We start from the raw sequence: 140,121 nt of genomic DNA, 5'->3' as shown, positions 1-140,121 counted from the left end.
TCTGATAACAATTAAGTATAAGACAACGTGAGTCTATACAAATTTCAAGTCCAAATAGCTTTCACTTGAAGTTAGAGAATGATATAAATTATATTTTGAGACCTCACCTAATAGATTAAGTTTTTAGGATGTGATGATTCTTTAACAATAGTTAATGCAATTGTGGTATTGGTTGTTTTTCAATGTTTTTTTGTTCGAAATTATATCAAAATAATATTTTTTATTTTTTAAAATTTATTTTTGATATACCACGAAAACAATTAAAAAATAAAAAAAAATTTAAATTCTTTAAGCTTGTTATCAAATTCATATTCATTTGGCTTTTGTGAACGTCTTTACCGGGAAGCAGAGGTGTTTAAAGTTGGCAAACTTGCGTGTTTACGTGGCACTCTCCTATTTGTCATGACATGATCTTCTGGAGGCCACATAGAAACTTCGAGAATTTCTCTTGCATATCGTATTTCCAAAAATAACCCCATTCTCTTCCGTGAAATTAATTAGCTTAATTTTCTCTTTGGTATTATGCTCTCCTCAGTCTTCAGCCACTTGAAAAGATAATTGGTTTTGCAGTCGCTTATAATGACCTGATTGTTAGACAAGAAGCCTGGTTGTGACTAAATTATTTAATTGTTACTAAAATTTGAGTATTTTTTTAAATTGATATTTTTTATTATTTTTAGATCATTTTGATATATTAAGATCAAAAATAAATTTTAAAAAATAAAAAATATTATTTTAATATATTTCTAATTAAAATATATTTTAAAAATTAATCACTTAATCATCATTAAAAATAAAAAAAACTATTTGCATTCAATTAAAATCAAGTAGGTATGTAGGTTTTTAAGATTAAAAAAAAGGGCATAGATGTCCTACTTCATTTTCTTAAATGACATCATTGCCCTTTTCTAATCATTGCTGGCACTGTATCTCACGTAAGAAAGATGGCTCGAGTGTTGATTATTGTCACATTGCGGGGGGTTTTCTGGGTAAGAGAAAAATGAAAAGCCATCATCTGACCTGTCTCATCTAATTGACGTAGCTGCAAAAAAGGGTGTTTTAGTCATTGGAAATGATAACAGGAGGTCATTTTTGTCATATCAAATGAAAAAACAAAAAAAAAATACTCGTCGTCCTGGAATGCTCGGTCAAACTTGATAATCTTGACTTGTGGAAAGTAAGGTATGAAATCGTCTTTCGCGTTGCACTTTCATGTGTTCAAAAACGAGTACAATATAATAAAAAAATTAAAAAGAAATACAACGCATACTTAAGTAATTAGCCACATGATTACCATGTCTAAATGTATAACTAGTTTTTAGTACTGGGTATAGAGAGTGCAGTTGGAGGTATTTTTTTTTAATTTTTAATTTTGTTTTTGAAAAAAAATTAATTTAATATTTTTTATTATTTTGATATGTTAATGTGAAAAATAAAAAAATTATGAAAAAAATATTATTTTAATATATTTTTAAATAAAAATACTTAAAAAATAACCTCTATCACACTCTTACTTAGGCCAATAACATCAAACTAATTGCGTTATTTTTTATGGAAAAATATTATAGCCATTTATTGACGAGTGTTTAAATTCGGGATTTCAGAAACTCTTGTCGCATGTGTGCGGCATTGCGACGATCGTTCTCCCGAACCGGGATAGTCGGGAATGATGTAAGTGGAAATGATAAGAAATTTTTGTACTTTATCAGTAGAAAAAAAAAGAATAAAAGTCGTCACCTGATATTTTGATTATTAGAAACCCTAACTGATTTCAGAATTCAGGTAAGTGGATTGATTATGTAAAGAAAATGTATTAGCATTTCTAATACGCTCTATCTAAGATAAATTGATCTAGAGTTCATAGAAAATACAATCTAAGGTTTTTTTTGTTTTAATATCATAGACATTTCTAAATATCATCCACGGATAAACAGCTATTTTCAAAAATTAAACCATGAGGATAAGGTGATAGGAAAGAATCAGCTAACTCAAGATTTTACTAGCAATCCCACACTTGCATGTGAATTAGGGTGTACAATAATTCCTAAAAGGTCACTCAATCCTAATACTCGTCTAGCCTAAATACAATATTTAACTGTAGAGTTCTTATAAAATCCAGTACATTAGACTAGTTATACAAGGGCAACACACTGAGTTGATTGGAACACTATTTGCATTAACTATATACGTGCACAATTTGCATTTCCAGGTGCGCTGTATAAAATCATGGTAAGTAAAAACTTTTGAATAAGTTCGGGTTTGCTCTTAAATATAAAAAATATAATCTTTTTCTTATCGCATGTATAATTTTTTACAGAATTCGTAGTAATAGTGTCGGTTCAAAATACTTTTTACTTAGAAATACATTAAAATATTTTTTTTTTATTTTTAAAAATCATTTTTGATATCAGCACATCAAAACAATCTGAAAATATAATGTTTTTTATATTTATTTTTGTACCTTTAGTATCAATTAATACGTTAAAAATTAGCTTCTTTATAAATTATCTATAACTATCATGTAATTATTTTGTATGAAATACATTACGTACCATAATATTATCATAATTATTAAAAAGTGTTTAATTTTCATGAACATTTTATCATAGAATGGAATTGTTCAACAATGCTCATGAAAGTAATTGAGTTTTGAATTTGTAATCGAAGATTGATTTGTTTGTAGCTAACTTTCAAGCTCAAACGATCATTTTAATCAATGAACTTGATTAATTAGCTTGGTTGATTGGTTTTACAAACCTAATCTCCAATTACCAAATATAATCATTCATTCATTCTTTTATATATATATATATATATGAACATATTATTCTAATACATCAATAGGCCCTCCTATATTTTCATAAAAAATTAATTAACACTTTCCCACGTTTCACCTTTATAGATATTATAGATCCACCCAAGTCATTTTATCCAAAAAAAAAAAAAAAGTGACCAATATTACCGTATATATACTAGTTTCATCTAGTAGGATTATATATATTTTTTTGTTTTGGATTTCAATGTAAGATATTTTATCGGTGGCCTACTAAATTAGAATGATGAAACATTGCATGCAAACACTTATGATCACTTCCCTCTCGAGTTGCTGTCTCTTGGAAGACAATTCTCGGACATCCTTTCTACAACCAGCGCAAGTAGCATCATTCTTGTTGGGGTACCATTTATGCAAAGGAGAAAACTCAGTCTGAGGTGGTAAAAAGGGCTGGAGTTGGCATCATGCCAGTGTGCACCAACTTTTGAATTCTGGTTGGGGCACCAAGCAACAAGGGTGGATTCTGTGCGTAAGGGGATAAAAAGCCATAAAAATTAACACTAATTTATCTCGGAGGCTTATATTATATGGTAAATGAGATTGTTGGTTTTCACGTTTTCATTTAAATATTTATGATTCCAAACCTAGGAGAGATTAAAAGCAAAAAAGAATATTATATATATCAGAAAAAAAAGATAACACATTTAATTAATAAAATTAGACTTAATATATTAGTTATAATATTAATTGAGAATTACCCAGACTTTAAGAATATATTAAGAAAATCTAAAGTGGGTCAAAGATGATGATGATGCATCTGGTGCTTTTCATTTTTAGATAGGGAAACCAAAGCTGAAAGTACAAGAAAGAAACTTCTTTTTGACATGTCTCTCTAATTGTGTTGTTTTATGGGTTCGAGTGTGCTGGTCTTGTATTTAATTCACAGTTTATCTATTCCGGTCTAACATCTTGTACTTGGAGTACAAGGTAGGAACAAAGCCTTCCTAATTTCCCCGATCGATTTGTGTCTTTTTTTCCTCACCCGAGAGACCACGATTAGTACTCATGCATGCATGCTTGATAATAATTAATGCTCTTCCAGCAACACCAAATCTCTATAGTCATAAAACTCCTTCTATGGTGGATCAATCTATAGAAATTAATACGATTTGACGGATCAATTTTCAGGACTACCAATTCGTTGATCTAGTCTGACCGAGTTTCATTTCAAACTATTTTCTTTTATCACAAGAATTGAGTTTTCTAACTATAATAATTTGGAGATTAAAAAGTCTCATTTACCATTTTTTTTAAATAATTACACAAAGCCTCAATTTATTATTATTTTTTCTTGACATCTGCCATCACATACAGTTTGTCAATTAATGATGCCCGGAAGAAAACAAGGCTGAAGAAAGATGCAGGATTCATGATTCCAGCTGGTAATTAATGATATTATCATACCCAACATTGCATGCATTTTCATTTCTCTAGAAACAAAGGAGAAGACATAAATAAGAATAATCTTAAGCCTTGCTGAATCCGCTTCTTTACATTGAAGTCTACTTACGGCTGCTATCAATCACACCTAGTATTCATTATATTAATCGAACCCCACAAAAACGAGTCTCCTTGATCCTGTTGGCTTACATTATCACCAGGTCAAGAATGGTATATATGTGAAGAATCTTCCCTTTGTTTTTTCTTTGCTGTTCACCTAGCTAGCTGGCTACGTGGCACAAAACCAGTCACACTTTGGACCCAGTTCAAGACAAATAGCATCCAAGAGAATGGAGGTCAGCAATATAGAGGTCAACAAAAGTATGTCAGTGGTATTAAACAAACCCACAATGGAGGAGGACTGGAAAGGCCGGTGATGGAGAAGAAAAGGTCCATGATTGCCTTTCACGAGGGCAATTGACTCTGGATACCACATAGAAGAAACTTCTAATTCTTGCACAAAACTAATTAACCAAGTCATGGGCTCATTAATCACTTGTACAGACATTTATGTTGTGTAACGTCGAATAAGTACTGGACGGCTTCCTGATCTTATCCCCCTCGATATTTTCTTTATTGTGATGGGAGTGGATATGTATTTTCTTTACGATCACAGTCACAACAATTGTATTGTCAACATCGATCTCGACAAAGCCCCAGGACCGAAACCAAACTAATTTTCTATAACATTTCGTAGAAACCAAACTTCTTTTATACTCTTGACAAAGCAAACCTCGGATTGAAACTTGAAGGGGTCAAGTGTTCAAAGGGGAAAAGGATGTTTGAATGGGTCAAACTGAAAGCTGCTGTAAGTAGCCATATACTGGAAATGTACCAGAAGTAAAAAGATATTGTGATTGTCTGGGATATATTCTTGCTTAAAACAATATTTATCATTTTCAGCCACTCTTAGGGAGGGACGACAGCACGATCCGAATTACAATGTCAACGACAACCTTCACTTGCTCATTTCCTAGCAGTATAACTTGCATCAAGAAATCTTCAAGACTAGAATAATGGGACGGCCCATGTAGTCATATACAATCATATATGAGGAAACAAAATTAATTTCTATGAAAATGCTACGTGAAGAGAGCTTTAATACTTTTACGCGAGGGAGCAGAAAAAAATGGCATCAAAGGTAAAAGAAATGGGATGACCTTAGCCATGGAAGCGTGCGGCTTGTATTGTATTCGGATTAGTTTCACAAGGATGCTCTCCTGACAGATCCACTCGGTGTAAGTCTATACTGTTCACCTTGTCTTTTTTGCAAGTTTTGCATTTTTGCACATGTGAATGCTCGAGGGAGTAACATCCACCAGTTCATCTTCTTGGATATACTCAATGCAGTCATCCAGGCTATAATCCAAGGGGATATCAAGAACCACTGCATTAAAAAGATAAATGGAAGCCGTTATGTAAACAGGAGTAACATGACAAGATATTAATTCTTCCTTGTATCTTGTATTAGCCTATAGGTGAATGCACGGGATCATCTGGAGTGGTTTCCTTCATTCTTTATTTGACTAAAAATGAATCTTATATTGAAAATATGTCCAAAAAAAGCTCCTGTGGCATGAAGTTTACAACTGTAGCCTAGGCTATAGGTGAATGCATGCGATCATCTGGAGTTGTTTCCTTCATTCTTTATTTTGACTAAAAATGTTTTTTACATAAAAAAATCCAAAAAAAGTTTGATTTCAAGTAATGGAGAGAGAGAGAGAGTACTAAAAAGAAAAGGATCTCTTTCCACAGTATCTCATCTGATGATCAACCCTATAAAAAATCCATTTTCTGGAGAAAATATGATAATATTGCAACTTTCAATGTACTGTCGAAAAGGAAAATGGGAGATTTGTAAGGCAGTTAAAACAGCTATGAACTGAACCTGCTTCTTACCTGTTTGTTCTTTATGTGAACGTACATTGGTAGCAGCAGTCTTTTTCTTGCACACATTAAACAACAAGTCCCCAGGTCGTTGATGGATACCAACTAATTGACCTTTATAAACTTCTGCTCCAGGTCCAATGAACATTTGCCCTCTCTCTTGTGAACTAGCTAGGGCGTAATTACACGTAGATGTTCCATCCTCAAAGGCAACTTGAAAATCAATTTCTTGCCATTTTTTGTAAAATAAAATAGACACGTAAATACGTGTGTAACCTCACATGCAGATATTTGTGGTTGAGTTCCACATTACTTTCGTTTATCTTGAGGTTTTTTACATAGGTTAATTGGTTTTAATTTTATATATATATATATATATATATATATATATATATATATTTATATATCAGAAAATATAATTTTAAAAGGCTTGCAAAGGCAATGTGAAAAAAATCTCTTCTCGCGAAGTCACATAGAAAGATTGATCCTAAGAGAAATGGAAAAACAAACAATTGTGAAAACTAAAGATCATTTCCTACGGTCTATTGAATCTACTTTGCTAGACAGATGAGGAATTAGGTTCTTCTTCGGTTGTCGTGTTGCAGATCAAAATTAAGGTTTATATATATATATATATATATATATATATATATATATATATATATATATATATATATATATATATATCAACCAAGAGGCATAAACATAGTTTTATTAGTCAAGCAGTTGGGTCTTCTGTGAAATTGAGGGCGGGGGAAGATCAATAGTATAATCTTTTTTACCACTGTTGTTTCTGTCGAGCATGCAATTCATCAAAACATATGCTCATGTGCAATACACACAAACAAACAAATAATTTATATTCAGTCAGTGATCTAAAAAAAAAACCTGAAAGTTTGTAACGGTATGATATCTAAAAAATTTAAGTATTGGATAATTGAATGAATTTTTATTATTTTTATATATTTTGATGTAATGATATTAAAAATAAATTTTAAAAAATAAAAAATATATTATTTTAATATATTCTTAAATAAAAAATACTTTAAAAACAACAATTACTAAAATATGAAACACTACCTAACACTATTGTGCTTAGTTTTAATTTTGAAACTAACTATAAAATTGGAGAGGTTACAGAGTTAGATGTTATTTTAAACTGCATTTCAAACAGTGTTTCATTAAAATTAAAATTTTTAATTTTTAATTTAAAATTAATTTTTTTATGTTTTCGGGTTGATTTAACATGCTAATATTGAAAATAAATCTTTAAAAAATATATATTATTTTAATATATTTATAAACAAAAAATATTTTGAAAAGCAACTATTAACACACTCTCAAACATCCCCAAATGCTAAAACTTGGAATCGGGAATTCAAATTCATGGATTAGTAATAATGCTTGGTTTGGTTATTCCTATGATATTGATATTTGGACTGCCTTGATAGATTTACATGCCAAATGCAAGAACTTGCAATTTGCAAGAACAGTTTTTGTCTTTCCCCAAACATTTTTCAATGCCAATCTAGTGGGATTTATTGAGAATGATAACAATGAAGATCCCATGGTTTTTCATAGTCAGCCGAGATTAGCTGGTATTAAACGAGACTCGGTGAGTTTCTCACAGCTTCTACGTTTATCTGCCTTCTTTAGTAAGAGGGAGAGGTCTCCATGCATATTCTATTAAGACAGGATTTCATGGTGATATTTCTGTAGCCAATGCTGTAATTACCATGTATTCAAAATGTGGAATAGTTGTGGATGCTTATCAAACATTTATGATGCAATGAATGCCCATGATTGCATATCTTGGAATGCCGTAATCTTTGCTTATGCTCTTCATGGTCAAGGCCAAAAGGCCTTATTGCTATATCTAGAGATGTAAAAACAGGGTTTTCACCTTATGAGATCACGATATTGTTCATCCTTCGAACTTGCACTTATTCAGGCTTGTTGGAAGATGGAATACGGCTATTTAAAATAATAGAGCCAAAATATGGAATCAAGCCATTGATCACTATGCTTATATGCTTTGTCTTTTGGGCCGGGCTGACTATTTATCACAAGCCATGGATATTATCTACACAAGTCCCTTTTCAGAGACAACTTTGCTTTAGTCAATGCATGGAAGTAAAGTGTAGAAATTTATACAAGATTGGATCTATTAAGAAATTAAATGAGAGGGCCATATGATAGAAGAGCTGATCTCCATCTAATTTTAGAACTCGTATGACTGGGGAAAATTCTTCTCTCTTGCAGGGTTCTCTTTGTTCATTGGGTTCGGTCCCTTCAATTACTACATTGCATAAATAAAGCAGTTACAGAATGCTGCACCTGTAAATCCACAGTTCAAACTGTGGATAAATTAGACAAGGAGAAGTTAGATGTTGTCATCGATGGAGCTCCCAGCTGTAAGCATTGTCATTCTTATCTTGAATGCAGTAAGACATACTGGATTCTGACTTGCATTTGCTGCAAATTTACATGTTGGAGAAAACTTAATTCAGCGGTTCCAATTTTTTATGGTGTAATTACGAATGACACTTGAATTGCGGATTTATGTGCTGATGCTGATAATTACAAATTATCAACCGAGTTACCTACCATTATATTTCTTACAGACATACAGTTACCAATTGCAGATATGTGTTGATGCTGATAGGGGGAGTAATAGTTCAATAAAGCAAGATCTTCTCCGAACCAGCTAGATGCATGCATCGTAACATTGCTACTAGTGATGAGGGTGCTTGTGTCGCCATTGATTTGGATCATGACGTCGTCAGGCATCACATATAGCACATGGCAGTTTAAAGATTAGCTTATCTGGTGCGTGGTTTGCGATCGTTGCATTTCGAGTTTTTTTTCAGGTTTTTAGCATAGTAAGAAACATAATTAATAAAGTAACATGGTATAAAAAATATTTTAAAAAATAATACAGTTTAGAGAATCGTAGATGATATTTATGATTTGTGAGTCCCAAGTTTCACTTATGCCCCTCTCAAATTGTAAAATTGCGAGAGAAGAAAGAAAAAAAGAAAAAGATCTCGGATACACACTGAAATTTCGATCATGACACCACCAGTACTACTGGAAAGATCTCGACAAGATTAGTTCAACAACATAAAATAGGATCACCAATAATGATTTTAGTGGGTCACATTAGTAGCCTAAAGACAAGTATGACTCGATATCTTTGGATGACTCATGTGACCCACTCTATTAACTGTTTGTGATCTTTATTGATGTCATTGGATTTTTCTTGTCAAGTTTTTTTATAGTACTCGTAATGTCATCATCGGAGCTTCAATGTGGCCTTTGAGTTCTCTTTATTTTTTCTAAATCCCCTTCTTTCTTCTCTCCTACTAGAAATCCACGCTTGCTTTTCTAAATTTGCAAATCAGCCCTTGAAGTTTTTTTCTTTGGATTTAGCCCCTCTTTTTTTATTCCAATTTGTTTCATTTTAATTAATTTCTAAAATCAAAATTTTTTGCAATTTGATCCTCCTTCAGTTTTTTAGTTTGTTAGATTTGGTTTTCATTCATTTTATTTGTTATTTTTTTATTTGAAATAATTTTTTTATTTTATTTTATTTTTTAATTTCACCGTCCTTCATTTTTTTCTTTCAGATTTGATACTATATATTTTAATTGATATTTTTTCTTTGGTTAATTTTTAAGATTAAGATTTTTTTTATTTCATCATTTAATATTAAATTGATTTATAATTGAACTTCTTAATTTGTGAAGTTGAAAGATTAACTCATTTTTAAAATATTCGCTCGGGATGCTTGGTGTTTCATATTATTAAATTAGAGTTGCTTTCTACATACATATATATATATATATATATATATATAACTGAATTTATTAAACCTAGTCGACTCTATGACCCGAGTCTCAAATTTTTTTCACTTCTTTAGAAATACTAGCATCACTTGAACTTTTTTCTTCTTACTTCGGAAAAATCTGGCTTGATCGACGACACTCTGCTTACCAGTGATATAAGTTTATCCGAGTCAATTTTTTTGTCATTTTATTAAATCTAGTTTTTTATGCTTTAAACCTTGAATTTTTGGTTCATTATAATTGGACTTCTTAATTTGTTTCAATATGATTTTCATGGTTTTATTACTATCTTACTTAAATCACAAATTTAACAAATTAATCATGGTTGACCTAGACCGATCCAATATGTTTTTTCTAAAAATAATATTTTAAAAAAAATATATTAAATATTTTAAATGTGTTCAACCGTCTGCACTGAATTTTTTATTTCCTAGCGATTTTATATTTTTTTTAAATTGAAAAAAAAAACTGCAGATAGCACAGTTAAAAAGAAAAACCAGTAAATAATATGCCACTGCAGATTAGTCGAGGTGATTTGGAGCATGGACAAATGCCAGCATATTTGATCACTGTTCTTTGTTCCATGATAGGTAGATCGAAAACTACAGAACTATCTGTTGACTAGCTTTCAAATGCTTTTGACACCTTCCTCTTAAAAAACGTGTATGGTTAGGTTTTCCAAGTGATGTGGTTAGCTTTTTATATTATATATAGCTTTAGAATTCCTATTCAAGATCCCATAATAGAGGCTAGAGCTGCCTAGCCATCACACTCATGTGCTTTATAAACAATCTTGGACAGCAGCTACCGAGATTTTTAGTTGATACTTGTCGGTTAAATGAACGAAAAAAAAACAGAAACTTTTTACAATTGCGCTAGTCTAGTAGGTAGTTTCCCAGAAGAAACTTGCGAGATACATACGGACAAATGCAATTGAGGTCTTTTGTCAAATCATATGCATTGTTTCCTGCTATGCTTCAATCAAGACCTAAAATACAACGGATTCGCAGCTAAACTCTTAAGAATGCTCATCCACAGTCGCCATATAGACTCTGGGCACCAGACCAAACTCGGGCATGTCAAATCGCGTACTATCATCGGTTAAGGTGTTTGTCATTTTGCAATGTTGTGTACAGCTTCATGATCAGAGTGGCATGTTTTTTCAAGCAATCTATCTACATTTGAGATAGGAAGCAACTTCTTTATATTTCTTGAACATGAGCTTTAAATTCCTCCTGCGTATCAAGAAATGTAAAAAAGCAAAGAAGTTCAGTTTCTTGCTATTACAGTTCTGACTTCTAACCATTCTTTACTGGGTATATATAAGAAAACCTTGTTTTTGATACTGCGCCCACAGACAGGGAATGTACTAGTTCTATCATTTTGCTCAAATTAATTTGATTCTTGAACTTTAGGCACATTCTTACTATAGAATAATGCTTCATGTTCTTCCGAAAAAGGACAATGCTTCGATACATGTAGTATATTGATTTGAGTGGCAAGGCTTCCAGTACCTGGACCCAGGTTTTTCTTGCAAATGGAGACATAGTTAGCGCAAATCACGGTTTGTAAGCACCGATAAATATCTTTTCGTTGTTCACTTCAATGGTTTTCGTGCTTGTATCTTTAATCAAGATGATGACGTTAGATAAAGAAAGCGTTTTTCATGATTGTAAAGATATCAATTATGTTAAATAAATCAAGATCGTGCTCTCAGGAATTTTTTTTCTTTCCACTGGAGATGAATGAATGTCCCTGTTCTATCCCTCTTCACAAATTCCAAGACTTTCGCCAACACATAGATATATAAAATCTCCCACCGTTTTGGTTTCTGATGCATCAAAATTCATAGTGTTACTGCGTTTATATTACACTAATTTCCATGAAACACTGAAGTTCCTGACACATGCCCCTGGTTTTTTTCTCGAGGATATCAGGTTAAAGTGTTCCGTTCCTGTTGGTGTATTCCTGAATTAACCAATAAGGGGAGTGGTGAATCATTATTTTGTTCGTTTTGTGAAAAAGCCTAATTTCATGTCTAAAAAGTCTTCATTGATTAATAGGTGGGTAGGGCTTCTCTTCACGCCTAACATCCCTAGGTTGGAAGAATGCTAACCTCGAATGACATAGGTCTGCTTATTTACATACTCGATATTCTTGGCTCGTTCATATGCTGTGTCCAAATAATGGATTTGATGAATCGTTAAACTCATTATATTTGAATCTGGTCACAATAATTAGATTTGATAAATTATTAAACCCATTATATTTGAATTTGATCACGTGATGAGTCTAAACATACATGAATCTACTGAGTTATTAGACCTAATATTCATGGATTCAATTATATGCTGAGCTCAAGCGAACGTGAGTTTAGCGAGCTGTCAGATTTAATATCTTTAGGTTTGACTACATGTTGAGACCAAGTAGAGATGGATTTGGTGAGCTGCCAGATTCATCACCCATAGACTTGGATGCGCGTTAAGATTAATTGGTCTGGAAGTCATTATAGATCTCAATTTATTTATTTTTTAAGACTTTAATATTAAATGTTCATGTCAGGAATATTCATTCCTCTACAACCTTTGATGCATAGAAATCTTCTAAATAACCTATCATATTTCCATCAATATTAATATTGTATAAATATACTTATCTTTTATTAATATTGTGTAAGTGATATTTATCTCTTATTAATACTATAAAAAATAAATGACACCCTAACTCATTCATTCAAGTAACATGACAAGGTTTAGAAGTTATATATATTGCTTGAACCACTCAGATAAAGAATTCATAATTTCTCTCCTTTATCTAACTATTCATATTTTAATTCTTAAAGCATTTATAATAAAAATACAAGAATAAATATTTTTATTTTTAAAAAGCTTATTTTCTTATTTATTATATTTTTTTAACTAAAAAATCACTAACTTTATCATTTAAATGCCGTAAACTCCATTAAAAAGAATTATTTTTTAGGTGTTGGACTTTCTACTGCTAATTATTTACTTCGAGAATATTAACTTTAACATGTGATTAACAATTATCAAAACATAACATCATTCAGAGCTTATTTAAACATTATCAGGAGGCTCGATCACTAGAAGTTAAGGAAAAGAGCATAATGTTTGAAAGAACTGCTGGGTGTGACAGGCCAAGGTTTGAGAAACAATGTTGTTCTCAGAACTGAAAGTGTGATTTTTCTAGGTATTGTTTTATCTTTCTCATAGAGTTGTTTTGAAATTGCACTTGATTTTGCTGAAATTGTTCCTTGAAGATTCATAAAAATAAATCTGAATTTACCTCAGCAAGATGTCAGAGTTGTCGAGCATTATTATTCATTAGGAACAGTCTCCGCTTTGAAAAAGCGCACACACACAAAGATATAGGCTCTTCTATAATATTCATTTCCACTCTAGATTGTACTTGTACCAAACTAAAACTTATAATCGTGTTTGTACAAGTATAGCTATTGATTAAGCACCAATTTTCTGTTAATAGCAAGAAGCAATACAACTGTACAAGACGAAATGGTTGTTCCACCACCATCACCTGCAAGCCCTTCAACGAAATTCTTAACACACCTACAGAGTTCAAACACTACTGACAAAGACCCATAATAACAGTCGAATCAATTTTTTTGTAGCTTTGAGAGCTACTCTTCAGTCTTCACTACCCCATTTTGGATAGGGTGCCCTGTAGTTCAAAAGATGCAGGAACCCTAACAGTTTGGAGTGATTATTGAGGACACTTTGTATTTTGGAGATGTTTTTAGGAGTACTATATATTATATGGAACATTGATTAAGGCTCAAAAGAAGGACCGTTTGGTAGGAGGTCTCCCAATAGCTCTCATCAAATTGGCTACCTCAAGAACTCTAGCAACTTTAGTCCCTCTCTTAGCTTCAGCTGATGCTCTTCTCTCCTCTGCCTTTCTGTGTGCCTTCGCCATCTCATTCTGCATCTTCTCTGAGGCTCTTGCTCTTTTCTCCTCTAATTTCCTCTACACAAATTCAAGACTTGTTGTTAAATGATGAATCGATTGTTTTTCATCACCTATTTCTTTTCTTTTCCTTTTTTGAAAAAAAACAAAAAAGATCAACCCCATGATGAAATCAACAAAGAGTTGACTGAAAATCAACCGAAAGAATAAAAGAATGGCCATACTGATTTATGAGCTTATATAGAATCCCTCAGCAGTCAGCACATAAGAATACAAGTAAAGGTCATACATGTTTATCTCCTGTACTTTGTGCTTGAAGCTTCAGAAACACTTCTCTTTGGAAAAAAAAGAAGAAGGATAGTTGTTGTGCTTTTCTGGAGGCAATAATTTCAAAATCTAGAAAGACTCTGAGAGGTACTACTTCAACCACAACCAGTGAAGTAAGACTGTAAGAGGAGGTACTTTAACCACATCATCAAGCCTTTGCATAGCCAATTATGACTAATTCCATCCATGATCTCTTAAATTAATGATCAATTAGTCTTAAGCGTCATCATAATCATAAGCATCACAACAAGAATACTTAACTACCTTTCTGCATGAAAGCATAAAACAGTAATTATAACTGGCAAATTAAAGACAGAACCACCATGTAAATAATCACGAATCAATGATTATAATAGACGTACGTACCTCTACTTTCTTCATCCAAGAAGTTGACTTCTGTACTTGCTCACTCTCCCATCCATTAATTATAGCATCTTCTCTCTTGAACCTATTATTGATCTTTGCAATCTTTGCATTCTGCCATGCAGTGATCTTAGTCTCAACCTCCTCTTTCTTCACTCTTAGCACAGACACTTCACCACCGGCTCCACCATGGTCGCTGCCATCCACACGAACGGACCCAAGCATTCTCGAGCTTGGTTCGGGGTCCAAAGGGTGGTTATCAGGTACAATAGCCAAAGGGTTAGTTTCTTCCGGCACGTCATCATCTTCTCCAAACCTAGACAGCAAGGTGTTGCTTCCAATATCATTAAGATCATTACGATCAGAGCTGCTATTGTTGGTAGTATTACTAGTTCCTATAGCAGACCCTGCAATCACAAGAGCATTAAACTCTCTACTCATGGTAGTAAAGTTTTCACCTGAAGCACCTTCACTACTCATGGACATAGAGTATGATCCATGATGATTGCTGCCTGTTTCCCAACGGTTTCGAGGTGGTGGATGAGGTGGGGTTAGAGCATGGATGTCACGGATTTGTTCATTGTCATGGTCTTGATTGGTTTCTTCATTGGTTGTGGTGCTTGAGGAGGGTCTTTGGGCACTTAACATTGAGAGATTTTTTTTTTCCTGTAGTTTCTGTGTAAAGGTGGAATAGGTGAAATAAAGAGAACTTCAAGTTAAGAATTGGAGCGTGGTACGTAGTATTACGTTCGGTACTGTTGTTTTCAAAGGCGTTAAACAACATGAACCACACATTATTGGAAGGAAAATTAATTGTGGTAGGAGCTCGAAGACTCCCTATTTATTTTTATGTTTTAAAAACATTTTAAGAATTTTTTATTTTAAATTAATTTTTTATTTTTAAATCATTTTTATTTTTTAATATTAAAATATTTTTTTTAAAATTAAAAAATATATTTTAATATATTTTTAAATAAAAAATATTTTAAAAAATAACTTATAACACTATCAAAATAGCTAATAATAAAAGTGTTATTCCCGTCATAAAAAAACACGAGGGAGATAAGGTGGTGCTAATTCTTTTGAATTTTCTGAATGAATTTTCAAAGTGCAAATATTCTTATCCTCCAAGTTTTGCTAATTAGCTTTAACCCCGTTTGTATGTTTTCATTGTATTATTAGGTCCCTATAGTGACTATATGACAAGAGCTACAAACACCATCATACAATGCCTCCATGTATTAGATTATGAATTATTTGGTCATTGATCATCAAAATGTGACAGATCGTATAAGTAAAGCACACATATTGCATAAGTGGTAAATTAAGTTCATGAATAGGACATTTTCGAGGGGGTTAAAACTTGGGAATTTTTATTTTTAGCAAAGAGATGAAATAAGTCAAACAAGGAGGGCTTCATATGCAAAAATGCTCTATAATTAACTTTTCTACCTGCTAATTTATTATAAGTGTCGGCCAAAACATTTTGGAGTTGACCCCACCATGGTTAGGTAGTGGTGGTGAGGCAGTCCCACAAATACACGCGCGTCGCAGGGTATCTATCACAAGTCCTGTAGATAGGCAGCACGTGGCGCAATAAAACTCCGTCATGCCCCATCACTGAAGCTACGTCTGTTCCTTCCATGCAAGGGCTTGTGTAGCTCCACCAGATTGCTGCCACGTGTATGGTGCCACTTCTGTAACTCACAGGTTTTCAAGATGCCCACGTCTCACGTGATAAAATAATGTTATCCTCCTACGTCAATTAATCAAACTATTAATCCCTTAACAATTGTTTGTCTTTAAAGTATTTGGTCCTATCTAGGAAAAGAAACTTGAGGTGTTGTAACCCTCTGGCTTCCACATTATCATTTAAAATTTCATTAAATGTCAAAGAAAGATTCTCGTAAATATACTTAGATTTGTTAAATTCAATGTAAGTTGACAGGTTAATACATGAAATTCAAGATTTAAAATTTAATTTAAATTAAATTTTTAATTAAACCAGATAAGATATTGACATAGTAAAACCTAGTAGACATCACAGAATTTTTAATAGATATCAAACTTGATCTAAACTCTGTTAATGAAAGACAAAAATAACTCTATTTTAATAAAAATAATCTGGTTCCTTAATAACTTCTATCTTTTCCCGGTTTAGTTAATCCCAAAATCAAGTCTAGCAGCTATATATTTTGATACTAAAGATCTATGTAAAACTTAATATAAAAATAGAAGGAAAATATTACACGGGATGCTGTTCATCCCTTGCAATGGAGTCTACACGGTATTAGATTGACATGTGATGGGTATAGTATGAGTTTAAATAGCCCAGATGATTTTTTAAATGATTAGAGGGTGGATAATCCAATGAAGAGAGCACAGTTGGGTTGTCGGAGCTATCAAGTGATGTAATGGGAGTGTGTAATAAAATAGTGGAATGTAATATGTGTCCTCTATCATGTGACAGGTTTAAGCAACAGGTGTTTGTGGCTCCATGGGGACTTGGGCGTCTGAGGGTGACCCTCTCTGTTAATCTTGTATTTTCAAGAGTTTGATTAGGTTTTGGTGATTAATAAAAGCTAACATTGACACACCACATTTTCTGGGTCGTTTTAGGCCAATCCTTCACAGAAACTTCCTTGGTAAGGATTTGAATGTGTCATCAAAAGTTGATCGAGATTTTTAGATTTTTTTTTAGTTTAATGTGGGTGTCCGGCCAGCTTGCGCGCACCTCGACTAATCCTACGGGCCCTGAAGTTAACGACCATGTAAGCCTCCAGTGGCCATCATATGAGCAACCACAGGGCTCGAGCCTAAGACCACAGAGGGAGCAAACCTCTTGGTCTCAAGAGATTTTTAGATTCTTAATTAGGTGGTATTTGGTGTTGTAATAGCGGTTGTTTTACTTGAAAATATGTTAAAATAATATTTTTTAAAATTAATATTTCAAAACAATCTAAAAATATAACAAAAAAAAATTAATTAAAAAATTCAATAATATTATCGTAAAATCAAACACCGGTCTTAATGATGCTACCAACCTATCACAACGAAAGAAATATCTGGGTGGGTTTCTTCAGATTCAAAACTTGCACCTTTCAATTACTTGTTTGGTGTAACAACACCACAACAACAACAAAAAATCAACAGGCCATGGAACCTACGAGTATGAATCTGCTTCTTTTTGTATGTATTTATAGAGTAGATTATCAGAAGGGATTAAATTATTTAAATATTTTCTCAAAAATAGAAATCATCTTTTTCGTTTATTTTAAATCTAAAAAATGCTCTAAATTGTCAAATTAAATCTCCTCCCCGATATTATAATAAAAATGAATTAGTGAATGAATCCATCCATCTATGAACTCCTTTAAATATTAATCCTTAGCAGGCAACCGTGAATAACTGTTGCGTTGATGCAATGTCTTTTGTTTTTGTTTTGTTTTTTTTCTGGGGATTTAATGTTCCATTTCTTCTTTTTTTGTGATATGGATTGATGCTTGATGTAGAGGTGGTGTTCCACATATTTAAAGTCTGAAATTAATCAAGAGACTTTTCAAAGAAAATGAAGACTGGTTGAATTATCAGATCAAAGGAGCTTGAAAACCCTAATCAAGGGAAAAGGGCAGAAGCAGCTACAATAAATTACGAGTTAGGGTAAGCACAAATCATCAATCAATGAATTCACTGGCTTCCGAACACCACTCGAGGGAAGGAAGAAGAAAGTATGTTGCCTAAGCACTCGGCAGTTAGGGCCCTTTTCATCTCAAACTTATCATCTAGCCCATGTCATGCTCTTTCACACCATCGAGTACGATGAATAGGCTTTTTTTCCAGATGGATTGTATCCCTGATTGGTGTTACCTTTTAAATTATAGGACGGGTAAAATTTAATTTTTTTTTTATAATTTTAATATATTTAGATTGTTTTGATATGTTCATATAAAAAATTATTATTTTAATATATTTTTAAATTAAAAACATTTTAAAAAATAAAACATCTCATTTCTCTTTTACGTAGGTCTGCAGCTCAACTAAGAAAAAATACATGCCAAGTCCAAAACTAATATTTCTAGCATAGGAATTACTTGAATGTTGAGGTGTACCCGCAACTCTTTTACATGATTTTATCTTCCTCCAGAGGCCCTAAATCTTGCTGTAATTTTTCACACAGCGCCTGCATATGAGAAATTAAGACAGAGATCAACTTAAGAACTCCAAGAAATGGCTAGTCGTGTCTTTTGAGGATTTGTGAAAGATGATCCTTTGACAGCAATAGTGTAAATATATAACACCAGCTTAAACATTAATTATGTAACTCTGTGAAAATAAGAACAGCAGTAATTGTGATCTTACCCTTGGCCACACAGTCGCATGGTTGTGGCGCCTTTCCAGCCACGATTGATTAAATTGTGAAATTATATAGAAAAGTGGAAGAACACAGAAGATGCACTATATAGTATGAAATTAAGAGTCAAATTGCATGGGATATACTATGGACCAAAAAAATGCATGTATATTTCTAATCGACTCAACCATAACTCATTAACAATGCATGAGAGATATATTTAGAATTAAGGTTGCTATTTGTTCAAAGATATTGCATATAATCTTTATGATCACATCGATAACTCTTTAGTCAAATATTATAAGTATGTAATTATGATTATTTTAAACAAAAATAAATAAATATTATTTATTAATAATATTTTATTATTATCCCCAGATGAGTATATATGAAGAAGGAGAGGCTATCAGCCAGCTCCAGAGATCGATGGAAGAGAACGGTTTGTTAAAAAGAATCAAGGACGAGAGAGGGAGAGAAAGAGAGTATAGTAACGTTAAAATTCTTTCATCATTCATTAATTTTTCCATAGTTCTACCATTATATTACACCTTCTTATACGGAGAGTAACATTTTCTACAGTCTCGCTACTGCCCACACATGGCTTCTTGTACTTACTAATTTGCACTAAATAAAACTCAGCGTATCAATGGTAACATTCCACTAAATAAAACACAATGTATCAGTGGTAAACATTCCACTTATTAAAACATTGTCGTGTTCATCTAGTAGACTCAAGCATTTCAGAAACCTAATTCTCCACAACATCCTTTTCTAACCCAGAATGCCTGTACGTATGGTATTAGGTTGACTAGTTGAGCTCCCTCCTTTAGAGGTATATAATGGTTATGGGGTCATGTTACAGGTAACCTCTTAGGTTCTCTAAATATGTCTTGATATGATTCTAACAGTGTCTTCAAAGGAAAACTCGTTTCAACCTGTGTGGAAGAATAGCAGACATTGAATGTATTGCACTGTCAACTTCTTGAATTCGTTTTAGGCTACACAAATTGATCTCTGCTTCTTGAATTAAATTATCTAGCAAGCTGTTGATTTGTTCATACCCGAGAGCTTGCAACTTGACAGGATTTTCTCCTCTAGGTACCACTTCATAACTCCTTGTAGTTTGACATGATTTTACCTAGCATAGCGGGTGGTCAATGCGGGTGAAGTTTTTTGTGGTGTTTAATTGTAGCTAGACTTGGACTACACTGTTTGGTTGGTTTTGGTGAGATATTCTATAGGCTACAGTATTGTCTTGTATACGTGCCAGATTATAAGCTTGGGTTAAGATTTTAGGTTCAAACATGTTAACCAGGTTTTTGATCTCCACTTCGGTCCTCCTAAAAAAACACTAAGACTTGTTTCTCACTGATTTCTCCACTGTTCCATAATGTGTCAAAGTTCCTAATGTAAACCTCTAAATCTCGTATTTGTCTAAGGTTTTTAAGCTCTTATAGTGGATCTTTCTTACCACCAAACCTACAACATATTGACTCTACATATTCAACCCAAGTAATTACTACTTGCAACCTTTGCTTTTTATGAAATTTTGGTGCCAATATATGGCAATTCCATCTAAATAGTAGGAAGCTAACTTAAGCTTCCCAGTCTCATCAATTTCTTCAATGTCAAATGTCAAAATATCGATTGCATTTGTATAACCACTTGGGCACATCATCATCATCAAAGTTATGAAAGTCGTGTTTTGGTTTATGTACCTTGTAAGTGGGGTAATTTCCTTCATAAATCCAACATGATCTGGTAGTAGAATCCTTATGGTTAGATGTTTGATAGTCATTCTTAATGTTGGGCTCACAAAAAATATGTTGCAGCTTCCGTAAAGGGGGGTTTTGCTGATAAGACAACTCATTGATGAGTTCTTAATTTGAGCTCTCCAAACTTGGCTTCAAGATAAAATTTGGTGGCTTCCAGTTGCTGACCATATCCTTTCATTGATTTCATGACCTGTTCATATTTCTATGATTGTTCCCTATTTGCATATTCGAACGATTCTTCCAACCTTTTGAGATCTTAGGACCTGGTGTTTGGAGCCATAACTTGTAACCAAAGATCAGTGGCTCTAATACCACTTGTTGAAAGTTGAAGGGAAATGGTACCAACCTGGATGCTCTCCAGGTGAGTACAAAGAAGAAGAGGCTATCAGCCAGCTCTAGAGATGGAAGAGAATGGTTTGTTAAAAAGAATCAACAAAGAGAGAGGGAGAGAAGGAGCGTACAGTAATGTTAAAATTCATTCATCATTTATTTTTCCATGTTTCTTCCGTTTGGTTACATCTTCTTATAAGGAGAGTAACATTTCTTACAGTCCTGTTCTTGACACAAATGGCTTCTAATTTGCACTAAACAAAACGCAGCGTATCATAGGTAGACATTCCACTAATTAAAACGATGTGTTCATCTACTAGATATATAACTGCTTCTTGCTAACAGTTACATTTATTTGAAAAAACGAAGTCTCTGCTAAAGAAAGTTCTTCCTCCTCTTCATCGTTGAGCTCTGCCAGTTCAGCCTTGTGACATCTAGGCACCGCCAAGTTTAAATTACGAGGTACATCTCTTCCTGTTCCTGTCTTTGCTTTCTTTTCATAAAAATATGTTTCCTTTTTCTTTTTTTAGCATAGGGTTTTAAGCGGTAGTAGTTCTCCTTTTTTATGATTTTGAGAATTGTAGAAAGAAATGTGTAGTGGGAATTACTGAAAATGATAAACCAATCTTGGTTTTTGATTGATTCTGCTCATGGTTGAGGTTATTAATTTCTTGTTTGATCCAAAAATATTGAATCTTTTAGTTTTTTTTCTTGAGTTATTAATTTGTTGATATCTGGTTGGCTGGTTCATTACGAGTATCCGAAGCATCAGAAGCAATTTGGTTTCTTTTTCAGATAATTAGGATTTTAAAAGTTCTGTTGAGTAAATATGTCATCAAGACGCAATGTTCGTTACAGTGCTCTTCCTGATGATGATAATGATGGTAAATTTAATGTAAGATATGACCCTCGATTTGAATATTATACCCCTGGAGCTCTTGATAAAATCCCATGGAAGTCCATTTTCCTCGCGATTTTTCTGCTCTTCCTTGGATGTGTGCTTCTCTTTCTATCATTCCTCATCTTAACTGGAAGAATGTTTAGCCAAAGGTTATTCGAGTTTGGTGAGGTTTTTTGGGTTAATTTCTTGAAAATCTAAACATAAGTGGAAATGGATTTAGAGGAACTGTTGATTAAGGTAATTAAGGTCACGAGTCCAAAAGCATGCACACTAGAGAAATGCTGCCTTAGCTTGATCAAACTTTTCAATGCTTGTCATTAAGTATAATGATTTTCCCCCTGTCTTTTGTTTTGTGCAAAATGATTTGAATGCTATGCCCTTTCTTAGTCTGTGTATGTTAGATCAACCTAGTCTTGTGTGCACACTGGGATGTTCAAATTAGTAAGTTTTGGCTTCACTCAAACATGCTCTGCTATTTTTCCCTTTCTACCCACATTAACCTTGATGACAGAGTTAAGTCTTAAACTGCACTAATTTTGAGAAAAACAACTGCTATTGCAATATAATATCTTGGCAGAAAATGGAGCAGTAGGTTTCTATGCTGCAGTTCATTAGTTGGGTTGCCATCTATGTAATAACTAATAATAACCCGTTCTGTAATAATGATATGCTTTGTAACTATAAAAAGAAATAGTCCAATATGGTCGACTTGGAAGGCCAACTAGTTCTTCAACTTTCAGCAATGAGTCCATATCTAAAAAATTGCGATTTTGTGTATCTTGAAGACGCACGCTCATTATTGCATATGTGATATTGCCGCATACCAAACAGCACAGCTTTGCAGCAATATTGGCCTGCAATTGAAAAAACAAACAAGTTAAGGATGTGGAATGGCCCACAAATTTTCAGATTGTTCTCCTCGTGCCATGATGAAGTTCTAGATAAAAACAGGATGCTTGTCTTGACCAGCTGGGATTTGGAGTAGGAAGCTAGAAGAGATTCAGCCATTCATCAAAGTGCAGAAACTGTGATCGCTTCGCTAGCATCATGACAATTAGATTTGCTAGCATCATGACAATTAGATAAAGATTATCAAACTGCTTATATTTGATTATATTGCTCAACAAATAATAATTCTTTTATGCAGAAAGAATTATCAAACTGCTCATATTTTGATTTTTCTACCAAAGGGGTACGGTGAACATATTAATTATTTCCCAATTCTCATGAACGCTGCATTGTTTTGGCATGAAGATTTGCGCTGGTGTTTTTGTGAGCTTGAGTGGCGAGTGACAGGATTCAATAGCATTTTAATGGTTAGACTCTTGGAGGATTCTTAACGAAATGCGGTAGATCATGGTTGCAATTTGCTTCTGGTAGTTTAGATTTTCTTCACGCGCTGTAATGTGAATGACAGGGTTAAGTCTGTGGCAGACCATTCATTTCAAGCTTAAAATTGCCGTTAAGTTGCAATCTGCTATGCGTGGCCAACTTGCTTGGCACCAAGCAATCGGAGTCCTGCATTGTGTTGGGGACATTGTTAAAATGCAAGCTCTTGTTCGTGCAGGGGCATATGTAGAAGAGGAGGGTGGTGAGAAGCATGACAGGCCTGTATCAAAGATTTTACCAGTCACTAGGCACTAATTCTACCCAACTCAAAAGGAACTGTTATTCTTTATCCAGAAGGAACTGACTTTTCAAGTTAGATTTCTGCCATAGGCAAAGCGGTCATGAAAAGTGAACATATCAACAATATACACAAAGCTTATTATTGAGTTTTCTTTTTCAAATTTAAAGGCCATTATTTGAAAACCCCACGACTACTCCACTAATGACGCCACGGATGTGTGCTGTTTTCTTCTTCTTCTTCTTCTTCTAAATTGAAGCCTCCTAACAAGTTGAGATTTAGAGCATAGATAGGTTAAATTTTTAGGTCAATTTTCATATGCCAAAACTAAACTATTTTCTCTGATACAGTTAAAGTTAAAGATAGGATATGCATACAATATCTAAAATATTGATGGTAATTGCCGCTCTCCGATCTCTCTCTAGCCACAACTTCAGCACATACTTCCATCCGATTCAAACCCGCCTGCAGCCTGATTCTGTAAGGTCACATTCATTGATAGGATAGTGTGTTTGTTCTTGTGTAAAGTTTTTTGAATTTTATCTATTTTAAATTATTATTTTAATAATTTTAGATTGTTTTAAAAATAAATTAAAAAAATATTATTTTAATATATTTTTAAAATAAAAAAATTACTTTAAAAAATAACCACTACCACAACCATGAATGCTATCAAAATTACCAAAACACATGATATGACTTAGTTCTCGTTTGTTTTTTCATTTTAAAAATAATTTTAAAAGAATTCTTTTCTTTACTTTAAATTAATTTATTTTTTTATTTTCAAATTATTTTAATTTATTAATATCAAAAATATTTTTTAAAAAAATATATATTATTTTAATATGTTTTTCAATAAAAAAAAACATTTTAAAACACAGATTTCAATACAGTCTCAAACACCATGATTGCTAATACACCCACATTCAGAACTGTACTGCAGGTTTCAGAATTTCCGAGAGAGAGAGAGAGGTAATTAATTAATTAATGGTTAGTGACTTCAAGATCAACAGTCAGTAGGGCTTAATTATTGGTCCCCATCATTAATTAAATGTGATGATTATTGTGCGGCCTATCCTTCTTGGAAACCTAGTAGTCACAACTGACACTTTCTTTATTTTATTTATGACCTGACAGCGATTAATGAGCCGGACAAGGAGCGGCGCTACCCTCTGCTCGGGGCCTCACGGCACCCCCACAAGCTTCCTAATTTCTCATTTACCCTTGAGAATTCTCAAGTCTTCTCCCTTAGCCTTTTAACTCTACTTATTTTAATATTCATTACATTAAGTTTTTTATTCGGCATCTTTTTTTTTATTTAAAAAATCATGATTTTGCTTTTCAGCTTGATTTCTTCAAGTCGTAATTGTTAATACAATTCTGGTAGTTATTTTATTTTTTTTATTGATACTGTAATTTTGATTTCAGAGCGTTTTATTGTTGATGTGAATATAATATAAAATATAATAATTCAAAATAATATAAAAATAAATTAACAATAAATAATTAATGCAATAAGAACAAAATAAAAAACATCTAAAAATAAATTTCAATGTTTTATAAATGTTTAATAGAAATCAGCTTAAACTAGTCATGCAAACATAGAAAAATGTCAAATTATTGAGAAATTAATAAAGAGATTTTAACATAAATTAATCAAGACAGGAAAATTATTTTTTTCTTCTCTTAGTAAGGTTTTTTTTGTTCAAGCCTTTGGCTCAATTTCTTTAAAGAAGCTGGGAATTTATTAGATGTTACAGTACCCTACGGCGGAGCAAGAACAACAATCCACACGTGCTTGCTTGAGGAGGATTTCGAAGGGATCGATACACTGTATTCGGGCAACATCCAAATAATAGCTTGGTGGAAGTCAGTGGAACGCATTTAAGACTCCCAAGTTTTCCACACCTAGCAAACAAAAACTTGTAGCCATAAATTAACTTTTGATATTCTATTAGTTATATTATATAATAGTATAAAAAATAATTTTGGATTATTAAAAATTAATAAATCTAGAAAACATGCTCCATGAGCCGATATAACAAATTTCATAAATATATATTTGCTTATATTAATTTTGGTGGATAAAGAAATGCAAAATTGTAATTTAGTCCACGGATTTAATAAAACCAAAATCATAGAGGATGTATAGTGGTCCCCCATAAAATTTTTAAAATAATTAAAGAATAACTAGTGATATTTTATTAGTTATTTTTTAAAATTTATTAAAAAAAAAAGAGATAGATAGAATCAGGGAAGAAAAAGTCTAGCTAAAAATATTTTTATTACTTTTTATGGGTTATGTCTTTAATTTTCTCTCTCTTTCATGTATTTTCTAGATTTATTAATTTTTAGAGATCAAGTATTATAAGTGGATCTGTTCACTATATTATTGATGAAATTAAGAAAAAACTTCACACAAAAAATTAGCATTTCATGGATTGTAATTCTTGGGTATAGGCTTGAAATGTAGGTCTGGTATATGGGTCTAATTGTTGGGCTTGACACTGGTGGAAGTTCACCTAAAAAAAAGCTAATTCTCTGATATTTAAATCAAAAAATACATGTAGAGTAAATTGTTGTAGAAAAAATATTGAGTTTGTAAAACAAGAGAGAAAAGAATGGGCCCACCATTTAGGATAAGCCCAAACATTTATTATATTTTTTACATTAAAAAACTTTTAATTTTATCCATAGGTAAACACTGGTTAATTATCTAGTAATATGCTACCTAGGGTGTTCAAACTTCAAACTCAAGATTGGCTTGGCATTGTTTGGCAAGGAGCTCCACAACACTCAAGTCTTTTTTTTTTTTCTAACCCCACAGTACTTCTCAGTCGAGTGAGGATTTTCTTTTTTTGATGAAGAAATTCAAGCTTGTAATGCGTTTATAACCTTTTGATTTTGGAGAGGAAGTTTCATTTTCTAATCGAAGTGACAAGATTAAATTATGTGAAGAGATCATGTGACCTAGCCACATTCTTTGACTTTCACTTGGGACCATCATAGACCACTATTTTCATATATATTAATTTGCAAGGACCATTAGGGACGATCACCTTGGGATGCAACTAATACATTCAAATTGCATGCAGTCACACCCTAGCTAGCTAGTTCAATTATCTCTAGCTAGGAGGAAAGTAGAAAACAATTCCTGGGTGCCTTATCTTTCTGAAATTATAATTTTTATTTCTTTAGAGTAAGCTCCTGCTTGTTTGGTTTTGTATTTGAAACTACATTGGGCTAATTTGAAAAACCATCAAATTAATAAGTTTTTTAATATTTTTAATTCACTAATATAAAAAATAAAAAGAATATTTTATACTATATATCACAATACTAAAAGCGTTGATGAAAATTACTTTGAGGAGAATGCATGGAGTTCTTTCTCTCACCTTTATATGTTTTTCCCCCCTTCTCCTCTCCTTCTCATCAAACAAAGATTTTTTTTTTTTTTAATGAAACAACTAGATGATATATAGCTACCTTCATCTTTCTTGAGTTACTCTCTCCTTTTCTAATTATATATATATATATATATATTGGATTTTCTTACAGCAGTTGTACAAGTCTTGCTGATATTGACAAAACAGCAGACATAGTCCACGTTCAGCACCGCCCTTGAACATGAAAAACGAAGAACATGAACAATCTCACAATCCATGGCTTACGCACCCTTTTTCACTTGGGATAAGCTCAAACAGTATTTTTGTTTTTTTGAGAAATCTCAAGTTCTTCCTCGTCCCACCTAGGCTATATACTTTGGACAACCTTTTTTCTTTTTTTCTTCTCAGTTTGGTTCTGACGGCTTTTCATTTGCAATCCCTCTGTAAACTTTAATATACGAAATCCAATCCCTTTATCCAAGACAGTTATGTGTTGTTATGTATTAATTTCTTGATTTTTTGAGGGCTACCATGCATGTATACTCACTTAATTATGGTTCATGATTTTGTGATTTTTAAAATATTTAATTTCTGAGGGTATTCTTATTTAATTCTTACTTATGAATTTTTTACCCTCTGTATTTGCTTAGTTCTACCCGAAGAAGAAGAAGATTGACAAGCTAAAAAGCAGGCTGATTGGTAAAAAAAAAAAAAAAATGCCTTGATTTTTAGGTGAACAAGAACTTCGTTTATAACCTTTCTTTGATCCCGTTTAGGACTCTAACCTTTCTTTCATTTGCAATATCTTTCATCCAACCTATTAAATTTAATTAATTTTTTTTTTCTTTTGAAATTTAGTCACTGATGGATATGGAGTCAAGTTTAACAAATTGGAAACAGGGAGATAATATTGCATGGAAAATAAAGGTTAGGAACCTAAAATTAAGTTTTTATGTTTTTGAATCGTTTTGATTTATTAATTTCAAAAATGATTTTTAAAAAATAAAAAAAATTATTTTGATTAATTTTTAGTAAAAAAATACTTTGAAAAGCAACCGATACCACACTTTCAAATACCCTATTAAATAGATGGCGAGTTTTTATTTTATTTTAACCTTTATAAGTTACCATATAAGGGATTCTTCTCTTGAAAAAAAAATTAGATGAGCCTTCATCAATTCAAAAACTTATGTGAAGATATCATTGCGAGGACTAGTTGTTGTAATTTAAAATAACGTACTTACGAAAAAGAATGTTTTTTTTTTCCTATAAAAAAAAAAAAAAAGAAGAAGAGAGGGGGAGAAGACTAGCAACATAAAAGCCATTCTGAAATTCAATTATTTCTCCTCAGGTAGAGGCTGAAATTCAGCCTTCGGTCTTGACAAGTCCACAATTCCCCTTTTCCTGGACTAATTGGCTGTAGAAAGATTCAATTGGCTTTAAATTCAATTTGAGAGGACTCTAAAAAAAAAAAAAATCAAGTAGAAAGATTCTTTGCTGCTATCTACATGGACTAATTGGCTTTCAACTATTTTTGTCTACTAAAGGAAGATCAAACCTTGAAAGGATGACCTAATTGGCTGTCATGCTATGCTGTATGCTGTAAATCGAGTCAGATTTTTCCTAACCAAAAAAAAATGATGATGATTAAGTGATGTAAGTGTTTTCAAAGAAGTAAAAAGAAATCTGAGACTTGTTCCATTGGATTTATAACCTGATTAAGTGATGTAAGTGTTTTCACTTTATTTTATATTTTTCAGTTAATAGGTTTGATTAATCTAATATGATTAAAAAAAAAAAAAAAACAGGCATCAACAGTAAATCAATCAGACCAAACAAAAAATATATACAATGATTAACCTGAAAAATGAAGTTTAACGGCTGTTTTTCAAATTAATTTTAGTCCTTTAACTCTAAATTTTTAAAAATAAAAATAATTTAATTTAATTTAATTGAGCATCAACCGAGCACCATAATCTTCCCTCAACATTGCGAGAACTCCATTTATAGGCATCCAAAACAAACTACCAAATTAAATTTCAAATAAAGCTAATATAAAAAGATTAAATTAAAAAAAAGAGTTGAGTAATTGAAAAAAAGTTATCTCGATGCTTCTAACCATTAATTGTTGTTAGCAAACAAAAAGGACTTAGCATTTGCTCGAGCTTCGAATTCCATCCATGAAAGCTCTAATTCGTATAAATCAATAAAATTAAATTTTATTTTATCAAATTAAATATCAATCGAGTGACATAATATTCTCTCGATATTTTGAGTCTTCATGTGCAAATATGCGAATAAATAATTATAAACAATCTCAAATAAAAAGAATGTTAAATGACTAAATAAAAAAACAAATCAAGATACCAAAATAAAAATAAAAAAAATATGATTTTAGTGTGCGAATCCATATTTGAAATCTCATATGTCACAATGAAACACTAATGACCTTTAGTTTTTTTTTGTTTTTTAATTTAAAAAAAACAAAATTCAAATTCAATTTTGTTTCTGTTAAAGAGGAGAAATCAGTCCGTCCCAATAGTCTAATCAGGGAATCAAACCCGAAGAGCAGTTGGGGCCTGAAATTCAATCTGTTACCTGTGGATTTGACTCCTATACGTCTTGTTTTAGCAATTTGATGATGACGATGATCATCACTGATCTTGACGATTTAGCATTAGTAGGAGTGATGGTCTTATCACATGAACATTATTCTACATCTCAGTCCCGTCATGGTGAATTGCCCAATCACAAATTTGGACATCCATGTTTGGTTTCATTTATCTTACTGTAGGAGTCTTTCACACTTTATTGGTTGCATGAGTTTCGTTTCATCTTACTAAATGGAGTTAATTATAACTCAGTCCATATAATTTAATGAAACAACTTAATTCATCCTTGTACTCTTTAGAATATACATTTAATCCCTGTGTTTTTTGTTTCCTTATTACCCCGTCCTTCCATCTATTCAAGTATACACTATACATTGGCTCCGATCAGAGAAATAAGTTCACCAGAGATAGCCATTTGCGGAAAAAATAGATGCCACATTAACAATTCATGTGTTCATAAAGATAGAAGATTGCAATGACTTTTTACAGGTCGTAACTCGTAATACTGTACTGTGGTGTGTGTCAATTTAAACTTTTTTAAAAATTACATGAGATTGAGATTTGATCATGGAATGGTTAGGTGAGGGCTCGAAGGACAATCATCCTTGTCGTTTGGGTCTCGACGTCCATTCCATAGCCCAAATGGTAGGATGTTTGATTCTTTTTGTTTGGATTTTGATTCATCAATTCTTTTTTTGTGTTTTTTTTAAAAGAAAATAGTAAGTTGTTTTTTTTATTGGCCATATTTTCTTTTTTAATAATCCGTGGGATGTTTTTCTAAGCCCATTGGAAAATATTTTTTTAAAAAAATTATTAATTTATTTTCAATATACAAAATTTAATTAAGAGTCCTCTGAATATTCCAGTCTTGGATAAGTGATTATTTTAGGTTTTGGAATCCAAATAATAATCTAGAAAAGATGATAGGCTCATTCCAGTTAAAATTTGATAATTTTAACTCCATTAACAATCACTTATGAATCTTTTTTCTGATTACACCCCTTATCTCAAGTTTTGGATTTATAAAATCCATGACAGTTAAAATAAATAAAAAATTTAAGATGAACAAAAATTAAGCTTAAATATCTGGAAAAAAAACAAAAAAAACCTCTTAAAAACCAAAAATCTAAATACCAACAAAATCATAGCCACTTCTACAAATTCCGCTGCCTCCCAAAGCCTCAAAAGCGGTGCTATATTTTACTGTTTTTCTTAGATTCGTATACCCAAGTAATTTTTTTAAGGTAAAAGTTTAAAATAATAAATAAAAAGTTGTATAGAGTATGTTTGTTTTTGTGAAAAAATTTAAATTTTTTTATTTCAAATTATGTTTTATATTTTTAAATCCTGATATTAAAAATAAAATTTAAAAAATATATTTCAAAACAACAATCAATTTAGAAAAACAACCACCAGATCCCTTGCACTACATTACAAAAAAGAGTCAAGAAAATAAGAACTGGTCTTGTAGTTTCGTGAATGAACACGACCCATAAGCCACCACCTTCTCTCTTTTTCTCTCTAAAAAGCCCTCTCTCTCTCTCTCTAACCGCCTACAGATATGAACACCAGCCTCTTCAAATGCAATTTGTCTTCCAGCTTCTTCTCGTATCCTAAGGTCGTTCTTCTTTGACAAAGAAAAAAAAACCTATCGCATAGTACCCTTCATAAAGAACAAAACTTGAACTCCCTTGACAAATATCACCAGCTTGACATTCAAAGATTGTTTCTTTCTGAATCTTTTTTGCTTATATACTCAGGTATATCATGGGTCTCAATCTCTTTTTTTTTCTTTGTTTTAGACTGTTTTGCTTTTTGCTTCATTGGTTCTTTTAGCCCTTATCAATGGCTTCATCCGCAGAACTTTGCCATACTGAGGAGATTTTTTTAAAGTTTTGATGTTGCTGACACTTTCTGAGATAATTGTTCGCAGCTGTTTTCGTTTTTAATTTTAGGCATGGGGTTTTAGAGGATTTTTCTTTTAAAACAGAAAACCAATATAGATTATTTAATAATGCACGTATATGGGGTTTTTAAGCTTTTTTAAATCTGGGTTTTGATTTTTGGAGTAAGTTTTGTTCTGTTATTGTCAAGTTTGGAATTTTTGCTCTATCTTTTGCTGCTTGCTTATATTGAGTTTGTTCTGATGCTAGATCAAGAAATACGGATTTTTTTTATTTAATCACTCATCTTTCCATGTTGATTGATCAGGAGGATCTTGCATTGGAGACATAGTTGCTCCATGGTGAGCTTTCACGTATTTAATTTTTATGTTATATTGGGTTATAATTGGTCAAATAAGATGTGCAGGAACCTGAGGCAATGCTATTATTCAGCAACTTGGAAATGTGGATTCATTTGGTTGCTTTCTTGTGCTCTAATTCTTGAATTCGGGCTTGTTCTTTAGGGAGAAGCTCCAGCTTTCATTGTGGATGATCTGCAGAATCAGATTGGATTTGAAAATGGATTTGGCTCAAAATTCAAAGGCTGCAAAACCACCACAACTATCGGCGATAAAACTGTAAGTGAGCTTGTTGCGTTGATTTGACTCTCTTCTAAAACAACCTCATTCCCTCTTTTGGTTAATCCGGTCAATGATCTTGCTAATTGAGATTCTTTTTGGGTAGTATGTCATTGGTGGCAACGATGAGTCAACATTGCCTGTTGAAGTTCGAATTTTTGACAAAGCTACTGGCAATTGGTGAGCTGATATTTCTGCCTAAGAGAGAGTGTTCCTTCATTGGGGTTCTTGTTTAGAGTTGAGATTGCTTATCGTGGTAGAATTTTCACGTTTTTCAGGGTAACTCCTATCGTGCTGGGATCAAAACCTAACTCATGTAAAGGTCTCTCGGCCATATCATTGAATGATGATCGTATTTTGATAGTTAATAAGGGGTCCGCCCCTGATGACTGCATTTTGTTTCTTGAGGTTGGTATTTCAGAATCTTCTGGAGATTTATTAAGGGAAATGTTAAGATTCTACTCTGTTTCCAACGATATAAGAAATGAAAAAATAATAAAGGCATTACCAAAATGATAAACCACAACCTTCATAACATTTTCATCTCTCCAAAAATGTGAATAAACTGTTCTCAAATTCCATTTGCAACATTGCCAATATATTGAATGTGATGTTTACATGATTCCCTAATTGTGTCTTCTTAAGATAATTAATTTGTTTTAATTTTGGCAGGTGGACACTTGGTTTGTCAGGGAGCAGAAAAAAATTCGGGGGACTGAGGTTGTTGCCTGGAGTAAGGGGGTATGGGGCGATGCTGAGAAGCCAGTTGTCATAAGTGGTCCTTCTGGAGTGGGTAAAGGAACATTAATATCCATGCTTATGAAGGAATTCCCATCTATGTTTGGGTTTTCTGTTAGCCACACAACCCGTGCACCAAGAGGCATGGAGAAGGATGGGGTTCATTACCATTTCACCGAGCAAAGTATTATGGAGAAAGAGATAAAAGATGGGAAATTCGTTGAGTATGCTTCTGTTCATGGAAATCTGTATGGGACCAGTATTGAAGCTGTTGAGGTGGTAACTGATGCGGGGAAGGTGAATATTTCTTCTCCTCCTTTTCTTGCTCATTCTATATTACTTTGTTATAAGCAATTGTGGATACCTATTGTGGTTGCAATGTAAGGTATTCATAGCAATGCAATGGTATTTAGGTACTGGATCAACCAAGAAATGATAATGAATTTGGATTGCTTTTGCTGAATGTCTTCAGAAACCATATAAAGAACCTTTTCGAAAAGAAAGACCTCAACTTAATCAAAATACTTGCATCTGCAAACTCGAAATGTTTTTCCAAGAAGCTTATTGATTTTATTTTGCTATTTCATTTGGTCTTGCAGAGGTGCATTCTTGACATCGATGTTCAAGGAGCAAGATCAGTGAGGGCTAGTTCTCTGGAAGCAATCCTCATCTTTATTTGTCCCCCCTCAATGGAGGAGCTTGAGACTCGCCTCCGCTCAAGGTAAGTCAGAAGCTCTTACAAATTCCTAACCATTCTTGTATCTTCCTGCACTTGTTCTAACTTGAATCTGATCAACAGACGTACTGAGACAGAGGAGCAGATCCTTAAGCGACTCCAAAATGCAGAGGTGGAGATGGAGCAAGGAAAATCATCGGGCATCTTTGATCATATCTTGTATAACGATAATCTGGATGACTGTTATGAGAGTCTTAAGGTAATGCTGTGCTGCTTGATATTGCATCCATGCAGAGTTTACTTTCAAATGCTTTATATTCAGGTTGCGCTCTCTGATTTGCTGCAGAAACTTCTTGGGATAGATGGAGCTGCAGCAGCTACCCAGATATCAGGTAAGATATCTGTCATCGACATAAATCCATGATATACTTATTTCATCTGCTTCGGTAAAATATGCAAGTCTTTAAAATATGATGCTTTGTCAATCCAGCACCCCAAGGGATTGATCTGCCCGCAGACCGTTCAGTTTCGAAAATGGATAACAAGATTATCATAAACTATGGAACTCCAGAACTAGAGAAAGCATCAAAGAGCTTGTTAGTTCCACTATCTTTCTTCAAGAATCTTATATTCAACATTATGATCTCTTGTAAGTTATTTGAGCGGTGTGATTGTTGACTTACAACTACCATGATGTGGGTTGAGCAGGATAGTACTGGATGTATCCTCACTCAAGGGAGGGGCTCCTGGACGAACAAGAGGGCTTGACGTGTATGCCACTGACTCATTTTCAGATGACTTGAATGGGATCAATCAACCAAGCTAACGACTCCAGCCTCATAGATTCTAACATGCTTTCACGAACTTCAAAATCTCCCAGCTGTCTCTGCTTTATATTCTTAAGAAAGGGAACGGTGACTAAGCTCGAAACATGATTTTTTGTAATAATCCCTTGTCTTGATATCATCTCCATTTTTTTTCATTATTTGCCTGTTTTAGAAAGGAGACGACTTGGATTAATGTTTGAACAGTTAGTCAAGTACTATTCCCTCGCCGGCAATGAGATGATTTATGATTTGTACGGGCGCGTTCACGATCATCTTGGTAAAATATAACAAAGTTCATTTCCCATCATTGTTTCAAGCAAGCAGATTAGAGTAGGTAATAGTCGTGGCAGTGCAATCCAGGTGCATTTGTCTACATGTTTCTACTCATCACAGGTTGAAAGAACATTTTTTATAATGTCAAGCGGTTTTCATTGGCGTTATGTATCCACTCTAAAATCTATGCGCCGATTGTCATCTTTTGCATTCGTGATTTGTGGGAATACTAGCTGAAAGATCTGCCTTTTCGAAAGCATATTAAAAAGGGTTAAATCTTTTCAAGATTGCCTTTGCATGAAGATGGAAGGGTTGGAAGACGCGTATAATTTCAAATATCATAAAGGAATGCACTACAAGTTGACCACCAATGTGCAGCCTGCGATCTGCTTGAAGAAGATACGGGACGGCACAAAAAGACAGCTAGAAGAGAAAGAAATAGAGAATGAGACGCAAAAGATGAGAGGAGATTGAAGAAAAAGAAAGAATGAGATTCGAAAGACTTGTAAGAGCTCCCTTACAATTTCAATACCGTCAGAAAAACTTGCAATTTTTATTTTTAATATAAAAATTATAATAAATTATTAATATCACAGTAAAATTTAAAAACACTAAAATTAAAAAACATTGTAGGGAAGTGTTGTTGAACGTATTGGGGTCCATAAATAAGCCGAAGATTTATGGAATGAAGTTTTTTTTCTTATTTGGTTCTGCGTTACAAAGGAATTGGGTAAAATTAATTTTTTTATATTTTAAAATTATATTTAATATATTAATATAAAAATTATTTTTTAAAAAATAAAAAAATATTATTTTAATATATTTTCAAATAAAAATTATTTTAAAAAAAATCATCCTTCCGCACCAAAAAAAAACCGTACGGGGAACTGCTTTAACTGAACTTTTCCAAGCTGGATTCGTTGCCTCTTTTTTTTTTTGTCTGCTGTCTTTACCTCCTCGTGGGGGGACCCAAACTGAGGCAACATACAGAGCAAGTTGGTGATAATCTGCTAGGATTGGTTGGTGTCTTTTAAGGGCCGGCGTTCCTCTCACATTCAGCACCTTCCATTTGTACGATCTGCAGACTTTGATAGGCCTACAGAGGTTTTGATGAGAGGCCCAGGATGCACCACAAATAAAAAGCATCTTCCTCTTCCCATGCGATCCATGAATCTACTCTTAAATCCTATTTTTATTTAATTTTGTGTTCTTTTTTATTTTGAATGCATTCTTTGCCACAAGACATCTGCTCGCAAGAAATGATATTATGGCGTTGTGATTGCCTGCCTCTTTTCATTTGCAAAAACTCAAGTGTATAGAACAAAGGAGATCTTGACCATGCTTGGTCAGAGCCAATCATGTTCTTCATTTAACAATGTAGATAGATTATTGTTGTAGGTTACTGCTGGATTTGAAGAGCAATGGGAAAATGGCACGGTACAAGGATGGGAAAAGAATGCTCAAGAAAATGGGCGCGTGCCAGCTGATCATACTGTTATTGATCTTGATTCTTACAGCACTGAAGAATTGAAGGAAGCATTATATCATTGTCTGCAGCTGCTTTATTTTTCCCTGAATCATTTTCGTTTTGCCTGGAAATCTATAATCAGAGAGCATTCTCTTGCTGAATGCTGACAGTTTATGTTAATGTCAAAGAAACAAGGATGTAATTCTGTATTTTGTTGTCACCAAGTGTCAGCTGATGCTGACATGTTGCTGCTGTTATCATTCTCCTTGTAAAATAACAAAAATGATCACTCATCGATTAGCCATTTACTGCTGCCATTATCAAACATAGTAATTTAAAATTCACTTAATAAATCTATTAACCGAGCTTTGACCAAGTCAAACTCAAATTCTCCCAACATCACACGATCCATTAATAGAGGTTCTTGATGGGCTCGCCTACAAATCAATTCCACAGTGACATAAAACAAACCCCATAACAGAGGACCCAGATAAGCTGAGCAAAAGATTGCAAATACAAATGCAAATGCTCGTAACTTTTTCTTTCGGTTTTTTTCTTGTTTTTCCTTGCAGATCAAAGATTAAATTCCTTGTCGATTGGGTTTTTCGGTATTAAATTCCTTTTCAAAGCAGACCATCGAAATCCGAAAAAAGATTATTTTATAAAAAATCAAATGATATTCCAAAAGTACACGGAGGAGATTCATATAACCACACTCTTTTGTAAAATTTACATAAATTGAGTACAAGGAAACGGTGATCCACTTAACTAGAAAGCCCTCTACAGCCCCTGAAGAAAGTGACAAACAACAAGCCAAGAATGATTTGCCTGTAACATACATGTACACAACACCTAATTCCTCCCTACGCGAGTCAGGGTCATTGTCTCAAGCTTTGCAGAAAAGCTATGAACGATTCACAATGATTTAAGAAACACCTTCAGCAGGATCAAGCAAAGCGTAGAGTGGTAAGCCCAACAAATCGTTACTGCATGTGAAAAGGTGAATGGTAATTCTATCAAGTGAGAAGCACCTTTCATCTCTCAAGAGTGTGGAAGAATCCACCACACCTTTCAGCTAAATGGGCTTTCATGCAATTGGCAATGCTGGAGACAGACCCTTTACCCCACTCACCATAATTTGTTCACGTTGCGATCCCTTTCTCCCGCCATCTTTTCTGAAAGCCAATGAAATTTAGAAATATGATACCAGGGAAACTGCAGGTTGCATCCGCTGCTGGAATACGTCTGATTTGGGTGCGTTTGATGCAAGGGCTCTGTTGCCTCCCCATTACTCCTTGGCGAATCGGACTCTCTGAAAAAGTTGAAGGGTCTGGATCCAGAGCTTGATGAGTTGTTAACATTTCTCAAAACTGTTTCATAAGAGCTGGTATGCGTATCAGGTACAGTACTAGCAGCTGTAGTGTCAGGTTTCTTTTTGTTGATGAAACGGCCTCCACAACCTCCTTCCCTTCTCTTTGCATGTAAATGTCGGGACTCGTGAAGATATGGCTGAAGCATGACAACGAAAATACAGAGTGCTTGAAACAAATATGGAGCAATATACTGAGGAATTTTAAATCATAATCTTCCTCGAAAGAGCAATATACTGAGCATATTTTGTTGAAACTAATTGATTCAATTGCAGATGATTTATCTTTATGATAATGTAGCCTTAGCATTGTTGAAAGAATTGATCCTTGATTATAGCTATGTAATTGATTCTAGGAAATCATTTCCCTTCTTGTAAAGATTACATGTAACTCTGCAACTATAAATAAAATATGTCATCCACATTGAAGGTGTGGTGTTTTGTAAAATACTCTAATGGTATCAGAGCTCCTGGTTTAACCTCCCTTCAATCCTTTCATCTTCTCTCCAATAGCCACCGAAAACCCTTCTGCCCCTCTGCCCTTCACCACCCTTATTCATATGATCACTGTCAAATTATCTTCTGCTAATTTCCTCATTTGGCATAGTCAAATCCTTCCCTTCATTGAGAGCCAAGACCTTGTCGGTCATATTGATGGTTCCATTGTTCCACATCCAAAATTTGATTCTCTCAACTCTCAAACACCAAGTGACAAATATTTGTCTTAGAAAGAAGCTAATCAACACTTGTTTTTTGCCTCCTCATTTCCCTTCAACTGGAGAGGCATTGGCTGAAATTGTTGGACTCTTCACCGCACATGACGTCTGGCTCGCTTTGGAAACAACCTTTAATCGCAAGTCTAAGACACGAGAGACACAAAAAAAACCGATCTTGATTTTATTAAGTTGGTTTGAGAGAGGAAAGTTCAATGGAGGCTGTTTAAGCCTTTAACCGTCACAGAAAATCAAAATCCCATAAGTTTATTTTGATTTGTTTTGCTTTTAAGTTTTTAACATAGGGTTATTTAGGTTTTTGTGATGTTTTTAGGTATTGTTTTCAGTGAAATCAGGTTGTGATTCTGGTTTTATTGGTTTAAAAACTTGAATCTCAATTTTTCAATTATAAAAAATAACCAAAATTTATTACACGCGAGCCCAGACGTTCTTCATTTTTAGTCCAAGCGCGCAAGGGCTTGATTGTGCTAGCCATTTCCCTGTTTTGATGTGAAAAATGACGTACAAACTAGAAGTATGTTTCTCCTGTTGGGCTATAGGAAGATTGCAGAGTTATGGTCTATGGGCTAATTTGGATATATCTAGAATGACAACTAGAATTGTTCAAGAATACAGGCCCCAAATTTTAACCAAGAAAGCCCAGTAAATTGGCCCAATATCCGGCCCATGTGGAAAAAATTACCTAGCCGAGGTAACTTTAACAAAGAACTCCATTTTCTCGGGGAAATAAATTCACGAGAAAACATGGAGGAGATTCGCTTCACGTGTGTGTCCTGTACAAGAAATGATACGCCATCCAGCACCGCACACGCTATGTGCTAGGAATATGCTGTGGTAGGGTTCCACCTCCACCTGACGCCATTATCCAACCCACCAAGCAACAAATCAAATACGCTCAGGCTCTGATACGATGACTGCTTTCTGGGAGGAGCCTTAATAATTGCCGCCCTGACTTTACTTGATGAGTAAATCAGCTAATTTGAAGTATGGACCGAATAATTGAGTTAAAAAAACTTGATTTTTTTCTTAAAACGATATTATTATAATTTTCTTTTTAACTTAACGCATCTTATTCATGACTAAGATCTTCAGGCAATTCAACCTTTATTAAAGATGGTTTACTGTAGAAGATTTACGGTAACTCTTGTCTCATTCTCATTGGCACTATGATTACAACAATAAAATCGTAATTTTATCATTCTTAGAAAAAAAAATTAACCTGGACCAAGGGGGTAATAAAGTATTTTTATTGTTTTTCACATAATAAAATGACTAACATACTATTTAAAACAACAATATATTAAAATGTGGTTATTTCATTTTTTTTCTCTTTTATTAGCATAGTAAAATAACTACATTATCATTTAATTTAACTTATCTTTAACTTGTGTTTATGGTTTTTTTATTATTTTTATTATGGTTGTATCCGGGGGTTTTTTAGTTTTTCATTGTAGGGTTTTTTTTGTCATTATTGAGTTGTATAAAGGGCAATTTGGTATTTTAGCAGGTATGAAATATTATTTATATTAAAAAGTGAATGACATGTGTCGTTCGCGCGAACGCAAGTAGCTTCTTTTGCGCTCTCCGGACAACACACACACAACATCTTTCAGCCATCAAACATCGGCTTCTACGACAACCTTTGAATCTTCACAATGGCCCCTCCATTCTTGGGTTGTGCGTGTGACTAACGGACCTCTAATTTGGCATCAACAATATTCTTTCTTCTTTTTCTTTTCTCTCTCTTCCTCGATTTTCACACTTAACCCTATGGATTTTCAAAGCAACTCTTCAATTTGTTTTTCTTTCAGACTTGATCATTGTTTTTTATTACTATTTATTTTCTTTTAAATAATTCTTAGAATTGAAATTTTCTTTCCATTTCATCCTCTATTGATTTGTTTATCTATTAAATTTGATCCTAATTTTTTAAAATCATTTTCTTAATTGAATTTGTTTTCAATTGCATCTCTCAATATTTTATTTTATTTTTATATCAAATCTAGTTTTTATTCTTTTAATTGCTATTTGTTTTCCAATTGCATCTCTTCATATTTTATTTTATTTTATATCAAATCTAGTCATTATTCTTTTAATTGCTATTTATTTTTTTTAGATCTTTTTTATATTCAAACTTTCTTCTTCTTTTTTTAATTTCATTCCTTGGCATTTTATTGATTGAGATTCTATTAATAAAAAAATTAGCTTTGTGATTTTTTCGAGTTTGCTTTCTATGAGATAAAAAAATCAAGGTCATGAGTTTGAAAGATTAGTCTGGTTATCCTAATTTCAGGTGTCGATTCACAGATTTTACGGAATAACCTAGGTTGACTCATACCAAATTTTTATTGTTTGATTTCTATGTTATTGTTGTCTATTCTTTTTTTATTATATTATTAAATTAACCAAGGCGATTGAATTCAATTAAATCAATTACCTGAATCTCAACTTCTCTTTTTTTTTTGAAAACACTACAATCGTCTAAACATTTTTTTTTATGCTAAAAAAATTTGAGGATGAAATTGATATAAAAAACCTCCCGACCTAACTTCTTATCTAATTTAAATCATGTGGGAGTTGTATTAATGTGACTTAGTCGACTTGTTCAATTCAAAAATAACATGGTCGACCGTAAAAAAAAATCTAAGAATAAAATTGAGATATATAAAAATGATGAGATTAACAGGAAAAAAAAACCTCTTAACCCAATTCCTTACTTGGCACGGGTTTATGATTAAATTGTGTCGGAGTTTCTTTGACGTGATTTAGTCGACTTAGTTGGTTCAAAACAACCCACACGACTATTAAAAAAAATTAAGAATTAAATTAAGGAAAAAAAACAAAATTGAAATAAAACATTGAAGGAAATGGGAAAAAAAAGAGGCTGAATTTAAATTAAAAAAAAAAAGTTTCACTGTTCATATAAAATTCTCCCAAGATAATACATTTAAATCCTTTATATATATAATAAATTTATGACGTTGAGATACATTTCTAATTAATTTATTTATAGGCAGGTCGTTGCGAGTCAGTGTCAAACCATGGTGTGACGATCAAATTATGGTGCAGAAGCTAGCACAGCAAGAAAATTGCATGTTTACATGTTAACATGAGAATGAAGACTGGGAGAAACAGTATGAATATTAGATGAAGATGCCAAGATTATATACTGTCGACGGTAGCAAAAAGTTCAACAGGAAAAAGCAAAAGAAGAATACTCAATCATCGAGGTCACACTAAAAAGAAGCTTTTCTTGTTTTTCTTTTCTTTCCCTCTACAAAGTAGCATTCACATGAAAAAGAACAGCAATCACAGTTCTGTAGAGGCTTCTAATGGAGCTAGCAATTAAGCACTATATGTTTTATTCAATCCGCAGCGCTGATCTTGTATATCTCACGTCTTAAAAGTAATTATCAAGAAATTAACAAAATTAATCCACAAGATCGTTTTAACAAATTAAAAAGCGTATTAGGGGGGAAAAGAGAGAATGAAATTGAAGATTCAGCATTTATAGGCACATACATCCATAAAATACAAAACCCTACTGAAATAATTAGCTAGCACAAATCTGCAATCAAGGTTGATTGCTCAATCTTCAAGCCCTAATTACTAATTGCACACTTAAATGGCCATCATTAAGTTGCAAATATTAGTACATAGAAGTCATCCATAGAACCAGTATAAGCACAATATCAATTAAGCTGGGATATTATCACGAAATGCAAAGAAGAAGAAAAGCTCTATATCTGGAGGAGCAAAAAAGACTATGGGAGATTTCTTTGACGAGCACTTTGTAGTTGCCCTTCTCTTCATTGGAGCTGGTGGACAAGATAAGATCTCAGGTATTTTGAATCTTTGAGCCTTTGGTGTAGAACAGCCAACGATGTCCTTATCACCTTCTTGGTCATTAATGTTGACAGTGCATGACTCTTTGGAGCTGGTAGAAGTAGTGCTGTGACTGCAAGGCAGATCCCTTGATGGTTCTTCGCATTTTGGCACAATTTGTTTCCTCTTGCATCTTGTTGATCTTCTTGTATTCGATGGAGCCATGTGAGGGCTTGATCAATAAGCTTGGACTGCTAAATATTGAATTATAATAGGAAGGGCTGAAATTGATGTAGCAGCTAGCTATAGATGCTCTTTTCAGGTGGATGTAATGGATTGATAAGACTTCCTTTTGGCTTTGTGAAAGTTACAGCTGATGAAGTTTAAGAAAGAGACACTGACTAGCTAACAGTGCCTCTCACCTGAAAGGCATTCATGACTTGCAAGACAGCAACAGGAACATTCCAAAACACTAGTTAATAACCATTTGAAAACTTCAAAAGCTTCTGACCTGGATCAAGTAAATCCAAAATAACATTACAGCAGCAAACACTAACTACTACCACTTGAAGAAGAAATTCATTCAAACCTGTACCAAATCCTGTTAGGATTGGACACTCCTTTGGAGTAGGAAATAACTCAGCACAGATTAAAGAAATGAATCTGCAACTTCCTATCTATTTCCTGGATATATGTTCTCCAGCTAGCTTGTAGACACTTTCAGTGCATATACCAAGAAGTTATAGCGAAGGAGAATCAGTAAGATATATTTTTCTTAATATAAAGGCTTACCACTTTTCAATACAAGAGATAAGGCTTTATCAGTAAAGAATCAAACGGTATTATATGATGTGGGGCACAGGGAGGTGCTTGAGATTATTGTTATTCCCTTTGTGCCCAACTCAGCATGGGGGCAAGTATACAAGAAGCCCTTTTCTCTTTCTGCCGAGTTACTAAATAAAGCATCGATCTATAATTATGCTTTGGAGAGGAAATGGTACTCGCAATGGTGCATATGTTTGTGGAGCCAGAAGGCTAATCTTCTCTGCAAATTTATTCGTACATGAGTAATTAAAATTTTAATTCTTTTCAAGCAAAATGCAACAATCTGCTTATATTCTGTTTTTTTTAAGAAAAAATTAAGGTATTTTTTTAATATTATGATTATGTGTATATTGTATTGTATCAAAAAAAAATAAAAAATGTTCCATTCATATATTTATATGATATAGATGTGTGTATATATAAATATGATTGTATTTAATAATATTCATTGGATAAAATAATTATATAAAAATTACATTTATTCAATCGATATCCGAATTTAAATAAAATTATATCTATCATTCCAAAGAAAGTTTATAATTTAGTAATTTAACAAAATATATAAGGTGTGAGAAAACAAATTGTACCACTAGAAAATGATTATTGTAGATTGTAATTGTAATTTGGTGATTTTGCCGAACACTATATCAACCAAGAATGTTTAAATCAAGAGTAAAATGATCTTTTCGACATGATTTATTTGTCATTTTTGTTTTGTTTAGAGATATAAAGGTTTTTTTTTTTTTAGCAATAAAATACCTTCAATACCTTTAAAAAAAAAAACAAAACTGATAGCTGGTTTCGAGGAACTTTTTTTAGATTTCACATTTTGTTGCTCATTAGTATTACTAAATTGCCCTCAATTTCAAAATTAATTAAGGTTTTTTAAGGGGAAATTTTGTATTTCTCTCTGGGTTTATTTATAATCGAATGGGTAGAGAGGTAAATTTATCTTTCCAAAAATAAAAAAATATTAAATATTTAGAGCACATTAAATTTACTAAATTACCCAAGTTTCAAAATTTATTTATGTTTTTATTGGGGCATTTTTGTATTTTTCCTTGGGGTTTTTTCATTATTTTCATACGGGTAGATGGGTAAATTGGTCTTTAAAATAATTCAAAAAACAATAAAAATTCAAACTTGTCAAGCGCGTTGAAAGTTTTGTAATTTTTAAGTCGAGCATGACATGTTATGTGGTGATAAAAGTTTTTTTTCATCGTGTCAATCAATATCCTGAAGCATCATCTTTCTTGTCTTTTTTGTGAACTTTTAATTGTTTTCAATTTCATCCTTTAATTAAAATTTTAAATTTGTTAATTATTTTAGATTTGATCCTCATTCTCTTGGTGGTTTATTCTTTAATTCTTTTGTGAAATTGATTTTTCTTTTCAATTTAACATTTCAATCCAAAATTATCCGTCATCTAATTAATTTGTTTTGTTTTTCAAATTTGATCATTATTCTTTTAATTGCTATTTTTTCTTTTGAATTCTTTTTTTTTTGTAATTGAATTTGTTTTTTAATTTCATCATTTAACTTTCGATTTATTGAAATTTAGGCTTCGTGTTTTGCTTCCATTCAAATGGCTCTGATCGCGGGCACATCATTTTTTTTACTTGTTTTCTTTTTTAATTTCATTACTCGACGTTGATTTTTTGAAAAAAGAAAATAGGCTTCATGGTTATCTTTGTTTTTTTTATTATAGACTTATCTCAATCTCATGACCTTGCCTGTGGATTTGGCGGGTTAACTTGGGTGGACTCGCACCTTTTTGGCTTTCAATTATTGTTTTTGTGTGATTAATTTTTTTATTTCATCCTTCAATATTTGATTTGTTAAGAATTGACATTTATGGTTTTCTTATACTTGATGCTTTCGATCAAGGGTTGACATCAAAAAAAAAAATTGACTTTTTTTTTTAAAAAAAAAAAAGAGGCTTAGTGGGTTTTCTTTGCTTTTATTTTTATACGGTTATCCCGATCTCACAACTTGATCTGATGGGCTTGACGGGTTAACCCGAGCGGGCTTAAGCCTTTTTTTCTCACAATTGCTATTTTTTTTATCCTTTTGTATATTTGATTTTAAAAAAAAAATTATCATTTAGCATTTGATTGGTTGAAAAATAAATAGAGTTTTTTTTTAAAAAAAAGTTATTGCTTCCAGTTAAATGACTCATGTTACAAGTTTTTAAAGGAAGGCTGCCATTTTTCTTCTTCTTTTTATCGCCAATGTGTGGGTTTAGTTGAAACCTATTGCAGTCGCTGCCTTGCTGGACAAAAGGGCCTTGAAGACGGAAGGGAAAGAAGATTAAAACAAATAAAGAATAATAATATTGCAATTATTTTCCTCCAAAAAGACATCTAAATAATTAATTAGGCTGTTGCAAACCAACCTAGAATTTAGGTAAAGGTCTACTTGAATACTGTTAACAAGGCCCACTCATTATGAAAATAGAGCTTTGATATTGCAAACAAACCTAAAATGGGCCAGCAATCAACATCAAGTTTCATGGACCGTCAAGCTTCAAGCCCTTCCACATCCTTCCCTCCAAAAACGAGAGCAGGCAATTGTTGGTAAAGAGGTACTTGAATTAGGCACTGGCTTACTAGTTTCAGGCGACGTGCCTTGAGGAGAAGTTGCCAAAGAGGTCGCAGGTTTCATAGGTTTACAACCCTAGTGGTTGACTGTTCTGGCATTCCATATCAGAGATAAGAACGATGAGTAAGCCCCCCAAAAAAGCTTGAGGCTATGCATCAATCGCATTAGAACCACCATTTATCTTGCAAATATGGCATCCCAAAGTGCGTATGAAGTTGCATTTTGATTTCAAACTATAAGACTCAACGGAACTTCTTCTTCTTACAGGAGTCCATATACTCAAGCAGTTGATGGAAAAATGGCATGAGCATATCAAAGCAGGTGCTGAATTTTACCACCAAGCAGTGTTAGTTCTACTATATAGACCATAGTGGGAAAGCTAATAAACTAACTGATCTTCATGGTTCCATTGGACTTTGAGGTTTGGAGCCTGACTCCAGGGACTCTTCTTCTGATAACCTTTGACTGAAAGGAGGTCGTGGGGGATCAACTGTTAATGACCCTTCCAATACCTTCACTACCTCACTCATTGAAGGTCTCATCTGTTCATCTGATTGAAGGCACCAGAAAGCAATTCGTAACACTCGCTCTAGCTCCTTTAAATCCACGCCATCATCAAGTCTTTTATCAATCACCCTCTCTGGGTGCCCCTGGATCCATTCCTCATAGGTCCACTCCCAAAGATCCTTGACTTCTGGACGCCCGGTTATCAATATCAGCACCATCTTGCCAAAATCCGCCACATCTTTCTCTCCACCGTATGATTCCTCAGGACGAACCATTTCCAACCCGTATTCACTCACCTTGGCCTCGTAATTTTTATCCAGGACTACGTTTGAACATTTCAAATTTCCATGGCTTATAAACTCCCTACATCCCGCGTGCAAATAACAAATAGCCTTCGCCACAGTTAAGCATATGTCAACTCTCCTTCTCCAAGTCAGTCTTTGATTCAACTCATCATCTTCGATACATTTGTCCAGAGAACCATTTTTGACATATTCGTAGACCAAATATCTATGGCCTAACTCACAGCAATAGCCATTCAGCTTCACCAGGTTTTTGTGATGTATACTTCCTATCTTCGATACAGCAGCTCGAAACTTCCTTTCTTCAATGGTTTCGTCAAGGTCTTTGACTGCTACTGGCTGTTGGTTTGAAAGGGCACCTCTATACATACCTGGCCCTATCTGGTGCTTGAAATTCCCAGTGATGTCCTTGATTTCTGTAAATGGTAACATCATCACACCCTTAGAGTTACGGCCTGTGTAAGCTAAAGCAGCTTTCCTCAAAATATGATTTCTTCTTCTATAGATGAAGTAGCCAATCCCTAACTGAACAACAACAAATAAAAGTAATGTGCCTGAGGCTGCTCCACCAATTTGACAAGAAAGGCACAACCCATGAGACCGTTTGACTGGAGATAGTGATGGAGAAGAACCTGAATTATGGGGATTAACAGCTATGGGGTCCGAGCATGTCTTAACAAAAGATATCGAACTTAAAGAGGGGTTTTGATGCCCAGAGAAGTATGGACTTGTCGTCATTCGGCACTGAGCAGTTCCATCATTTGTGAAGGTTGCAGCTGTACAAGCTGGGTCCTGCATGCACAACTCTCTACATTGCTGTAAACTAGTAATGGTGATAGATTCATTTGGTGGATAAATCCCATACAGAAAAGTGTGCTCATAAGTATCCATACTGTGATTAGAATCACAATTCAGTGCAAAACATTTCAAGTTGGATGAAGATGTTGTCTTGAAAGGGCATCGGCATTCGGGAGATCCTGATGTATTGAAAACACAGATGCCATGCCCGCCACAGGTTGCAAAAACATTGCATTGATTTTCAACGGCTTGCCAAACTGATCTCCATGACCCTGTAGCTTCTACCCATGAGTATATCCGCAGATTACCATCAATGTCTAATTTAAGTAACCGAAAATTTACACTGTCATTGTGGTCTTCCCCAAAAACAGACCAAACAGGATTCAGATTGTGGTCCACAAGTTGCAGGACTCCACCGGAGGTAAGGACGACGCCAAGATTCAAACTAGAAGGATTTCCTCTGGACCAGTAAATAACATCGCTTTCCCACTTCAGCTGTAACTGACCTGAAGCATTCATATGAAGACTGTAATAACTTGAAACAGAATTTCTGCTTGCTGCTCTAAGGGTTTTATGAACAGGTAAATTCTGGCCTGGAAGAAGTGTGTCGGATGGATTATCAAAACTTTGCCAAACAACATCCTTCTTTCTATTCAATAGAACAAGATTGCCATCATTACGAAGAAGAGCCGAAGCAACAGCTAATTGGCTCGTGTTGCTGGTCCACACAGTAACTTCCCTCAAAGAATCAACCAATACCAGCTCCCCGTTTTGAGAAAGCTGGAAAAAGGACTTGTTACCCACAGTGACATCAGCTCCAGCAACCCAAACCACAGTTTGCTTGGGGAAAGGAATAGATTTTGAATTGAAACGTATCCCTACACTACACTGACTAGGCTGTTCAGAATGGTTAACAAATCCAACAGCAAAATCACCATTGGAGGAAACCCACAAGTTATTTTCCTCTACAGAAAGCTTTGACCCCAAGGGAATATGTGAAACAACAATATGAATGAGAAAGAACCAAAGGAAGACACATAGAAGGAAAGGTGAACTGAACAAGAAATTGCCCTGCTTAAGCATACTTGAAATGCTTAGTTATGCAAGAAAACAAGCAGCAAATTCAGTGACTACTTAGAAGCCTCTAAACAAGCAGGAGAGACGAAATTCACTGGACCTCAATTTACACATCGGAGGCACAGCAGCATGTAGTAAAAAAGTAGACAGCTTAAACACAATGAAGCTTACGAAACAGGAGAGATTCAAGATGATCATTGACACAAAAATTAAAGCCAATGAATCACATGTCAACGATTATTAGTCAAAAACACGACTAAATCTAAGAATTTCAAGGATTGTATGCTTAATCAAGCAGAAAACAATGACAATGGAGCGACTACAAATTCAAGAAGGGTCTAAAGAATGGGACTTTGGTACTTTACAAGGGCAGGAAAGCTGATTAAAAATCAAGAAGCCAGTGTGTGTACCACCTTGACCACCGCAGTAAGATCAATCTCCCTTTTAGACCAGGGTACAAATGAAAATCAAATTGGGATCATCTAATATTTGACTAGGAATTAGGAACACGAGATTGATGAATATAGCAGCAAATGGCCTCATCAAAAATAAAATTTTGATGGCATGGGGAAATAGAAAAATGGGAGTTGAATATTGAAACTTTAACAGGGACACAAACGGGAACCAAAATTAGGCCAATGAGCTACAACTTCCTTGCAATGCAATTACTTTCAGGGATTTGAAAAAAAGGAGTAGGGTCTGGATAATGGTATGAAAAGAACCCAGTTTTGAATATCTAGAGCTCAAAAATTAGAAAGAACCAGAAAGGTAGAAAGTAAGAGAAACCACAGATTGGGACGGAGTAAAATGGAGAGGATTTCTAGTCATATTTTAGAAAAAAAAGTACAAGCCAAAGATCTGAAAAGAAAAGAGGAAAAAGAAACTTTCCAATAGGAAAGATTCCAGGAAATAAAAAATACGGTAGTACTTATTTTTCTTTCCCTTGAAATGACAATTTGGCCTGAGAAATCTTTGACAAGATTGGCCTGAGAAGAGGAAGGTTTTGGAGAGGAGAGAAGGGAAATGAAAGCATGTGAAAGCAAGAATATGTATTTGGATATTTCCTTCAGCCTTTTACTACTTAAATTTGGATATTTTTTTTGTATTTTTTAAAAATATTATGCTTCCATTTAATTTTATTAGTATAGAATATCAGTATATATTTGATATTGTGATAATTTTTATATATATAATTTTAAAAATATTTTTAATTAGGGTTTTAAAAGATATATACTTAATTAAAACTAATGTGAGATACCTTCAAATATATGTGGATACTGCAAGTGTCTAAAAAACAGCTAATTATTTTGCTCATGGGGGGGGACTATTGCATCTGTTGCTTTGATTCCAACCCTAATATTATTTATAACTTGAAATTAAGTATTGATAGATTTAATTTTAAAATATTTATTTCATGATTTTAACATGCAAAATTAACATTAACAAAACCGCCAGAGGTGGCTAGATTATTGTAGCCGCATTAATATTTTTTTATATTTTTTTTATTTTTTATCTTTTAAGTTGTTTTGAAAATTGTGTTTTTTAATTTTTTTTCTATTAGGTTATTTATCATCTTATGAGTTTGATTTTTCTTTTAATTTCAACATTTAACATTAAATTTACTCTACTAAAAACATTAGGGTAAAACCCTAGGGCTACCCCATTTTTTTCTTTTTTTTTAACTCTATCTTTCAAGTATTTTATTTTTATTTTGATTGAATCTTTTTTAACTTTTATTTTAATTCTATCTTTCAATATTTTATTGATTTGAAATTGATCTTTATAATTTATTTCAGGTTTTCTTTATGAAGTTATTGATGTCTCAAACAAAAATCTCAATATTTAATTAATTCTCTATGAATGTTTATTTTTTATTTCATATCATTAAAAAAAATTATTAAATTTTTTTTTGTTAAATCTGATAGAGTTCATGATCCAGATTATTAGTTTGGTATGAAACTCGGGTCATTTCAATATATCATCGTTTCAATATTAAAATAAAAAAGTTATTATCTTGAATTTTTTTTATGTAGTCAAATTATATTTTTACCTATTATCTTGTTTATTTTTGGATTTATCAAGTCAATTAGATCATATTAAGATAACTTCCACGTAAATTAATTTTAAATTAAAGCTAAATAAAAAATTAGGTTGGAAAATTTTAAAATTAACTTACTAGATAAAATTTAATAATAATATTAAATAATTTATGAATATTTTTTTAATTTTTAATTTTTTTTATCCGAGCTGCAATGTTCAGGGGACAATAAATTTGCATGTCCCTAATGGAAGTCAGCTCTGGGCAGTTAACCTTTGACAGCGTATGCTTTTAATAACAACAACAATACCAACAACAATAACTGCGTTTGATTTCAGCTATATCTACTGTTTCTAAATACTGTCAATTTCCACACTAACATATTAGTTTTATCTCCTGTGTTAGGGTAAAATTCCAAGTTAATTTAAAGTATTATTGTTGTAAATAATATCTAAAATATTATAATTTTTTTAATTTAAAAACACAAACATATTGTTTATGCTACGGTTGCAACTCGAGTTGGAATTCAAGTCAATTTTTAATATAAAAAAAATAATTATATTATAGATGAGTTTTCACTTTTCATAATTTTTCTTCTAATTGAAAAATAAAAAGATGTTTGTGTTTTATAAAATAAAATAAAAAATATATGATTTGATAAATTAAAAAAAAGTTATTGACACTAATTAAATATTAAAATGAAAAGTTAATCTTTATAATATAAATAAAAGATAAATACATACATAAATATTTTATACCGACCATCCTTTTTATTTTAAATATTTTCATTTTAGCTTTGCCGCTTAATGATATTACTAATACCAAATAATTGTTATTTTTTTAAGAACTTCATATAAATACAGCTAACTTATATAGAGTATAAAAAGAAAAAAAATTATACATGTCAAACTAATCTCTTATAAGAGATAAGGCATAAGAATATAAAGGGGAAAAAGGTAAAGTGTACAAGGCCAAGCTCACTTATTTTGCTTTAATTAAAAAGTTGAGGAATGCTTGGATCTAGAAGCACAAGCATGCGCCTAGGGTTTTTTTTTTAAGGGATGAAAGACTCGTTGTTCGCTCATGTATTTTTTTTTTTTAAGCAGGTGACAAGTTATCTATCAGGTAAATAACATGTTGCATATTGTTTTTTTTATCACATCTAGTGTTTAGAAATTACCAAGAATACATTTTTCAGCTCATTTGTATTTGAAATTACCTCCAAAACACAATATAAACCTTAAAAAACAACTTATTAATCTTAAAACACTCTTAAATCACTCAAAAAAATAAAAATCAGTCAAATGAAAAAAACAAATGAAACCCGACTTGCTTTTCTTAACACGAAGATTATTATTTTTTATGGCTGAAATATGACCACCCAAGAACCTTTTTTCTTTTCCTGTTTTCTGGTAAATTTTTCCTACTTCTCTCAAACTTAAAGACCGAAAAATAAACATAATGAACTTTAAGACTAACATTGAAACTATAAAAAAATTCGAGATTGACCATGTATTTTCTTTATGTTTTACAATATAATCTTTTTTTTTAATTTTATCTTTATACTACAATTTTAAAATTTATTTCATAAAAAGATTAAATAAAAAAATCTAAAAACAGAAAATGAAAAAAAAAAAAAAAGGACGGGGAGCATCCTCTGTTCATATCGAAAGCGATACCGACCCAGTTCTTTACTTCTTTTAGTTGTGTTATTAAGTTAGTACATAAATTCATTTAAGTAAAAATGAAGAGGTTGTTCGTTTTTTCCCCACTTACAGTGTAAATCTTGCCGACAAAGGGAAGCAGTTGAACTACTCAAAATTATTTAATGAATTGTAGAGGTGGAAAGTCCTCCTCGTCTTCTTCTTCTTCTTTTTATTCTTCTTTTATATATATATATATATATATATATATATATATATATATATATGGTGTATTGTGTGGTATGCGGAGAAAAAATAAATAAAGATGACAGTTTTTTTAGCGATCCTGTTTCTATGTGAGGACATGGATACCGCCTTCATATTTACTATCGAACCAAAATGTTTCGACATTGAAAATATTGCAATAATTAACTATTATCTATAAATCTAAAATGCAGGGGAATCCAATGTAGATCCCCTCGTATAGTATAGTAACGTAGATGGACTGTTTATAGTGTTTTTTTTTAAACAAAAATATTTGTCCTTTATTGGTCAAAATTATAGTTAAATTTATTGGAAAATAATGAGATTGACATACGGAGAATCAAACTAAAAAACATGAAATAAATAAGTGTCTTTAACATGGTAAAATATTTATTGTATATTTTTTAAATTATAAATATTAGGTCTTTTCAGTTTCAAGAATTTAAGGGTAAAATTAATTTTGATATCAAACTTTATTATTTTTTATTTTTGTTGCTCTTAGTCTGAAAGAAGTGAGAGAAAAATATTGGGATCCGATGCTAAAAAGAGAAAGCTATCGTTGCACCAATTCTAATAATAAAAACAGTCGATATTGGTGTTAAATTGCTCCATTTAATGAGAAGAGTTTACATTAGATGTTTTTTTTACCTTGAAATTTTCTAGAAAAACATATACGAGCTCGGTAAATTTTTTAATTTCGGGTTTTGGGGTATTTTTTTTTTTGTTTTTTCGAGGGTATGAATGAGTTTATTAAGTTGTCTGAGATGTTTTCTAAGTATTTTGGGTCAAAATAGGTTGAGAAATCGGTTTTTTTTATTAATGCTTTTTTGTATATGTATCTTTTCAAAATGATTTTTAAATTTATATTTAAATTAATACTCATTCTTTCTTTTATTTTTTTATCTAGTCTCCTTTAAATAATAGTTATTTTTTAGTTATTCTATATGCATATAATTTTTTGATAAATTATTTTAATTCATTTATAATTTTTTATGCTTTATATAAATATAATTTATTTTATTATACACCTAGTTCTCAATTTATTTTATAAGACATAAGTTTTTTGATTTTTATATAAAAAAATATTAGAAAAGTTTTAAATTTATTTTAAAAATAATAATATAACCTGCGATGAAATATGAGTCAAATAGCTAACTAGTATCTTATTTAAATCTTGAAAATAATGAAATAAGGATGTTGGAATTGAAAAATAAATCTCTATTGGATAATACAAGATACATGCACTTTTTTTAAAGAAAATGTTCAAACTTGTAGATGAATCAAACAATAAAGCAAACAAATTCATAGTTTTGAATAGAGTGGACTCCATTGTTGATTCTTCTAACAACGCCCTCTATCCTGTTGGCAGCCGTTTCATGACTCGTGACAAGGGAAAAGGAACAGGGAATTGAATTTCATCGTGGCGTGCCATGCTACATTTTAAAAAAATAAATTTTTATTAGATTATTGATGTTTTTTAAAGTATTTTTTATTTGAAAAATATATTAAGATAATATTTTTATTTTATATTTATTTTTAACATTATAATAATATAAAATAATAAAAATAAATAAATTCAAAATAAAAATAAATTCAAAATTTATTAAAAATATTTTTTAACACAAAAACAAATCCAGTCTAAACTTGCTTTTTAATCAACTTTTTGCCCAGCATCATCATATATACCCAGTTGAGTGGGTCCATAACAATCGGGAATTCGAGGGAGGAAAAGGCTACTTTAATTAGCACATTTGCATTCACGGCTTGGGATTATTTGGACTTATTTCTATATTTTTTTTTAAAGGCAGTGTTTATCATTGTATTTCAGAAGTATTTTTGAAAAAACATTTAAAAAATTATTTTTAAAAAAATTAATATGTTTTTGATATTTTCATACTATTTTAATGTGCTGATATGAAAAATAATTTTTAAAAAATAAAAAAATATTATTTTAATATGTTTTAGAATGAAAAACACTTTAAAAAATAACTACTACTATATTTCCAAACACCCTATAAAACAACAGAGATTTTTTTTTTTTTGTCAAACCTCTTGATATTATCTTCTTGGTTATTTTAACATGCAAATGTGTTTTTTTAATATATTTTTAGGTGTTTTTCTTCAAAAAAAAAAAAACTACAAATAAGTTGTTGAGATCTAGAAAATGATAGAGTCGGACAACACATCATCTTCAATGCTAGACTACGTGTCAATTGTTAAAAAAACAAAAATAATAAAGTGAATAGTATTGTTTGTTCTTAAAAAAAGTCACATGCTAGTCTGGTTTATTAGACCTAACAATATCTGACATTTTGTTTTTTAAATAAAATCATTTTTTGTTTTTCATTTAATTTTTTATTAATATTTTCTTTCATTTTTAGGATCTTTTAGTTTAATTTTTTTTTTAAATATCAATTGATATTTTATATTGTTTTTATGATTTCATAACACTTGAAAGAGATTGTTATAGTGTGTTTTTAAATTTTTTCTATCTTAAATTTTAGATTAGATAAGTTGTATTTACATATTTCATTTATAAAAAAAAATCAAATGTACATGGATAGCAAGTAGAATTAACCTCAAAATAAATAAAAATGATTATTAAGATAAAGATTTATACGTGGATTTATCTTTTGCTTTCTTAATTAACATTAATGACTCTTATTCAATTTATTAATTTATTTATTAAACACGGACATCACCTTACCATTTATGAGTACATATAACATCTCCTTTTTACTTTACAACAACGGAGCATGGGTGTAATAACTAGCCGAAATTCTACCCAGGCTTTAGGTCTCTCTTTCCGGCAGTGTTTTGTGAGCCAACGACATCATTTTACTGTTTAGGCTCCGTTTGGAAATTTGATTTAAATCGGTTTTATTAAAATTTATTTATTTTTTAATATTTTCAAAACGTTTTAAACCGCTAGTGTTATTATATTTTTAAATAACGGTAGTTGAAAAAACAGGATGAAAAGAAAGCTATCAAGTAGTTTCACACGCACCGAGCAACTTGCATACTAAAGACAAGAAGATGGTATGAAGGAAGATCATATATTTGAAGAGGTCAAACCATTATCTTTTAATTCTTTAACTTTCAATATTTTAATTGTTCTTGCCTGTTCATTGCTTTTCCCTTTAATTTAATGTATCCTTCAACTAATCAATTTACATTCTTCATAATTAAGAATATACGAGACGAATTTTTGAAAGTGACTAATATCTTTTAAGACATTAACAAGACTCAAAGTAAATTAAATTTTATTAATTAATTTGTAGCTCAATTAATACCCACGTCACCGCTTTTCCAAGACGATGCACTTGGTTTGTGAGTAGCCCAATGCCCGGTGCTGCTGTAATCAGGTGAATTCCACCGGAGTTTTAGACTAGGCCTATTACAGAGATACAGACAGACTAGTGGTTTATGAGTTAGCCCAATGGCCGTGGCTAGTGGTTTATTCAGCAAACAGGCCTAGGACGCATGGTTTCTTTTTGGGTCACAAGGGCTGCTGCTCTACTGCTAGTGACCAAATGGAACGATGATCCTCGTAGCTCAAAACCTCCTCCCATTTTTTGACAAGTACTTTCGATCTTCAAACAGAACCATGTATATGGAACTTTCCTCCTCTTCTTTTTGAGAGAAAAAAGAGAGTGAAATTAAGGGTTTTTTTACAAGTATTATTGATGTTTTCTCTTGGTATTGGCTGTTTGATGCTCAGACAAAACCATACCTATGGAATTTACTGGCTTTTATTTATTTATCCTAATAAAACTGAAACCATAGTGATTTCCAATCTCTGTAACCATAATTATTTTTTATTTTTCAGTAGTTCTCAATCTGCCCTACTTGGATTTCCATCTGGTTAGCACATCACTCTAGCAGCAAAAAATTCTGCTTGCGTGCATGATCCCAAATTTATTGGCTAGTTTTTTCTTGTATTCCCCGAAGTTAGATCGATTGAGTTTGTAAATCGGCATCTACTCCTTCTTCACCCTTATGGTTAGGCGTTAGCTCCAAATCTTCCATCTCCATTTCTCCATCCGCAAGAGGACAATTTGCATGGCTCAATGCTCACTTCTGAATGTATAATGTATAATGTTATTTTTTAAAATGTTTTTTATTTAAAAATAGATTAAAATAATAATTTTTTATTTTTAAAAAATTATTTTTAATATTAGTATATCAAAATAGTTTAAAAATACAAAAAAAAATATTAATTTTAAACCAAATTTTTTTTAAAAAAAAAATTTCTTATAAATACTTTTAAAACACCAAAAAAAAATCCACAAAATCTACATTTGAGTTTCTAGCAACTTCACGTCCAAAAACAAGTCGCTAATCTTTAATTTGATTGTAGCCGTCGAGCCAACCAGAGCTGGCCAAGTGGTTTGGACGGGGTCCACCAAAGTGCCTATGAGTCACCTAATATCCCCATGATGTTTTAGATAATGAGTCCACATTGGCACCTGGTCATTTGCCCTACCACACAGTGAAAGTCCATTTCTCGATCGTATGGCTATTTGACGTGGGTTTTCTTCCAAATTTATACTTGATTTTAGGTGTCTGTCCAAGAAGGTCGATTCGGAGAAATTTGAAAAGAATGCATCTCATCCCTACACTTCAAGTTCGGTGTCGGGGACCATTGTCTTGTCTAGATGAATAATCCATGCAAGTGAATGTGTTTTTCATATAGAGCTTGTGCTTCTTTCATGTCTACATCCTTAGCCCTCGAAAATGAGAGACAAGATTGAAGACGTAACCTCCATTAATTAACAAGAACAAGAGTCACCTAGGGCAGAGCCAAGATTCAAAATGCTCGCTTTTTAGTGGCAGTAAAAATATACGAAATTAAAGTAAGAAGAATCAACATATTAATTAAATGATTATGTTGTGAATTATTTGTTTCGATTAATCCTCGATATAATTTGAAAATGATAACATATTCTAAAAGCTCTCATGATAAATCACACCAATCTAATAATACTCTAGCTAAGATCTCAAATAATGCATATCTTATTCATTGAAATTTTCAAGATAAAAAATATCAACAAGCTTGCAAATAGCATCAACTTTAAATGATTTAAAGTTGTCCTTATGTTCTAAAGCAAAACTAAGTACAAGAAATTTCATTGTTCCATCATTGAATCTAGAATTTAACTCTTCCAACTGAAAATCCATTACTGAGTTAAATATATTATATGATAGTGTTAGTAAACTGTCACAAATCCTTGTTGCTGAAATGAACGTTTATATGAAACATTTATATGTGGTACGTCAATCTCATATTGTGTACAAACAGATTGCACATGTGCAAGGAGAAGATCAAATCCGACATCTTTTAAAGTTTGAAGCAATGCTTTAGTAGCTGGGACAAGATTGAGTTGAATTTGTATGATGGATAGTACTATACAATAAATGGAAGAAGGAAAGGTGGATAAGAAAGCCAATTCCTACCAAACCATAAATAATTATATTATGCGCATCGACTATCAAGTAAATGCCCAAGTTTTTATTATTCATGAATGAGCTATTTGAAGATGGAGAGGTGGTTCACTTGTTGCCGCGTTCGATGAACGCATCATCAACTTTTTTTTTTATTAATTTTTTATTAATTAAATTACCAAATCACCCCTAGGACCACATGATTACCGCAAAAAAAAAACAAAGGTGAAATTATGAATATGCCCCTAAAATCAAGCCTAAGATTTTTTGTTCCAAGGGCAATAAAGTAATTACACTGTGCATGGTAAATGGAAATTTTGAAAAAAACCCAAGTCTAAAGTCGAATTTTTTTTTTTGCTTTTAAAGATAACCAGATAATTTATCTGTGCAAAAATTTACAAAAAAACCAAGTTATACCTGAATAATTTTAGAATAACAGATGAAACTCATAAAATGATTATTTTACCCTTCAATACCAGTTCTTTGGTTTTTTTTTCAACAAGGGGTAAAAATATAATCTTACTTGTGCACTGCTTTTCCCACCTTCTTTAGGTTTTCGTCATGAACGATTTATAGGAGATTTTTTCTGTGTGTGTGTAAGAATGCGATGATCATGCTCCCACTCTACATCCTTTGGTATGGGTTCCATGCGGTAAAAAGAACAAGTTGGTATGGTAAAGTTATTCTATTATATATTGATATTGACACAATTGGCACAATGGAGCTAAAGAAGCACAAAGTAATCACAGTTTAATAAAATATTAATAATAGCACAATCTAATTATAGTCAATGTTTGATCATTGTTTCCATTTTCTAATTTTCTTCAATTTTGAAAATTTTGTTTCACTGTTATTTTCATACCTGGTCAACATTAAAGAACGGTTATGAATTAGTCACCACTAATCTATTTGACTCGCAATTCACTGCGACTCGAATAATTTTTTAAGAATATTAATATGCTAGCTTTTCTAAGGTGTTTTACGACATAAAAAAATTATAATTGTAAATTGAAAATTTAATTCATACATTTAATAAAATAAATCAAGAATCATATGTGCAATCAAAATAAATTATGAATCTCGATTTCTAGCAAGATAAAGTTAACAAGCCAAACTCTAATCCCTATCATGAACTCAATTTTTTTAAGATGAAATTAATTTTTTTAATATTGAGACATCGATATACTGGATGAACACGGGCTTTGAGACTTAATTCGTAAAACCCGTGATCTAGATCATGGACTCAACTGAATTTAAAATATTTTTTATTTAATGATATGATAACAAAAAAATAGAAGCTTAAAAAAATTATTACAATTTAATTATCATAATATTTATGTGAGATTATAATAATCTTATAAAAAAATAAATTATGATGATTAATTTAAAATCAATAAAATATTACTAGTTAAAATTAGAAGAGAAACAAATTCAAAATAAGTGAAATGTTGAAAAGGATATAACTAGAAGAAAAGGTTTGGATGGTAGATTTTTTATAAGAGATAGAGAGAGAGAAAAAACGTTCGGAAAAAAAAAACAGTGAAACACCATAATCTTCTGCACTTCTTTCATGGGAATGCAAATTTAATGCTCAATTCCATTTCATTACAAAGAAAGAGCACCCAAAAATGTAGTTTTCAATTAGATATGGATCGTTATCTGATCTGTTTTGAAAGCCACAGTTCGCAATACCTTCAGAGGCTAAATCAGTGTCAAGTGGTAGCAATTGTCAATCCATGTCCTTTTTCCGTGTGATGTTTCCAAGTGTGAAAGATGCTTGTGAAGTATTTTTATTATCATGAATATCGGGTAAGTTTGTGTATATTTTAATTAATTTTATAAATTTTAAAATTAATAATCATGTAAATTTTAATAATTAAAATTGGATATTGGATATCATTAATTATTATGACTTTTTTTCTCCAAAATAAAAAATTAATTCCCATAACTTCTCTCTTAATTTTGCAACCCATCCCATAAAATTCCTTTGAGGCCCTTATAAGTTCCGTTTTTTCAATTTGTTCAGACAGTAAAACAAAAAAAATATTAGAATTAATTTAACTAGTGAGCAGGGATTATTTCTTTAAATAAAACAAAAGGTATTTTACTCAAATTAGGTATTCAAGATAAAATTAGAGAATATATAAGTTTAAATTATAAGATTGCAAAAACATAACACATAGAAAACATGTTATCAACATAAATAATACATATTTAAAGATTCTAGCATGTATTTTAAGTATATATCATACTTGCAATTGATATCAAAACAAAGTCTTGACATACCTACTAATCTTATATTATATCTTTGTATTAATTAAAACAAAACTAGATAAATATATTTACTTGTTGACATACTTTAAAACTGATTAATTTTGTTCTTGTCAATGATTAATTATTTGTTTTTAAAGCTTTATTATTTATCACCTGATACAAAATGATTTTTTTCAATACGCTTTTCAAGATTTCAACAACACCATATTATTTAGATGTATTTTTAAACAAAATCTAAAGAATCAAGAAAATGGTACTCAATTATTTCTCTACAATGACTAAACTCAGGCTCTAGATAAGGAGGAAATTTAGAGAGGTAACAAAGGTTTAAAAACAAAAAGAGCAATACTGAAGAATTATGTGAATAATAGTGTTAGATTCTGTCAAAACAATACAAAATTAACTACCTCAGACACTCTTCTTCAACCATTTTTGACAAATAATTTTAGGTACCAAAAGTTAATGGATTTAAGTTCTTCTTTTCGTGGACTCGGTAAACCAATTGGCTGGAATAAATAATTGTTTATGGATTAAATCCAAGTTTAATTTTCAGTTAGCAAAAAAATTATTTTTTGTAACTCAAAATATTATTTTAAACCCGAACCCGAGCATGAGTCAAGGTGGCCTAACGCACGTGTATGTTTTAAATCCAAAACCCACTTTACTTATGACATCTCTCCTCTAAAAACTTGGCATTTAGGTCCAATTTTTGTTTCTTTTCCATATAAAATAAAATTCTTACATGAAGATTTGAGTTTTATCAAAACATGTCAACCAATGATTATTTGAAATTAATTTATTATTTACCCATAATTTTCTTAAAACATGTTAATATTTAGAAGCTAATATTAAATTCTAACAAAATCTTAACTCTAAAAGTAAATATAAATAGATACACTTTTAAATTTACCTCAAATATGTTTAATTAATCACGTGCTTAAACAAATTTTCCAACACAATCAAAGCATGAATTAATAAGTTTGTCCAAGTCCTCATGTTACACTTCTCATTTTTCTCCTCCTCCCTTCACAACACCCATTTCGCGTCATAATTCTCAAGAGATCACATCCACAATTAAACTTATAGCTATTAATTTGAATATCTAACATTCAAATATCAAGATGAATTGAAGAAAATTTAGAGACACGTTGCTATTTTTTTAGCAAATCACATCAAGTAGGGGTGATTGGGACTGCAGATAACATGAACAAGCCATGCTCAAGATTCAACTCCTTTCACATTTATCTTAGGCCTTTGTACCCTACTAACCCAACAATACACCAATAACGATAAGGCACCTAACCTTCTATCTATTTGCCTAATCCTAACGCATAATTGTCCACATTTATTTATTACCAAACTAATCACATCCATCAATCTAATTAATAAAAGCATGCTAAATAAATAAATAAAATAAAAAATAAAAGCATGCTGAACCGAATCACCACATCACAATAAACATACATCATTAATTAAATCTAATGTCAAAACTATATGTTATCCAAATCAGCACTTCAGCCTACAAATTCTGCCGCGTCAACTTTTACTTTTATTGTGCGTGTGAGTTGGCCTTTATTCGTAGCATGTTTTTTATTTTATTAAATAATTCGATCAGTTTCTATATATCTTAATTATTTTTAAAAGTTCTGAACTTAACGACCATGTAAATTACAAGTGGTTATCATATTAGCAATTATATGCTCAAACCTGAAACCAAAGGAGAACAAACTTTTTAGTCCTAAATTTTTACTACTAAATCACCTATTATATGGTTCTTAACGTGTATTTTACTTTGTTTTGTTGTAGTTTTTGTTATGATAATTTTAAAAAAATAAGTATAAAAAATATTATAAATTATGATTTTTTTTTATAACTAAGAATTTGAAATAAAGTTTTTAATATAATCAAGACAAAGTTATAATGGAGACAAGATATCATTTCAAGTCATTCAACTTTTTTTTTTTTAGCTAATGAGATCATGAACTATGGGAAAGTCAACTGAGGCGGCTGCAAGAATTCTAAAAGTATCTGGTCCTGTATTGCACATTTTCCTATCTCGTGACTCATGAACACATGAAGGGCCTCATTCCTTCGTTTCCGACATGGTTGATTTTGTCTTCTAAATAGTATTTTTAATTTTTTTTAAATTGTTGTATATAATTATGTTAAAAATAATTTTTTAATATATTTTATAATAAAAAATATTTTAAAAAACAACACCTTCAAATACTTTTTTAAAGTTAAGAAACACTTTAACAATGGTTCAAGGTCTTGATTTAATAAAAAAAATTAATAATAAATAAAACAATCAACATAAATTAAATTTGTATTTAGTTATAGAAAAATCAAATAGAAAAAAAAAAAGACAAATAAAGAACTAAAAATAAAAACTATAACCAGCACTCCCACCGATCTCAATTATTATTGTTGTTGTGATCGTTATTATTATTGTGTTTTTGTCTAATTTTTATTTTTTTATATATTATTATATTATCGGATTAATACATAGAGTAATTATTTTTGTTAAAGAAATATTATTTAATCGAGTTAATCAGATAAAACCTTACTCTTACGAGCTGTAAATCTTAATTTTTCCGGTTTAATTTGTTTGAGTTTGACGACTGTAAAATTTTCTCGTCGTGATTTTATTCCACGATTAACTAGAATTGAGTAGAGCTTTCAAGTCCGCCCTCATACTCTTGCAAAAACCAGAGCCTTTAAATCTCTTTCTCAATGGTGGACCCCATTTACCATTTTAAAATCAAGTTTTATCCAAACTCCTGTCACGCTCCCTTGTCACCGGTTCGTTAGGTCACATTTTTTCTGATTACTTACCTAACCAGTCATCTCATGACCTTTCCACCTGCCCAACCGGTTCGTCTTTGCTCGGGAGGTTTTCTGCTACGCAGGACCATTAATATATCGTGTTTGTTTTTATATTTTAAAAATATTTTAAAAAAAATTTAATTTTTTTTATTATTTTTACTTAAATTTAATTTTTTTTAATATTTTCGGATTATTTTGATGTGCTAATATTAAAAATAATTTTTTAAAATAAAAAATATCATTTTGATATATTTTCAAGTGACTTTGAAAAGTAACCACAACCACACTCTTAAATAAGCTATTACACAATAAAAACAATATAGATATAAATTTAATCAAATAAGTTATTTCTTTATAAAATACCTTATTACAAATAACAATCTTGATTTTTTTTTTAATCAAAGAAAAGTTTATTAAAAAAAATGTTAAGTTAATTTGAATGTAGTTCACAACAAATAACGATCTCGAGAGTTTATTTTTTAAAATTGATTTTTAATATTAAAATTCAAAATGATATAAAAAAATATATAAAAAATTAATTAAAAAAATAAAAAAAATTTAAATTTTCTTACGAACGTTTTTGGAAATAAAAAACAGAAAGAACCAGTCTTTTGCCAGCGGACATAAGTTGCTTCTATTGCAAATGATGTTATTTAAGCAACATTAGCCAATGGAATTGTGCCAAGTCAACCGGTTGCATTCCTGGTCTAACAAGAACTTACTCCACTTGATATTTATCTATCAAAACTTTAACTTTTATGTGGGGTGAATTTAGGTTGAATTTCCAATGAAATTTGAGCCCAGACCAGGTAGGGTTAAATACTTACAAAGGAGATAGGACTTAGCTGCTTTTTTCAATTCAGCCAGGATATAATTTAAATGTACGGCAGATTTATAAGAAGATAAGGTGGAATGCAGAGCACCATGGTCTTCAGACCCGATTCATCCGGGTGTTTCTTTTATTAAAAAATTAGAATAATATTAATTTAATTATAAAAATCTATTCAACGAATTAATATTCAAGTTGTCATAGGATATTTTATTTTTTTATCTAACTTTGTTTAAATTTAATGTTATAATAACAGTTGTTTTTAAGGTATTTTTTATTTAAAAAAATATTAAAATAATATATATATTTTATTTTTAAAAATTTATTTTTAATGTTAATATCAAAATTATTTAAAATCTCTTAAAAATATTTTTTAAATGCTAAAACCAACCCATTCTTAATTGAAACTGTTTAAATTAATTTTTTCAATGCAAAAATAAATACTCTCTTCTTCAACCCTGTATTCCAGGTCAATCCACTAGTTCTGTCTAGGTTTTTAAACAATTCCCTATACTCTCTGCCTTTGTCTATTTTTTATTTTTTTTTAATACCCTCCATTTGATTTTATTACAAGTTATTATTGGATAGGAGATTTTTCAAATGATAGAAAAACCCAAAAATAAATATATTTTTTCTTTTTTTTTTCCATGAAAGAAAACAGAGAGAGATGGAAGAAGATGAAAATTCTCTCTTTATCTCACTCACTCAAAAACTCTCACTTTCTCCTACTCTAAAAGAGAAGCTTGTAACTTTAACCTTGTCAAGATAGTTTGTCTAGATCTGTCAAAAAAAACTTGAGCTTTCACTTTCTTAGCTGGAACTAAACAAACTGGTAAGTGAGCTTCCCTCTTGCAACCTTAAAAAAAACATTAGTAGGGTACTTTGATCGCTTCCATGTCTGCTTCTCTCATCTTTCCTTAACTGGGTTTCTCTTGTTTTGCCTTTTTATGTTTTTGTGTCAGTGTGTTTGGTTGAGCTTTGTTGTTTGGAAATAATAAGAGTTTTTCATTGATCACATAAGGAAAGATCTTTTGTCAAGTTTTGTGTTTTTTTTTTTTTGGTTTATGTTTGTTTTGCTTGCTTTTTTTGGCTAAAAAAAATTAGTGAAGGTTCTTGCCTCTAAAAACCAGATCTTTTACTAGTTTCTGATCTGGTTAATTTTGTTTCTGCTTTAAATGGTTTGATGAGAAATGGATATAGTCAGGTTGGAATATGTGTACTTAGTTTTCTAGATAGTGGTTTATATTTGTGTATGTATTGATTGTTCAGTTTGAGTGTTTTGACTTTTTTTTGATTTTGATCTTCTTTTGGGATGAGTTTTTTGGTTTTGTTTACTGTCCTATTTTCTCAATTTCTGTTTGGTTGCTGGGATAACTCAGAAAATGAAGGTGTAAGGGAAAAGAATCAAAAGAATACATAATTGTACATATCTAGTATGCTGAGTTCATTATGTATATTGCTTCAAATTGTATGAAGAGATGAAATAATCATGAATTGCTGTCTTTTTTCTTTTCTGTATACCATTCCTAGACCTTCACACAGTTAAAGAGTCCACAATCTTATCAAGATTGTAATGTTTTCATTTCAGTTTCTCTGATTGAGTAAATTATGATACTTTTTTACAAACGAGTGATGAATTATAACGATGATAAAATATAAACCTGCAACAGATGCGTTCCATTGTTTCATTGATGGAAATTATAGGCCAAGGATGATTGTCAAAGTAATTCATTTTGGGGATTTGCTTTCATCACGCTTCTTTTATTGGCCAATCCAAGAACAAGTAAAACCTTCCATACAAAATCTAAGAGTATGATCATGAATCCGAGTTTTTCTCCAATTGTTCCACTAAAGTGTCCTCAGTTGTGTCATTTAATGCTTTTGATATTTCCTGGATCCTTTGCAAAAAAGAACTTTTATTATTAGCAAGGGGTAGGTCACTCGGTACTGCCTGTTACAATGATTTTGTACTGATCTAGGGGCGGTTTTACCCCCTTAACCCCCGTATAAATATTTTAATAGCATCTCTTTGTATTGTGTTCCTTGTAATTGTTATACTTTGTGTTGTGTTCCATGGATAGATGAAAAGTAGGTTGGTTTATTGCTCTTATTGTTTGATTCAGTTGATCAACATGTTTTGTACTTATATGAACGATACTTTTTGGTGCTCTCTCTGGCCAGTTATGTGATAACCAGGGTACTGATTGTTTTTTCCTGCAGGTTGATGCAAATGGGCTTGGTTTTAAATTTCATTTGTTGTTTTAGTAAATGAAAGCATGTGCTGCCGATTAGAGAGATTGAAGCTTGCAGCGACTCCTACACCACCTACAATTTATTTTGACAAAAGCAGACCCTCAAACATAGACATGAATCACTTAACTATCAAGACTGAAGATGCTTTTGCTAGCTTGCTTGAGCTTGCTGCTAACAATGATGTTGAGGGCTTTAAGAAATCTATTGAATGTGACCCTTCTTGTGCTGATGAAATTGGACTATGGTATGGCCGGCAAAAGGGCTCTAAGCAGATGGTTAATGATCTTAGGACCCCACTGATGGTTGCTGCTACATATGGTAGCATTGATGTTATAAAGGTGATTCTTTCTCTATCTGATGTTGATGTCAGTCGCTCTTGTGGTGCTGACAAGAGCACTGCCCTTCACTGTGCTGCATCAGGTGGGGCTGTGAATGCTGTTGATGTTGTGAAATTGCTTTTAGCAGCTGGTGCTGATTGTAATTTGGTGGATGCCAATGGTCACCGTCCAATTGATGTTATTAATGTTCCGCCAAAGCTCCAAGATGCTAGATTGATTCTAGAAGAGTTCCTTGCTGCTGATGGTTCTCTTGTTGAGCACGAGCACAATCTTAGGGTTTCCATAGCTACCATGAATTCAAATTCTCCACCTCTTTCACCTTCCCGGGAAAATGGGTCTCCACTATCAGGTTCAGATTCCCCAATGAAGTCAAAGCTATATGAAGCACCTGTTTCTTTTGTATCAGAGAGGAAAGAATATCCTGTTGATCCATCTCTCCCAGATATCAAGAATAGCATCTATTCAACTGATGAATTCCGAATGTATTCATTCAAGGTAAGGCCTTGTTCCCGGGCCTATTCCCATGACTGGACCGAGTGTCCATTTGTTCACCCAGGGGAAAATGCTCGAAGAAGGGATCCTAGGAAGTTTCATTATAGTTGTGTCCCGTGCCCTGATTTTCGAAAAGGGGCTTGTAGACGTGGAGATATGTGTGAATATGCTCATGGGGTTTTTGAGTGCTGGCTGCACCCTGCTCAATACAGAACCCGGCTGTGCAAAGATGGCACAAATTGTGCGAGGAGAGTTTGCTTTTTTGCCCACACTGTTGAGGAGCTCCGCCCATTATATGTATCCACTGGTTCTGCTGTTCCCTCTCCACGCTCAGGTACATCAGGTGCTGCTGCCATGGATTTTGCTTCTGCCATGAACCTCTTGCCAGGATCCCCTTCAGCTGCATCCATTATGTCTCCATCATCATTCACTCCACCCATGTCTCCTTCTGGCAACGGCATGTCGCATTCTTCGTTGGCCTGGCCCCAACCAAATGTCCCAGCCTTGCTTCTCCCTGGAAGCAATATGCAGTCTAGTCGCTTGAGATCTTCTTTTAATGCGAGAGACATTCCAGCAGATTACAGCTTCCTTCCAGAATTCGATGTGCAGCAACAGCAGCTCCTAAGTGAGTTATCCAGTCTCACCCAACCATCTTTGAGCAATAACTCGTTGAATCGCTCTGGTCGATTGAAAGCCTTAACTCCTTCAAATCTTGATGATTATTTTTCTGCTGAGAGCTCTTCTCCTCGGCATGCTGATCAGGCTTTGGCTTCAGCTGTTTTCTCCCCAACGCACAACTCTGCATTTCTGAATCAGTTCCAGCAGCAGCAAAGCATGTTATCACCTATCAATACAAATTTCTCTCCTAAGAATGGCGATCATCCTCTATTGCAGGCTTCATTTGCATCAGGCAGGATGTCTCCCCGGAGTGTGGAATCTATTTCGCCAATGAGCTCTCGAGCGTCTATGTTAGCTCAACGAGAGAAGCAGCTACAGCAGTTGCGTAGCCTCAGCTCTAGGGAGCTAGGCTCCAATGCTGCTGCTATTGTTGGCTCCCCAGTTAACACTTGGTCAAAATGGGGTTCCTCAAATGGGAAACCAGACTGGACTGTTAGTACGGATGAGCTGGGAAAGCTCCGGAGATCAAATTCTTTTGAGCTTGGTAATGGAGACGAGCCTGATCTATCATGGGTTCAATCACTTGTTAAGGAATCTCCAACTGAGATGAAAGAAAAGTTATCAATGCCTGTTTCTGGAAGTGTTGCAGCAAGTGCGTCATCAAGCGAGAGTTCAAATGTGAACTCCCAAATTGAACCTATTGACCTTGACCATGTAGTAGGGTCATGGGTTGAGCTATTGCAGATTGATCAGCTTGTGGCTCAGCAAAACTAAAATAAGTTTTAGTGAGCCCGGAGGCAGCAACAACAGTCAAGATTTTGGTAAATAATTTCAAGTTTTTTTTTTAATGATTTTGTTGGTTGCGGCAACTAATGGTAACAGTAACTAAAAGGAAGGGGAAAGGGAGGAAGAAAGTCACTTGAAAAAGGGAAAATTCATTGTCTTGATTTTATTATTACATCAGAAGTTAGAAAAGGGTGAAGATAACTCCTGGGTTATGAAAAATGATTATGCCCAGGTTAGGTGTATTTTTTATTCCAATATTTTCAAATATTTTAGAATTCTATTATTGTCATTTTTAAACCTTTTTAACAATGATGAGCAACATGTTGCGTTGTAACTGTATTGTAAGGTTTGTTTTATATGTATCTCTTATAGTCACTATGACCTTCACAAAATCAGTAGCGGGGCATGAAACTAATGGAGGGCATTTCAAGGTTATGCTGTGCTTGGATCTGCAATGTATCTTTGATGTAAACATGGATTTCTTCCTTTTCCTTAGTAACTTAGAGATAATCATTCTGGTGCAAGTAGTTTTGAAACAATAAGATCACCAGAAGGTGAAGGTACAATGATCTTGATGCAACTATTTAGGCTCTGTTATCTCAATAACCTCTGGTCCCCATGGTTGTTTCTTTCCTCTGTCTTATTACTTTTTTATTATCTCTCCTTTAGTGGGTAGTGTGGGAATGGAATTGGAACCTGTGCTGTGGATTCCAAATCCAACTAGTGGGACTTGAGAATTGTGGGGAATGCGGATAGATTCTTCAGCCTTTTTTGAGAGATTAGATGCTAGGTTTCCATCTTTTTATGCCTAGCTTAATATACTAAGATGGTGGTACCCATCTAACCACATGTGAAGGATTTAGCTTTTGCTTTTGTACTACATCAGGTAGAGAGCTATTGTGTGGTAAATCAATGAAGATTGGGGATAAAAAAGTTATCTACAAGTTTGTTTAACATGGCTTGGTTCATGCATGCAAGTTCCTTTTGTGTTCCATTAGTGTTTATTTTGGTTCCTTGATATGTTAAATTATGCTGTGTCCTTGTATATGCTCAGTTTGGTGGTTGAAAAATCAAAATATGGAATGGATGGCATTTCCCTTTCACTAAGTCCTTTCTGATGAGAAAAGTAGAAAGGGGTGGTGGGAAAACTATAAAGTCTGGTAAAATCATCCTCTAGCTTTTCTTTTCTTTTGTTTCTTTTAACAGAGAACTAGTATGAATTAAGATAAGGAAATTTCGAGGGAATGGTGCCTGGTTCTCCCCCCTTCGGTGCCTGTGTTTGATGAGTAATTTTTCACTGTCTTTTTCAAGTTTTCATCAGCGGAAGCACAAAGGAAAAAAAGAAAATGGGACAATTTGGTGGACAAAATTATAAACGAAGTAGTTAAACGAGAAAGATGAAGAACACTAGGAAAAAAAAGCGTAACATTACAATACGCTGGCAATGGAGGATGGCTTCTTGATTATAAAAATTTTAGCTAGGATTGCTCATGGATATTGTGGGGTTTGAGTTATAATTGTATTCAATTTAATTTTTAGATATTTATAAATTGTAAATTTAAGAGGTTTTTTTAAACTCAAGCGAGATAAATATATTGGCTAGACTAATTTTTTTTTAAGAGTATTATAAATATTCAAGAGTTTGATTTATATTACTAGTTTTTATAAATCTGTATTTAGTGATGGATCTACAACATGGTGCCTGTATTAAATTTAGTTACCTTCTCTTCTTTCTACAAAAGAGATGAATTATTTTTTTGTTACATTAAATAAATTTAATAGAAAGCCAACTAAGAAGAATTTTAAAGTTAAAATATTTCTAAATAAAATAAAAATAAAATCTCAATCTACAAACTATTTGATATAAAAGGAATACATGGTATATGAGTTGGGTCAGATTGAATAAGTTTTAAAAATTTTGATTCGTTATAATATTTATTTTTTAAGTTTTTTTTATCTATTATTATTTATAATATTTATATTATTTGATTTTGACAAGAGTTGAATGAGATAACACAAATATTACAAATAGACCAATTTTTTTGAACATCTCTGCTAATAACAAGTCCCCAAGTGTTCTCGATTCCAATAATACATGATAATCAAACAAATCTAAGTGGTGCTGCATTTTAAAAAAATAAATTAAATGCGAAACTTTAGAATAAACTTTAACATTTTTCAATAAATAATCAATTAAAACAAAACATGCTAATCTTTTTATTAAGTATATTTTTAATAAGAGGAGAAATTCTTTTTAAAAAATCAATACATGAAAAAGTCAAAGTGATAAATATAGAAAGTAACAAATGAAATGAATTAATTTTGAATATGTTATAGTGTAAAAATAAAATTTTAAGATTTAATATGGAAGTTATTTTTTTGCGATACTCAAAAAATAGACTATTTCTGGGCCTGGACTTGAAACATAAGCATTGTATTTAAAACGAGTGACTCTATAATACTTAAATAAATAAATATATAAAATAAAGAATATATAGAGTAATTAGATGTAGAAAAATATGTTAAGTCTTAGAGCCTATTTATTAACTAATGATATAAGATATTTATAAATTTTAGTGACGTGGACTCATCTCAAATGTGAAGAATAATGTTATAATTAATAAGTGAAAATACTAGCGTGCATTATCAGTTATAGAGTATGACATTGTCACTTATGACATATTTGGTGAACATTAGAGACGTCTGAATTGCATGAAAAAATAGTTTGTGTTTGCACTATTGATCACTGGTTAAAAAAATAAGATGTTAATTCTGTGGGGTATAGCTCACTAGTTAGGTTCTAGGTTTACTCTCTAGATGTTATCAGTTCGAGTCTCATGTTAATCAGGACCTGTGAGATTAGTCGAGGTGCACGCAAATTGACCTGAACATCCACATTAATAAAAAAAAATATTACATAAAATTTTGTATTTATAAGGAATTTATAAGAAAATATATCAATTAATTATGAAATATATTATGCACGAAGATGGTGCACGGAACTGTACTGACTTCTCAAAACTACAAAGAAAAAAGAAAAAAAAACAGTGAGACTTGCTGAAGAAGAAGAAAAAAAGTGTGGTGCAGTCCCCGCTTGCTAGCCCAAATGGTGTGACTGAATTCAAGCAGTCACTCTTCATGACTGCATTTTTTAAAAAAATCATGCTATATCAATAACAAAAGCGTGGATCATAACAATTTAGACAATTCACATTGTTCAATAGATACACGGCTGCTAAATTATAGAATGTATATATCTAGAAAATATTATAAGATTAATTTAGTGTTGTAGTTTCTATATTATCTATTGTATATTACTTTATATGTATAAATAGAAAAAATAAACTAATTAATAGATTAAATCTCATATTTCTCTTTAACTCCCAAATATTGCTTTATTTCTATAACTATTTTATGATTTCAATAGACAATCATACTCAAATTTAACTCTCTAATAGTTTTATTTTTTTTATTAACGTGGATGTCTGGATCAGCTTGCGTGCATCTCAACTAATCTTACAGGTCTTAAAGTTAACAATGATGTAAACCTCCAGTGACCATTATATTAACAACCACAAGGCTCGAATCTGAGATTACAGGCAAAACAAATTTTTAGTCCCAAACTCTTATCACTAGATTATCTACTAGATATTTTCAACTTTTTAATAGTTAATAACATTCTAGATAATATTTTTTAGTTAGCGATTTATCAGCACCTTATAATATGAGAAGTCATATTTATAATCCCTATTTACAGTAGTTTGGATATTTGTAACACTCACATTTATATCAATTTTCACAATTATCAACGTCATCTTAGCCATGAGATACATGTCAATTAGAAAGTTGCGTTGTAAAATAAGTGGTTTCAACATGTGTTCGATCGACCCTTTCAATTTTATAATTTTAAATGAATTCATATGACATATTTCATCACTTGACAAGCCTGAATTCATACGACACAAAGCACAGTCATCGCATGCATTTTGAGTATACCCACTTACATATTCAAATTCAAGAGTGGGAGGTGACATGAATTGATTCAGTGGCTCAAATGACTTTGTATCCTCATCTTTCTTTCTTAACTGGAAGATAGAATGCTTCAAATAACAAATTCAAACATCCACCAATAAATATCTGAAAAAGAAAAAGGAAGAATTGCAGTCCTATATCTCATATTAAGCACAGTGCCAAAAGATCAAGAAGAACCAAGGTGGTGGAATATAAATCTCTACTTGTTATTATTTTGTTTGTTTTTTCTTCTGTAGGAAACAGGACTGGGATGCCGATTTTAACCTACAGCGCCGTGACAAGGATTGTTTTCTTATATTATCCACCGTGACGTTCCCCAATTTGACATCTCTCCATAGAATATTATGTGTGTGATCTGTTCTTTCAATGCTCTAAAATGTGCCAGGGCAGTGCTGGAAAGAGAGACGCATTTTAGAGAAGCAGCTTTTATCGCTCCTTCAGGATGCTACTCGATGAACTCGCTGCATCGTGCAGCTCGGAAGGTTTAACCCTGAAATGATTGACTTGTGTCTTTTCTATGGAGACAGCAGATGTGTTACTGATGACTAGCACAGTAAGATGCTTCCACTCCATGTGGCGCTTCTTATGTGTAGTCCGGAAGTGCTCGGTTACTATAAATCATTGCATGGATGCTCTATAGTCTGGGGAGGGCTGCTTTGTTTCATAATTAAAGCAGATGAATTTTGGAGGATGAGAATGTGTTGGAGGACGCCCTATCAATGCTCAGATTAGAGGTGTGTTGTTTGCATGTTTGATGGGGAGAAAACGAAGACAGTTCCTAAGTTTGGAGTATACTGTATGGAAGACGTGCTTGTTGAGGCACTCGACTATTGATTGTATTTATGCTTCTACCTTTTCGATTCTTGTTAACTTTACCTCCTTTTTTCTTCAGGGATCTGGCAGAGTAGTGGGGAGATTGTTTATATGATCTCACCTTGAGTTCTCAAATCAAAGAGTTACTGTTTCTGTTTTTATGTAACAATTTCCCCCTCTTTAGTGTTCTCTGTACATGATTGACAGATGACATTGAGCTATATGTAGAATAATCTCCTAACTCCTTTAGTTTCATTTAAAGTAGAGTAAAACAAACTAGAGACACCACACTCTCGAAACAAAAAGAAGAAAGCTTCCGAGCTCCTTCATCTCCTGCTTGGAATGAAAGCTTTCCTTTCGACATGTTTTGTTTTGTGAGTTATAAATGATCTAGTTCTGATAAATAAAAAAGGCAAAGCCGTTAGCACTTGCTCAGGGTTTTTCATTTCTTGATCCATCCAAAGCTAACCGATAGCTAGAGTGGGAAAACCATGCTTTTAGGACACCAGCAGTGTCCCAACGAGAGACTTAAAACATGGGAAACAAAGGGTACTTAAATTTATCCACTGGGAATTAGATGTATGCCTAACAATTTAAGGCAGACTTTTCGATTCTGAAAATGCCATCTTCAAATCAATATTGACAGAGCAAGCTGCTTCAGATAAAAATAAAAATAAAAAATGAAGGAATTGCATTTATAAAGCACTAATTACAACATGGATAAAACCCAATTATAGATATAATAGACGAGATAATAAGGTTGGATAAAACAAGACATTCATTTTTTATAATGTCAGAAAATCAAGTGGTAATGAATCCATTTCGCTTTAATGTCGAGAAATCAAATGAGAATCATGTAGTTCCTTGATATAGGCAGACAGTACTTCCTTGGCATCGCCATGGCAAAAGGAGCCACAACCTTTTCCTTGTACAACACATGGAAAATGGATACGAAGGAGGAAGTCCATAAACAATGACAAGGTTTTAATTCACACATTGCATTTACATTTATACACCAACCATGGCGGAAGGAAATGAAGAAATGTAGAGCCATCCTCCATAAATACTCATACTTTTAGCTCCTTCTTTCAAGTGCCATGAAAGTGATAAGAATATGAAATAATGTTAATTAGATGAACCGATGGAGAAATAATCAGCTCTTAAGAAACCTCCAAGGCCCCATACCAGTTCCTATCCTGCAGGTGTTGATGTATAAAGTGAAAATGAAGTAAAATGAAAGAAATTGTAGAAAATAACTTATTTGAATATCATATATTTATCATTTCGACATGATTTATCACCTTAAAAAACCAGCTAATGCACGCAAACTCATGAAAGTGGCCAACGCAACCCAGATGCCAACATAACCATGACTTGAGGATAGGGTAAATAAGCAAAGAATGCTTATAATTGCCACCAAAACCTGGGAGGTGCAAGGAGACACAAAGTGAAAAAAGATGATGTCAGAGAATTTAACGTGAAGACTCACATTTACTATTGCCAAAATGCAGATGATAGAGTAAATGAATCCAAACATCCTGGACTTGGAAGGTGGCTGTAAGATTATTAACTTTTTTTTCCCTGATGCTTTCTTATAAGCCAAACTAAGCTTTGAAAAACAAGTAGGGAGAATTGAGAGGCAAAGTATACCATTGAGTAAGCGGAATATGCAAAATCTGACACTCCATAGTTGACTCCATCAAAAACAAAGGCCAAAACATTGATTGGTTGAGTTGCTGCAACAAACTGATGGGAAAAAGTGCGAAAATCTTTATTCACAAAATGATCCAGAATCTATGGAGCAAGAAAGAAAGAAAATACACTACTTTTGTTGACAGAAGAAAGGAAGTGAAGATACCGGGATGCCCACACTAATAAGGTGCAAAACACTGGCGTCTTTTGTAAACAATCTCGAAGCAAACTGTAATCCAACTGAAAGGATGATTGAGAGCACTACACCTAGGACCAAAGCATACTGCAATACCACCACAGACAATATATATATATATATATATATATATATATATATATATATATAAAGTGAAAACAAAATAAGTAGCCATCATATATCTATACTACAAGAAAGAAAAAAATAAAGAAAAATGCCATGCTTCTTTTCTATTTTATTCAGACCAAGTCATCCATTCTTTTTTTTAATTCCTTTTCTATTAGTCTTTTTTTAGATAAGAACTTTTTTTTTTAATTCCTTTTCTATTAGTCTTTTTTTAGATAAGAACTTTTTTAAACTGACCAATTCTTAAAAATGATGGTGGAAGAAGTAGAAGAGAATGAAATATAAATCATAGAGGAATCGATATTATCTGATGGCATGAAAATATATAAATATTTAATGATTAATAATTTAAAATTATAAAATTATTTGTGAGTACTTAATATTAGTTATATATCAGCACTTGATTCATTCCAATAAAACTACTACTTATGTTAAAAAGGAAGCATACCTGTAATACACGAGAAGCTGTGGCTGTGGCTTTGTCATAATCCTTCTTTGCAAATGCACTTGCTAGGATTGCCTGAAAAACATGGGGAATCCATTACCATCTGATCACATGGAGAGACTCAGAATCAAAACACACTTAATACTAAAGCTAGCTCGCTACTCCAAGAAACAAAACTATACATGTACATCCAAAAAGAACCCAAAATTTGAGTAAAAGACTTGGAAGGAAAGGCAATTTAATTATCCCAACTCTCAAGAAGGGTTGTTGATATGGAAACAATTTAAAGTTAGCATGCATTAAGACAATTTGATATACCCTGCTTTCTAGTTCTAGGATACTTTGGAACCAGAAGGCAGAGAGAGCTTATGATAATGCTGGAAGAAGGAAGACTCTTCCCAAAAAATTTCCATTTTTGGCAAGTATCATGTGATTAAACCAAACTTTTAGTCAATATGAAGAAGATTTTTCCCAAGAAAATTTCGAAGAGCTTTGGTTCAAATTTTGGAGATGATGTATATGTATTTCTGGTCATTTAAAACTTCATGCACAGGCGAGTGGGGAGTTGCTTCTTTATCAGTGAATGCAGGTGATGGTGTAATTATCACTGCGGTTATTGCATTTACATACAATTCACATTTCTTACCTGTCCAGCCACAGCCAGACCATCAGCAAGCAAAGAGGTCGCCAACCAAATCTGCAAGGAAACCTGAAATGCAGCCATTGATGTAGATCCGTGCCTTGTAGCCAATGATGCTGCCAGAGTGACACAGGCTGTTGCAGCTATTACTCTTACGAGGAGAAGACACCCTTAATGGAAGCACGGAAAAGTCTAGAATACATCAGTGATGGTAGCCATTAACAGATAAATGCCATAGGAAAGTGAGACAGTTGATATGCACACAGACACACAGGAGAAAAATAAAGAATGCCTCACCATTTTTGAGAAACCGGCCAATTTGGAGGTCTTCCATGCTTGGTGATAGTAGATCAACATGTTTAATTAATTTCCATAACAGTATTATAGAGATTAAGTACCTGTGATAACCATATACAAGTCGTAAATCATGGTGCCCGCACCATACAATTTGCAGACATCAATCTAAGTACAATACGAGATAAGAAACCACAAAAAATGTGTATGCTACTATTAGCAGAAAGATAGAACTTACTGAGAAATGACATGTGCAATGGCTGCACCACTGACATCCATTCGGAATACAAATATAAATATGGGATCTAATACAATGTTTGCCGCATCTCCAATAACTACATAAATATCAACAAGTGAAATATCAAAAATTTTGGACTAGACCATGCATACTATGCTTTGTTAATTCGGCTATCAACACACTAAGGGGAATGCAACAAGAGATCATCTCACCAGTAGCATATAAAGGAGTTTTTGTATCCTTAATTCCTCGAAAAACCCCTTGCATTGCCAAGGAAAGGAGAACAGCAGGAGCACCGAGTGACCTCAATATCAAGTATCGTTCCGCTGGTATTAGCATCGGAGAATCCTGCTGACACAGCATAACTTCCTAAGAAAAAAAAATCTTTATGGGGAATTTGAAGTTCAAACAAGAGAGATTGCTGGGTAAATCACTTCCCACTGTTTGATGAAGTGGTGAGAAACAACTTGCATATAATTGCTTTGTTAACTTTCATGGTGGTAGCAGATATATTTAAGCAATTTCTCCATATAACAAACTTAATACCAGCATCATATTTAAGCAATTTCTCCATATATTTTAGCAATTTCTCTAACTAGCATCATATCAACTCACCAACAAGATAATAAGAAAGTAAACAATCATCAAGAGACCAATATGGATTGTCAAGTTGCTGCAAAGACTAGAAGGTGCAAAAGAAATGGGGAATAATAACCAAACATTCAAATCACTCAAGCTAGTGCACTTACATAATTTACACCCATGTAGCTCAAGATTGGTTTAGCAGAAAAGGTGAGGAATAAAGTTTGGATTATGCCAAGAACACAACCAACGAGCAAAGCAGAAGAAGCAGATGGAATATGCCTTCTCTCATATTCCCTTTTGGTGTAATTACTGCTCACGGATGATGATTTGTATGTGGACTCTGCTCAGAGAAGAACAGAGAAACAGAACATCTTACACAGGTTAGGATTATTCAAAAAATCATAGAAAAGTTAAGTAGAGACCACGAATCATCTTGGCAAAACAATAGCAGAAGTATACCAGCTTGAGGTAACAGCTCTTCCATTTCTTTATTGACAGCAAAACCACCTTGAAGTTTTGCATCTTCATGGTCTTCAGTAGTCAATCCTCCAGTAGCATCTTCCTCAGCAACAAAAGAAGTTGTGATACTAACAAGTGGGAATATGGCAATCTTGGACACTTGATTGAAAACAGCAATAGAAACCCCAACAGCAGCAAGCTCCACAGGGCCTGTGCAAAAGAACATGAAAACTGAAACTAAGTACTATACCTTGTGCTTGTTATGCTGGTAGTAGTTATCACTATTTCAATTGAAATAGATATCAATTCAATTTAGCAAGCATGTGAATCATCTTGCTAGTTACAACATCAAACACAATATGTTGATATTCTTCATAGTTTTGTTGTGGTATTCAACCATCATCATTTAAAAAAGAAACAAATAAAAATTCCCATAATGTGATATCTATTATATACATGCAGCTGTCTTCTCCAAAAAAAAAAAGAAGAAGTTGCAAGCACAAACCTATATGGCCAATGAATGCTGTGTCAATTAAAGAAGCAATAGGGTCTGCTGCTAAAGCAAGTGCTGCAGGAATTGCAATTTGTGCTATTTCCAGCCCCAACTCATCCTTCCTGAAAACACTCCTGGCCAAACAATTAGGGAATAAAATGTTAGATTTTATCAAATCATCGTTAACCTTTCATAAGGTAACAATTAATCTCGAAAACCAGAAAGAAACTGATCTCCTGAAAACAAAGAAAAAAAACATTTATCAACAACGAACAAAGTCCATATCGGCTTTATTTTATACATGGATGTTGTTGACGTCCATTGGTAACCAAAAGGAACTAAACTAATAGTTTCAGAAACAATACCTTGCGTCCTTGAAGAACACAAAGAGAGGCATCTTGGCCATGTTTCTCCATAGATAAAGAACAGCATCAGCGGCGAACATTGGCTATAATCTTACATAACCAACAGATGGAGTCAATATTACTAGTCCTTTATCAGAGAGCTCCAAATTATGAAAAAAAATCAAACTCAACAACCCTCAACATCAAATACACGATAATCAAATAACCAAGAAGTTCAAGTATATCAAAGAACTGTTCGTCAAACAAGTTGACAAGGAAAAAAATGAAAGCAGAAAGAACCTGGAAAAAAGAAAACGCACCCAGCCTATGAATCAAGGTTAACAGAGAGTTAGTGGGCAAAAATTGATAAGAGAAATACGAGTTCTTGGAGTGCTGAACTAACCATGTTTAACCCAGGACAGGAAGGCGGAGCTCGCATATACCTCCCTCAGTTATGTTAAGCCTCATGATATTGAAATACTATAAAATATGCATTAAAAAGTGCCTTGTTGCTTTAACTTAATATGTCACTGTCACGAACCGATCCCCGACCAATAACCGGCATATATGTAAGGTCTCTCTCCATGTTCTTTACCAATACAAACTCAAACATATATATAAACGTTTCCCTTTAACTCAACTAGAGTTATATGCAGTATTTGATAGCATAATTAACTTCATAATACAAATCAATTATTATAATATAATTCAATAAAAACACTAACTAGATATAATAAAATAATATTAATTACAAATAAAAAAACAAGTTGTAAAAGTTCAACAAAAATAATCTATTAACAAAGCTATAAATTTGAAAAGAATAAATAATAAAAGAACGAGTTCAACAACTTAATGAATGCATAACATTCAATATACACCTACAATGTAATACAATAATGAGAATATATACAAGATTGGTTTTATGTTTTTACAAGAGAGTTTCACAAGCAAGCCATAACAAGAATATAAAAAGGTAAAACTCGTTAAAAAATCAAAATGCAGTGAGCATAACACTTCAAACAATGAGATGATCAGTCACTAAATATTGGTGACTCTCCCAACTAACTAGTATTAAGAACTACGACGTGCACAAAAACTAAAACTATTCTTTTAGTATGAGTATTATAACTGACTGATATATCATAGGGTCATAATCAAACAAACAAAATCATAGCCTAGTGGAACCACGTGGTGTGTGTGTGTGTCTATGTGTCTATATATATATATATATATATATATATATATATGTGTGTGTGTGTGTGTGTGTGTGACTTGTGCTTCATTGCAGGACATATATTTTTATTTTCTATAAAAAAATTATATATGCAGGTTTTTTCAACACATCTCTGTAGTTTAAAAAATTAAGTTCAAATAATTTTTTTTATGCATATATGTGATTGAATAAATTGAAAACTATGTGTGCAAATAAATAAATAAAAAGTTATTAATGATACTTGAAAATAGAACTTGAAAAATCAAGAGACAAGTATAAATCAAGATATTTAATCTTGAAAGACGGGATATTTATCCGGTTGTGTTTGCTAAATTTATTTATTAAAATAATTTTTTTATTTAAGCAAATGATAATAGAAATAGAGACACAAATTAAATTGATCGAATAAAATAAAAGAGGAAAAAAATCATACAAGGCTGCATATATTAGAAATATTATCTGAAAATATTTTTTTTCAAAAATAAAGTTCATTCATACAAAAGATAAAAAAAAAATATAGATGAATAGAAACACTCTTCAAATTTAAATGCATAACTAAAAGAATTAATCGTCATTTAAAAAAGACTCTCCAAACAAAATGACAGAGAGAAGGGGTACTAATTTAAATATAAATCTAAAAAATAGATAAAAAACCATAAAAAAATCAATAATTTAAAAAAATCAGAAAAATAAATTAGAGAAAAAAACAAAAGTTAGGCATTGCTGCCAGGCCTGCTAATTTGCCCTATTTTGTCAGGGCCCGCGTGATTGAACCCTTAATTTTTTGTTGTTTGCAACTGGGGAAGACAACATGTCATCTGCCCCAATTTTTTTTAAAAAAAAATCAGACGATGCGTCGTCTGAATAACCCAGATTCTAGCACCTGTGGTGGCCAGAAAATCGGTGTTTAAGTTTTTTTACCCAAAAACCTTTTTTTCAACTTATTTTGACCCAAAACACCTATAAAATATCATAGAAACTACAATAAACCTATATATGGCCTCAAAAAAACCAAAATCAACTCGAATCCAAAAATCAACTCGACCCAAATCTATTTTTTCACGAACTTTAAAGGTAGAAAAACACCTAATATAAACTCTCTTTATCAAATGGAACCATTTGACACAAATATAATTCATTTTGATGGTCTAAATCGGTGTCAACGACACTTTTCTTTCTCTACCGTCGGAATCCACTGACCTCTTTCTCTCCTCTCTCAACTAGGGACTAAAAATAACAGAAACAAATTGTTGCATCAAAATTGAATTGGAAAATTATTAAGATACAAAAATAGTAAAATTTGCATGATTTTTAAAGTTCAAGGACCAAAGTGTATCTTTTACGAAACTTATGGCATGCCACCCATGTTTGACGTCTTTTTTATTTCAGTCCTTTTTTTTTCAATCCTACCTTTTTATAAAAAATCAAAATTAATTAGTTTTTAATTATAACTAAATCGTTAAATAAAAAAATTTGAAGATGAAATTAAAAAAATATAAAATTTTACATAACCCATTCATAATAATAATAAAACGTGAAAAAATGAACAATGAAATCTTGCTCGGTTAAAAAAAAGCTTAAGCTTTTTAGAATAATACTTTGTATGGAAAACTCTACTTCTATTGTACCTACATAATTAAAAAGCTACGAGTAACAAAACTAGTCGCCGGAGTCAAATTTTCAAATAAGCAAGGGCAGGTTTGAAAGAGTTGGCTCTCCACTATAAATAATAATATTTTCAACATCGGTATTATGAGGTATGTCCCTTTTGAATTTTGATCATTATGTGGATGTAATTGAGATCAAAAGATCTACTACCTACTACCTAGGTTGTCTTTCAATATTGTGATTTGATCTTCTTTTAAAAGTAGTATCTTCATTTAGTGTTTGCTAGGTTACTTCCTGCTAAGTTTTTGAAGGTAAGAAATAATATTCTAATTATTATTTTTTGACATTATTATGAAACCAGTTTAACGGGTTAAATTTAAAAACTTCTGACTGATTTGTTATCTAATCTAGATTTTAAATTAAATTATATGAAAGTGGCTTTAATATCATCTAGATTTAAAAAAAACAAATATAGATTGACTTAAAAAATATTCAAAGTAAGATTTTAAAAAAATATATTAAAATGATAACATATTAGATCAACTTAGGTAATCCAATGTTAACTCACCAAACTAGTTACCTCAGTCAGGTTATGAGTTTCATTGAGTTTAATAACATTTTTGTTATTTAGTTATATGATAAAAAATATTAAAATAAATTAAAAATCAATAAAATATTAAAGAATAAAACTAAAAAAAATAATAAAAAATCAATGTAAAAAAAAAAAGACCAAACCAAGCTCAAGGGCCTAGGTGGACTAGCATGTCTGGACCTTAAGGAAAGCCCGAGAGCTTGGTTATGGGGCAGTCCCACTCATTTGAGCTATTTTTATTTTTTTCTACCTCTTTATTTTTGAAAAAAAAAAACATCCCAAAATTTGGCCATCAATGTAGAAGCTAGAAGATTAGGGGTGTGGTTTTTTAGGTTGAAAATAAAAACACCTCAAAACATCATAAAAATCAATATAAATTACTTAACAACCCAAAATGACTTAATAAAATGAAAATCAATCGAATTTAAAAAAATCAAAATCGAACTTGATCTGTCATCCTCGACATGTTTAGAGGGAAAACAATTGTCATGGAACTCTTGTCATTGAATAGAACTCTGTTTTACAAAACTTAACTATTTTAGTTGTTAAACCAACTAAGGAGTTACATAGAGTTTCGCAGCATATACTCTTGACACACAAGTGGAATGTGAAGAGAATTTTAAAGAAGAATTGTTCGCTGGAGAGTTGGAGAGCCTGTAAATTCCTAAGGGAGTTCCTGTGTTAACTGTTAGCAACTGAATATTCTAGTTAGGATGATAATAGTTTAAAAATCATTAAATGTTTTGACAAGCTACTATGATAGAAGACAAAACAGAGTGTTTGTCTTAACAATTAAGGTAATATAGTTACAAAAGATTTGTAATAAGAAATGCTTCTATTGTAATCTTCTAAACTAGTGAAAGTTGTCTATCTTGAGTTTGGCTACTCTAGAAAGTTTTTTTAATCTTTTAAAGAGTTCTTCAAAAAGTTTTTTCTTTGTAACTAAATAACTTATTTATTTAAGTTTTTCGTATTTATATTTATTTGGCTGCTAATTAATATTTGAAAAGTGTTATCACATTACCTTTTAATATATAAAAAATAGAAACGAGATTGTCACTTGCATGAGATATGAATTCAAGCAATGTTCTTGGATGAATGAATTGTGTTTCTTTCTTTAAATGCATAGATATTATGAATTATGTGGTGCGTTTCTTTTCAAATACAATAAAAAAAAAATTATCAATGATGTCCAAAAATTAAATGACGAAATGTGATTTGTATTTATGGAATTATGGATAACATTATTGTAATTATAGATTATAAATGACAATTTATTATTTTAAGGCTTTTTAGTCATTAAAATAAATATAATAGTAAATCTGTAAATAAAAAAAATTATTAATTTTTTTTCTAGAAAATATTAAGTGTTAATGCATGTATAAAACTTAAAAATAAAATGTAATTTCTCAAATTACAATAAAAAAAAATACAAGATCAAACCTAAACAGATTTTTTATTTTATTAATGTGAATTTCCAAATCAATTTATGCACATATCAACTAACTTCACGGCTCAAAACGTTTTTATAATTACTCGAAGCAGGTATAGAAAGAATCATGTTCGTTATGGATTCCTGGCTGTAGCGAGAAAAGATAAGGAATCATTCGTTTTCGTACCAAGTTTACCATGTCTTGTCTCGATTCCAACTCACCACTAAAGCCATTAATATAACCAAATTTGTTTAATCTGATCGAGTCAATATTTTATAAAAAATTATAAAGAAATAATATAATTAGAATAAAAATAATTATTAAGTGATTCATGAGCTTACCTAATTAGATCCTTTTCTTAATCAATTCTTGGATTGGATTTGACAACCATGTATGTATTTGAGGTAACGTTTCTAGTTACTTTTACATTTTGACTTCGATTCCCTTTACAATTTTTCTTGTTCTTGTTTCTTTAGAAATTTAATCACATCATTTTATTTTTTAAAAATTCTTAAACAGTATTATTTTAGAATACACTTAGATCAACTCAACCTATCTAATTCAGGTTGGGTCAAATCATGAACCTTAAACCGGGTTAGATCCCGAGCCTTGAGCTAGGTATAACTGTGTTATAATCAATAATAATTTTCTTACTTTTTAGGGACAACAATTGTAACTATTGCTATTTAAAAATAAATAGTTATTATTCTAAAAAATCAGTAAAAAGATATTTTAGATAATGGTATGAGATTATATAATTCCAAAATCTATTTTAAAAAAAGGCTAACATCAAGTATGATTATAATTATATAATTCAATGTAATTAGTAATGTACTTCAAATTTATATATTTAAAATACTTAATGTAATGAAACTGACTAAGAATTATGTAACTTCAAAGTTAATCCGTAGTACAAAAATTAAGGAATCTATAGTTTTTAGTTACACTCGGATATAAAATTCCAAATTCCTTGCAATTGGTTCATTTTATAGGATATCTTCCCTTCACAGCATAAATAATTTAGTTTCTTAGATTGCATTTCATTAGTATCACAAGATAAAAGAGATAAATACAGATTTTATTTGGGAAATAAAAATAAATCTATTTCTGGAATTGTTTGAGATATATACAAGAAAACCTATCTTCTCTGTTCCAATCATTTCCATCTCTTTTCATCTCGAATCAGTAACGAACACTGTCTAAATAGACAACAAAGCAGTGCCGCATTGCTTCTGCTTGTACCATCACACACCAGTGGATCACCCCTAGACAGTCAGTTTCGGAAATAAATAAGAAAAACCCGTAAAGCTAACAGGTTGCACTACTCAAGAAAAATGCGCACACAAGCAAGGAAAAACAGAATTTTCCACAAGATTAATAACTTATATTTTAAATTAGAATCCTGCCTCAAAAAAGATGAACATAAACGAACATAATAGAAATACCTGGTAGGATGAGGAATCAGAAACGTAACACCTCTTTTCAATCGCTTAATAAACCAGAGTTCCTGCTCCTCGACTCCAAGCCCGCAGACTAGGTTAATGACAGAAAAAGGGCTTCCTCCTGCCAAAAGGAGCACCTTTAGGTGCCTTTTATGTATCTTCACCTTGTTTTGTTGTCTTCCAAATGGTTACATGTGAAATACATTCTAGTAAGGCCAAACGAATCTCTTACAATTCAGTCACCAATAGTCAGCACAAGAGCATTTTCCATCTTCAAAACGATGGAACCGGTTGTTATCTCTCACAATGATTACTCTCCCAGAGAGTTTGGAAATAAACTTGATTGCATTATGACAATCACCGCAAACTCGCAAGTTCTTCATAATCCTGATTGGCCTGCCAAGTGGGATGGAAATGAGCCCAAATGCAATGGCCAGTCTTTCACTATGGTACCTAATGGTCTGGTTTTTCTCTTCACTACCCACCTCTCGCAGCACAAAACTTGTGTCTGCAACATAACCAGCTCTCTCCATTTCCTCTCCCAAGTCCTCCAATTTCTGGTAAATTTCTTTCATTCTGACATGAAACCTATCCCCTGCTGCAAATTTGTGAACTCTATTTCCCTCCTCGATCCAACTCAATCCAGTTTCCTTCTTCACCCCTCGGTCCCTAAGCATCTTTCTAGCTTTGGCTGCATCCTCATACCTTCCAGCAGCTGCATAAGCATTCGATAACATCACATGCAAACCTGAACTTACAGCACCCAACTCAAAGACTTTATCAGCTGCAAAGGCTGCCAAGTCAGTGTTCCCATGAATGCGACACCCTGTTATGAAAGCTCCCCACACAGATTCTGTTGGTTCTGTAGGCATTCCCTTGATAACCGAAAGTGCTTCCTGCAATTTTCCAGCACGGCCAAGTAAGTCCACCATAGAAGCATAATGTTGGGTCCCTGGCTCAATCTCATACTTCTTCATGAGTGCAAAATATTTCTTTCCTTCTTCAACTAACCCTGCATGGCTACAAGCGTAAAGCACACATAAAAAGGTAATAAAATTTGGTCTCATCCCAGCATTTTCCATCTTCGTAAACAAATCAAATGCTTCCTTCGTATGTGCATGTTGAGCACAAGCGATCAGCATAGCATTCCACATTCCAAGATTCTTAATAGGCACCTCATCAAAAACCCTATAAGCTCCTTCAATAAGACCACACTTCGAATACAAGGAAATCAAAGAACTACCTACGAAACCCGACAAATCATAACTCGTTTTGAAACACAACCCATGTATTTGCTTCCCAAGTTCAAGCAATGTAGCACTACCACACACCCTAATTACACTTGAAAGCGTAAAATCATTCACATCTAAACCTTCTAATAAAGCCTCTTTAAACAACCTCATAGCCTCCTCATGTTCACCCAATTGAGTATACCCATAAATCATCCCACTCCAAGAAACCACATTCCTATGCGGCATTTCATCAAACACATTCCTCGCTTCCTTAATATCCCCACACTTGGCATACATATCAACCAAAGAACTCCCAACAAACACATCAACATCATACCCAGTTTTAATAACCAGACAATGCACAGATTTCCCAACATCACATCTCCCCAAAATCGCACACGCTTTAGTAGCACTGGGAAAGATATGATCATCAGGGCATAGATTTTCGCCAATCATCCGACAAAAGTACTGAATGGCAAGCACCGGTTCCTCATTCTGTGCAAATGAGGATATAACAGAGCTCCAAGTAGTCGATGATTTTCTTTCACTCTCTTCGAAAACTTGGCTGGAAAGAAGGGGCAGCTGTGTCTTCGAATAAAAGTTGATAAGGTAATGGCAAACGAGAGGGATTACTTGTAGGCCAGATTTTATTATATGGGCATGAATTTGTTGGCCCTTTAACAGAGACCTTGAGCGAGTTTGTGACAAAAGGAGGTCACATATGTGCCCATACTTCTTTTCAGAACAAAATCGGTTTGGTGGATTTTGTGGGGTTATGGTGCCTTCTTGAGACAAAGATTGGGTTTTTATTATTGGATTTTGGTGCTGGGATTTTGTTAAGATATTTTGTAAGGGCACATACAGTGGTCTTTTAGGGGCATGCTGAAGCATCGGAGAGGGAGGGAGGGAGGGTTCGTTACTCTGCCCCTGGGTTTCAAACTTGGTTTTTGTAAGTTTATATGGTAGTCAGGTGCAGGTTGGCGGGAGAGAGGACAGCAACATGAAGGGAATGTGATGAGATTAGGGACAGGGCATTTATCTTAGTTCTGAAAATATTATAGTTATTTTTTAAAGTTTTTTTTGTTTTTAATATATTAAAATAATATTTTTTTAATTTTTAAAAATTAATTTTAATATCAGTATATTAAAATGATTTAAAAATATATTAATTTGAAAAAAAAAATTAGATTTTTTTTAAAAGTATTTTTAAAACATAAAAATAAATAAGTTATTAATATTAAGAATGTCCACTCTCGCTGAAATTTAATTTTGTTTACTCCTCAAAATGTTACAGAGTCGAAAATGCATCCTTGTAACTTTGGACTTGTTGTAACTTTGGACTTGAGCCTATCTTAGTCAATGCTTTCTTTTCCTATATAGTCAATTGATAAACATGTTAATCCACGTATTAAAAAATAAATAAATTTTATTGATTTTATTTTATATATTATCTCTATTCTAATCACATTTATTTTATTTCTTCAAATATCTTAAGAAAATAGATAAATATTTTGAAAAAAATAGTTTTAACATTAAACTTCTTCTTTTTTGTAATTGTAAATAAAAGGGGTTGGCATCTAATTTACTTTTGTTCTATTTTTAGAAATTAAATTCTGTTTGAGATTTAATTTTTTTACATTTAAAATGATTTCAAACATTAAATTTCATTAAAATCTCTTAATTAAATTTAATTTAGAGGGTTACACTATTCATAAAATCATTTTTTAAAATTATTTTGAAGTTTATGACATCATATTGAAGCATTGAAGTCTATTGAATCTTTAAAAGCATGAACTCTGTGCGCGCGTGTGAGATGGTGGTGGTGGTGAATAAATTTATATTTCTTTGATACTTTATTATATTAATCTAAGTAGAGTTATTTATTTCCAACTTTTACGGATTTGTCTATCTTGTTTACATAAGCATGATAGTGTTTTTATATTAAAAAAAATATTATTGGTGATGGTATACAAATTTTAAGAAAATAAAGGCCCAAAAAACAATATCATCGCCGCTTGGGCTCTAGCTTAAAAGGCTACAGCCAGCCTGGCCCGAATATATCTCCTTTTTTAATATCGATGTTTAAGATCATTTTTAATAAAAAATGCTATTTTAAAAAGGTAAATTAATAAAATAATACCATGTTTAAGTAATTTTCTACTAAAATTGATTTCAATTAATTAAATAGATTAAACTGATGTGATTTACTAATTGAATTCTTCTGTTTGAAATAAGTTTTAGAATTGAAAATCTTATTCATTTCAGTCAATGAAAATACATCATTTATTCAAATTATATATTATTGTATCTAAATTTATCATTTTCTCAAATCTTAAATCTCTATGTATCTTAGATGATGCTCCGCACTCAGGGTGTTTGACAGATCTTAAACTTGTATATATATGTAGTGTTTTTTAAAAGTGATTTTAGCATAAAATATTGAATTGATGTTTTTTTAGTATTTATTTTTATGATTTTGATATAATAATGTTAAAAATAAAAAAAATAAAAAAAAATTATTTTAATATATTTTTAAATAAAAATATTATTTTAAAAAACACCCCGCATCACAAACACCCGCAGGCAAACTCTACTTCTATCTGGATTATATTTGTTATTCAAACTTTATACAAACCATCATCTAATCTTCCACCTACTAATAAACCTCCAACCAACTTTTCATTATATTTTTTTCGTTTATGAGAAGCTACCACTGCCTTTGTCGTTAACAATAAGCCATTTATCTTGTGACAAATCCAACCCAAAATCACGACTCCCACCAACAAAATCAGCTCAAAATTGATTCATTTCAACTCTCTCTCTACCCCTCCGCTAGCGAATCATATACCAATTTTCTTCGACTTGTTTTAAGAGGTTGATGAGTTATATTATGAGTATACAGTAATAAATTTTGGAGATGAAATGCTGTTTTTGATACAAGATCATTGTTCAAGCAAAAAAAACATTTTACAAGAATACGAAGAAATAATTAATTAGAAAAAAATATTTTGCAATCCATTTTAAACCAAAAACACCTTAGAAATATCTTTAAATCAATCTCTCAAGTCAAAACATTCTAAATTGATCCAAAAACACTAAATTAAATTAGCCAAAAGCTTTCTCTTTCGATCTCGATCTATTTTTTCAAGCAATATGAAGACCGAAAATCATCATGATCGAACTTTTTTTATCAAATGGGATTTTTCGATATCAAACTTGATTATTTTGACTGCTGCAATCATGACAATCAATAACTTTCTCTTTCCTTATTATTTTCAGGTGAGTTTTCTGTTATTTTTTAACTCAATGAGTGAAATGCAACGAAAATGAGCTTTTAGATTAGAATGAAAACTATTACTGTCTTTAGGTTAACCATATATTTTCTCCATTTTTATATTTTAGCCCTCAATTTTTTAATTTGGCATAAATACTATAATTTGAAGTCTAATTTCATCTAATTAGGTTATAGAATGATGTAATTAAAAAAAAAGTTTAAAATAAAAAATTGAGGTGATTCACTCTTCATAATAAAAAAATAAAAATGAACTGAACATATATTATTTAGTTGTTTTTGTTAACAAGGAGAGATGAATACTATGTGTTACTGTGTTTTTCATTTCTTAAAAAAAAGGGATCTTAAAAACTGATTTTTTAGTATTTACAAGAGAAATGAGGAGATGATAATAAAGGTTAGATTAATAAATTTATGCTAAAGAGGTGTAAGGAAGTACAAAAGCAATTGAACTCTATTGAAAAAAAAAAGGTGGACTTATTAAGAAAAACAATTTTGTGGAATTGATTAGTTTTTTGTTCTTATTAAAATAAATTTAATTTATTTTCTTTTTTTTTTTAATTTTTAACAACACCCCTATTGTTTATTGTATTTTATTCCATTGTGTATTTAATTATTTTTGAAGTTCCTCCTAATGAGAAATGTGCTGGGGACACCTGTTTTATGGGTGCAAACTTGATTGCAGACAATTGAAAGTCAACCGGGCTGATAAGAAAAAAACTAATCAACTAAGTTAAGAGAGTAACATTTTATTTTCTCCTCATTAAAGGTTTTTTTTTCTTTTGTTTGGAAGAGAAATATGCTCATCCATGAGTTGGGGTAAGCAAAAAAATCAAAATACCGAGTAAATTGAGAAAACCTGAAAAAAATAACCGAAAAAACCCAACTGTGAAAAAACCAATTAAAATTTTGAAAAAACCGACCGGTTCGGTTTCGGTTTTATAAGTTTGAAACCGAAAAAACCGAACTGAACCCAAACAAAAAAAAACCAGAAAAAACCAAGTCAAACCGAAAAAACCGATCCAAAACCGAGCCAAACCGGTTTGAACCGGTTTTTGTCAAAAAAACCGAACCGACCCAAACCAAAACTAGTTGGTTTGAACCGGTTTCGGTTCGGTTTTTTTTTTTAAATTCAGTTTGATAATTTTTTTAAATAAAAACCAAACCAAATAGAAAATGATCACCCTTAATTCATGTCAAGGAACCTATGTTTTGAGCCATCATCTGTTTTCAGGGAGTGTTTAAATTGTTTTTTAATATATCTTTCAAGTTAATTTTTGTTTAAGAAATATTAAATTAATATTTTTTTAATAATTTTGATGTCCCAACATAACAAATAAAAAAAAATTAAAATACTTTTAATTAAAAAATACTTTTATAAAAACACTCTACCCCACATTATTAAATACATATATAATTTGACAATAACATCTGTCCCAACAGAGACCATAATTTTACGAAAAAGTACGGAGAATTACTTGAAAGTTGAAATAAATTAGAACAGTACAGGAGGTACTATTCATGAATTATTTTTCTTTGCTTTGGATGTTAAATTTTATCTTTATAATTGGAGGGTAATATCAACTTAACATAAATTTTACAAAAGTAAATTTTAACTAGGCCTAGTTAAATATAACCTAACCTAACCTTCAAAGTATTTCTTTTTCTCTCACTTCCTTTTGTCTCAAAATACATATTAAATCATCTTTATTTCTCTTCACCGATCATTAATAATAATCTAATTATTTTTTTCTATTTTCAGTGATATTTTACTCTTCAATTTATTAACACACAAAACATCCTCAAATATCAGTATTTACATCCTAAAAAACTGCTCTTATTTTCACTACTCATGATGTAATAATTCACCTTTTATTTTTTAATCCCGTACCGAATTTCACCTAAAGTTTAATATTCCAATGCTCCTGTGACACCAAAAACCACTGGCTCCGCCTAGGCCCCGCCCCCAGGAATCTAACCCCTCCAATGGGCACGAAGAAGTTGTACAACTTATCTAGTTAAAAACTTGTCACGGCGGCCACTTGTGTTTCTTTATAGTCTCATCACACTGTCTCCTAGCTGAGAAAGTCAAATGTCATTTAATATTTAAATGCATAAACCTTATCGTAAACCTAAAAGCATAAACTTCCCTTTCATTTACAATTTTATTTCATCGAAGGAATTTTTTCTGTCAGGCTCAATTGTGGGATTTAATTCGCTGTAACTATAGTTTTGAAACCTGATTTGATCTGACTGGTCCACTCGGGATCTAGCTAACTCGAAGCTGGAATTGGGCCGAATTAAAAAAAAAACAGGAAAAGAAAAAACCTAGTGTGACCTGGTGGGTTGACCCGGCAAAACCCGGTTGCAAACCCGTGGATTTTGTTTTTTTTATCTTTTTAATAAAACGACGTCATTTTAATTTATTTTTTTTAAATAACCCAGCCGACCCAATGATCCAGTCAAAACCCGAAACCCGGGTTTTGAACCGGGCCCGTCACTGGGCGGGTTCTTAAAACTTTGCCTGTAATCCATTGTGACCCAAATAATTAATTCTCCTTGTAAATTAATATGGTCTCTCTCCTCTCCCTCTCACACACACACGTCTAGATATATATAACCAGATAGCAGATGAAAACGCATTTTCTACAAATATTGACGTCTTGATGCCAATTGTTGTCACACTACCCTACAAATAAATTCAATTTTTATAAAGATATTTTGAGCAATCGTGTTCTAGCATTGTTAATTGAGTCAAGCATAACATGTATATATGTCAGTGTGCGAGTAAAATATTCATAGTTCATGCAACATGTTAATGAGCACGCAATTCTTTTCTAATCTTTAAGAATTTAAAATTTATTGATCCATTCTCAAACTAACTTTCAGGAATTTAACTAATTATATTATATTTTAGACACTCCATATTTATGTCATAAACTATTTTTGGGTTACTCCCAAAATTTATCATTTTTTCCTCTTAAAATAAAAATAAAAAATAACAACAAGAAGACTAACATTTTGACAAAAGCAAGCCGGGAAGGATTCAAAATATACATAAAAAAAATTAAGTTGAATTTTTTTGACAAAGTAGGAGCCTAATCGTACTTTTTTGTACAAAAACAGGAGAAATAATGCAGATTTCAGGTTAAATTAAAAGATTTTTCAATGAATCTATATAAAAATTAAGCTCATGGACATAATTAGACTTTTAATATGTCAAATTGATTTAATCATGGGTCAAATTGAGAATTTAATTATATTTAAGAATTAATTTGAGTTCAATTAAAGGATTTAATTAGGTGCAATAACTTAATTATACTTTAAATGAGTTAAATTAATTTTATTAGAGGTTTAATTGGTGAAAAATTAAGTTTGGAAGCCTAATTAGAGTTTAATTGAGAATATTGAATTTTTAAATGATCAAATTTAATTCTACAAAGACAATTAGTTTAAAATAGAGGTAAAATCACAAAAAAAATTTACCTAATCACTGCATGCAATTCTGCATGAAGTGAAAATAATTAATATGGTTGTTGGGCCGAGCCAACAACCATGTGGGCTTGACCCGTTTCCGCCCAACCCAAACCAAAAAAAAAAGGAGGGTTTGTTGGGCTGCTAGTTGGCCCAACTCAATTGAGTTGGATTGGACTTGTTTTAGCTCGATCCATATGATTAGGCCGAGTCCAGCCCACCCTAAAAAACAGGTCGAGTCTGTTGGGCCGCTGTCGGCCTAACTCGATTTGGCTGGGCCTGACCCAGCCCAATATATTAAATAATAATATAATAATACAATAATATTAAAAAAACTTCAAAATTTTCAAAGGGCATTTTAAAATATGTGTGGGTTCCTCGTGCGTTTTTCCAATAATTTTTTATAATATCAGGTTATAGACGTACACTATAAGATACAGATCTTGTATTAAAAATACTCGGTTTCCTCCAAAATTTCAAAAAAAAATTCAAAAAACCAAAATGTTTTGTTTTCGTACACACGGAAAAATCCTAAAAAATTTCCAAATATATTTTCTAAAAGATAAAAATTGCAATATTTTCATCATGATTTCTTAAAAAAAAAATGAATATGATAACCAGTTTATGATTATCCACTAGAGTTTGGCTAAAATATAAAAAACTCTTCACCAATTATTTTGTTCATTTTATATTTAAAGTATTAGGGTTTAGTTGTAGATTTTAAAATTATATTAAATTAATTTTTTAAGAATTTTTTTACATCTCAAAGAACACCAAAATTTAATATTGTTTTTTAAAATAAATATATTTTAAAACATATCTAAACATAATTAAAAATACAATTCGAAATAAGCTTTACCTACCTTGTACCACCACTATAAATACAAACATTCAAGTACCCTCCCATATCCTTATCATCAAATTAGTGATATCATCTCCCCTTTGAACTAAACAATCATTACACAAATAATAAATAACTCTCTCTCTCTCTATCTCTCTCTGAAACCAACCTATTTTGGGTCTCGACCAAAAAAAAAGAAAAGCTCAACGACCAGTCAATCGATCTAACTATGCTGCAGTTGTTCTTCGCGGTGGCCTTCTCGGCGGTGCCTTTGACCCTCTACGTTCCGCCCATTCGATCTCTAAACTTATTCGTGGAGACCATGGAGGATGTATTACGCCAGACATCCTTGTACACCGTCAGGGCTTATCCTAGGATTCGTCTTGTGTTTTCTCGTTTCTTTCGCAATCTCTTTAACTTGTCCAGGTAGACTTCGTCTCCGCTCCTTTCACCGTATAATCACTCCCCACCTCACAATTTGTTGCCGCTACCATAGTCTTTTTCTTTTTCTAGTTTTTCTTCTTTTTTTTCTTTAATCAGTTTTGTTGTTGATGTTGTTGAGTTTGATACTGGAAATCAGGATTTTCTGTGGATGGGAAATAAATTAAATATGGTTATATACTTAGTAATACTTTCGTTTCTCGTTTGCCCATAGAGTTTTGGAACCTGGGAACGTATTTTGTTGCAAGCAATCTTAATTTGATTATATAAATTGTTTTTTTCCCCCTCTTAATTAAAAGTCTGAAGTGTATTTTGTTAATTTTTGTCTAGTTTCTGGAATGGTTTGTTCATACCTGGCCTCAGTAATTATATTTTTATTACGCATTTATGATTGATTAATTGGGATTTATCATTAATAAATCCGGAATTGCATTTCCTTTTCTTTTTTTTTGTATAAAACCTTAGGTGCGAAAATAAGTATTCATAAACCTATTCACATGTATCGAAGGGAGTTCCAACTCTCCATGATGTATCTAACTAATTGTTAAAAAAAGAAAAAGATCTCTTTTTTAGATAAATGATAAATTCCCATAATAAAAATAAATGAGAGATTTGAGAATGGGACACAGAGAACTTTGAGATTTTGGGAAAATACAGTGGGTGCAGGAATTGATGGGCTAGCGACTGACAATTTTCGAACTTTTTTTGTACTAGAGTTTTATGACACTTTGAATTATTTTTTTTTAATTTGATGAATCACGTAAAAAATAAATTAAAAAATATTATTTAATATATTTTCAAATAAAAATTAAAAAAATAATTTTTTTAAATTAAAACAGAAAAAATTGATGATTTTGTTTCTTAAAACCTTGCAGTGTTACAAACGGTATCTTAATTCGGTCCAAGAGGACAGGTGGGGCTGAAAGGGAAATTGGAGCATTCATGTGCTAGGAAACAAGCATCAATAAAAGAAAGAATATAAATCATATATTTGGCACTTTTCTGGATGCGTTTTGTAGTGGTTGGTAAGCAGGGAGGAATATTGCCTGTTTACTATGAGGCATGTAGTTGGATTTTGTGGCCTCGTATTCTGGGATTTGATCAATCAAAGAGATCCCTTTATGCAAACGAAATGCATGTATTGCAACCTTTAAAGTTTAAAGGGATTATGAGGTCTAGGAGGATGAAGATTTCATGATGATTTGGGTTTATTTGAAAGTGTGGTTATGGTTGCTTTTCAAAGTGTTTTTTGTACTGAAATGCATCAAAATGATATTTTTTTTATTTTTTAAAAATTATTTTTGAAATCAGCGTATCGAAACGATTCAAAACACATAATTGGAAGAAACGCTCACGAAAATTGGAAGAGGAATAAAAGGTTTTTTTCTGAAGAAAAATAATAGGGGGGAAAAGTATAAGCTTGGTTTAACTTGTTCAAAGCTCAAACGGCTCCAGTTAAACATATCCAAAATAAAAATAAAGTAAGCGTTTTCTGCAAGCGATTGTGATTCCAATATGAGGGCATTCTTTTTAGAGGGTGTTTGAGAGTGTGATTGTAGTTATTTTTCAAAGTGCTTTTCACTCAGAAAAGTATGCAAACAATATTTTTTTATTTTTTAAAAATTATTTTTGATATTAGCACACCAAAATAATTTAAAAACATCAAAAACATATTACTTTAAAAAAAAAATCAAATTTTTTTAAAAATACTTTCCAACAGCAATGCCAAACATCCTCTTAATTCTGGCTGGCATGATGATTTTCTGCTCGACAGAAAATTCTCATATGGAACGTTTCAACGTGACGGTGACGGTGACAATGATGGTCCATACCTAATTTCAACTTCCAGAACGGTTGTTGGTGATATCAATTTGAGGTCGTGTTTCTCCAAACATGCCCAATGAACTTTCAAAGCCAAACTGGTAGCTGCTTTTTTATTTCCTGTGGATTTCTGCCGCCGCGAGGATGGTTAGATGCTAAACACTTCTGTTCACCAAGGTAATAGAAATGTATGATCATGGATAACAATGGATATCGTGGTTTGGAAAATAAGGAAAAGAATATTTGCCTTTTAATTAATTATATTGAATTAGGAGGCGTACTAGCCATATATAAGATTTTCTATAAGTAGAAAACTAAAAGGCATGAGTGTTATATTAATGGATGGATTATGCACAAAAAATTATTTTTTTAATTTTTTTTCATATAATTGCATTTTCCCCTCAAAATTCAAGGCAGTTGAATAAAATTTATTGGATAAGAATGAAATTGAAAGATAAGGGATCAACTATTTTTTTTTAATTATCAGTTTTTAAAAACTTATATAAAAGATCAATATAGAAGTGAGTACTTTTAATGTATTGCTCCACCATGTATATAAAATGGAGACTCCCATTAGGGTAACTTCTTCCATGGAAATGGAGCTCAATTGAACTAGGTCAACTACCTCTAATTTGACAAAATTGGATGGCTATTTTACCTCAAACGCAAACTTGAGAATATTTATTAAGTTATTTCTTAACAATATATTTGATTTTAATATATAATAAAAACTAAAAAGGAAGGAAAATTTACTGTCCATGAAGACATATTTTACTATTCACTTTAATTGTGTAATTACATTTTTGTCCTCCAAAGAAAACCAATTGTCTTTATGGTGGAGGTATTTTGGTCTTTTAACATGTTCTATTACTCATTAAAGAATTTACTAGAAGTATAAGTCTTTTTTTTAACACAGCAGAATAACCAAATTACCCTCAAAGTTAGAATTTCTAAAACAGGCTAAGAGGGATATTTTTGTCTTTTCATTTAAAAAATATAGTGAAATGATAGGTTTACTCTTGAAATAAATAAATAAAATATTACACTATGTGCACATGGGCCTTTTAGTCTTTTCACTTTGGCTTTGGTGATTATCAAGTTCACCAAGGGCCTTTGGGTCTTTTAAAAGGGATACAATATTAATTAAATTGAAAAAATTGTTGGCACGTGTGAGGCATTCATGCACTTTGAGAGACGCGTGCGACGCCTTCTGATGGTATAAAATGCCCTATCATTGTGTCATTGAAAGCACTGTCGCGTCCTCTTTTTCCTGAGACATCGTGTGTCGGCTACGGTGGGGTGATTTATCACCAATCGACCCTTCTTCTTTTTTCCCCTAATCTTTTCTATCTCCTCCCCTGAAAATTTTAGGTTGGTTATTTTTATTGTTGATATTTCAACTTTAATCCTTATTTTTTTTATTTTTAATTTTTGCTTTTAGTCCTTTTGTAGAAGTCTTATTTGTTTTCAATTTAATCCTTCAATTCTAATTTGTTATATATTATTTTTTATAATTTGGTCCTTATTATTTTGATTTATATTTTTTTCCTTAGTCATTTTGTAAAAGTTTTATAGGTTTTCAATTTTATCATTCAATCCACGTTTATGGTGTATTATTTTGTTCAATTTGGTCCTCATTCATATGATTTTTATTTTATTTTGTTAAAGTTATTTTTCTTTTCAATTTAACCATCCAATTGAAAATTTATAGTTGTCCTCTAATTTATTTTTTATTTTGATTTCCACCCTAATTCTTCTAATTACTATATTTTTACTTTAGATCCTTTTGTGTAATTGATTTTTTTATATATAATTTCATCATTCAGTATTTGACTTGATGGGGATTGAGCTTTGCTATTTTTTCATGTATGTTGTTTCTAGTCTAATAACTTGGGTCACAGGTCTGAAAAATTAACGCGGATACATTCTTTTGTTTGGCTTATTTTCTTTTATGATTTCATTGTTCGGACTTTTTTTTTTAAAAAAATTGTTTTGTGGTTTTTTTTAGTTTTTTATCAGGTTATTCCGATCTTATGGGACCACGAGTTTTCCAAGTTATCCCAGGTTGGCTAGCCCTTTATTATTCATGTTACATGTCTGTCACACCATCTTAGTTTGACCTTGACATTTTTTTTATCTCTTTTTTTATCCGATATCTTACGTTCAAGGGTTTTTTTAGGTTATCGTGATTTTGTTTTTAAATATTTATTTGCTATTATTATCTAATTAAATTAAAACCAACTTGTTAAACCTGATGAGGCTATAAACCAAATCATTGTTTTTCTTTTGGTTTTTTTAAAACATGCTTTCTACGCCAAAATATTAGTTTATACAAATAAAATATGGACATGCTATATAATACGGTTTTTTGTTTGTTTTTGCGTTTTAAAAGTGTTTTTGATAAAATTTGAATTTTTTTATTTACTTTAAATTAATATGTTTTTGGTGATTTTAGATCATTTTAATACACTGATGTCAAAAATAATTTTAAAAAAATAAAAAATATATTATTTTAATATATTTTCAAGTAAAAAATATTTTAAAAAACAACTGCAGCTACATAGTCAAATATGCTATAACGGTAAATTAACCCTTTTATCCATGTGGAAGCATTTGTATATAGAACGAAGGTAGTCTTTTTTTCCCGTATTGTTAGCTAACACTATGAATTCCTTTATGGTTAAAAATCGAAAATGAGCAAAATGAACCTCATTCCACTCGAAATACTTAAATACAATTTTATTAATTAAATTATCTTAATATTCAATTATTCATACTATTATTTTGTAAGAGATCAGTCAATGAAAAACGTTAAGCTTCTTATAAAATGATGTTATTTTTATTCAAAAAACAAAATTTCAACCGAAATATAGATTAAAAAAAATCTTGAAACTAGATGAAAGTCTTAATTGAAATTTTGAAAAAAATAAAAATAAAAATAAAAATAAAATATAGGAAAAACTATTTAACAACAAAATTAAATTTATCTATATAGTACATCTATATTTATAAAAATTAGAAAAATAAGGGGAAATGGAAAGAAAAAATAAGTTAATTCCAGCCGAAGTGATGGTCGTTTTTTCTATTCCCCAAATAATGGAAGGAAAGAAAAAACGAGAAGCCGAGAATCGAAATCCTTCTAATAAAACGAAATTAAAAAAATCAATTAAACAAAAGGGAAAGTGATAACTGATAAGAGACCGTAGGAATTCAATTCTCCAAAAATTGGAACTCCATTTCTCGACATACATACATGACCGTTGGCTTGCGTCTCTGTGATTTAAATTCACTAGAAAAGGTACTTACAAATTACACTCTTTTTTATCTTTCGAATTCTCTCTTATCTCATGTTTGGATCCTGAGAAAATCAACAACTCCCCAAAACAGAGAACAACTTTTTTTTTTTTTGAATTCCCCCACAAAATCAAACCTCTTTTTAATAAACCAAACAAACTAATTAGCGTTAACTGTCCCTTTCATCAATCTTTAGTCTGTGCACAAAGTAGGGTTCTCATTCTTTAAATTAACAAACCCTAATTTATGGTGATTTATTATTTCAAAATTATTGTTTTTTTTGGTAGGTTTTGAAAAAAAAAGGCTTTGATGGATGACCCATCTAGTTCAGCTACGACCCTCGCGTGGCTTTGGGTGATTGAGTACCTGGCAAGTTTTCGGCAAATAGAGCCCTCGATTTTACATGGTATGTGCGCTGCATTCTCGAATTCATAAATGAGGGTGTAAGGAATTTGTGTTGTGTGTTTTGAAATGAAATGTAATTTACTTGGGCTGTTTTGATTGTTCTTTTGGTGGGGGCTGAGGTGTTTTGTTTTGATTTGTTCCAGAATTGATTGAGGCAGCTCCGGAAATACCTGATGATTTGGGGAAAAACACGAGGGAAATGGTTGCTTTGAGATGCTTAGAGGATTTGTTTTGTCGTAGTGATAATGGAATTGCGAATGATGTTACTTCTAAAGAACTGAAAGTCACGTTTGATTTGTCGGAGAGTTGTGAGGATGTGCTCCAGTCCATACTGCAAGAGGTGATTCGGTTTACTATTTCTGCTTTCACTTGTAAGCAATTTGGGTTTGAAATCTTATAAAAACACTTGTTACTCCCGTGGGCCATGATGGTGAATTTTGACATAGATTTCTTGTTTGTTAGACATCAGTATCGGATTTGAATAGGGGTGGACCGGAGCTATTGAAATGGGATATTCACCCTTTCATTATGCATAAAAGAGCTTGCATGCCTAAATGTGCTTTGGAGAAGGTGATTGAGAATTTCTTTATTTTGTTAAGTTTGGATGTTAAACAGAAATGGAGATGATTAATCCTCATTTGCTGTTTGGTGATTGTTTTTATTTTTTGTTATGAAAACCAGGTGAAAGATGCAATTCTTGAGGGTATTCATCCATATGCTTCATTGAAGGAATATAGTGAACTGGTGAATGCAAATGATAGGGGTAATAGAATCACTACAGATTATGGGGACGATGGTGCACCTGTGGGGAGGATAGGTGGGAGTGATACTGATGGACAAATTAACCCTCCTGAAGAAAGTTCCATTCCTTTGCTGCATGAAAATGAGAATGTAGTGGAAGACAATTCATATAACAGGAACTTGTTACACTTTGAGAGAGAGAGAAGTGGTTCGGCTAGTCAAAATCTGGCTGGAGACCATGAAGATCAAGGTTGTGTTGATGGTGACCATCTTCAGCCACAAGCCAAGAGGTTCAAGGAAGATGCCTTGCATGACAATCTGTCCATGGGACAAATTTCTTCGACTCCTCCACAGCACAAGGACATGGTAGAAGATTCATTTGAGATGGTGGTTGAGGATTCTGAAAACAGAGATTTTCACTTGGAAAAAGAATCTTCACAGGGAGGACTGGAAGGAAGCATACCTGTAGAGAACGATCATGATGAAGATGTTGGTATAGATAGGCATGGGCATAGTCTTGATGCTGACAATGCATTCCAGCACAATCAGCATGAAATTGCTCATAATGCCAACAAAATGCCACTATCTGGGGATGGACTCCATCAGTATAGCTTTGTGGATGAAATCAACCGTGCTGAACCTAGAAAATCAAATGCTGCACCATCTGTGGGAACCTCGGACAGATTATTTGTTAATGGAAACAAAGGCAAATCTGATCATAGTGGTCAACAAAAACCATCAAATAGTGTATCCTCAAATGGATTTCACAGGAATACTGATGCTGATGAAAGAGAAGCTGGCACAGACCATCTATCTGAAGAAGATGAGTCAAATGAGAGTGACGAGTATGAGCAGGAGAGGGTTGATGTTGGTTTGAGGAAGAGTCATTTTCTGAGTTCTCAATACATGTTAAGTCATGATTCTCTGGCAGAAGCTAACTGGACAGATCAAAATCTTTGCATAAAATGCTGTAAAGATGGTCAGTTGTTGGTTTGTGGTGCTGGTAGTTGCTCATTGGTGATTCATGAGAACTGTTTAGTTTTCTCACCACATTTTGATGAGAGGGGAGACTTTTACTGTCCTTTCTGTGCATATTCTCTTGCTATTTCAGAGTACCTTGAAGCTAAGAAAAAAGCCTATTCAGCGAGGAAGGAACTGAAGTTATTTATTGAAACGAGACAGGAGTATCGGTCAAACAAACATACTCAAAGACTACTTAGCAAAAGACATGGCAGCTCAAGACAGAATGAAGATAAGGATCTGCTTAATAAATTTCTTGATTATGAGAATTTGGTTGGAGAAAAACGCAAACAATCAAATAATCGAGGTCAGATATCTGAAGGTAATGACCATCAATTTCAGAAAGGAAAAGGGAAGAAGAAGCAAGTAGAGCCTTTGGCATCATGCATTGGTGTTAATTCGCTGTGTAGAGAAGAAGAGCCTGATGTAAATGTTAGGACTAATCATATATCTACGGTAGAAAAGGAAGGGGAGGAGGTGGTTCAAGAGAACTCATCTGGAACCGAACTTGACATAAATCAACACCAAGTTAGTGTTGATCCTAAATACAGTGTTGATAATCATTTGTGTAAAGAAAAAGAGATTGTCTCTGGAAGCCAGAGAACAGATGGTCGAAGACAGAAAGCTGTTTGTGCCATCAGCAGCGATGGAGGAGAAACCTCTGGTGACGAAGATGACAAGTCAATAAGTACTAATTACTTCATAAGATTCCGAAAGAGAGAGAGACAATAGTAAGTTTCCAGTTATTCAAAGTGTTATGCAGGTGGTTATAGTACACCTCTGAATGCCATTTCCAGAATTAAAACAGTTTTTCCTTTTATAGTATACTACCTTCAAAAAATCTGACTATGCTATGTCAACTTCTATTATTATTCTTTTGTCGTGTGTGTGAATTTGGGTAAATCACTTTGCTCCCTTGTTAAACCCTGTCCTTATTAATTTGACATTTGATTGCAGTGGCAATTGTAGTTGACCAAAATGTTATTCTGATCTGCAGTACCCCTGCAATGCCTCAGTCGAGGCGAAAAAAGGTTCCGTGGACAGCCCATGAGGAGGAGATACTCAAGGTATTTGTTTACTGCGTATATGCTTCTGACACCAATATTTATTTCAATTGTATGCTCACCGGTAAATGCATTTATACATATTTAAGAGAGATTTTCTTGGTTGTGCATTCTAAATCTGTTTTCTTTCACAAGCTAAAATCATATAGTTTTGGCTTTTAGCTCTTCATTGTGATCTATCAGGCTCTAATTTCTTGCTCTTTTACTGTTAAAGGAGGGAGTGCAGAAATTTGCAAGTGACGGGAAATATCCCTGGAAGGACATTTTGGAGTATGGTAGTTCTGTATTTTCGAATGGCCGAACAACAATAGACCTCAAGGATAAATGGCGGAACATGTGCAAATTAAGCCCTAAATCCAAGTAGGAATTTGCCAGCCTCGTCAGTTTGCGTATATGGATGTGTTCTTATATTGGGGTCTGGTCAGCTTTACTTTTTCAGCAGGATGCATTCTGATTGTCAAAGAAACTTTTGTATATTAAGTTTACACTTGACACCTTGTTATTTTCTGTATAGTGTATACTAGTTATCAAAACTTTGACGGTCTATGAAATGGATCTTCCTTTTTCGCTGATGCTCCGATTTTCTCTTGTTACTGTATTGTTGACACATGCTATCCTGCAGTTCAGATTATTTTTACATTAAAAAAATACCTTGCTGTTGCCGATGTTTTTTTTTTTTTTTATTTGAAAAAGATTGATTTGATATAACCTGAAAAACTTAACAAGTCTAAAAAATCCGGGATAACCAGTAAAAATATAGTTTGATTTAAAATAAATGTTTAAAATGATATTTTTTATAAATATTAAGACGACGATATATTTGATCGATTTGGATCAAACTTGGTTAATTTGTCAATCTGTATATCGAGTTATGAGACTATGATAATCTGATAGAAAATAAATTAAAATAAATTATGAATCTTAAGTTTTAATGAACCCAATTTGAATGATGAAATTGAAAAAAAAATCAAATAAAAATTGAATAAAAAAATAACTTGAGTTAATTTGGCTTAACTTGTCAAAATTACAACTTAAATTATGAGATTGAGATAACCTAATAGAAAACAAATTGAAATAAATTATGAAACTCAATTCCTAATAAATATAATGTTGAAGGATGTAATTGAAATTGAAAAATTGATTAAGAAAAGAACATAAAAAAATAACTTGAGTTAACTTATCAAACTTGTGATCTAAGTTATGGAATGAAAATCACTTCTTAGAAAGCAAACAAAAAAAATTCATGAAGTCTAATTGTTGAATATACATATATATATATATTAGAAAAAGAGAAAAAAACTTATCCAATCAAACTTGTAGTCTGGGTCAGACTGGGATAATTTTATAAAAAGTTAATTGAAAAAAAATTCTAAAGTCTAATCCCCGGTAATTCTAATATTGAATGATGAAATTAAAATAAATAAAAAACATAGATTTGAGGAAAAAAACCAAAGGGGAAAAAATATTATTAAAGTGAGTTGTATTTTTTAAGAGGGGTATAGTAAAATCCCCTCCTCTTTGTATCAAGTTTACATTTGAGACTCTGTTCTTTTATTTTAACGTAAAAATGGATGCTCAAGAGACGATAGTGTTTTTAAAAAAATAAGAAAAACTCTTTACTCAGGCCATTAACTTGACTGAATCCAATAAGATTGTGTAATCTAATAATTTGATTTAGGAAGTAGACAACAACAATAAATGAACCATAATTAACTAAAAAAAATAAGTTGTCAATATCATACTTGAGAAGAGAAAAAAAAAAACATGTTGAAGAATCACCGTCATTCCACCATGGACATCACCCACCACCAAAAGAGTTCACAAAGATTGTTCAAACCTCACTATAAAAGGCTGTACGACGACACTATAAGAACTCTAATAGGTTACTAGAGCAACGACCTAGAAAAGCAAAACAAACAAAACATAACAAAGTGAGTTTCTCATGCCTATATTCAATCAATCAATTCTATTTAATTTAAAAATAACATTTATTTAAAAAAATAAATTAAAAAACAACAAATAAAAAGACCCGAGATAACCTAATTAAATAAAAAAAGGATAAAACAAAGGACGTAGAAAGCAGATAAAAAAAGGAGCGTAATCTCCAATTAAATAAATGTTGAAGGATGAAATTGAGAAAAAAAACATTAGCTTAAAGAAATGATAAAAAAAAACTAAGCAAACTTGAACAAATCTCCTAAAGCTGGGTTAATTTCACACTTGTAACCTGTGAAATTCTAGTCATAAACTTAATCAAGAAACTCAATCTAAATCAATTTAATGTTGAATGATGACATTAGAAAAAAAAATCAATCTAAAAAAATTACAAAGTTAAAAATAAACTACATAATAAAAATAAATTCTAATAGGAAAAAAAGAAGAAGATGGAATTATAAAAAAATCAATCTTAAAAATTATTTTAGATTATATAAATAACAATTATAAAAATAATGATTAAATTTGACAAATAAAAAAATTGAACGAGAATGAAATTAAAAAAAATTAATTTTATAAATTATTTTAAATAAAATAAATAATAATTTCATGAAAAGAGTAAGAAAAAATAATTTAAAGAAAATGGTCATTGGAGGTTCATTTTGTGCCCTGGCTGTCAGGTCATGGTGGCACCACCTAGACGAGTTTTGATTATAGCTTTGGATCACTTGACAGAATCTCCATGAAATGAGGCTAAAAAAACATAACTTTCGTCTTTTACTCCAGTATTTATTTATTTATTTTTATATTTACAAGTCAGTGCGATTTCTCATATCTCCATGTCTGTTATGTTTTAAGTACGGTTTTCTTTCCTTTTAAAAAATGTTCCATGCAAAAAAAACTCTCATGTGTTTTTATCATCTTGTAATTAAATGAAAAACAATTTTTAATAAAAAAAATTTATTAAATCTAATGACATGATTGGTCAAAAAAAAAAAAACTCTCATGTGTTTTTATCATCTTGTAATTAAATGAAAAACAATTTTTAGTAAAAAATTTATTAAATCTAATGACATGGTTGGTAAAAAAAAAAACTCTTATGTGTTTTTATCATCATGTAATTAAATGAAAAACAATTTTTAGTATAAAATTTTTATTGAATATCATGAATTTACTTGGTTAACTCAAGTTTACTTAGGTTTTTTTTTTTTTTAGATAAGTGCTATTTTTTACAATTTTTATCCTTCAACGTTAAGTTAATTAAGCACTAAGCTTTTCACTTTTTTTTTTTAAGATTATCCTCACTTACATGTCAGCATATGTTAACCCAATGTGTTTCCATCTTAATATTAAATTAAAAATATTAAATTAAAATAGCATTCAATACATGGTTAAAATATTTTTTTTCTAGGAGACACGTTGCCAATACATAGATTTTTTTATTGCATTTTTTTTTTTTGCTCTGATCCATGGTGTAGCGTAGGCCAATGTACTAGTTAAAATCCAAGATATATAAATAAAAAATTATTTAGTGTTTGTGATAGAGGTTAATTAATATGTTCAAGTGTTTAGATTTCTTCTTCTTAATCTAAGAAACTCTAGACTTATGATAGAAGCTTGAGTACTTGCAAAAATAGTTTCAATCGAAGAGACTTAAAGACTCTCCTCGTTGATAAAGTCAATATATTTATGAGAAAAATATTAAATGACTTGAAAAAATAAATTACTTAAAAGAACTTTAAATTTAAGGAACAATGATATTTGTTTTTGAGTTTTAAATTGATTAATGCTATGAAATCTATATATTTTTATCTTAAGAGATAAAAAGTTATGATATTTTTCCTGGATGTGAACCTTGTCATTTTCAGAGAAGGGAATGACTGAAAAACCTTATGCTTTCGGCGATATTAATAGAAGATAAATATCTCTTATATATTATTAATGAGATAACAAGTATAATATGTCTCTTAAAAGACCTTGTATATACCTATGAATATAAACATGATGGTTTATCATATCTTTTATAATTTTATTGTAGAGAATCATCCACTGTCAAACATTTAGTCTTAGAACTTAAACATTACCAAACATGTCAGATCTACATTACTTTAGGCTAAGTTGACTACCAAACCCAAGTTTTTTGGGCTTGACATGTTCGCTAAAAGTATTTTTACTTTGAGTTTGATTGATTGTTAAGACCAAGTATTTCAGGTCTGTCATATTTACAAAACTTATTTTATTTAAGGTTATTTTTATTTATGAAAATCTTTTTGTAAAAAATAACTCATCAATACTCATCTCTGTATCAAATCAACTTAGCATACAATTTGCTAGAGTTGAAAATCGTACGTTTAAATCAGATTCATGTCCCACGAAAAGGTTATCACTAGCCTGGTCCCTAACCACTAACAGCTAACAGATCTGACCTCGTTAATGAGAACTCCTCAATCAAAAAAATACATAAATAAATTTGCTCGATCATTACTAAATCATGGTAACTATCATTCAGACATTCACTAATGACAGTTAGTGGAGCAAGGTGATGAGCACAATCTACTATTACTCACGTGACATGTCTTGGTAATTTGCAGGCCTGCTAGGTACAGTATACTCAAGTAATTAACCCAGGGAGAGAGAAAGGAAGGGTGGAGAGAGCATTGGCATGGGATAAAGATGAGAGTCTCGGGAATCAGGTCGTCAATGGCAGGACAACATGTGAAATAGGGCTCGTGAAAATGAAAAATGTTGAGGTGAGTTTCCTCAAGTAAAGATTCAATTCATGTAGAAACACTAGTATAGAATCCAAGGCAAAGGAAGTCAGAGAGCGATCGCTTTGCAAGTTGGATTTTATTGCAAGAATCACTTCATTTCATTACTCCAAAGGCAGTCAAGCTGTTCATGACAACATTCCAGTCATTATCACAGCGAAATTACTTGGCATAATCTTCATCAGCTTTGGTAAAAGAAAGGAAAAATCTCATCACTTTGATGAAAAACCTTTCACATAAGCCGTGGAATTCAATACAAAATACCATTTTATGCTGTGAATTTGATTTATATTTTGTGCAATAATTTCTCGTGTGACATGCTGGTGTTAAATGAGAATGCATTAAGAAATACTAGAGAAGTCACCCATTGTTTCTTGCGACTAGTTTGTTCACACTTCAAAGTATAACTCCATTTTTCATCAATGGGCTTGTAATTTTTTTTTTTTTTCACGAGTCTGTTTAATGTGATGGACAAGCTCCAGCAATATTCTTAATGCTGCCGTAGTATTTGTTGTTGTAATTGCAGTTATTATTTAAAATATTTTTTATTTAAAAATATATTCAAATAATATTTTTTAACAATAAAAAATATACTTAAAAAAATATTTTTTTATAAAAACACTGCAAAAATAAACACTGGAATTTGGATATGTAGCATTACATTTTATCATTTTTGCTTATGTCAACTTCTTCCTTCCAAGTTCCTACTCCATACTTGATGAGACATATTATAATTAAATGGTTTTCTATATTAAAAAAAAAACCGCCATCAAAATAATTAAAAATTACTAAGATTTGAAATTATTAAACACTCACAAACGGTCACATGGGCATGAACTCTTCCTAAACGTGACAACATTTAAACCAAAGCTGTTCTCTCACACTACATATCCCGCGCCTTTCCACCCATTTTCTGTATTCCCCAAGTCCCTACTGTCACTCACACTCCTCACTGGGCTTACTTTCACACCCCAAAAACTCTAATGGAAAATTGCAGAAGGTCTCCATTGAAGCCGTGGAAGAAAGGTCCAACAAGAGGCAAAGGCGGTCCTCAAAATGCCATGTGTGAGTACCGAGGGGTTCGTCAGAGAACATGGGGCAAATGGGTGGCAGAAATAAGAGAACCCAAGAAGAGAACCAGACTGTGGTTGGGTTCTTTTGCCACTGCTGAAGAAGCTGCTATGGCCTATGATGAGGCTGCAAGAAGATTGTATGGACCGGATGCTTATCTTAATCTACCTCACCTTCAGTCTAACTTTAATCCTCTAAACAAATCACAGAAGCTCAAATGGATTCCTTCCAAGAACTTCATTTCCATGTTCCCTTCTTGTGGGCTGCTTAATATACATGCACAGCCTAGCGTTCATGTCATCCATCAGCGGCTCGAAGAACTCAAGAATAACAGGCCCCTTCATCAATCCTCTGTCGCTTCTAGTTCTTCCTCCTCTGAATCCAGAAATGAAGTGATGATTGTAAGTGACGAAAACCATGTAGCAAATCTCGCCGTAGCAGAGAAAGATGTGGAAATATCATCAGAGAAGATGCTGCTAAGAAATCATGACGAGAAACCACAGATTGATCTGAACGAGTTCCTTCAGCAGCTGGGCATACTGAAAGAAGAGAAACAGCCAGATAGCAATGATGTCGAAGAATGTCTCACGGTGCCAGAATCTTCACAAAAATATGAAAACGAACTTGCAGCATTGGCAGACAAGAGTTTCAATTGGGATTCACTGATTGAAATGCATGGAATTACAGATCATCAAGCAGCAGAATTAAATAGTTTTCCAGTTTATGACGTCCAAGATGAGCCGGCTTTCCCAACTTCCATTTGGAACTTCTAGGAGGATAAAATGATTTAGGGAGAGTGAAAGCTAGCTTTGCTGCTTACTTGTTTGGAACTAGAATGTCTGCTTTCACATAATAAGGTCATACTTAGATTGTTCTAGATCTACTGCCATTTGAATTGCTCTATGATAGTCGTTACTTCTGTTCATTGGCAACATAGATCAGACTAGAAAGCATTTGACCTTACCAGATAGATAGAGCGGAGGCGTTATAGGAGCAAGGGTTGGGTGGAAGGAAGTTCATATTGCAATATGATAGTAGCAACTTAATTACTAGGTTTCTTCTTGACCCATGGCTGATGTGAACTTACCCATGTTTGTTGGGCTGATTTTGGCAACGCTAGATTTATATGTACTTCTGCAATTTGCTTGCTTTACGACATAGGAATTCACAAGGAAGCATGTTACAAGATAATTGATGGACAAAATAATCTTGGCGTACGTTTTCCACACCCGCAGTTCTATGCTTTAGCAGACTTCACATTCCTTCCATAATTTGATCAGTGAGCCCTCTTATCATTTGTGTTCTCGTGCAGGATCAAACCTAAAAATGTCTATAATTTGATATCCTAGAGATGAAAACGAATGAGGTTAATATTCAGGATTTTACCTGGAAGTACGGATCAGACTGACACTGCCAAACAACGATTGAACTGTGAAGGTCTGGTAAAGCATAGAACTATGAGCAATGACAGAAAATTCGATGAATGAAAGAAGCAAATACAAAACATAGATACAAATGCTACTCATGCAGCACATCCCTTGCAAAATTATATGCAAATGCAGTCTTTTGCTTAAATTCCCCTCTGAGGCTTTAGATAATTCCTCGTTGATTACGGCAATTGAGAAGCTATCCTTTTTGTCTTTCCTTTTCTCTTGCTTTAATTGAACTACACCGTCAAAATCGCTTGCATTTACTTCAATTCCATGCCAATTACTTGCTGTGATGATAAGGCTTTTTCTAGCAAGTGTAGTTCAATTTATCTGGAAACCCATTACCTAAAAAGCGAAAGAATATAGACTAGATTTTGATAATCTATTTCAAAATTCTGGTAAAAAATACAAAGCATAATCGTTTCTGGTCAATTAGATGAATAAAAACAGGTAAAATCTTCTCCAATCAACTGTCAGATGGTGAGAATACTTTCCCAGTTACATCTTCCAGTAAACGATTTGATAATCTCTGACAGTTTAAAACAGCCCTCTTCACTAGCAACCTTTGCTTATCCATTGAGGTGCTCTGATGCACTTAGATACTCCCTGTGCTCCTCAAAATGCTCAATTAATCGCTTTAAGAACCCATCACTACTCACTGTCTCCGTGTCACATACAAGACAGCACTGTCTTCTTGCCCGTGTCACAGCCACATTCATTCGCCTGTGGTCACTCAAAAACCCCACCTGAAATGTTCTGAAAATATTCCCAAGTTTCAACTGCTAAAATCTCTATAACTAATCTTCTTCATCTAAAATCTGAAAGGAATAAAAAAGATGAACTGCAGAGGCTTAAAGTACCTCTTTCTTTGAGTTCGATCGAACCATTGAAATAATGATGGCTTCCTTCTCTCGACCCTGGAAACCATCCACTGTTGGCAATGCCAAATCTAATCATCTGTATTTTCAAAATCAATTTCCGAGTAGCCATCTGACTTTTCCAGTCCCGCAGTTCCAACTTCCATGTTCATCGAATGAACAAACTAATGGTTCTTATAACAGGGATAATCAAAGGGAGATGTCAACCTGTACTAGTTTCCGCTATTTATTTAAGATTTTTCACTAAAATTGATGTAGATCAAAATAAAATAGAAAAATAGCTCACCTCTAAATCCGTGAAAACACCGACATTGACCAAGTTCATAGTTACAAACTCCTTGACCACTACAGTTATTTTTGCAGCTCCTGCCCCTTTTTGTCTGCAAACAAAACAGTTGACAAAAACACCTAGCAGACTGAAACTGGATTTGACATCAACTTAAGCTGTCTAAGAACTAAGAAAGAGCATGTCAAGATCTAAATCTAGCCTCATGAGTCGATCGAATTTCACCAAGTTCTTCCACCTAGAGAGAATAAGCATTTCCCTCGACTGCAAATATCGAAAGGATTTCAATAATGTCACTTACATTTGGCATTTGGTTTTGGTCAGTGTTACGTGACAAATAAAAAAATAAATTAAAGAGATATAAATAAATTTATCTAAGAAATAATTTTGAAATAAATTTTTATATTTTTAAAACATAAAACTTAAAAAATATATATGTTAATTTGTCTTCGTTATCTTCTTCTCCGAGACACTACTTAATTCAAATTAATAATTATCGTTACTCGTAGTATTATTACCTCAACAACAGTGACATCCTTAGTAGCTGAATCACAGACAGAAAGCCATCGCCCAATCTCAGCCTTCCATGGAGCATTCCGATGAATTAACCACTACCCCATGCAAGTCAACTGGGAAACCTAGGCTCTAAATCTAGAACCGGTTTTAAATTTTCCAAGACATGATGATGATTCCTTTCATCCACTGTTCCATTAATCGGGACACTAGAATTCCGAACATTGAAGCAATCTAAAAAAGGCAGCACAGGAAACAAGAACAGAGGAGCTGCCGAAACTAGTGCCACTACAGACACAATTGTTGCTATCAAAGACCATGAACATTTCCATTTCTGAATAGAAATCATTATCCCTTCTTACTCCCCTCCCACAACAAACACAAAACTACACCTGCAAATCAATCAATTTAAAATCATAAACACAAGATAAATGACGCAGCATATATAGAAGATAAAAACTAGGTTTCTCGAGCTATAAACTTATAAACTTAAACACTGTAGAAGAATTGATAAAATATTTGATATTTTATTTATAAAAAAATAAGTTGGATGTTAAAACAACATCATAACAGTTTAAAAAAAGCTTCAAACCGAAACAAGAAACTTAAGCTCAGAAGATAAGTAAAGTATCACTCATTACTCCATGGAGTCCAATAAAAAAAGAAGATATAAATAGAAAATAAATAGAATGTTACTACTTATTTTTTATAGCATCATAAAATTATTTGCTAATTTAAGTAGAAAATAAATAATTAAAATAAAAAAACTGCAACTTTTAGACTTAATTTTTAAAAAATTAATTATACAATAACCGATGAAGTTAGTCTTTGTAGGAACTTATCCTGTAAAATCATCTAATCAAATTTAAGTATAATTCAATAGCCTAATCTGAGGCTATCATTGTTTTCATCAAGCTTCATATATGATGTATTTAGACATCTTCATAGCTTATTTTCAAGATTGGTCTTATCTTTCTCGTACATTAACATAAACATAGTTGCAAGAAGTTGCATGGTACAAAATTCCACTATCAAAATCATCTGAAGTAAAATAAAATAAAACAGTAATTAAGGTGAAGAAAACGACACTGAATTCGAAGGTTAAACCCATAAAATGCATGCACAAACTCACAATAGAGGCAATCTCAAGCGAAAACAGAATAAATTCATCAAAAGAAAAAAAAAGAAATCTATAATTAATGAGAGAGAATGAATCATCATCGTTATAAATAAGGTAGTACATTCAGGGATTTGAGGAGCGGACAAAGTTTACCAGATAAATTAAGGAAGGTTCCAAAAAATCAAATAAATAATTTAATTTAATTCCGCAGTTTCTTATTTTTTTTTATTGGTGTTCAACATATAGGTAATTGATCATCAATTTTCTTTAATCCATACGTAATTGATAACCAATTTACATATAAACCACCAACTCCCTGGCAAAATAATTGATTTTACTAAAATTAATTAGGAGTAATATAAATCAAACAATAATAGAAGCTTTGGTAATTCTATAAATAAGAGATTTCATAGAATTTCCATAGATATTCTTTCAAACAAATATTAATTGCAAATCTATAGAAAATATGAAAATCTATAGAATTGAATCAACTTAATTATGTTTTAAAGAGTCATTTGTTTAGATAAATTCAAGAGGATGTTGATTAGGATAATTAGAACTGAATCTTCATACGAAAGGTCACGAGATCATGCTAGCTACAATGGGTGTGAAGAAAATTAGTCTGAAAGATAAGTACTTTCCTTTTATTTCGATTTTTGGGGATTGGCTGCATTCAAGTTATTGCATTTGTGGAAACAAAATTCTTTAAAAAAAAATCATAAACTAAATATAATAATATTTAGATTTTAATTTCTATATATTTTTGTTCAAAACCAGTACAATAACCGATTTCACTGGAATAATGTTATTTTACAATAGAAATTAATAAAAAAAAATTGATTGCAAGAAATATTGTGAGCACTCCAACATGGAAGTTATTTTCTTATGAGTCATCTAATGCGATCCATATTAGAATTATCAATTCAAAATTCAAAATCTTTTTGAAGGCATTAATATTCAAATTCTACATAAACTTGAGAAATTAATTTAAGAAAAATGATTTTTGATATCATTTTTGTTTTCAATTTTTTAAAAAATATAGATAGAAAACTCAATTTTTTAAAAAACAAAAAAGCATAATCAACAATCATTTCACAATTTCTAAAAACCACTTTATTTGTTTTGACAACTAATTGTTAGTATTTTTATGCTTTTCGAAAGAAAAAAAAACAATGATGCAGTTGGGCTTATGAAAGCTGAAGGTTCTAGACATTCGAACGAGGATCTGTCATAATCAAATAGAGATTTTTTACAGATAGACTATATAAATAGTCTAACATATGTTTTTATGGACTAGTTATATAGTTCTAAACTCAAAAAAAGATTTAGTCATGTCAAATCAGGATAATAACTTAAAAATATGATAATAAAATATTTGACTGTTGAATCGAGCTTAATTGTTTTCAGGTGATTCTACATGTAATTTTCTCATAGGGTTGGATATCCCAAGATAAGGCCAAGAAGTTGTTTGGGCTAATTTGATTATTTTTTCTTGGTTTTTTTTCTGGTTTATTGTTTAAATTTGGATTTTGTGTTAATTTCTTTTTTGCTTTTGGATTTTAGTTGTTTTCTTTTAGCAGTATAGTTTTCTAACTTATTTAAAAATCTTGTGTGTTTTGATATAACACTATAAATTTAAGATTTTGCCCATCAAATCTTCCATGTTCTCTTTGTTGTTGATGTCACATCAAACAATCTAAAATGACCCCCTAATGCTTTGATTTTTCTTTAACCACAAACTAACATTTTGATAATTACCTTATTTCATCAACTAATTTGTGATGATAAGTCGAAATCAGAAGTCATGACTGAGCTGACATTTTGCTGTCTCCATCTGCTGCGAGATAATTCGAGTTTTATTTATAAATTGGAAAGAAAATATTGGTGGTAGAGAAAAGACATCGATCCATATAAGACATGGGATTGATAAGTTTGGTACTAAACATTTATCAGGATCAAGTGATAGATTTTGTCTGGCTCTTTGCATTTGCAAGCTAGCTTGCAATCTAAGGCATATACTGCCGGCACATCAGATAGGTCTTCACACAAGAGAAGTTTGATTGATGAAAATAAGAAGAGAAGTATCTTCACAAGACAACGAGTTTAAAGACTTCGAACGTGGCTGCGGTTGCGTTCCTAAAAATTTTGAAATTTTTTATTTTTACTAAAATTTAATATGGTTTATATGTTTTGGATTGTTTTGATGTGCTGATGTCAAAAATGATTTTTAAAAAATAAAAAAAATCATTGACATGCATTTTGGTACGAAAAATTATTTGAAAATCATCCGCAACCACACTGCCAAACACGCTCTTCATTGTTTCCTTCTCAAAAGAAAACAAACATCCTTGTACGTACCTTCTTTACTAAAAACAAAACAAGGAATGGATCTAGCCTAATACATCTCGTGAATTACCAAGTTACTGTACGTCCACGCTTTATTACGGATTGCGTGCATTGGACTAAATTTCTTTTTATGAAAAAAAAAAAGTATATTTTTTAACAATCAATACAATTTTGATTCATCTTGTGAATTACTAATATTTTCTTTCCATGGATAGGATCAAGAGTTTTTTTAATGTGAAAAATGAATATGCAGGTGTGTTTCAATGTATTTTTGACACCGAGAATTGAAAAGGTATTTATTACAAATTGAAAAAATGATTATGTATTTAATTAAATAAATTATAAATTATATACGTAAATAAATGCAAAATAAATAACTCTTGTGAAGATAACTCTCAAGGTATTCCCTCTTTATATATATGTGAAATTAAAGGGCATGAGATTGATTAATGTGGTTAAACCTCCTATGTGTTTTAAAATCGTTCTTGTCAAGATACTTGGAGTGTTTATAACAAATAGTAATGGAAACACCAACAAAAAAATATTTCATCAATAATTTCTTATGAAAATAATGATGGAATATTTTATGTTAGTAATTGCAGATGAAAATTATGATGGAATAGAAAAAATATAATGTTTGTAATTTAACATGTCAGCAATGTCGACAGAATTACCAATGAAAATTTCATTGATAAATTTAAATGAATTAACCCCCCCTCTCCTCTCTTGATTTTATTTCTTGTGAACTTTCGCTACACCAAGTGAGCAAACCTGTCTTTTTTTTTAACCCATTTATGTTTTAGGTTGATTTATTGAAATTTTTTTGTAGTACTTGTAATTGGTTTGTATATTTAAGTGTTTTAATTACAACTTTGTTTCCTAGATAATTTTATTGTATTAATGCATGATTCGTATGTTAGGGTTTGTTTGAGATTTAGGAGAAATTGGTTTTATTTTTCATTTGATAAAATTGAGTTTGCTTTTGTAACTTAAATGTGTTATAATTGAAAAAATGATAAGTAATTTAATGAGTACTAATTACATTTTGTCAATTTTATTGTTAAGTTGAAAATTTAGAAAAAATTAGTTTTTATGAAATTAATAATAATTAAAATGCATTAATTTAGGTTGAATAAGTTTGAATTGAATAAATAATAGGTAATTAGTCGATTATTTTTTTATTAATTGTATTATTTAGTTCAAATTTTGACGGAAAGTGAAATTTGTGTGGAATTGATAATCAGCTATGGAATTATAAATTTATTTTACTCTCTAACATAACACACACCCTCAAGTAAAAACTCTTTAAACTTGAAAATTTTACAAATTCACAATTATCTTGTACTTATCTTTATTTATTAGAATAAGAGTAATGAAATTTTAACTCATGACTACTTGTCCAAGGCTCGATACGATGCTAAAAATCATTTTAATTCAAAAACTTAAATTGTTGATAAAGTTTTAAAAATAATTTTATATTACTCTCTATCATAATAATATTTATTTTTATAAAAAGAATTAATAGGTTAATGATTATTTATTATAGTATATATACTGCTTCGTACACTTTTTTTTTGTTACGGGTAAGAAATCAAATGGATTTGCATAGCAAAATTAGTTAAGCAAACACAAGAACACCAGTGTTCAACTTAAACCTTCCGGAACTAGTTTTCATAAAAATTTGTTGGTTGGGATTTAGATATGACTCGTTTTTTTTTAAAAAAAATTCTAATTAAAAGTCTCTTTGTATTGATTGTGATGAGATGCCAAAAAAAAATCAAAGTGAATTAGTAGCAATGTTTATATGTTGAATAATCGGTTATTTCTTAATTTTAGCAACTTAATTTATTATTCTTAACTAAGGTGGCATAGAGATAATGTTTGGTAAGCCAAGGTGATCTTTTATAGATTTGAGAATTCTTAAATACTTAAGTAAATATTTTTTTATAGAGAGAAAATGTTATAATATTTTAGAAAGATTGATTCTGAAAATATATATGCTAACAATATTGAGAATAAAGAGATTGTGAACTTGAAGTTTGAAAGATTCATATGGTATTTATATCTCATAAATCTTGTTTTTTTGTAGAAATGATGAATTAAAGAATCATTTTATTTTTGTGATATTTTAAATTGTATTGCACTAAAAACTAATAAGTATTAGATTAATATAAAATATTAAAAAATTCATGATAAAATCCCAAAAATATATCTAAAAATTTTTGTGAAGTCCCAAAAAAAAATTATAAAATTCAAGCAAGTTGGGCTTAGAAGCGCATGCCAAAGTTCATGGATGCTAGGGTACATGATCAGCAAGATCTTAGGCATGCACCTGAAAAATAATACCTGAACCCAATAATAGGTGCTCTCCGTACCCTAATTAATTTTTTTAAAAATTAATTGGGTTTAAGAACAATGACTGACCCAATTAATTTAGGTAATAATCTGGGCTTGTTTTATTTAATGGGATTTTTCAAACCTGATAAATTTGAATTTATCGTTTTAGTATTTAGATCTCCGAAGAAAAAACAAAAAAAAAAAAAACCCGGTTAGTTGGCTACCAATTAAAAAGAGCATGTAGGCGCTAGCCTAACTAAAATTGGTCATCAATTGCTTTAAAGTCATCCATCTTCACACCTGCTTCAAAGTACAGTTTTTCTCTATAAAATAAAGGAAATTGTAAATTGAATTTAAGACACCACCCAATCGGAGATGTCGTGGGGTTTGGTCGTCCAATCATGGCTTTAATATTCTGATGTACCAATCACACGTGCCATTTAGTCAGCAGAAGGTCAAACTACAATTGGGACCACATGCATTCTTGGCATGAAATTAGAAACAACAATCCATGCATTTATGCTTCCTGAAAAGCCGGTGGGAGTAGTTGACATTAATTGAAGAATCGGTTGAGAGTTGAAACCTCCCGATCGAGCAATGCCGATCTGCTAGGTTAGGTTAAAACAGTTGGGCAACCCAGATGACTTTGCAGATAATTTCGTGTGTTCAATCGAAAAATCAAGTTGAATTCATCAAATTTATAGCCTGGATTATAAACTTTGCAGATAATTCAAATCTTTTAGATGTACTAATTTCTTGGGAAGCGCTAAATTACAAATCAAATCAAAAAATAATTGAATGTAAAAAATATTTAGGTTACGAGGAATTATTTTTTATTATTATTAAACTTAACATGTTAATTTTAAATTTTTTTATTTTGATTTTTTGTTTAGCTCAGATTTAAAATTAAATTGAGTAGGAATTTCTTCAACGTGACCCGGTCGATTTGCCGACTCCAAAAGCAACCTGGATACCTGGTAAAAAAGTGTGGTTTGACGGTAAAATAAATTCAAGATAACATTTTGTTTTTAAATATTGAGACGACGATATATTAGTTCAATCTAGACTTCGTGACTTAACCTTTCAAAACTACAACCCAGATCATGGACTCCATGGATTTAACAACTTTTTTTTAAAAAAAAAACACTACATTTAATTGATGATATGATAACAAAAATAGACTCTAGCAAAATTGAGCAATGTTAAAATATTTATTTAAGACTACATAACTTCGTAGAAAACAAACCAAAAATGGATTTTAAAAAAAAAACTATTTAACATTGTTACTAAACCTCACCTAGTAAGTCAACCTTGAAACCTCTAAACTTGGCTCCTTACCTAACTTGGATTGAAAATTAATCTACATGAGAGTTGTTTCTACATGACTCAATCGACTTAGCGAGTCGAAAGACAAATCAAACGACTGTTAAAAAATTATTTAACTTTAAATTTTAAGATAATATTTTTTTTTAATATTGAGACACGAGCTTCCCTGTTTTATCTCGTAACTCGGATTATGGACTCCATTAGATTTAAAAACTTTATTTTTTAAAATATTTTTTATTTAATAATATGATAAAAAAAATAAAAAAAAATCAAAATAAATTATAACAACCTATTCTGAATCAATAAAATGATCTTTTTATATGTCCATAATGAATTCTGAAGTGGACAAACTAGTATGGTGAATGCAACCTCACATTCTTATTTTCTTTTTCAAAATGTTTTCCAAGCAGAACTTCATACTCGTAATGGAGTTCTGTAATCGTAAATAAAATTCAATTATTATAAAAAATATTAAAGGTGAAATTAAAATAAAAAAAGGCAAAAAATACTCTATCAAAAGAAGATAGAATTTCAAAAAAGAAAAAGAAAAAAGAAAAAGAAAAAAGAAAAAGAAAAGGGGCCACCTCCTTTAATGTTTACATGAAGTGAAGGAGGTGGAAAACCACAACTTTCTTAGTTCAACCACAATTAATAATTAGGTAATAGTGAGTAGATCCACTCCTACCTGGACTGCTGCTCTTGACAATGACCATTGCGTTTAATAATCCATCGCCCAATATTAAGTGCATTCCTCCTACCTTTTGCCCAGTAATATTGGACAAGTTCTCTGTTCTGCTCATGATTGCCAGTGGAAGTAACTGGTATTTTAGAAAACCTTACCAAAAACTCAAACGTATAAAAATCAACAAATTAATCTAATATAACATGAGGTTTCCCTCATATATATATATATATATATATATATATATAAATGCAAATACAAGTATTGTTTCCTTTAACATCGATTTTGTTTTATTTTCCAAGAGGAAATGTGTTTTCTTTAATAACGAACGACGACTAATCAGCACTATCACCATTCACTGTTGTTCTCCCGATGTGGACTATATATATAATATATATGCATGGTCACCAAAATTCCACCTAAGGTCTCTGTTCTTCTTGTAGCCCAAGCATTTTTGCTAATTCCTTGACGCTAATGTTTAAGTTTAACATTGGACCCAATTTTCGTGGCATTTTAAAATTATAATAATAACAATTTTTTTTAGGTTGATCCAGGTTAACCCTTTTAACACGTACCCAGACCTTATATCGGGTCAACCCCTGATCAGTTTTAAAACTATCATAATAACTATTTTTGTTTTTAAGTTGACCTGAGTCAACAATCAACTCCATTCGTGACTAGTGTCTTGCCTTAAGTTAATTCTCGAATCGGATTTTAAAACTAAGATAATAATCATTTTTATTCTTAAGTTGAGTCGAGTCAACTCGAGCCTCGACCAGTGACCTCGTCTTTGCCCTGAATTGACTTCCGGATTGAGTTTTAAAACTATAATAATAATTATTTTTTTATTACATATCTTAGTTGAACAATTTTAGAATTGAAAGTTTTTTATAATGATATTTTATGATTAAAAAATAATAAATATTGTTGATGAAGATTTCTCTCTCCATACCTCATATTTTTTAAGAATATGAATTCATTCTGAAATTATTTTTTGTTTATTTTTCTTTAACCAATTATATTTTTATTTTTATTTTTATTGTCTTTACTATTTTATGTACTAGGACAGGAAGCAACTGCTGTCTTAGTGTTTTGTTAATTAAAGTTAATTAATGTGTCTTGGAGGCACTTGTTCGGTTGATTTTACCAAGTTGCAAACATGACCACTGACCTCTGACCAGTGACCACAAGCTTCATTTCCACGCACCACTCCTCGAATTGCTGGACGTCATTTTGCGTGCTAATAAAAATTTACGGGTCGTTGTTATTCAGCATGATTACGTCCTTATCGCGCACCACTCCTAGGCTTAGGATGATCTCCCAGAAATGCTAAAGACACCTTGCTTTAATTAAATGTTTTCACTTTATTTTGAGAGGTTTTTAATTTAAATATCTCTTCTACAGTAATTAAAAAAATCTTCCAATAAAAGAATCAAAGCTAATAAAACGATCATGTCAAAACAAATGATAAAAACAATTTTTTTTAAAAATAACTCGAATAATTATTAAAAAATTTAAAATTAATTTTTTAAACTCGTAATTAAAATTATAAGAACTCATTAAAAAATAAAATTAAACCTTATAAAAACAAAAATAAAATACTGTTCAAGTGCACTTTGTGAGGGAATAATGATTTCCCCTTCTCTATCAGCTTATGATAATTATAACTGGCGTTGACAATTGGATTTCAATGAAATTTTCCTAAATAGTAAACTTAAACTTTTAAATTTTACAGTAGGATTATATTAGTCGATAAAAAGTAACTTTTTTGGCCTGCCATACTTCACAATCTTCATATGTTGCTAACAAATCCGGTAATATTGTATTAATATTTCTAAGATAACATTTAATTAATATTTTAAAATAAATAAAACAAAGATAAAGATATATAAATATATAGTTGAAGAAATAAAGATAAAAATATAAAATAAATATGTATTTAAAATAATTTTAAAATAAATATTTATATTTTAAAAAAAAACTTTATATCCTTATTTTTTCTACTTAAAAAACTTAATATCTACTTGTAATTTCACTAAAAAGGAAAAAATAATTTCTGGTCGCATCTTATTATCCAAGCGTGATACCCGACAAGAGGAGAGGCGCAATTAAAAACCGCATTAATTTGTCTCTCTCTCCCTCTCTCTCTGTTTTTTTTTTTTTTTTCCCCGAAGACGGAAAAACCAATACGGAGAGGGAGATGGGGAGGGAGAAAGAAATAACGTGGGTGTTGTGTTTCCTTTACAAGATTTACTTGAAATGAGAAATCATCGCCTTTAAAGCTCTTCCTCCCGGCGCTTAGTGAATGATCCTGACACTCTCATATCATCTAATCCCCATTTCACACACCCAAAAAAATCAAAAAATCCTACAACCTCCTCTCTTCTCTTTCTGCACTCTCAAATCTCTCTATTTTCTTTTTTTAAAAATAAAATTAGTGGAGGTGTTTGGCATGGCGATTGTATCACTTGTTATTTTGCCGTTAGGCGTTTTCTTTTTTTGCTCAGGTTTAATTGTTAATCTCATTCAGGTATATTAACTTGCAAGTTTCTTTGTCTTGAGATTTCATTTCTGTTTTCCGTTTCGAATCTCTTACCTTTGTATTACTTGATTGTTTTAGAGGATTCAGAACATAGGTGACAACGATGCTTTTGATTATGTTGCAGGCAATTTGCTTTGTTTTTATTCGGCCTTTATCAAAGAGCACGTACAGAAAAATCAATAGGCAATTAGCGGAATTGTTATGGCTCGAACTCGTTTGGATCTTCGATTGGTGGGCTGGAGTCCAGGTTTTTAATCCCACCCCCACAAAATCTCAGTCACCTATTTCTTCTTCTTCTTCTTCTTCTTCTTCTTCTAACCATTTACGAGCATTTGATTCTAAGCATGTTGTTGTTATATCAATTGAATTAAATTGCAAGGTTTTTAAATTAGAATTAGAATTCAATAACTATGTATGTGTATTGGACGTTGTAGTAAGAATGGTTGCTTAAGTAAATCCTTGGCGATTGCAGTATTTGACATGTCATTTCGACCATGTTCAGCACATTTCTGAACTTGTTTGTGAGGTTTCTGTTACTGTAATTGCCTTTTCAATAGTGCATGAACATAGAAATGGGATTGATAGATTGCTTGTAGAGTCTAGCTTGTCATATTTGGATTTATGTTTAGATTTTATTCACTATCAAGTTAATTTTGGTTATCTGCATCCTTGTATCTTCAGATCAAAGTGTTTACAGATCCAGAAACTTTCCGTTTGATGGGTAAGTTTAAGCTTGTTCTGTCTGTGATATGCTGAGTGCCTATTGTTCTTCATATGTTTTAGAGGACAGGTATTTGTCTGCTTCAGAGATCTTCTTAGTTGCTTATCTGTTTGCTCGTACTGTTAATTTTTTCAGGTAAGGAACATGCACTTCTTATATGCAACCACAAAAGCGACATTGATTGGCTTGTCGGATGGGTTTTGGCTCAGGTGTGTTGTTTAAGAGTGACAACTTTTTTTATGTGTGAGAGACATACAAACTATTGCACTATTTTTATCGCCTGGGTAAACAAGTGCATAAGACCTATACACATGTCTCACACCGGTGTGTTTTTACTGTTCATGCAATACATTACTCGTGAAGGGATATTGCTATCTACAATGCAGAGAACTTCATTTTTCTGGTGTCTGTGTTTATTTTTCAAATTCTCTACTGCTAGCTGATTCTTGAGGCTACATGTGACAGCGTTCTGGGTGCCTGGGAAGTGCGTTAGCTGTCATGAAAAAATCATCAAAATTTCTTCCGGTATGTTTATTCTTGCATTTGGATATTGGGTTTGAATTTAATGCTGAAAAAATTAAGTTCAGTTCTCATGTGTGATCCTAAACTTTGGATTGGCATTTTCACTTGCAAAAAGGTGGACATGTATTAATAAACTGTGGATATGGAAGAGCGTGCACTTTTTGGGACTTTGAAGTTATGTAAATACAATATTTCATTCAGTTTTCCCTGTCTTAAAGGAAGCTACATGTTATGGTTATATATAATCAGTTACATAAGGAGAAGTATTGTTGTCATCACAGAAGAAAATGTGCCATCTGATGATCTGATCTTCGATTCCTTGCATGGCATGATCAAGAAAATTAAATGTTGTGATTTAGCATGTATGTTCATCCTTGATCCTATGGATTCAGTGTTGAAGTGGCTTCGGCATGTAACATATTTGCACCTTAGGGTTCTGCTTCAATCTTCTCTCTCTTGCCAATGCTCATTCACTAAATATATTTGCACTTGCCATGTGACATAATTTATATGCTTATAAATAGAGGATAATTTCTGTGCTCATCCTTTCAGGTGATAGGTTGGTCAATGTGGTTTTCTGAATACCTTTTTCTTGAAAGAAACTGGGCCAAGGATGAAAACACATTAAAGGTATGCATAAATACGTTCTAGCACACATGTACAATAAAAAGTAAAGACACTTGACATTTTACCACATATATTTCTAGAAACTTGCTCATCTTTTTGAGTATCTCTGCGGGTGTGTACACCCTTGTGGATACCATTTTGAATTTTCTGCAACTTGTATCTGCAGTCTGGTCTGCAACGGCTAAAGGACTTTCCTCGTCCATTTTGGCTGGCTCTTTTTGTGGAAGGAACTCGCTTTACTCAGGCAAAGCTTTTAGCAGCTCAGGAATATGCAGCTTCTCAAGGACTGCCTATCCCCAGAAATGTTTTAATTCCTCGTACGAAGGTCAAATTTTCATTGCATGTTTTTTGAATTCAGTTCTTTCATTTTCTTGCCTTTCATTTGCAGGCTTCTGTTGACCCCAACCCGAACAAATTAATTAATTAGTTCATAAGCAAGTAAAAAACTGAAAAGAGCTCGCACTGTGCAATCAAACACCTCATGCTTTGCCTTTATTACATTCAAAATAGTTATTGGTTAAGCGGATAAAGTAGAGTAGTGGTTTACTTTGCATGTATTGCTTTTAGGGATCAATTAGGCACCATTGACCTCATGCAGCTTTTGGAATGTAATGAATATCTGTGTGGTTTTTCAGGGATTTGTTTCAGCGGTGAGTAATATGCGTTCATTTGTACCAGCCATATATGATATAACATTGGCTATCCCAAAAAGTTCTCCTCCACCTACGATACTCAACCTCTTTAAGGGGAAATCTTCTGTGGTAAGCTTCTAGAATAACATAAGGTTTATTCTACTGATGCATGAAGCAGTTTACTTTTTTGTTAAAGGTTTGCAGTTGTTTTTGTTGCAATTATTCTTGAGCTTTCAAATTATATAATCTTTAGATGTATTGTTTGAGTTCATTTATACGTATGTGAAGTGTAGTGAGGATGCATCCAACATCTTTCATTTGCATTTTATGATCATTTGTCCTGACATGTCATTCCAAAAATATTTCAATAATGATGAAAGCATCTTATTACTTTGGACTTTTGAATGCTTAAGATATTGAAGGGTCAGACCACATTCAGATATATTCGAATTCATATAATGGAAACAATTCAACTTTGCTCTCTTTCAGGTGCACGTACACATAAAGCGGCATTTGATGAAGGAATTGCCTGAAACAGATGATAGTGTTGCACAGTGGTGTAAAGATATTTTTGTGGCCAAGGTGGGTATACCTATTTCACTTGTTTTGTTCAGTGCTGCTCCTTTCTGTTTTTGCAATTATATCCATTCTGTTTTTGCAATTATATCCTTATGAAACATTAAAATGTAAGGAAAATGATAGTAGACTTTACAAAGCTATTTGTTCTTGAGGCCGGTGTTCAACTCATTTATATGGTGGCATCTATTTGCATTATTGTTGCTTGTCGCACCTCATTGCCTCCATTTGTAATACCAGGATGCATTACTGGACAAGCATATGGCTGACGACACCTTCAGTGCCCAAGAATTGCAAGATCATGGTCGATCAAAGAAGTCTCTTGTGGTGAGATATTTTTTTGTTAGAAATCAAATGTAACCTTTTTTTTTCTTCTGGCATCAAGTGGTGGTGGTTCTTTCGTGGAGTATTATTTGACTGACTGTCGTGATCAGGTTGTTACCTCTTGGGCATGCCTCCTTATTTTTGGGGCGCTGAAATTCCTTCAATGGTCTTCCCTTTTGTCCTCACGGAGGGGTATAGCATTTACAGTGTCGGGTTTGGCCGTCGTCACTGTCCTAATGCACATCTTGATTCGGTTTTCTCAGTCAGAGCGTTCAACACCCGCCAAGGTTGCTCCAGCGAAGACCAAGAATGAAGGAAAACCTTCAGAGACAGGAGATGACAAACAACACTGAGTCGAGTGTTTGTCAATTCTCACATACACTGGCAACTCATTGGCAGTCAGTTTTGTGATAATACGTGTAGTATGGGTGTCTCCCCTGCTTTTTCACCTAGTGAGTTTTCATCTTAAACTAGTCATAGTAATGTCTTTCATAACAGCACAGTTTGTATGCATATCAATTCATTATTTGCTAGTCAAATAGGTTATTTTGTGTAGATTGTGTCCAAACTGATCATGGCCTGTATGTATCACCGCTTAAATTAGGCTAGTCGTTTACCCATTTACAGGTTTTCCCTTGCCCACCTTCTGATAAAATTTTCAGATAGTCCGGAACTCAAACTCAGCACATATTTTAGTGCCATTTGGCTTCTGCAATGCAGTTGTTCCGTGTTTTTGATAAAATTTTAATTTTTTTTATTGGAATTTTTATTTGGATATTTTTATATTGTTTTGATGTATTATTATGATATATTTTCAAGTAAAAACATGTTAAAACAAACACTATAGTAATCTCTTTGCATTAATTCAGTCCGTGAACTTCAGTGACTGAAGAATTCTATTTTAAATTCCAAAAAATATATTGGCTTCTGAGCATGGAAGGCAGTGAAACCCTGTAGTTCTGTGCTGTAAAATAATCGTTGAATGTTTTACGCCTTGTCTTCTTGCGTGATTCAGTTTGTTATTTTTACCTTTCGTCGCAGCCTGTTTGGCAGGGCAGGGAGGTTGCTTCTGCTTTTAGTGTCCGTTCTGATATCAATTTTATTTATTTTATTTAATATTTTTAGATTATTTTAATTTACTAATATTAAAAATAATTTTTAAAAATAAAAAAATATTATTTTAATATATTTTATGTGAAAAATATTTTGAAAATTAAACACTACTATATTTACAAATATTTCTTTAATTGTCAACCACAATTTTAAATTGTTTGGTTACAAAACTAGTTTATTTGCCCGCGTTATGTATTAGGCTAAACTATATTTTTAAAAATAAAAAAATAGTCATCAAGCCTCTGGCAAGAAGATAAATTTTTAAATGTGGCACGAGATTTTAATAAAATACATTAGAGCAAATTCAATATGCATGGGTTTATTTAATAGGTTTTAAAAAAACATGGATGACTGTATTTTATTTTAAAAAATTAATATTAAACGATAAAATCAGAAAAAAAACATTAAGGTAAAAAGAAAAAAAGAACGTCGAGTCACATAAACTTTTCAAACTAATAATCCAAGATATTATATTGAAAATAACATACATGAAAAAGTGATGAAACTCAATTCCTAACAAATCTAACATTGAATGATGAATTATCATCATTATTATTATAACTATTACTATACTCATCATTGTTGTTATTATTATTATTATTGTTATTATTGTCACTATCATTACAACTATCTCCATCACTACTGTTATCAATAGGTAATATCATCGTCATTATTATTAGTAATATTATCGTAATTAATCACTATCATCATCATTATCATTGTTACCATTATTCTTATTATTATTATTATTATTATTGTTAATAATATTGTTATAATTATTATCTCCACCACTACAACTAATATTACTATTTTTTTTGTTATTACTATTGCTATAAGCCTATCACTGTCATTACTATTACTAGCATTATTATTATTATTATTACTATTATTATTATCATCATAATTATTGATATCATAACCACTACAATCATCATAATAAATTACTACTACTACTACTACTACTACTACTACTACTACTACTACTACTATCATTAATATCATTCTTGTTACTATGATCATCATCATCATCATCATCACTACTATTATTGTTATTATAAATATTACTATCACAATTATCATCATCATCACCATCATTACTATCATAATAAACTATTATTATTGCCACTATTATTAACATTATTATTGTTTTTATTAAAATAAAAAAAATCATGAACTTGAATTGAATGATAAAACTAAAACCCATAAAAAAACTTTGATGAAAAGGCAAAGGAAACAAATAAAAAATCAAAAGAAAAGGACCAGATTGAAATAAATACTATTATTATATATTGAGAAAAATCATAAACTTGATTTGAAGGATAAAATTAAAAACCATAAAATTTTTGACAAAAAGACAAAGGAAACAAATAAAAAATCAAAAGAAAAAAGACCTAACTAAAATAAAAATTATTAGTATTGAAAAGCAATTATAAATTTGTTTTGAAGGATCAAATTAAAAACTATAAGAACTTTGACAAAAAAAACCAAGGAAAAAAAATAAGAAATCAAAAGTAGAATGACCGCATCAAAAAACAACATTTACACAAATTAGAATCAAAGGACTAAATTGAAAATAAATAAAAATTTAACAAAAAAAAGGACTAAAATAAAAAATCAAAACTAAGAGGATGGATTATGAAACACCAACAAAAATTAGGGATGGATTTAGTTTTTTTAGGGGTAGGAAAGAGAAATGAAGGAAAAGAAAAAAAAAAAGGTGACCGGTGATAAACCAACTATTTTTAGGTCACACGAGTCACCTATAATGAAAGAGGACATAATGAAGAATAAAATGACATGACAAAAGCATAATTTTAACTGCCAGGAGACGACGCATGCGCCGTCTAAAATGCACGACACCTTTCTTATGTCAACAACTTTTTCAACTAAAATAATAATAATAAAATGGTAAATTACGATACCACCTGTGACAGACTCAGAAATTACATAAAACAATTTGAAAAAACAATGATACCCTTGTATCAATGCCTTACTGTTTTTAACTCCAAGGTTAAATTTTGTAATTTTATTATATATTAGAATGTGAAACACTTGAAAAGACTCTTTATCAAAATTAAATGATTTTTTGCTTTTAAAATAACAAAGTTATTTTACTGTGCATAAACATGATAAAAAAATAAAATAAAACCCCTGAACAATTATCAAACGTCAAATTGATTGAGTGAAAATACCATTTTACCCCTAAAAACATAACATTCTAAGAGATTTTCCAATAGTAAAATCATTATTTTACTAGTTTAATCCATATCTACAATGAAAACCCCATGTATTTTAGCTTCTCTTTTTAATAAAACCCAAGTTTTATTACTGGTCCCACCAATAAATGAGATCTGCCCTAAGTTTTTGGAAAGCAATTTATGGATGTTTTTTGTTCATATCCTCACTTGCTTTTTATTAAAGTTGAATTTGCCATCCACATTACCAAAATAACTGTTTTTGCAGAAGCTAAAAACTTGGTGAGACGTCCCAAGTTTTTTTTTAAGATCTACACCTTTTCTTTTTCGAAGATCAACATCCATCAACGCCTAAGTTTTTGAAGTGATAAGGTCATAAACACTGTTTGTGATTGCATCCTTGTTTTTGTTTTGACTAAAATCACTCCTCTTTTTTTTTTTTTTTTTTCCAAGCTGTGGTATTTATCTCAACCGATAGGATTAGGGTTGTGAATCTACTATAAATCACAACCATAGTAGCCAGTTGGAAAACTATTATCAAATAGAAAAAAGAAAACATAAAAGTAAAAGATTGTTCGAATTTGAACAGGGAAAACCCTTGCACAGATCATGACAAGCCATCGAGCTAGAGGCAGGCCGTCTAAGAGTTCATACAAGAACACCAATCTCCATTCTCCGGTCAACAACCTCCGTTCTATGGTTAGTTATTTTCCACGACATAGAGTAAGAAAATCAAGGGCTGAAACCATAACAGTTGCTGTGAAAACATGGCATCGTTTGGGTTCGGAAGATTCGGAAACCCTACTAGGAGGGCTTATGGAAAAGAAGAGTAGCCGACCGCAATGGATCAGGAGAAAGAAGAGCTCGGTAGATAAGGAAACCCAACTGCGGTGGCTTATGGAAAAGATAAGTAGCCTAAGGATTGGGGAAAAGAAGTGCATAGATCTTATGGAAAAGAAGAGTAGCCTGCCACAATGGATTAGGAGAAAGAGGAGCATGGTTCCAAAATTTAATGAGCAATTGAAGAATACAAGTAGAACATCAAACGATGAATCTAGTCTGTCCATTGCCAGAATCTTCGTCGGTTCCATGGATGGCAAAAAGTGTGATTCCGGGACCAATTCCGGATCTCGATTCTTTTCCCGACCACGTTAGTTTCTTATAGAACTTTCTCGCAACCATAACATAATGGAAGGATAGAGTACTCATTCAAATAGCTTTCGAATTCTGAGTTCTGTGTATTTTTTTATTTTTTAACCTGAAGATAATTTAAGTTTTGCTTTCAACATAGAACAGCCATTAACCTGAGCTCTACAGCGGTTATAAATTTTTTTTTGGGTTACTAACATCTTTATATATTTTTTTATGGTTAGAAAAAAACTATCTGACATGTGACGTAGCAGGCCAAGAGCTAGATGAGCTATTCCTCCATAAACGAGACTAACTAGAAATTTCCATTTCAAATTCCAGCCCTTTAAAAAATAAACTTGTGAAAGCCCTAATTTAGGAAAAGGCCCAACAACAAATCCAGTACCAGCCTAAAAGAGCTTCCAACCAAAACTAAAAAAATTAAAAAATTCCAATGGTACGTTGTCGTGTCGCCTCCGACAAATAAATACCTCTTTACTGCTGCTTCTTCCGCTGTTTGCGAAGCTAAAAAAGAAAAGCAGGGCAGCACAACGCTCGCTTCCCTTAAACCCTCTTTAAGCCCTTCCCCAAAATAACTTCATCGGCGCCGTCTTTTTCTCACTGCTCCGTCACTCTATCATCTCCTTCCCCGTCACCTCCATTCCAAGATTGCTTGATAATTTAGACAAACCTGTGCCTGGTGGGTTAAATGATCCAGCAATGGGGCCACAAGGGGACGAGCCGTAAGTCTCAGAAACTCATTCGGTTGTTGATATTGCATTTAATGCTCAGTTTTGTGGCTTCAGTTTTATTGATGTTAAGGGTCACGTTGCCTGTGCGAGTATTGAGATGTCGACTTTTTGTATGTGCTTGAAAATGGGGTCACATTCTTTGTTATGCATTGGCACTTACTGTTACTGCTTCTTGTTGATTAATTTCTCAATATAATGCTCAATAATTGTTCTCTTTCTCTAAATTCTTTTAAGAAGATTATTATTTAGACTTTTAATAAATACTAGAGAGTTTTCTCTAAATTTATCTGCAGCTTAAGTCCGTAACCTTGGGGCTTAAGAACCATAACTTCTGTCCACGCTATTGCTGCATCAATTGGTATTAGAACATGTTGGTCTCTTTGATGAACAAAGACGATAGTAATCCACTTTGCGATGCAGGAGTGGAGGTTCTCTTCGGCATAGCGCGGGCTCAGGAGCAGAAATTAGATTGTTTGGAGCAAACCATAATAAATCTAGCTTTTCTAATGGGTAACACAATGGAAAAGAAGAAACTAAAAGCTAAGGGAAAGAAAGGTAGATCAAAATGAATTAAAAAGGACTTTGATAGAGCAATTTTTGTGGTAGCCAAGGGATTGCACTTTGAAATCTATGTTAAATTCAACAATGAACCTCATATTTTGCTGGCTGAGGTATGTTCTCGTATTGAGTTTTGAGCTTTCATTGTAGAATGTATTTTATTACTCTATTTGTTTGTGGGCCAACGCTATCTACTAACCAAGAATTTTCTCTATGATAGGTTGCAATTTTCTGTTTTGTTCACAACTGTTGCCCATTTATGGAAACTGACTTCGAAAACTTTAGTTTCTGATCTCTCTTTCTTCCTACACTGTTGGTGCTGAAATTTACTTTTATGTTTTTCTTCTTCAAGGTGGGATTTCCACCCCTTCATCGATAAACTTAAAAAATATGAAGGCACTAGCATACATTTTCATGCGATTTGTTCTTAGCATTAGTTAAGATAGATAGGAAGCTAAGTTCAATATGCATTGCTACTTGGGTATCATATCACACTCTTACCACTTGCTTTTATCTCAGCGCTACAGTTTATCTCTTGCTTTTGATCTCAGTACTTTTGTAGGAATAACATCATCTGTAAAGCAGATAGTGCGCTTAGAAATATCGGTTTGATATTCTTGTAGTATGCTTTGAATACGAGTTAGACTGGGCTAAATGAGGAGTAATTTTAGCGTCATTTCTATCAGATTGCTCAGAAGACAGCCAAGCGGTTCTGTATCCAGAATCCTGGGAAGTTTCAACGGCGTCAAGTGACTGGCTGCAAGGAAAATCAAGTGCTTTCCTATGGGAAAGACCCCAAGAGAAGAGTTGATATAGAACCTGGAGAAAAACAAAAAATTCCAGCATACCGGTGAGTACCGTCCAATGAACCGAATTGGGGGCATATCAGAGTCAATATCACTTTTAAGTAAAATGTCTTTTGAGACAGCGTCCCATTGAAACAGCAATGCATGGGAGGTCGATAATTTGGAAGCATGGGGAGGTCGATACCATCTTCAAGTAAAATGTCTTTCTGCTAGGGCGTGTCTTGGATTGCCTGTGAAAATGGGTACTGGATCTTTTGATTTGATGCATAAACTGGAAATTTGATCTCCACTGTAAATTTTTTTAATATTTTTAACTTCAAAACCTTACTGAAGTGTGGCACTAAGGTGTTGTATAATTTAGATGAATGCTGCTAATTTATCAGGGTGCTTTTTTTTTCTCGGAATATTTTTTTCTTTGTTTAAATTTCATATTCAAGATTGTTAAAATCATGAAATTATTGTGTAAAATCATATAAAAAATAAAAAATGATAAAATTAGATTGAAATAATGTAAAATTAATTAAATCAGATAAAATTATGATTTTATAATTTTCCTATAATTTTAAATTCTTATTTTTTTCATTGCATAGGCTTGTATTCAGTCGCTAACACAAAAGTCTTAAGCACTTGTATTTATTGATTATTTTTTTAATCAATAGTGCAAAGAGAAAGTAAAAATAATTTTACTTAAACACTTCTTAACAAATAAAAAAATGTTTATTATAGGTAAAAGTGACAAACCATATTTTGAAGCTTATGTCTAATATCATAATCTTTTCAATAAATTTACAACATTATAATTTCTTTATAAAAAATCTCATAACTAAGATATAATCTAACAAGAAACTAGATTTTAAGATAAATTCTTTCATATATATATATATATATATATATATATATATTTGGAACTGTGCTGACGTACAGATCGATCTGTGTTCTTTTTTCCGTGCTCAACGTAAGGATAAAAAAAGAAACATTTATTTTGGTCCTCAGATATCAGAAAGGGAATCAAGAACAGTATAATAATTTTATTGTCGCCGAATACTATGAAGAGTGCGACACAATATGATCCCAAATATGTTACAGAGGAAATCTTATAATTTTCGAAGGAAAATCAACGGGTAGGGAGAATAAGCACAACTTTGATGAATGCCAGGAAATATATGCAGCAGATGTTTTACTCGAGCATTATCATCATGCCATATTCATTGAGTGATAAAAAAATCCAACCCCAAAAGTGGAAAAAAGATATTCCAGGTTCAACTTGAAGAGGGTTCTGCTCCATCATGGAGTGCACAACAAACAGTCGCCTTGTGATGCCCTTGATACACCCTGATGTCTTCACCGGATGACATGGACCAAAGTCTAGCTGTCGTATCAGAAGAAGCTGCATGAACAAGAGACAGTATTACAAAATGCATCAAGCAGGGAAAATTGAAATGGTCGGCGCATCTTCACTAGGCCTCCATTCCAAAAAAGATATTAATTGCATCTTGACAACCAAACCATGTACCTGTTATAAGGTATGCACCATCTACAGAGAAAACACAGTCCCACACCCAGCGTTGGTGACCTGGAGATCAAATGAAACATAACAAGGAATATCTCAGAGATGATTAAAACCTTTTTTTATTGTATAAAACCTGATAAAAATGAGCATCAAAGGAAAATCTGATGAATTACCTATCAAAGTTTTCTCTAAAGTAAAACCATCAACATTCCATATCTTTACAGTGTGATCGGCTGATGCAGTGGCCAGATATCTAGCAGGCATAAAATTGGAAACAATTAAACTAAAAATCCATCAAGAAAAGTGGGAGAAGAAGGTAGGCGAGAAAAACTGCAGAGAATATAACAAGGAAAAACAGAAAAATGGTAAGATTAAATAAGGAAATATAAACCTGTGTGGATCACAAAATTCAGGTGAGAGAAGACATTTGAGAATGTATTTATTATGTGCTTGTAGCTTATGAAGTGGCTCAAAGTTGGTCATTGTCTGCAAGAAAATACATTCTGCATCAAATGATAATGCAGTCAAATTAAGCAACAAGGTAGTGTCAGATGGTTGCATTCATCAAGGGGCTACCTGGTTCCCTCGCAACAAGCGCCAAACATAACATGTTCCATGGTTATTTGCAGCAACTACCAAGCTTCCATCCCACATAACTGTTAGAGACCTTACAGCTGTATCCACCTCGGGTACCTAGATACACACAATGGTGCATTATGATCATCTCGGGACACATATCATTTATAATAATAATGAATCATTAGCTAACAACGATCTAGAAATGCACCAAGCAGCAAAAAATATTCAAAGACATTAATGGAAGAAGGGAGCAGCCATGTGCCTGTTTGGCTTTTGCTAGTGGCTCCCTCTGCCCCCAGGCTGGAGGAAAGCCCTTTAAATCTATGATGCCATTATAGACGCAAAAGCATTACAAATGATCCACTTGCTTTCATAAACTACCTCATCTAGATGTATAAGCAAACACTTGAGGTTTTGTGTAACATATCATAATAAAAGGAAATAGTAACTCGTGTAAAATGTTCCTGCATTTGTAATTATAACCCAATAAGATAATGTAAGTCATAAAAGAATACCAATTCACAACTGCATGAATTTGCAGTCAAATCCCATACTCGAATGTTCCCATTTTGGTCTCCAGATATCAGCTCTGTCTGCAAAACCAGACAACAGATTAGACCAACCACCAAAACCACACTAATATGCAATCTGATGCTTTTGGAGAAAGTGACTCTTAGAAGAATATACACAAATCACACAGAAATGATGGTAGGCATGGTTCAATCAAGATCTTTTCATGTTCTATAGCTAACAGACGGTTAAGTGATCAAAAGGCAATATAAACATGTTGAGAAAATTGCAGAATAGTGCCAATTATTTTAAACTCCGAATTTGAACAATATAAACAAGTACTAAAAAACTCATCATATCTGACAGTTTCTCTTCCAAAAATCCATGCCATAGGTCTTTGGTCATGAATTATCTTGATTCTTGCCATTTAGAACAAAGAAACTTGACTGTCAAATCTGTTATTACAAACTGATTTTATCAGCATTTGCAAGGGGCAGGTCTTCCAACCACTGACAAAGCACGCTGGTACATTGTGTCTCACAGTTAAAAAAGAAAAGAAAAGATAAAAACCCATTCATGGCAAGTCTTAATATCATATTCTCCATTTAAAACCACCCTACAATTCCAAAATCCCTTTCACTTTCCAACAATTTATCCTTCCTACAGGCTAAAAGTGATACACCACAACTAACCTGGTTTGGGTGCAACACCACAGTGTTGACGGCCGCACGACTTTCATATTCCCTTTGACAACCAGGGGCCCTGTAGTTGAACTTCAAATAAGAATCAAATCCAAAAAAATCCAAAACACGCATAAAAACACAATTTCCTTTTAAAACACTGCATGATAGCATCCATTCAAGATTTACCTCAAATCCCAAATTTTCACTGTTCCATCCTCAGACCCTGAGTACATCCAGTTTCCATCACACTGAAATCCCACAGCCATAACATTTGCCGTATGCGAGTCATAGCTCATTACCTGTTAATGCAACACAATATTGCATCAATAACACCAAAAAAAAAATCCATATTTCAACAACAAAAAACTAATTATAAAAAAGGGCAAGACTTTCATTACCGGATGAGGACTATTTGAGTTGACATCAAACAGCTTAATGTGTGGATTCCCGGCTGCGGCCAAGTATCTCTTATCAGGGGTTATCTCAAGCCTATTAACTTGCTTCATTCACCGTATAAATAAACAAAACAATTTATTAGCAAATTTACTAGCTACGAAAAAAAAAAGATAGAAAATTTATAGCAAACCCACTAATATTTTGTGATAAAGATCCAAACTTTATAACAAAAGAGAAAAACTTAGTGATTACCGAATCGGGGTATTGGATTGTACGGTAACAGCGGCCACTTTTTGCCTCCCAAAATCTGATAGTGTGATCATAACTAGCAGTGGCAAGTATTACTGATGGCTGTGTCATTATCTTATTAAAAATTATAATAATTATTATTATAACCACCTCCTAATCACACAATAACAATTAAGGTTAAGAAAAATGAGATTTCAAAATCATAATTAAGTAAATAAAAATGCTATAATACTAAATAACGTGAAAAAAAGAAGTAAATAAAAGTTTTGAACTTCACCTTGGAATCATGAGGATATGGTGGATATTGTGCGATTTGGGATTAGGGTTTTGAAGGGTTTTGCATTTCTTTCCCATTTGGGCTCGAAAAAGAAGCCATGATTCAGTGGAGTAATAGGAAAGGGTGGCTTACGACGTTCTTTCTCCTATTTATTATTTTTTCTGTTTATTTATTTTTTGTCTGAATGAAGCACGAGACGACAAGTCATCAAAAGTAGAAGAAAAACGATAAGTCGTCTAAATTTATGATGGTTAACATTTAAACGACTTGTCACTTAATTGTGGTGGTTATGGCTAGCAGTCATCTGTAGAGCGATAATTTGTAAAGTCGTCCTCCTTGATGCTGGTCTGGTTTGTGAAAGGAGGCGTTGCATAAAATTCTTATATAAAATAATTCTTTTTTATGTTTTTTTATAAAAGCTTGTAAATATAATAGAATATTTTACTTATAATCAATTTTAACTTTTAAATTTAGTAAAATATTTTCAACTTATAAATCACAATAAATTAATAAATTATTTTACTGACTAAACCATTCATATTATCATTTATATTATTAACTCATTAATGTTATTACCATATACCTCTAACTAATATCAAATCACCACCACCTCATCATCTTATTATCATCACTATCAATACTATTTTAATACATTATTATTATTATTATTATTATTATTATTATTATTATTTTATCATCTTTATCACCTTAACTTCTATCACTATCCTCATTATTATTATTACGATTATTGCTATAATTTCTATCTTATCACCACAATAAATTTTTATTATTTTATTACCAGAGTTTTTTTACATGGATACTTATTACCATGTAAAATACTTATTACGCTTACATTTTATTTGTAAAATATTCCAAGCAAAACAAATTTTCTTTATATATATATATATATATATATAATGCTAAATACCAAGAAAAACTTCAAAAGGATCGTGGACCATTTGATATGTTCTTAATGTGGGTTCCAATGATGAAATCTCACTCTAATCTAAAAATTCACATGTATTCTTCAAGTTGTTTCTTATTAATTTTCAGCGTTAAAATACTTTTTAAGCAATGCTAATTTTATATAAAGATACTTCTCAAAATCACTTTTGAGAAAAAATCATCATTTGAACATGATTGGATTTTATAAATTCTAATAATTGTGTTTTTCGTGAATTTTTTTTTTTTTTGTAATACCATAGTGTTATTAATTTTTTTTCTGCTACATTCGTTTGAGTAATTTTTTTTTTTTTGTTAAGTTTAAGAAAGAGAAAGGCATGTGACTCTGGAAGGAGAAGAAGAAATAAACATCTACATGATTAGCATTAGTAAATTTTCTTAATTAATGTCTTCCTTATGATTAGACAATATGTGGTGTTTCGATACACATGCAAAGTGTCCAAAAATACTCCTAATTATTGAAAACAAATATGCGGTGGTTTTGAACAAATTATATGTATAAGATTTTTGTATGAAAACTTAGGATGTCATGTTATTGAAAACAATTAGCTATTTAAACCGTGTCTATTGTGGACTATATTTTTTTTAAAAAAATCTTCAATATAAAAGTTATTTCTTAAAAAATTTTAAAGTATAAATGAAAGAACTTTTATATATATATATCAAATAAACTGATTATTATTTATGTAAATAAACAAAGAAATTAAAAAACAATAACTAAATTAAAAAAAAAAACTAGAAAAAATAAGAGATGGATATAGGTCAAGATATTTGATCATGTAAAATGAGATATTTACTTGTTTATATTTGTTGAATTTACTTATTAAAATCAATAAAAAAAAACAATAAAAACAGAAACAGATACGGAATTGAAAACATTATGCAAAGCCAAAATATAAGAAATATTATTTAAAAATAAATAATATTTTTATAAAATAAAGCTCACCTGTATAAAATAAAAGAAATCATTCAAAAATTAAATGTAAAAAATATTAATTTTTTTAAAAACTTTTAATAAAAAAAGATTTGCAAAACCTACGGCTTAAGCTATGAGATCAGGATAAACCAATAAAAAAAAATTAAAAATAACCGCAAAACTATTTATTTCTAAAAAAATAATATTGAATGTTAAAATCGTAAAAGAAATTGAGGAAACAATGATCCAAACCGCATGAACTTGTCAAACTTATTATCCATGTCAAAAAATCAAAAGCATCACGAATGAAAAAGCTCCGAAGCCCATTTTCCCATCAAATCAAAGGCTGAAAGATGAAATAAGAGGAAAAAACCACATAAAAATTGTGATTAAAAGAATAAGGGAGAAAATTAAATCAAAAAATAAATTAGAGGCTATCAAAAAAATTTAAATTGGAGGGTTGATTTTTTAAAAAAACTTTCATAAAAGAGAAAATAAATTAAAAGAATGAAGGCTAAATTGAAAACAATAAAAAATAATATTTTAATTGAAAGGTGAAATTAAAAACCAACAAAACTTTAATAAAAGAGCCAAGGGGGGAAAATCAGAAATAAAAAGAATAAAGACTGAATTGAAAAAAATAATATATGATAAATTATAATTCAATGACTAAATTGAAAACAACCAAATTTTTTATAATAGGATCAAGGATGATAATAAACAATAAAAAACAAATGGACTATAAATTGACAAATCTAAAAAAAAAAGGACACAAATACACATTCTTTGAAAAAGAGAGAAAAGAATGAAGAAAAAAACGATTGCTAGCAAGAACGACCATAATACTCTGATATGCGTCGCCTTATAAGAAAAAGAATACAACAACGCATTCAATAATACAGCAGAATGGCAGGTTTGGACACCGGATGGGTCTCATGCATCACCAAAACACCGCGAACGACACCTACTTGCTAGCACATGAATGTGATGTGCCAATATCTTTTTCGAATAAAATAATTGTTTCCCAACATAGAAATACCAGAATATCCTTCATGAACCTGAAGAATCACAAAAAACCATGGTGAATGTACACAAATGCCCCTAGACGCATACTTTGATTTTTGTCTTTTCTAAGGGTATAAAAGCATTTGTATTGTATTTCAAAGTGCAAAAAACCAAAAAAGCCCTTGGCGAACAACTCAATTTGTTTTTTTTACTTTAAGGGTAAGTAACTGTTTTAACTATTTTAATGTTTTGAAAAGACTAAAAAACCCTTGGGAAATAACTCAAGAAATTGTTAAATCTAGGGATATCGAGGGACATAATCGTATTTTTACAATAAAAAACGAAAACACTAACATACCCCTAAACCAAGGTTGTTAAAATCGCGTTTTGACTCGTAAAATCGTACGATTTTACTAGTCAAAACATGCTTTGCGTGCTGAATCGTTTGAAAAAATAAAAAATGGGTGAAATCGTTAAAATCGGGTGAAATTGCGAAAAATCGCGATTTCAGGGCCGATTTCACGATTTTAACAAAACGCATGCACTGAAGCAAAATGTTCCCCCTATGCTCCAGCTGCTGGCGCCTATTGGCTGTGCAAATGCACAATCACGCGGTCTTCACTCACTGCAGACACATGTGGATTTTGTCTACATACTATAAAGAAGTGGAGGTCAGAAATCAAGAGGGCTGCAGAGTGCAGAGATTACAGTCAAGGCAATAATATTAAATTCCAATTTAATTCAGACTTTTCCCCCATATCTTTTACTTTTCTTTGTTATGTTATTTTGGCTATTCATTCACCTTAAATTACTTATGTTTTTTTAATGGTATGATAGCAAGTAGAAGAGATTTTATAAATATAAATTAGATATAAAAATAGTAACGGGATAATTTAAAAAATTATATTTATTATGATGGGTTGATTCACGAAACTCAAAATTAGAAACTTAACTTGTGTCAGATTTTAATTTATACAAATAAAAACACTGATTTTAATAAATTTAATTACTTCGACTATATTTTTAACCATTTATTTAACCCGATAAAATTTGATCAAAACTCAATTAAGTTAAATCAAATAATTTTTTTAAAAATAAAATTGTGTTGTTTCAATCAAATAATTAAAAAAATAATAACCCCAGCTCCTAAAATATACATAAGCAACATAAATCATTGACTTACACAATTAAATAAACATTTTTCTATCCGATAATATACTTGAACCATATATGAATTTTTATTTGAAACATGTATTTTCAGGTGCTTGAACTATGTATGGATTTTTATTTGAAGCATGAATTTTTTGTTAATATATTTTAAAATTCCTTACGATTTTACGATCTATTTTTACGATCCGGGTTTGTATTGTATTTTTCGTACCGTGTCAAAATCGCGATTTTAACAACCTTACCCTAAACAACCTTTTAATGACTATTGAACCAAAGATAAAGACCAGAACACCCTCAATACCATTGTTATAATCCAATTTTTACCTATTTGATTTTAATTTAATTCCAAGAGGGTTAAAATTTGAAATTAAAAAATCAGGGGCTTGAATGAAAACTTTCGAAACTTCAAGGACCAAATTGAAAATGGTCAATC

General features: G+C 31.9%; 10 protein-coding genes and 2 long non-coding RNA genes across 17 annotated transcripts; 6 read left to right on the top strand and 6 right to left on the bottom strand.

The window, feature by feature from the left end:
* Positions 1 to 13,397: 13,397 nt before the first annotated feature.
* Positions 13,398 to 15,353, bottom strand: LOC7484011 (remorin 4.2). Its single transcript, XM_002322671.4, has 2 exons — positions 14,647 to 15,353; positions 13,398 to 14,013 (listed from the first exon to the last, which is right to left on the bottom strand). Exons 1-2 carry the CDS (start codon positions 15,289 to 15,291, stop codon positions 13,822 to 13,824), a joined length of 837 nt encoding a protein of 278 aa, XP_002322707.2. The 5' UTR covers positions 15,292 to 15,353; the 3' UTR covers positions 13,398 to 13,821.
* A 15,733-nt stretch (positions 15,354 to 31,086) lies between these two features.
* Positions 31,087 to 34,641, top strand: LOC7468971 (guanylate kinase 2). Its single transcript, XM_002323277.4, has 11 exons — positions 31,087 to 31,385; positions 31,837 to 31,870; positions 32,033 to 32,146; positions 32,253 to 32,326; positions 32,425 to 32,554; positions 32,819 to 33,181; positions 33,484 to 33,605; positions 33,684 to 33,819; positions 33,907 to 33,952; positions 34,051 to 34,156; positions 34,269 to 34,641. The coding sequence occupies exons 2-11, from the start codon at positions 31,868 to 31,870 to the stop codon at positions 34,384 to 34,386; spliced, it is 1,212 nt and encodes a 403-aa protein (XP_002323313.1). The 5' UTR covers positions 31,087 to 31,385; positions 31,837 to 31,867; the 3' UTR covers positions 34,387 to 34,641.
* A 10,550-nt stretch (positions 34,642 to 45,191) lies between these two features.
* On the bottom strand, positions 45,192 to 49,204 carry LOC7484009 (G-type lectin S-receptor-like serine/threonine-protein kinase SD3-1). The gene has a single exon (XM_052448177.1). The coding sequence runs from the start codon at positions 48,170 to 48,172 to the stop codon at positions 45,881 to 45,883; it is 2,292 nt and encodes a 763-aa protein (XP_052304137.1). The 5' UTR covers positions 48,173 to 49,204; the 3' UTR covers positions 45,192 to 45,880.
* Positions 49,205 to 63,953: 14,749 nt separating this feature from the next.
* Positions 63,954 to 68,306, top strand: LOC7468969 (zinc finger CCCH domain-containing protein 30). Its single transcript, XM_002323276.4, has 2 exons — positions 63,954 to 64,317; positions 65,706 to 68,306. Exon 2 carries the CDS (start codon positions 65,762 to 65,764, stop codon positions 67,958 to 67,960), a length of 2,199 nt encoding a protein of 732 aa, XP_002323312.1. The 5' UTR covers positions 63,954 to 64,317; positions 65,706 to 65,761; the 3' UTR covers positions 67,961 to 68,306.
* Positions 68,307 to 73,577: 5,271 nt separating this feature from the next.
* LOC7468968 (protein DETOXIFICATION 42) lies at positions 73,578 to 78,802 on the bottom strand. Of its 3 annotated transcripts, none has more exons than XM_024587052.2 (14): positions 78,733 to 78,802; positions 78,351 to 78,440; positions 77,998 to 78,119; positions 77,493 to 77,702; positions 77,198 to 77,373; positions 76,661 to 76,796; positions 76,449 to 76,545; positions 76,214 to 76,314; positions 75,923 to 76,086; positions 75,280 to 75,351; positions 74,676 to 74,792; positions 74,468 to 74,563; positions 74,119 to 74,240; positions 73,578 to 74,013 (listed from the first exon to the last, which is right to left on the bottom strand). In XM_024587052.2, exons 2-14 carry the CDS (start codon positions 78,428 to 78,430, stop codon positions 73,971 to 73,973), a joined length of 1,536 nt encoding a protein of 511 aa, XP_024442820.1. In that variant the 5' UTR covers positions 78,431 to 78,440; positions 78,733 to 78,802; the 3' UTR covers positions 73,578 to 73,970. The 3 variants fall into 3 exon arrangements, with proteins under 3 accessions (XP_024442820.1, XP_024442818.1, XP_002322704.3); XM_024587050.2 differs by having other exon boundaries at positions 78,630 to 78,783; XM_002322668.4 differs by having other exon boundaries at positions 78,650 to 78,777.
* A 5,432-nt stretch (positions 78,803 to 84,234) lies between these two features.
* LOC7484008 (putative pentatricopeptide repeat-containing protein At5g52630) lies at positions 84,235 to 86,827 on the bottom strand. Its single transcript, XM_002322667.4, has 2 exons — positions 84,621 to 86,827; positions 84,235 to 84,440 (listed from the first exon to the last, which is right to left on the bottom strand). The coding sequence occupies exon 1, from the start codon at positions 86,738 to 86,740 to the stop codon at positions 84,857 to 84,859; it is 1,884 nt and encodes a 627-aa protein (XP_002322703.3). The 5' UTR covers positions 86,741 to 86,827; the 3' UTR covers positions 84,235 to 84,440; positions 84,621 to 84,856.
* A 12,000-nt stretch (positions 86,828 to 98,827) lies between these two features.
* On the top strand, positions 98,828 to 102,814 carry LOC7484006 (uncharacterized). 3 transcript variants are annotated; one of them, XM_024588038.2, is made up of 7 exons: positions 98,829 to 99,016; positions 99,300 to 99,418; positions 99,561 to 99,757; positions 99,880 to 99,987; positions 100,099 to 101,906; positions 102,176 to 102,245; positions 102,457 to 102,814. In XM_024588038.2, the coding sequence occupies exons 2-7, from the start codon at positions 99,322 to 99,324 to the stop codon at positions 102,604 to 102,606; spliced, it is 2,430 nt and encodes an 809-aa protein (XP_024443806.1). In that variant the 5' UTR covers positions 98,829 to 99,016; positions 99,300 to 99,321; the 3' UTR covers positions 102,607 to 102,814. The 3 variants fall into 3 exon arrangements, with proteins under 3 accessions (XP_052304078.1, XP_024443806.1, XP_024443805.1); XM_024588037.2 differs by having other exon boundaries at positions 98,831 to 99,016; positions 100,099 to 101,909; XM_052448118.1 differs by lacking the exon at positions 102,457 to 102,814 and having other exon boundaries at positions 98,828 to 99,016; positions 100,099 to 101,909; positions 102,136 to 102,247.
* Positions 102,815 to 107,877: 5,063 nt separating this feature from the next.
* On the top strand, positions 107,878 to 109,201 carry LOC7468967 (dehydration-responsive element-binding protein 2F). The gene has a single exon (XM_002323273.4). The coding sequence runs from the start codon at positions 107,929 to 107,931 to the stop codon at positions 108,787 to 108,789; it is 861 nt and encodes a 286-aa protein (XP_002323309.1). The 5' UTR covers positions 107,878 to 107,928; the 3' UTR covers positions 108,790 to 109,201.
* Positions 109,202 to 109,792: 591 nt separating this feature from the next.
* LOC7484005 (uncharacterized) lies at positions 109,793 to 111,646 on the bottom strand. The gene is made up of 2 exons (XR_002978299.2): positions 110,307 to 111,646; positions 109,793 to 110,192 (listed from the first exon to the last, which is right to left on the bottom strand). It is a non-coding gene; the product is annotated as an uncharacterized LOC7484005 (long non-coding RNA).
* Positions 111,647 to 121,069: 9,423 nt separating this feature from the next.
* LOC7484004 (1-acyl-sn-glycerol-3-phosphate acyltransferase 2) lies at positions 121,070 to 125,635 on the top strand. Its single transcript, XM_002323272.4, has 11 exons — positions 121,070 to 121,464; positions 121,601 to 121,723; positions 122,158 to 122,197; positions 122,333 to 122,406; positions 122,663 to 122,722; positions 123,272 to 123,349; positions 123,513 to 123,671; positions 123,982 to 124,107; positions 124,468 to 124,560; positions 124,795 to 124,881; positions 124,989 to 125,635. Exons 1-11 carry the CDS (start codon positions 121,240 to 121,242, stop codon positions 125,229 to 125,231), a joined length of 1,308 nt encoding a protein of 435 aa, XP_002323308.2. The 5' UTR covers positions 121,070 to 121,239; the 3' UTR covers positions 125,232 to 125,635.
* A 3,029-nt stretch (positions 125,636 to 128,664) lies between these two features.
* LOC112324503 (uncharacterized) lies at positions 128,665 to 131,827 on the top strand. Its single transcript, XR_002978380.2, has 2 exons — positions 128,665 to 130,057; positions 130,487 to 131,827. It is a non-coding gene; the product is annotated as an uncharacterized LOC112324503 (long non-coding RNA).
* Positions 131,828 to 132,426: 599 nt separating this feature from the next.
* Positions 132,427 to 135,803, bottom strand: LOC7484003 (target of rapamycin complex subunit LST8). 2 transcript variants are annotated; one of them, XM_002322665.4, is made up of 11 exons: positions 135,635 to 135,803; positions 135,361 to 135,510; positions 135,111 to 135,212; positions 134,899 to 135,011; positions 134,722 to 134,791; positions 134,035 to 134,112; positions 133,517 to 133,633; positions 133,332 to 133,426; positions 133,114 to 133,193; positions 132,944 to 133,003; positions 132,427 to 132,817 (listed from the first exon to the last, which is right to left on the bottom strand). In XM_002322665.4, exons 2-11 carry the CDS (start codon positions 135,466 to 135,468, stop codon positions 132,690 to 132,692), a joined length of 951 nt encoding a protein of 316 aa, XP_002322701.1. In that variant the 5' UTR covers positions 135,469 to 135,510; positions 135,635 to 135,803; the 3' UTR covers positions 132,427 to 132,689. The 2 variants fall into 2 exon arrangements, with proteins under 2 accessions (XP_002322701.1, XP_052303681.1); XM_052447721.1 differs by having other exon boundaries at positions 135,111 to 135,216; positions 135,362 to 135,510.
* Between the last annotated feature and the right edge of the window lie 4,318 nt (positions 135,804 to 140,121).

Source organism: Populus trichocarpa, chromosome 16 (assembly GCF_000002775.5).
Source record: "Populus trichocarpa isolate Nisqually-1 chromosome 16, P.trichocarpa_v4.1, whole genome shotgun sequence".
NCBI lineage: Eukaryota > Viridiplantae > Streptophyta > Magnoliopsida > Malpighiales > Salicaceae > Populus > Populus trichocarpa.
Note: the sequence above shows the minus strand (reverse complement) of the source record. Positions and strands in the feature narration are given on the sequence as shown.

Excerpts from the sequence above, each read along its gene's own strand:
- LOC7484011 (XM_002322671.4), bottom strand. The coding sequence starts at position 15,291 with ATGTTAAGTGCCCAAAGACCCTCCTCAAGCACCACAACCAATGAAGAA. Across the intron at positions 14,014-14,646 it reads CTTGGATGAAGAAAGTAGAG|AGGAAATTAGAGGAGAAAAG; the intron begins GTACGTACGTCT and ends GAATTTGTGTAG.
- LOC7468971 (XM_002323277.4), top strand. Across the intron at positions 33,606-33,683 it reads GAGACTCGCCTCCGCTCAAG|ACGTACTGAGACAGAGGAGC; the intron begins GTAAGTCAGAAG and ends TCTGATCAACAG. Across the intron at positions 34,157-34,268 it reads GAGAAAGCATCAAAGAGCTT|GATAGTACTGGATGTATCCT; the intron begins GTTAGTTCCACT and ends TGGGTTGAGCAG.
- LOC7484009 (XM_052448177.1), bottom strand. The coding sequence starts at position 48,172 with ATGCTTAAGCAGGGCAATTTCTTGTTCAGTTCACCTTTCCTTCTATGT.
- LOC7468969 (XM_002323276.4), top strand. The coding sequence starts at position 65,762 with ATGTGCTGCCGATTAGAGAGATTGAAGCTTGCAGCGACTCCTACACCA.
- LOC7468968 (XM_024587052.2), bottom strand. The coding sequence starts at position 78,430 with ATGTTCGCCGCTGATGCTGTTCTTTATCTATGGAGAAACATGGCCAAG. Across the intron at positions 77,703-77,997 it reads AGCATTCATTGGCCATATAG|GCCCTGTGGAGCTTGCTGCT; the intron begins GTTTGTGCTTGC and ends TCTTTTGCACAG. Across the intron at positions 75,352-75,922 it reads GTCTGGCTGTGGCTGGACAG|GCAATCCTAGCAAGTGCATT; the intron begins GTAAGAAATGTG and ends CATGTTTTTCAG.
- LOC7484008 (XM_002322667.4), bottom strand. The coding sequence starts at position 86,740 with ATGCTTCAGCATGCCCCTAAAAGACCACTGTATGTGCCCTTACAAAAT.
- LOC7484006 (XM_024588037.2), top strand. The coding sequence starts at position 99,322 with ATGGATGACCCATCTAGTTCAGCTACGACCCTCGCGTGGCTTTGGGTG. Across the intron at positions 99,988-100,098 it reads CTAAATGTGCTTTGGAGAAG|GTGAAAGATGCAATTCTTGA; the intron begins GTGATTGAGAAT and ends TATGAAAACCAG. Across the intron at positions 101,910-102,175 it reads CGAAAGAGAGAGAGACAATA|TACCCCTGCAATGCCTCAGT; the intron begins GTAAGTTTCCAG and ends TCTGATCTGCAG.
- LOC7468967 (XM_002323273.4), top strand. The coding sequence starts at position 107,929 with ATGGAAAATTGCAGAAGGTCTCCATTGAAGCCGTGGAAGAAAGGTCCA.
- LOC7484004 (XM_002323272.4), top strand. The coding sequence starts at position 121,240 with ATGATCCTGACACTCTCATATCATCTAATCCCCATTTCACACACCCAA. Across the intron at positions 121,724-122,157 it reads ATTGGTGGGCTGGAGTCCAG|ATCAAAGTGTTTACAGATCC; the intron begins GTTTTTAATCCC and ends TTGTATCTTCAG. Across the intron at positions 123,672-123,981 it reads TTTTAATTCCTCGTACGAAG|GGATTTGTTTCAGCGGTGAG; the intron begins GTCAAATTTTCA and ends GTGGTTTTTCAG.
- LOC7484003 (XM_052447721.1), bottom strand. The coding sequence starts at position 135,468 with ATGACACAGCCATCAGTAATACTTGCCACTGCTAGTTATGATCACACT. Across the intron at positions 134,792-134,898 it reads GTGAAAATTTGGGATTTGAG|GGCCCCTGGTTGTCAAAGGG; the intron begins GTAAATCTTGAA and ends GTTCAACTACAG. Across the intron at positions 133,427-133,516 it reads GCTTGTTGCGAGGGAACCAG|ACAATGACCAACTTTGAGCC; the intron begins GTAGCCCCTTGA and ends ATTTTCTTGCAG.